At 46.9% G+C, this 144,179-nt stretch overlaps 1 protein-coding gene across 1 annotated transcript in view; it reads left to right on the forward strand.

Moving 5' to 3' along the window:
• Positions 1-139,311: 139,311 nt before the first annotated feature.
• The window catches only part of MGMT (O-6-methylguanine-DNA methyltransferase), a 264,559-nt gene continuing 259,691 nt past the window's right edge, over positions 139,312-144,179 (forward strand). Inside the window, exon 1 of the mRNA XM_040254753.1 lies at positions 139,312-139,405. The gene's annotated coding sequence lies outside the window, so the exon portion shown is untranslated. The remainder of the gene's footprint in view (positions 139,406-144,179) is intronic.

Raw genomic sequence — 144,179 nt, forward strand, 5'->3', positions numbered from 1 at the left:
AGAAGAACCAGAGAAACCAGTCATTAAGGTGACAGAACGTCCCATACGTCCGCGTCAGTTAAAAGGAAAAAAATAACCCAGATCTTTCTCGTGCCACTTTTCAGGATCCCTGACATCTGTCATAAAACTCAGGCCATATGTCTTTTCCTTCCGTTAAGGAGACTCATCACATAACCAGTGCTAAGGTTCTGTCAAGAAGAATTATTGACTTATAAGCATATCTTCCCCCACCCTGCTAATGATTTCCACAAACACATCCACTGATCATCTTTTTTCTGTGCTTGCCAGAAATTACTGGGAGACCCAGGGGGGCATTTGGGGTCCTGTGCTTAGGGATTTACCAGGTAATGTTAATGAGACGCACAACCGTATTTATTTCAGGATTTATTTACTTGGCGTGGAGTGTTCTGGTTGCATGAGCCTTGTTGAACTGGCGCTGGAAAGAGAAGGTGGGAAGGAGGGAGGCAGAAGGGGAGAGGGAGGGGCAGGGGAGCAGCGCGAAGCCCCCATAAAGCAGCTGCACAAGCGCCATTCACTGCCTCTTCTACAGGGGCTGCATTCGTCTGCCCTCGTATTGTCAGGTTGACAAGAGGAGAAAAAAAATTAACCAAAAGCCAAATCAAATAAATGTGCAACTCATAAATTCTGCAGCTAAAAATTTACCCCTGAGGGATCGCAGCAACGCACCATGGAAGGCTCCCCCCTCCTGCCCTCATAAAGGGGAATGATAAGTGAAGCTTCCCTCCTCAGCACCAGGAGGCCAGGTCTAGAGGAACAGCGCCAGGCCGGCTTCCTCCTCCCCTAGTTAACGAATTTATTCCCGTCGTTGGTGGGTGGGCATGGAGCTGCTCTCCTCCGACGTGTCAGCATCCCCAGGCCCATGTTGCTAAGCAACGCATGCGTGGACTGGGCTGACTGGCCGTGGACCAGCCTCCGGGCGGCTGCTCCCGGGTGGCGGGCAGTGTGGGAGCTGGAGGAGCATGAACTACTGAGGCCTGCCAGCCACTTGGTTTTTGACTCCGAGTTTAGATATGTCATTCCAAGCAAAACTTGTTCTAATGAGCATCATTCTTTCTTCCAAGTATGCAACCAAAAAACGAAGAGAAACCTAGTTTGGGAGAAAGCCGGTCTCCTCCCTTCCACGGATCAAATCTCCCTGAGGCTGAAAACAAGGTTTTCAAGGTGAAAAATGTTTGTCCAAACACTTAACCCACTCCAGTACTCTTGCCTGGAAAGTCCCATGGATGGAGGAGCCTGGTAGGCTGCAGTCCATGGGGTCGCTGAGGGTCGGACACGACTGAGCGACTTCACTTTCACTTTTCACTTTCATGCATTGGAGGAGGAAATGGCAACCCACTCCAGTGTTCTTGCCTGGAGAATCCCAGGGACGGGGGAGCCTGGTGGGCTGCCGTCTATGGGGTCGCACAGAGTCGGACACGACTGAAGCGACTTAAGCAGATGGCCCTGTCTTGCCTTCAGTGCTTTAATCCTACCTGGCCTGTATCTGGCGCGCATTCGTATTTGAGAACATTAGCCAGTATAGCCGGGGCCCCAGATGTAGATGACCTGCGATAAAGACTCAGCAAAATAATAGGGGTTTTTTTTTTGCCACTCTGACTGTCCAGGAGAATTACATTCTTCTTTTGGCAAAACTCACAGACCTTCATCTGCAGAGCACCATCTTGTGGCAGGCAGTACTGATCCTTATGCCCTGACTCCCAAAACAAGGGCCGGGCAAGGAGACCAGGAAACGTACACAGCGCATCCTCCACAACTCGGGTTAGTTTTTACCCAGAGAGCAACAGAGATAAAAAGCGATCATTGCAATTAAAAAAATCCAAGAGGTGGGCAATTCGTTCAATATGTTTCTAGATGATTTATCCAAATTCAAACTTGACTCCTAGACTAGTGAAAATGCAACCTATGTATATTCACCAAACCTTCTGTCACAAAGGGAAAGAGAAAAGCCCAACGTTTTTATAACCATCAAGAATAGCCAGTCAGGAGTGCTCATAGAGGTTTTTTTTCTTTTTTTTTTTTTTTTTTTTGGTCAAATTGCCAAGAAACAGTAACATGCTTTTGCTCTCAGTTTTCACTTGCAGCAACATTTCATACAAGACATTTGTTAACTAAGCGCAACACATAAGATTCTCAGTGCAGGACATTTAAATGAGTTTTCCACGAACTGAATAAAAAATGGAGTCTCTGCCACTTCTTTGAGATAAAAGTACGGTGCCAGCATCATACCTCACAACTAACTGGAGCTATGAATTCAATACATCTGTTTTTCTGTTAAACTCACATAGGTAAAATTGCTTTCTATCAGGAAATGTATTTGACTTACAGAATACTTACTTTTTAACTATGCATTTGAGTGTAGCCAACGAAATTCTCAACATACCCTAACCTCAACTGCAGTGTTTTGTAACAGCACTTTAAAATGGCAAAAGTAAAGAGTTGCTGCTGTTATAATTTAGGTTAGATTGTAGATTGTAATAAAACTAATCCTTCAGTGATGCAGGAAGGAGCCCTGGAAGGCGACAACAGCTTTTAAGAAACAGAGTATGTTTTTATGTTGTTAAAGTAAGAACAAATGAGTCACTGTCAAAAAATGTTTCTTGTGAATAATTATTTGCTATCAACACTCTGTTAAATTAGGATTTTCTCCTTCTGAATGGGTGATAAAACAATTGATTAGCTGTCACTTCTAGGTGCTGAGTGACACCTATCTGAGTTAGAAGGACTGCTTTTTGCTGTTTTGTTTCCATAACTGTAGGCATTTTGACTAACATTCTATTCTGAGTCTTTTTGGCTGAAATCCTGAGGCTGCATTCTAGAAAATACACACGCAGGAATTGTTCTGTCCAAAAAGAGACACCCTTGGATCTGCAGTGCCCCTATTTCATATCACAGAAGAGCAGGTCAATAAATCAACTAAAGGGAAAAGTAAAATCGGTAATAACCCGTTGCCACTTCTTCCTCCTCCCACCTCGCAGCACATAAAACTTGGTGTCAAAAGGTCTCACATCACAAGAATTAATCAAAAGACTCTTAAAATACTCTACGCACCCACTTCTGATGACTAATTTGGCTTCCCCATGGCGAAGCACTAATTTTTTATCTCAATCAATTGGTACAATATTCTTTTCCATCAATCACAGTGGGTGCAGAACAGTAAAATTCCACTCTTTTGTGAGAATAAAGCAAAATTCAGCCAAAAAGGGGAAAAAAAAAAAAACACAACAATTTCGTAGCAAGGAAAGCCTGCCGTAACAATGGGAAACAAAGAGAGAGCAGGAAGGGGGGTGGAGGAGGAAAGCGGCAGACGCTTCAGAGGACCCAGGGGAAACCTTACAAATAGCTCCACCAGAGCAGAAGGAATCTCAGAAGCATCAGAAGGCCAAACGCAGCTGAGAGAAAGAGCCAATCAGAAAGTCAACAAGGTGGCTGGACCACATGGATCTGATGGGATGCCTGGGAACCACTACTGCTCGACGGGGAGGACCGCTGCGGTCAGGAGGAGAGAGAATGAGCTTTTCTTTCCCAGGAAAGGACAGGGAAATGCCGAGAATGGCTGAGAAAACACAGCCTTTGTGGGGAGGAAAAGAAAGGAATTGCAAAAGTGAACTCAGGCTCCTGGAAGAAGCCAGGAAAAGGCTGGAGCTGCCAGATGGCTGAGATGTGAGCGGTAATGAGAGAGAGCGGAGAGCAGAGAGCGGAGGCCACCACACCCACCCCTGCACCCCAGGGCAGAGCCCGCACGTGGGAAGCCCAGCCTTCCCCAGCCTAGCGTGGGCCGGTGCTGTGCTTAGTCACTCAGTTATGTCCGACTCTTGCGACCCCACCTACTGCAGCCCACCAGGCTCCTCTGTCCATGGGATTGTCCAGGCAAGAATACTGGAGTGTGTTGCCATGCCCTCCTCCAGGGGATCTTCCCAACCCAGGGATCGAACTCAGGTCTGCCACGTTGCAAGCGGATTCTTCACCATCTGAGCCACCAGGGAAGCCCATACTGGCCCCACTTTGCCTCCTCTTCACGCCTGCCGCTGTCCTGCCCTGGCTCCTGGTCCAGTCAACCTTCTGGAGGCCTTGACTGAAGGCACAGCAACATGGAATATCCCCAGCCCTGGGGCCCTGCATCTTCTGAAAGTGACGATGGCGTGCTTCACTGGCTACGAGGAAGAATAAGATACTGGTGCCTGGGACACATCGCTCCCCGCTGGCTTCCCCAGACATCAGGGACACGGCCTTCTGCTCCTTTTAAAGGGCCAGGTACTCCAGTGCCTGCTCCCAAAATGGAACCAGAAACCCAGCTCCTGCCAGCAACGGGCAAGGCAAATAAAAGCAATTCACTGATAATGTGTGAAGTCTGTGTAAGACAGGTAAAGCTTAAAATAGGGGGCGAATAGGTTGGATCAAAACTTTTTGTTGGAAAAGCCCGATCAAACTATCGTGTCCCCGCACTGCAACACCAGTCATAACACAAAGGGCAAGCAGACGGCTTTCTTGCTTCCCGAGCAGGGCGCATGGAAATGCTCTCAAGAGTCCCCTCAATTCACATCAGCTCATTTTATCCTGAGAGCTCCCTGATGGGAGACCTCTGATGTCCATTTTAAAGCTGTGAAAACTGAGGCTCAGCCACTATTGACAGTAGCCAGGACATGGGAGTAAGTACCTTAAATGTCCATCAGCAGAGGAATGGATAAAGGGGTGGTACATATATACAGGGAATATTACTCAGCCATAAAGAGGAATGAAACTGTGCGATCTGCAACAACATGGACAGACACAGAGACTGTCATACTGAGTGAAGCAAGTCAGACAGAGACAAATACCATATGATACCATTTATGTGTAGCATCTAAAAAGACAGTACAAATAATGAACTTATTTACAAAACAGAAATAGAGTCACAGGTGTAGAAAACAAACTCTGGTTACTGGGGCAGGGAAGCGGGGGGGGGGGATAAATTGGGGGGTTGGGTTGACATATACACACTACTGTATATAAAGTAAGTAACTGATAAGGACCTACTTAATAGCACAGAGAACTCTACTGTGTCCTCTGTCAAGACCTAAATGGAAGAAGAATCTGAAAAAGAGTGGATATATGTATGACTGATTCACTTTGGTGTACATCTGAATCTAATGCAACAGTGTAGATCAACTATACTCTAATTTTGTTTTGAAAGCTGAGGCTCAGCAAGGTCAAGGGTCACATGCTAAGGTGTATGAACGCCATAGCTGATATGTGACCTCAAATCCAGGTGCCACCGGAAACTGTGTTCAGCCAATGGCTGGGATCTGAGATCCTGATGGAAGTTGAAAGGAAGGAAGCCCTTCTGTATCAAGGTGAGAAAGCTAGGGTTGCCAGAGCTAGCCCTTGAAAGATGCTCAGGAAAATCTGGATCTCAGATCAACAGCAAATAATGTTTAATATAGGTATGTGGGACATATTTACCTAAAAAAAATATTCATTGTTTATCTAAAAGGCACGTTTAACTGGGTGCTTGGTATTTTAGCTGGCATCTCTAGTGAAGGCAAATGTTAATTCCTCCAACCCCACTTCTGACCCAAGAGAGAAAGTTCTGGAGACAGAAGAAAAACGCCCAGTGACGTGCCCTTGCCAGAGGCCAGCACTGCAGGGCCTGTCATCTTTTTTTTGAAGCACTTTCTCCCATTATCTCATTGAGTCCTTCCTACGGAACTAGAGCACGGGCATCATTATCCCCACAGCATGGACAAAGGAAGCTGTGATGAGTTTGAAGCAACTTGGAAAACTGAGCGGCAGAGCCAGGGCTCAAGCCCCCTGGCATGAGTCCAGGGCTCTGCTTACAATGAGAAACTAGAAATGCTACAGGCGAACCTATTCCTGGAGCAGAAACAGAGACTCGGACGTAGAGAACAAGTATGTGGACACCAAGGGGAAGAGGAGGGCGGGAAGAAACGGGAGACCGGAGTCGGCACAGACACGAAATTAATCCTACACGTAAGATAGGCAATCAATGAGATCCTACTGGACAGCTCAGGGAACTCTGCTCTGTGCTGACCTAAAAGGGAAGGAAATCCAAAAACCGGGGAGGTATGTACACGCGCCGCGGATTCCCTCTGCTGTGCAGGAAAAACTAACACAGTATTGAAAAGCAGCTATACTCCAGTAAAATTTAAAAACAAAACGAGAAGGTAAACCTTGACCAATCTTCAACCATTGAACTCCTTAGCTCCTTTTAGACCCAGCGCTGCAATTTCACTTTCATGTTTTGAATCTAGCAGCGTGAAAATGCCCCCTAGCAAGGTGATACCAGCATCCCAAGCACAGCCTGGGACGCACGCAGTCACCGGAGCTGAGGCCACACTGAGCTCACACACGGAGTGCAGGACCCAACACTCTTCCGAAAGCCCCAAACGCTTTGGCTAGAAGTGATCTGGGGGAAAAAATCTTCAAATGAGATGGGTTCATTATTCTCATTTTCATGTTCCAGATCTATTAATTTAGCCTCTGAAGTAATCTTTGTCCAGGGTGCATAACTGTATCAAATACCCCTGCTATCAAAGCTTTATTTCCTTGAAAAGGCAAAGATAATACGGGCTGGGTATTCTTTTGCTACACATAATTCATTTAAGGCAGAAATGTTCTCAAATGGCTTCTTTTTTTTACTGCTCTCCAAGTTTACGGGCACCCTGATCCAAGAAGATGTAAATTACCACTGGGAGAAGGGGGCAAGGCTGTTCCCTCCCAGGACACAAACACCGAGATTTCAGTTCCCTGATACTTTTATTTTGCTGCTAATAAAATTGGGTGGTTAAACCTCCATGGTAGAGTATGAATATAACACCAGAGTTAAGCTTTAACACCAGGAAAAACTCTATTAAAATGTTGCCCCAGAGACTGTAAATTTGAATTCTGGCGCTGCTAAGTCAGGTTGGACCTGAGAACTAAGATGAGGAAGTTCCTAAGTCCTGCAGAACAGGCCACACAGAAGGGTTTTTTTTTTTTTTTTCCCTTAGACTAATTTCCTTGTAGAGGAGAAAAATATAAAAGTAAGAAAGGCCTCAAAATTCTGAGCCAACTTGGGAGAAGAAATAAGCTGCTGAGACGCAGAGTCCCAGTCTCCAGCTGCACCTGCGCTTGGCCTGGAGTAGGTGAGCTCCACGAACAGGACAGGCGGAAAAGAGATAAAGAAGAGGAAAACAGATGGAATTTTGTGATTTGAACCAATATGTGTTTCGCTGGGAGAGCTGTTTTCAGGAGAACGTAATCCAGTTGAGGGAGAAACAGACGACAGTCAGCACAGCCCTGGCCTGAGGTACGGCATTCCTGGGTTTCTAGAGCCAGCCCTACCCCAGGCACACCAGCATCTAACCTTCTGAGTCCCAGTCCGTTCGCCCACCAAATGCAAGTGGTAGTCCAAGGTGATTAAGAGGGTCACAATTTCAAAAAACAGACATATTTATTAAAATGCTTGGGGAATCTTAACATGCCTAAGAAAAAGTTGTTTATGAATAGAGCAAATGGTCTGAATTCAGTGTTTGCAGAATTCATTTAATAATGCTCAGAATTTCCTTTAAAAATAGACTAGGGAGAAAAAGTCAGTTACTCACTTTTATCCATAACCATAGTTAAAAACTTTATTTGGAAAAAAACAGTATTTGTAATACCAACAAAATGTTAATTATTATAATACACAAAAAAATTAAGACTAGGTTAGCATTTTATATAGCAAGCCTGATAGCACCAAAACTAGTTAAAATTTGAGAACGGGTAAAAATGCTGCGGACATACTGGAACAGACACAAAAACTTATTAATTTTTGTTCTTAGTCTAACCTAAGACTAAGAACAAATTAGAAGGCAGGTGATAACTGACAGCTAGATTATCAAATTTCTGGTCTTTGAATGAAGGCACCAGCACCATTCATGTTACAGCATGCTTGCAGAATGACTGTTCAATATACATTTTACTAATGCAATCAATGAATTTAGCAAAGACGTGTTCAAGAAGAGAGTATTTGAGGATTAGGGGCAGGTTTTAGAAATGAAATGGAGGATAAGCTAACAAATCTATCAGAAATAAGATCAACAACTTAAAATTTAAACCGATCTTGAGCATATATTTGAACTTGGATATGCAGAAATGGTACACACGTCCCTGAGGTTCAGTGCTACACTCCGAGGATCAACAGCCCTATAGACAGTTAAATTACTCAGGAAGCCGGGGAATTTATCAAACATGAATTTCAAAGTGGATTCTGGCCTCCAGGAAAAATGGAAGTGCCCATTAATGTACATACAAAATAAATGTTGTCTGCAAGCTCTTTACACTATTTATATTTTGGCCACAAATTGGCTAAAGATTTTTAATTTACACAAACTGTGACAGAGCCCTCTCTCTTTGATAGAAGTAATCTGGGTCCAAGCTGTGCTAAACTATTTGCTAAATACTAAAATTGTAACCATTGCCCTGACAGGTACAACACAAAGAAATTACGTGCCCTGCTTCACATCTCTTGGTACATTATTTATAACCAACTCCAATTTAAGAATGTTAACATTAAATAGATTTCACACATGGAGGAAATTCGTACAAACCCGTCATATATTATGAATGAAAATTATAACAGCTCTGCAAAATTTGTTAAAGCACGTGGGCTAGAATCGGAGGAACACCGAAATATGCAATAGTCCTAAGAAATTTAGACGGTATTTAGCTCATAACCTCAATATTTATTTTATCGATCAAAAGAAATGTTAACTTCATCTACTGTTGACAGATAATTTATCAAAAAATGTTTTAAATAAGAGAATATTTCATAGCGAAGGTGGCTCGGGAAATTAGTCACTGGCCTTTGGGCCTGAGCTGTCCCCAAGGAGACGTGGAACATCATTTGTGGGAAGACTGAGCCCCAACCCAGGGGAGGAAGGGAGGGAGACAGGCGGGGCTGGGGTGCAGAAGCTTCACTCTGCACAGCAGCTCCGCGTACCCCACCAGTTCCTTGTCCAAGAAAAGTTGGGGCCTGAAAGAATGAGACTCCCCTCTCTGTAGGGGTCCTCTCTCGATGTCCCAAGCCCTTGAAAATGTCCTCAAGAGTCCTCAGCCTGCACACACTCTGGTCCCTCTCAGAACAAATCAGGGTTTCTCTAGTGGCTCAGTGCCGAAGCAGGAAGCCTGGGTTCGGTTCCTGGGTCGGGAAGATCCCCTGGTGAAGGAAACGGCAGCCCACTCCAGTATTCCTGCCTGGAGGATCCCATGGACAGAGGAGCCTGGCGGCCCACAGTCCCTGGGGTTGCAAAGCATTGGACAGGACTGAGCTAAGCAGCAACAGCAAACAACAGCAAATCAGGCCACCTTTTCTCTTTCGTTCAGCAATTTCCATCGTTTTCTATGAACGGAGTCCTTCTAATTGAAAATTATTGCTTGCCCTCTAATCCCATAGCTGCCACCCCGTAGCTGACTGGCTGACAAGGGCACAGGCCCGTGGGTTCCTTCCAGCCCCAGACCATTCCCAGCTGATGGTGCCCACTAGGAGGAAGTCCTCTGACCTAATCTCCACATTCCCATTGCCTGCGTCTCCTGGTGATTTGACAGTCTCTCTGGAGGACCTTAGAATGTCACCCTCCTACACGCAGATGTGAGAGAAAAGGGGGCCAAGCCTTAGGGCCTCACTTTCCCATGAGCGTGGAACAAGACAATTTTCTTGGTGCTCTGGAAGTTTCCTCCCTACCTGCTGGGGATTGCATGCCTTTTTAACATTCACACCCAGCTCCCTCTGGCACATGAACGTACAAAGTGGCACCCCTTTTTAAAAGATGGGGAGACAGACACCAGATTCACGTGTATCACCACGAGACACTAGAAGCTGTGACGGGGGTCTGCAGTCAGGGGACCGGCCTGCCACACGCCGTGGAGCGCGGCCGCAATCAGTTCACTGTGAGCTCCGTGGGTGTGCGTCTGGGCTGGGGCCCTTCCTGGCTCTCGTTCCCACCAGAGTTTCAGGTGGCCCTTCCCCCGGGCGGTCTAGACCAGACAGGACAGTGGACATTGGATGGGCCCGGGCGGGGCCTGAGCGCACGGTCCATCCGCAGAGCCCAGGGCACCCATGCGATTAGTCCCTGGATTAGCCTCCCCCACCCCCATGGCCTCATGTTACCTCGATCACCTGTCTGAAGGCTCCATCTCCAAACACAGTCGCGCTCCGAGGTGCTAGCCAAACTTGAGCTAGGGAGCGGGGGTGGAGGGACTCCATTCAGCCAGTATCACACACCCACCTGGCTTCCTGCTCCCTTTCTGGAAGCTTGTTTATGCTACAGACTGTCCATCACCAAACTGGCTTCTCTCCATCAGAACCAGCCTCTGCCCAGCAAGGACCAGGGCTAATGCCACAGCTGCAAGAGGAACTGGAGGGAATTCCACCCAAAATGATCACGACAACCTGGCGTGGCGTGTTGCACCACACAAAGACCGCTCACAGGCCCTGGGGTCTTTGATCCTCCACTCTGCCCCACGAGCGAGGCTGGGGAGGTATTAATCAATGAACACAGACTAATTTAGGAGATGGCGAGAGGCAGAGTGAGTTGCCCAAGGTCACACGGCTAATTATGGCCCGAGTCTTGAGACGCCAAGAACATACTCCTTCCACTCCTCTCCGTGATCCCCTGTGCAATCAGGGAACGCCTGGAATACGATTTCACAGCAGTTCCTTCAAGTTAAAATGCGTTTATCATCCTGCCTAAGTTATGACCCCAGCCTTCCCACCAGAAGATCGTATCACAATAAAAAACACGCATTGTGCAGGTGGCTAACATGATTTATTAAATTTTCTCAATTTCATGTATTAGGAAGTTGCTCCACATGGGAAAATGTTCTAAATATTGAAAACATATGTACATAGGACAAAGCTCGGGGAAAAAAAACGGTTTATTATAATACATCACACATAATAAATGTTTTTTTAACAAAGTCTGCATGAACTTTCCACATTAATCAAAAGTGAATGCTGCATGGTTCTGTATAATTAACCAGGAAGTCATATTACAAGTGATAAATATCACAGACAATAAAGTGAAGTGAACGAATATTGACCTTAAATGCTCATTAATAATGCAAGGCTTTTGATGGTCCACAATGCAATTATGACTCAGTTAATTGAAGGGTCAAGTTTCCTAAAGATTAATAATTAGACTTACAGTGGCCTGTGCATCAGAGGCTTAATAAAGGCTACAGCAGACCCCCTCAAGCTCCTGAAATACTGAATCTGAACCTCAGTCCTTGGACTTCCTGGTGTCCTTGCAAAGCGATGGACTCAGAAAGGGAAATGCATTCCACGTGGAGAGAGAGCCCCTGAGATGGTTTGGCTATAACTAGAAAAGAGTGCTTAGGACTCATGACAAACACTTGAACCTTGACTTTGAGAGTGAGAGGCCACCTCAGCCACATCCAGAGGGGAGCAGCTGGACAGCCCTCGAGCCAACATCTGTCCACCTCTGGACGCAGCTTCTGGCTGGCTCACCCTCCAGTGTGGACCCTGCCCCCAGAAGTGGTGAGTCTTAGGCTACTCGGAAAGATCACAAAGACACCTAAAGAGATGCACAAAATCACTCTGTATTTACGAGATGTGCTCCACTGCTTCAGCTGACAACACGCAACTGCCAGCCCTTGAGGCCCCTGAGCCTAGACACCCCCTCCCTGTTCATTGCGTCCCTGGCCCCCATCCATTCCTCAAAGCTCAGCTGAGCCCACACCTGCAGCACAATCCAAGTGGCCTCTTCGGTACACGACAGCACGTGATGCTGGGTCGTGTCCTTGATGGCAGTCCAGCAGTCACCGGGGGTATGGCAGGCATGGTCTCAGCTTCCTTTTCCCTCCTCGCACACTGAGGGTGGCTGATCGCAGGAGCCTCACTCATCTATCCACCACTCACCCAGGCCTGGGGCCCCACCCACAGCGGGTGTAAAGAAATGCCTACTGAACAGGAGGTGTGGATGGGGCATGAGCTGTCGGTCCCAGCCTCCTCCAGAGCTGCAGGACCAGGGAGAATGGGCGGCAGAGGAATGGGAGCCACGGGGTCATGCAGGTCAAGAGGAGCCAAGTGTAGGGGGCCTTGAGAGCCACACCTCCCCTCCCTTGGAGATGGGCCCCCTGGGAGATGGGCCCCCCAGGAGATGGGCCTCCAGGGACATGGGCCCCTACAGAGATGGGCCCATGGGAGATGGGTACCACAGGGAGATGGGCCCCCAGGAGATGGGGCCCCAAGGAGATGGGCCCCCAGGGAGATGGGCCTCCAGGGAGATGGGCCCCCCATGGAGATGGGCCCCCAGGAGATGGGCCCCCAGGGAAATGGGGCCCCCATGGAGATGAGACTCCAGGAGATGGGTCTCCAGGGACGTGGGTCCCCAAGGGAGATGGGCCCCTACAGAGATGGGCCCCCTGGGAAATGGGTGCCCATGGAGATGGGCCACCAGGGAGATCAGCCCCCAGGGAGAGCAGAGGCTGCCCAATTTGATGAATCACAGACAGTTGCAGACATTGCTTGCTTGCCTGCTAAGTCACTTCAGTTGTGTCCGACTCTTTGCAACCCCATGGACCACAGCCCATCAGGCTCCTCTGTCCATGGGATTCTCCAGGCAAGAATACAGGAGAGTGTTGCCATACCCTCCTCCAGGGGATCGTCCCACCCAGGGATCGAACCCACATGTCTTACGTCTCCTGCGCTGGCAGGCAGGTTCTTCATCACTAGGGCCACCTGGGTGATGAGCCACAGACAGCTCGGATGTTAGGACTGCACAGAACTGGAAGCAACCGGAATGCCCAACAGTAGGAGACTGGCTTCCTAATTACGGCAGGTGCACTCAGTGAAATATTACAAAATCATATGCTCGTATCAAACAGCACAACTGCATGAGAAACCAGGTGGACAGAGGACAGACATGTGCAAGCCTGCTGATGGTTATGACCAGGTGAGTTAGTTTATCACTTCTGCTTTTCTATATGTTCCAAATTATCAAAAATGAATATATAACATATTCGAGGCAGGGGCCGTATGGGGGTAGAGGGGGTATCCTGGGATGAGCCCTTGGCTCGGTCTTGGCAACAGAAATCACTATAAAAATTCAGGCAGCTCCGTGGGGTTGCAAAGACTCGGACATGACAATATTCAGTATTCAGAGCACGTGCTCTGAGCCAAAGTGTATTTGGCCACAAAGGATCCGGAGGAGAGGCCATGCCAGAACCGCCCCCGGGCCCCCTGCAGGACTTGAACAGCCGCTCCGAGAGCCCAGGAAATACAGGCGTCTTGCAGAGGGCGCAGCAGAGTGCTCGAGGCCGTCTGTGGCCTCCTTCCCCCGATGCCTCTCGCTCTCCAGCCCCACTGTCCTTACCTGGACCCCAGACCCCAGCCGGCTGATCTTCTGTCTCCACTCACCTGCCCCCCCATCACCCTTCCCCCAGGGCACCCACACACCTCTCTCCAGATGGAGCTCAAAGCCCCTCCCCGAGTACCAGCCCCACATACCGCTGCCGCACCGGGGACCTCCGGTCTCCGTCGAGGTGTAGCTGGAAGCAGTGACCCAGAGGTGAAAACCCCTCATCCCGTGACCAGTCCCTCGGGCTGGCCAGTCACCTTTATTTACAGTTTCTATAAAAAAGACCTGCTGTGAATTTTCACCCAGCCCTCGTGCGCCCACTAATGAGATCTCGTCTCCTCTGGACACATCTCCACCTTTGGGGGGCTGGCGAACACAGCCCACCCTGAAAAGCCGGTGGTGCATTGCAGAGGCCTTCACGGGGCAGAAGAGACCAGGGGGAGCCTCGGGGTGCAGACATGGACCCCTCTTTGGTGGCACGGGAGGGATCCGTGCCCATCAGCAGGATCAGATTTCCAGCCCAAACCCAACCAGAATAAATGGCATCCCGGCAGCACTATAGTTTATGTGTTGTTTTTATTTCCTTTACTTGTCTTTCAGTGTAAACAGTCCATGTTGTTCTAAGAGGTCAGTTTTATGGGCCGGAGCACCACCAAACTATTTAGGTTTAAAATGACACTACTGTTTAAGACCCAGTAATTTCCAGAACCCGTGATTTACTGCTGTGGCGCTCCATAAGGCTCATTTCAGACCTCCGAGAAGAACTAGTCAAAGTGTTAAATAAACATGAAGTCTGGCCTTGTTTTCTTTCCAAAAGTGCAAACACTGCTCCTCTAATGATTAAATACTGCTTACCATACAGCCGAGTGACGATTTCACAGTTGCTTCTTCCCCTTGGCTTCATCTCACGTATTAATTATTCTGTGTTCAGACAAAGACTTTAATTAGGAGTCATAAAGGGTTTCTGAAGAGTGAATAAGTAGTTCCATCCGCATGAAACTGATAATAAACAGACATTTCTAAAACAAGGAGCTGCCCATGTGAAAGCCTTAACTAAGCCTGAATCTATTAACCACAAACTAAACTCGGCCTCCTAAAATATTGTGTGGGGATGTTACATGACAGTAAAAATGATTCAGAGCGCCTTTAGGTCCTTAAAGAGGAAATAAATTCATTGAACTTTGGTGGATATTAAAGATTGAAACTTGCCTATGAATGTGAAAAATTCAATCAATGTTATCTTAAGCTCCAAACACTGATTACTAAACATTGTTTGATTCTTTGAAATGACAGTACAAAAGCAAAACAAAAAAATCAAATATAATGGATTTCTAAGGACAAGAGACAAATATATGTGCCCTTGGTTACAATGAATCTGGAAAACAATGAAACAGAGAAGGTTGATTCTGCCCATTAGGCTAAAACTCTGCTCTCTGCTCCCTGTAACAGAAACCACATTATCTACAATGTCCCTCCACGAAGGTTCTGAGAGGCAATGCCTCCTGCCGGAAAGGAAAAGCTGTCTGTATCCAGAAGGTCCGGGTTTAAACATCCAAGGAGCTTCCCTTCTCATCTTGCAAGATGCTCTTATGAGATGCCTGGCACCTTCGCTGCCGTCCGTATGCCTGCAGTGAGGGTCTGTGGGTGTTCTCTCAGCTGTACTTTGCTTGCTTGCCTTGAGCCTGGAGCCATCTAGCTTGCCATCACCGTGAAGGGGCTACTTTCTGGCGCCATGAATCCTTAGGTCTGAGCTCATCCTTAAACAGGGTCCTGCCCATGTGCTGGGAGAGGTGGGGTGTCTCCTACTTGACCCTTGGGATTCAGCACCCGTCCCAGGGGACGGCCCAGCCTCCCTCTAACTCTGTGTCCTCTGTGCGTGCATTTCAATCACAGAAGCCAGAGAACAAACTAGCGGTGACCAGTGGGCAAGGGGAGGTGGGGAGGGGAAGGATGCAGAAGGAGAGAAAGAGGCACAAGCTACCGTGAACAGAATGAAGAAGCTGCACGTGTGTGCTGTACAATGCAGGGGACAGAGCCGGTGCTTTATAATAACTTTAGACGGAGTTGCTATTTAGTTACTGTCATGTCTGACTCTAGCCCACAAGGCTCCTCTGTCCATGGAATTCTCCAGGGAAGAATACTGGAGTGGATTGCCATTTCCTTCTCCAGGGGCTCTTCTTGACCCAGGGATCAAACCCACATCTCCTGCATTGCAGGTGGATTCTTTACCTCTGAACCACTAGGGAAGCCCTTAAATGGGTTATAATCTACAAAAAATATTGGATCACTGTGTTGTACACTTGAAACCAAATACTGTAATATATTATATTGAAGTACAGTTGATGTATATAAAATATATTTATGTATATAATTTATATACAAATATATATAATCATACCTTTATATCAACTATAGTTGATTTTTATAATATATATAAATAAATATATATATGAATATATAAACCAATTATACTTTAATTTAAAAAAATAAAATAGGCAGAGAACTTGAATAGATGTTTGAATAAAGCCAATGTACAAGTGGCCAACAGGTACGAGTACTTAACATTACTAGTCGTCAGGGAAATGCAAATCAAAACCACAGTGAGACATCACCTCACATCTGTTACAAGGGCGATCATCAAAAAACAAGAGATAGACACTGATGAAGACATAAGGGAAAGGGAGCCCTCGTCCATTGCTGGCGAGAATGTAAACTGACGTAGCCACTGTGGGGAACAGGAATGGAGGCTTCTCAAAAGTTAGAAATACTCTACCACGTGATCTGGCAATCCTGGTCCCTAAGGAGATGAAACCATGATCTCAAAGGGTTGTCTGCACGCCTGCGTTCACTACAGGGGCACACGCAACAGCCAAGACATGGGGATGGCCTGAGTGTCCATTCATCACCACACGGATAGACACAGAGAGTGCGATACGTGTAACACGATGGAATAATATTAAGCCATTAAAAGGGAGCCTTGCCTTTTGTGACAACATAAACCAGACGGTATTATGCTGAGTGAAATGAGCCAGACAGAGAAAGACCAATACTCCACGCTGTGTGACATAAGTACTATGAAAGCTGCTCAGTCGTGTCCACCTCTTTGAAACTCCATGGACTACACAGTCCCTGGAATTCTCCAGGCCAGAATACTGGAGTGGGTAGCCTTTCTCTTCTCCAGGGGATCTTCCCAACCCAGGAATCAAATTGGAGTCTCCTGCATTTCAGGCAGATTCTTAACCAACTGAGCTGTCAGGAAAGCCCATATAAGTACTCTGGGGAATCTTAAAAAAAAAAAAAAAAAAAGGCTGATTTCATATAAAATGAATAGAATGATGATTTCCCAGGGCTGGGGGAATGAGGAAACAGAGAGACGTAACTGAAAGTGTGTACATTTTGACTTATGAGAGTAAGTTCTGAGCATCTAACATCCAGAATGGTGACTATAGTTACCAGTAATGATACGTTATCTGGAATTGGTGATCATTCCACCATGCATGTATATATCAGATCATGTGATATTATATACTTTATTGGCAAATAAAATTGTATGTATTTAAAACTGAGGGGAAAAAAGCACAGATAAATTGGCATTTTTTTTAAAAAAAAAAGCTACATCTCCAGGCCCTGGCCATGGGGACAACTGTAGTTTTACACACTAAGTCACAAAGATGTGAGCAGAAGAATGTTGATACTTTTGTATGGTTTTGCTATTAGAGAGGAACTCTGCCGGTAGGTTCCTCCCATGGATGAGAATTTCCCAGAAGCCCCTGCTAAGGACCACTTCACTTATCCTTTCGGCACTGTCAGCCATTGTGGGTGATTAAACCAGTTGTTGTTGTTTATTCTCTAAGTCGTGTCTGACTCCTTGTGACCCCATGGACTGTAGCCCACCAGGCTTCTCTATCTATGGGATTTCCCAGTCAAGAATACTGGAGTGGGATTAAACCACTGACTGTCACACAGATATACACAACTATATGCAAAGACAGGCTTATTGGGAAAAAAAGCTCCAGACGTGGTGTGAAAAGTTGGGGTTCCAATCCCAGGGCACCTGTTCCCCTAGTGGTGCCTAAGACAAATTATAGAACCTCAGAATCATCGTCTCTATGAACCAAGTAAAATTACCATCCTGGGACCGCAATTAGGACTAAATATGCTATGTGCTAAGTAGCTTCAGTCATGTATGACCTTTTGTGACCCCATGGACTGTAACCCGCCAGGTTCCTCTGGCCACTGAATTCTCCAAAAAGAAAACTGGAGTTGGTTGCCATGCCCTCCTCCAGGGGATCTTCCTGACCCAGGGATCAAATCTGCGTCTCCTGTAGCTTCTGCATTTTGGGAAAATTCTATACCACTGAGATACCAGGGAAGCCCTCAAGTACTAAATGAGATGATATCAAAAAGTACCTCCCAGAGCCTGACCCCACCAACGCCTGCTTCCTCAAATTCTCAGGGCAGATCATCTGCTCACAATTTAATTAGTAAAGGAATATTGCTCTGTTTGTAGGAATGCCTCCTATAGAAACCACCTCACAAGTGTCCCAGAGAATAAGTAAAGATGTCCTTGGCCTTACAAACGTGGAAAACTGGAAAACCCTAAACAGCCATCTGGAGAGGTGTGGAAAAGAGAAAAACACACTGCCTCCGTGCTGGGCAGACCACATGGCATCAGAAAGAGAGCTCCTGGGGTAACATCCCAGGGGAGGGCGGAAGGAGGTTCACAAAGCCAAGTATGGAGTAAGATGTTATTTATTCAGAAAGACAGACAGACAACAACACAGAAAATAGGTACTTACTTCTCATTTTTACACTATTGTTGCAGGAATTTTCCATTAAAATGTAAAGCCAAGAGAAAACTTCCCACAGTCAAACAAAGATCTTTGCACCTGCCCTCATCTGACAGAGGGAGAACAGAGCCAGCGCGTCACCACTGTGCTGACGCCCCAAGGTGGGGGCGACAGAGAGAGTGAATGAGAAACCGCAAAACCAAGGCCAGGCCAGGACGCGCTCTGCGCACGTGGCGCTGGGAGACACGGTTAATTGTACGCCACTGCCTTCTTTGTGTCCGTGAGATGTTTCGGGTTGTGGCTAAGCCCCAATGACAGCTAGCACACAGGAATTCAAAGGAGCCAAGCGTGACATGACACAGGCCTAATTAGGAACTCGGAATAGAGACCAAAAAAAAAAAAAGATAATATACAATGGTGAATATAGTCAGAAACTGCCAGCCACCAAATGTTTGCACTTTGGAAATGCCCATGGATCCCAAACACTGGAATAAAACTCCATGTGGTTCCATTTTTATGGGTGAATCTTAAACCAGGTGGTTCTGGAGAGAGGTTCCCACAGCCCGTGCCCTCCTGCGGTTCCCTGGATGCTTAGAATGTTTTCCTAAAATGAAATTACAAACATGAATCTCTTATATGCAAGCAAACTTTCATACCAAGTATGCCAATTACAGGCTTGTCATTTTCTCTCTGCAAACCCCAATTCTTAGCCATAAAAAATGTGCTTATGATACAACATTTTGAGCTCAAAAGAATCAATTGTTTCAAGGGGGAAGGGCCAGTGGCGGGGGTACTTGCAAATATCTTCTTAACTTCCTTAAGGGAAAACAGTCATTCAAAAATGAACCATTACTGGTTTTGGTCAGAATTCAATGATCCTCTGCCCTCATTTCCAAATTTTTGTAAACGTTAAGGCATCAGTGAATCTTTTCTAAAAGAAAGATTGTCATTTGGAAAGAGAAGGAGTAAGTGCCTATGGAGGGAAGCAAGGGTTTCATAAAATCAGCTCCATAAGGAGACGCACGCACTGGCTCCCACAGAACTGGGAGTGTGTCGATGATAAATAAGTCTACCCCCTCGAGCTTAGCACCTTCCGGGACCTGTTTTTCCACAAGCAGGCACAGTGGCGTTGGGCAAACAGTTGGTTTTGAGGGCAAACAGTTGGCTTTGAAGCCAAACTTGGAACCGTCTGTCATCAGGAGTGTGAAGCCATGTGCTTAGTCTTATTTCAATAGAGGGGGTTTTCTGCGTGGTTTAATATAGCTATACCCTTTTCTAGCAGCCACATGCTCTAACTCTGACACATGTGAGGATAGGAGATCTTCAGGGAAATGTAGGATCAAGAGCCATAAGACACTGGGTTACAGTTCATGAGGATTTGCAATTTAAGCATATGACGACTGAAAATGGGAAGGAGAGGCTTGAGGGAATGTGTCTTTCAGCGCCTACATCTGCAAGTAGGTTAATTAAGTCACCAACGCTCTGCAGAGGAGAGTGTAAAACACCGTGATGGAGTGAACTCTTGCCAGGGTTACACGATTTACAACTGCACCATCCGCCAAGGAGGAGCAGTCCTGCCAGGCTTCCGAAGAGACGGCTCCAGGCGCTCGGCTCGCCCTGTGGAGGAGGAGGCGGGCAGAGGACAGGGCAGCAGTGGCGCCCTGTGTCCGCCGCCTGGCCCGTCCTGGCTTCGCTCAGCCCCCTAGGCAGCGGTGGCGGCCCACCTGGGAGCAGTGAGCACGCCTCCACAAGGGAGGCAATGGGGAGGGGCACCCATAGCATCCCAGGGGGGTCTCAGACACAGAGGGAAGCTGGCTCCCGCCCAGCCTTGAGCATTTTTTGCCCTGAAGGAGAAACCGCCCCCAATTCCAGCTGGTGCCCACCCAGCGTGATGGGTGGCACCCAGCCCCAGAACCCAGAGTCTGAATACAATACACACAGCCCTCGGGTGTAGGCTGCACTCAGAGTTTCTGCTTCCAATTAAAGCGCCTAACTTGGTCTTCAGCTGCTGCACTTGGAATAAGGCGAAAGGATGCATGCATACCCCCCGACCAGTGTGTCCTCTGAAATCTCCCCACTTTAATCTACCCCAATTCCTGCCCTCAGGGGTCCCAGCTAATCCTCAGAAGCCAAGGACAAGAGCCACAGAGCTCTCCCCTAAAAGCCTTACCGCCTAGAAAGGGGTGGAGGGGGTTGAAACATAAAATGGTTGAGACTCAACAAATACTCAGCAATCTCTTTCTTTTAGAAAAACACCTTCTATCTGCTCTTCTTGGAGAGGGGCGCCCCATTTGGTCTCCCTGGCAGTACCCCTATCCTTTCTCTTGGATGCTGTGGTTGTCTGGAAAAGGTGTCCCCACCTCAAAACCCCCACGTCCTGCCCCTGGAACCTGTGAATGCGATCTTCCATGGTGAAATGGACTTTGCAAGTGTGACTAAATTAAGGCCCTTGAAACAGGGAGATTATCCTGGATGATCCAGGTGGGCCCTAAATGACACCACAAGGGTCCTCTAAGAGGGGGGCAGAGGGAGATTTAAGAGGGACAGAGGAAGAGGAGGAGGCCATATTGACACGCAGGCAGAGGATGGACTGATGCGGCCACAAGCCCAGGAAGGCCGGCCGCCCCCTGCAGCTGAAAGGGACCAGGAAAGACCTCCCCCAGGGTCTCCGGAGGGAGTGCAGCCTGCCGACACCCTGACTTCATCCCAGGGATGCTGACCTAGACTTCCGGCCCCCAGATGGTTAGAGAGTCAATCCCTGCTGCATTAAGCCGCCCAGTTCGCGGTACTCTGTTGTGCCAGCCACAGGAGGCTCTTACGGAGGCCACGACATAAGCAGTTTTACAAGAAGGTGGGGTCCAGTGCCCCATAGGCTGTTGCCAAGAATGGAGAGAAGGCTCCAGGTCTGCCCACTTTGAGTTGGCAAGATGCCTTGCTGCGGGGCCAAAACTAAATGCACACCCCTCTGAGAAACCCCAGCGCCTCCCAATTCATGGGCCAGAGAAGCGGAGGCTACCCTGTGAGAAAGCACAGAAGGCCAGCGCCTTCTGCTGTGGTTTTCAGCACAACCCAGACGGCAGTCCTGTGCCCACAGTCCGCTCCAGCGTCCCGCACCCCACCGCAGCCTCACGCTAGTTCGGCTTGTTCTCGGGAGAACTCCAAGTGATGTCAGGGTGTCTGCATCAGACTCCTCAGACTTTAGAGAATGAAGCATCCGGCTCATTATGAAGAGGGAAACCACACAATGTGAACAGGAGCCCCGCAAAGGCATAAGCCAGGGCACAGGGTCACCTTCACACAGACAGCACTTCTCAAACTTCCACGGTTCATGCAGATCACCCGGAAATCTTGTTAAAAGTCAGGATCTCATTCAGCAGGCGTGGGGAGTGGCCTGCAGAGGCCGCTCCCCACCCCCACCCCTACCCTGCCAACCCCTAGACCTCATCTCGAGCAGCAGGACGGCAGGACGCCTGCCCCTGTGCCCATAGAAGAAATTCAAAATGCGTGCATTCAGTGAATGAAATGTCAGAGAAGAAGACCCGCAGAGTGAAACCCCCAGAGCCCGCGTAGCAGGGGAGCTCCAGGGGCGGATTCCTGCAAGCGTGTTTACACTCACATGTATTCTCCCAAAAGCTAGACAAAGAAGTAAATACCAAAGGGTACAAATGATCATCAGCATTGCAGCAATGGAAGTGTCAGAATTAGACTCTGTTTTTCCTACAGAAAGATAATTTGAATATGAAACTCTACTTGAAAGACAGATTTGCCTTGAGAGATCAAATTGCCAACATCCTATGGATAATGGAAAAAAGCAAGAGAGTTCCAGAAAAACGTCTATTTCTGCTTTATTGACTATGCCAAAGCCTTTGACTCTGTGGATCATGATAAACTGTGGGAAATTCTGAAAGAGATGGGAATACCAGACCACCTGACCTGCCTCTTGAGAAATCTGTATGCAGGTCAGGAAGCAACAGTTACAACTGGACATGGAACAACAGACTGGTTCCAAATAGGAAAAGGAGTACGTCAAGGCTGTATATTGTCACCCTGCTTATTTAACTTCTATGCAGAGTACATCATGAGAATGCTGGGCTGGAAGAAGCACAAGCTGGAATCAAGATTGCCGGGAGAAATATCAATAACCTCAGATATGCAGATGACACCACCCTTATGGCAGAAAGTGAAGAAGAACTAAAAAGCCTCCTGATGAAAGTGAAAGAGGAGAGTGGAAAAGTTGGCTTAAAGCTCAACATTCAGAAAATGAAGATCATGGCATCTGGTTCCATCACTTCATGGGAAACAGGTGGGGAAACAGTAGAAACAGTGTCAGACTTTATTTTTCTGGGCTCCAAAATCACTGCAGATGGTGACTGCAGCCATGAAATTAAAAGACGATTTCTCCTTAGAAGGAAAGTTATGACCAACCTAGACAGCATATTGAGAAGCAGAGACATTACTTTACCAACAAAGGTCCTTCTAGTCATGGCTATGGTTTTTCCAGTGGTCATGGATGGATGTGAGAGTTGGACCATAAAGAAAGCTGAGCACCGAAGAATTGATGCTTTTGAACTGTGGTGTTGGAGAAGATTCTTGAGAGTCCCTTGGACTGCAAGGAGATCCAACCAGTCCATCCTAAAGGAAATCAGTCCTGAATATTTATTGGAAGAACTGATGCTGAAGCCGAAACTCCAATACTTTGGCCACCTGATGCAAAGAGCTGACTCATCTGAAAAGACCCTGATGATGGGAAAGATTGAGGGCAGGAGGAGATGGGGACGACAGAGGATGAGATGGTTGGATGGCATCACCGACTCGATGGACACTGGTCTGGGTGGACTCTGGAAGTTGGTGATGGACAGGGAGGCCTGGCGTGCTGTGGTTCATGGGGTCGTAAATAGTCAGACATGACTGAGCGACTGAACTGAACTGGACGGAACTTGAAAGACAAAGTCAACGGGACAAACGCTGAGCGAATAACGCCTCTTGTGGGCTATGAGATGCCTGTTGCAAGGAACTAAATAAAAGGGTATGTTAATGCTCCAGACAAAAGCCGAACAGCACAGTCTCCTCGAATTCAAGACAAACACTGGACGAAAGTGAACGGAGCTGAAGTACAAGATGGTCGGGGTGGGGGCAGCGTCAGGCTAAGGGGCTCCATACATGGAAGCAGGAAGCGGCATCCAGGAGTTAGACTCCAGCAGCGCAGAAGGGACTATAGAGCTTCATCAGAGGCAGATTAACTCAGCGGAAATCACTGCTGCTGAGGCAGAGGATGGAGCGGGACCTCACCTCTCCTTTCACTCACAAAAGGAAGCTGAAAAGGAGATCAGAATCAAATCTTGCCCCTCTCTGGCTTCATGACTGATCAGCAACACACCCACCACCAGAGCAGAGCGAAAGTTCCAGTGCGGCTAGAGATACGTGTGCAGGCAGCCGCCAAAGCACTAGGGCGGGAGGAGAGGAGAGAGAGGCTGCAAGCCACAGAACACAGATGCTCCCGCTCAGAGAGGAGCCCGCACCCCGACATCCCAAGATACATGCAACAGAGCTCACGCCACAAAAGACACACAATAAAGACCTCAGCATGAATTCATTCCAGAGACAACGAACTTCACAGCAGAGCCTAGCAGAAGCCTGAGCTATTTTTAAAGTGTTAAAGGGATAAATAAAACATCTACAAACAATTTTAACTTATGAACAAGAGGAATAAATAAGAATAGATGCATATGACACAGAACCAATTGTAACATCTTATAAATGAAATATAAAGCCACTAAAAAGTTTTAATTTACCAGATGGGATAAGCTATCAAGAATACAGTCCGGAGTCAAAAGAGTAGAATGGAAGACAGAGCTGAGGATCCCACCAAGGGCAGAGAGCAGTAACAATTTGTTTTAATGTATGAAAACCTGTTACAAAGTAAGGAGAAAAAACCAAGAGGCTACAATATACAGCAAATTGAAATTCTTAGAACTGAGAATAGGAAAGAAGTGATATTTGAAAACTTAAAATAAATAATGGATAAGAATTTTACAGAATTGGGGAAAGACATAAATCCTCAGATTGCAACAATATCAGAATAAATAAAAATAATCTGTGCCTAGATGGTGTAATGAAATACAGAACATTAAAAATAAGGAGACAACCTCAAAATCTTCAAGAAAAAAAGGGATTGCCTATAAAAGAATGATAAGTACAACAGCAATAGATTTCTCAGCAGCAACAAGAGATTGCAGAAGGCAATGAAGTAACATCTTTAAAGTAAATGAGGGGAAAGATATAACCTTAAGGGATTTTAAACCAATCAAACTATCAGTCAAGACTGAAAACAATGAACCACAAAAACAAACTAGTCATGAAAAAAATGGGCAAAGTACTTGACATTTCTCCAAAGAAGAAATACAAACGGACAATTAGCACACGAAAGACACTCAGCGTCATTAATCACGAGGGAAATGCAAGTCAAAACCACAGTGAGACATCCTTTACACTCACCAGGATGGTTATTAATTAAAAACAAATAAACAGAAATAACAAGTGTCGAGGATGCGGAGAAACAAACACTTGGGCCCTGACATCACAAATCGAAATAGCGCAGCCACTGTGGAAGACCACACAACAGCGTCTCAAACAACGAAACAGGACAGCACCACCCAGCAGCCCCTCCAGGGTGGACACACGGGACACAGTGGAAAGTAGGACTGAGGCATTTGCACACGCGTGTCTATGGCAGCCTTACCAGCAACAGCCAAAAGGCAGAAGCAATGCAAATGTCACCTGATGTACGAATGGATGAACAAACTGTGGTATATTCATGCAATAGAATGTTCAACTCAGTTCAGTTCAGTCGCTCAGTCGTGCCTGACTCTTTGCGACCCCATGAACCGCAGCACGCCAGGCCTCCCTGTCCATCACCAACTCCCGGCGTCCACCCAAACCCATGTCCATCGAGTCGGTGATGCCACCCAACCATCTCATCCTCTGTCGTCCCCATCTCCTCCTGCCCTCAATCTTTCCCAGCATCAGGGTCTTTTCAAATGAGTCAGCTCTTTGCATCAGGTGGCCAAAGTATTGGAGTTTCAGCTTCAGCATCAGTCCTTCCAATGAACACCCAGGGCTGATCTCCTTTAGGATGGACTAGTTGGATCTCCTTGCAGTCCAAGGGACTCTCAAGAATCTTCTCCAACACCACAGTTCAAAAGCATCAACTCTTTGGCGCTCAGCTTTCTTTATGGTCCAACTCTCACATCCATCCATGACCACTGGAAAAACCGTAGCCTTGACTAGACAGACATTTGTTGGCAAAGTAATGTCTCTGCTTTTCAATATGCTGTCTAGGTTGGTCATAACTTTCCTCCCAAGGAGTAAGTGTCTTTTAATTTCATGGCTGCAATCACCATCTGCAGTGATTTTGGAGCCCAGAAAAATAAACTCAGCCACTGTTTCCCCATCTATTTGCCATGAAGTGATGGGACTGGATGCCATGATCTTAGTTTTCTGAATGTTGAGCCTTAAGCCAACTCTCCTCTTTCACTCTCCTCTTTCACTTTTATCAAGAGGCTCTTTAGTTCTTCTTCACTTTCTGCCATAAGGGTGGTGTCATCTGCATATCTGAGGTTATTGACATTTCCCCCAGCAATCTTGATTCCAGCCTGTGCTTCATCCAGCCAGCGTTTCTCATGATGCACTCTGCTGCTGCTGCTGCTGCGTCACTTCAGTCGTGTCCGACTCTGTGCAACCCCATAGATGGCAGCCCACCAGCCTCCCCCATCCCTGGGATTCTCCAGGCAAGAACACTGGAGTGGGTTGCCATTTCCTTCTCCAATGCATGAAAGTGAAAAGTGAAAGTGAAGTTGCTCAGTCGTGTCCGACTCTTAGAGACCCCATGGACTGCAGCCCACCAGACTCCTCTGTCCATGGGATTTTCCAGGCAAGAGTACTGGAGTGGGGTGCCATTGCCTTCTCCGGATGCACTCTGCATACAAGTTAAATAAGCAGGGTGACAATATACAACCTTGATGAACCATTATTCAGCCTTAAAGAGTACTGAAATTCTGATACGTGCTACAATCTGGATAAACCTTGAAGACATTATGCTGAGTAAAATAAGCCAGACACAAAGGACACATAGTGTGTGGTTTCACTTATATGAGGTCCCTAGAATAGCCAAATTCATGGAGACAGAAAGTAGAATAGTGGTTGCCAGGGAAAAGGGAGGAGGGAATGGAAAGTTATTGCTAATGGGTAAAGAGTTGCAGTTTGGGAAGATGAAAATTCTTGGAGATGAATGATGGTAATGGCTGGACAAAAAAGTGAATGTAAGTATGCCAAGGAACTGTACACTTAAAAATATTTAAAATGGTAAATTTTATGTTATGAATACTTTATCACAATAAAAAATTTGCAACCATAAAAAGCAAAAGCAAAGTAAAGATTTTTTATGTACACAAAAATTCATGAATTTACATCCTATGGATCTCAGTTTTTTAAAAAAAAAAAACTATGATAGCATGCATTCAGGGGTATAAAAAGTAAATGCAAAAGAAATCTGTGGGAAATAAGAAGCAAAAATGAGCAATGCAACTGAGAACATATAACAGTAAATTTAACGATTAATTTTTAACATAACTTCTGGATTTAAACCATAGTGGTCAAACTCAAACAAGGTACATGCATGCTAAAGGTTTCTTTTGCTCAGTCCCTCAGTCATGTCTGACTCTTCACGACCCCATGGACTGCAGCACGCCAGGCTTCCCTGACCTTTACTATCTCCCAGAGCTTGCTCAAACTCATGCCCATTGAGTCAGTGATGCCACCCAACCATCTCATCCTCTGTGGTCCCCTTCTCCTGCCTTCAGTCTTTCCCAGCATCAGGGTCTCTTCTAATGAGTCAGTTCTTCACATCAGGTGGCCAAAGTATTGGAGCTGCCACTTCAGCATCAGTCCTTCCAATAAATAGTTAGGACTGATTTCCTTTAGGATGGACTGGTTGGATCTCCTTGTAGTCCAAGAGACTCTCAAGAGTCTTCTCCAACACCACAGTTCAAAAGCATCAATTCTTCAGTGCTCAGCTTTCTTTATGGTCCAGCTCTCACATCCATCCATGACCACTGGAAAAACCATAGCCTTGACTAGACAGACCTTTGTTGACAAAGTAATGTCTCTGCCTTTTAATTTGCTGTCTAGGTCAGTCATAGCTTTTCTTCCAAGGAGGAAGTGTCTTTTAATTTCATGGCTGCAATCACCATCTGCAGTGATTTTGGAGCCCCCAAAATAAATTCTGACACTGTTTCCATTGTTTCCCCATCTATTTGCCATAAAGTGATGGGACTGGATGCCATGATCTTAGTTTTTTAAATGTTGAGTTTTAAGCCAGTTTTTTCACTTTCCTCTTTCACTTTCATCTAGAGGCTTTTTAGTTTCTCCTCACTTTCTGCCATAAGGGTGGTGTCATCTGCATATCTGAGGTTATTGATATTTCTCCCGGCAATCTTGATTCCAGCCTGTGCTTCATCCAGCCCAGTGTTTCTCATGATGTACTCTGCATAGAAGCTAAATAAGCAGAGTGACAATATGTGGTCTTGATGTGCTCCTTTCCCAATTTGGAACCAGTCCATTGTCCACGTCCGGCTCTAACTGTTGCTTCTTGAGCTGCACACAGGTTTCTCAGGAGGCAGTCTTTATTGTGGTCAAAAGAAATAAAATAGAAATACTGTGCAACTCTAGTCTTCATTACAAAAATTTTAGTTAAATATCTTAGAATTTTAAGGATAATCACAAAAAGAATGGAGATACCATCTGTAGCTTAGCAGAGGGGAAAAACTTTCTCATATAACTTTTAATCAACTTTCAAAGTAATGAAAGAAGGAAGGAAAGAACAAAAGACAGAAGGTGGGGGGGGGTGAAAAAGAAAGAAACTGTTCCTAACAGAAATAAAATAAGATGGTGTAAAGTAAAAATTAAAAATAAATAAATAAATAAATAAAATTTAAAAATATATATATATATAAGACCAAACATTTTAAATCACAACAAATATTAATGGATTAAATTTACCTATTAAAAGATGTTATCTGATTGGATTTTTAAGAAATCTAGGTATACACCACTTCTGAGAAACACCCATAAGACAAATTCACATAGATAAATTGAAAATAAATTTTAAAAAAATACACATATATTATCCAAAGGTAAGGGAGTTATATTAATAGAAAATAAAATGCAATTTAATCCAAAAAGCATTAAATGCTATAAAAAATAACACTATATCATAGGGGAAAAATTCATCAAGAAGATATCAACAACTATATACTGTACCCTTCAACAACATAAATCCAAAACAAGTCCCAACTGGCAACATCATAAGGATAAATTAATAAGCCCACTATTACAATATTTGCAAACTATGAACTACAAATAATAAGGAAGTCCCTTAACCTGACAAAATACACTTTCTCAACATCTACTACATAAATCACACAAACATCACATAAGACTTTAGAAGGTCTCCTTAAAACTGAGGTCAAGACAAGGCTGCTTGCTATACTAGTTACTTTAAAATTTTTCTGAACGTTCTATCTAATGCAATAAAAAAAATAAAGTTTTAGAAACAGCAAAAGAGACAATCGAATAGTCTGTTTACAGATAAATATTAGAAATAGTGATCTTTTTGCATGGTTGCTGTGCTGTGCTTAGTCGCTCAGTCATATTTGACTCTTTGTGACCCCATGGACAATAGCCCACCACATGTGACTAGATATCAAATTATGGTAGGCAGAATAATGGTCCCCAAAGATGTCCATCCCTCATTCCCAAAACCTGTGGATATGCTACCTTACATGGCAAAAAGTACTTTGCAGATATGATTAAGATTAAAGATCTGGAGATGGAGAAATGATCCTGGATTGTCCAAAGTAGGCCCAATCTAATCCCATGGTCCTTAAAAGTGGAGATGTGGTAATGGAAGGAAGGTCAGAGAGATGTCACACTGCTTGCCTTTGAAGAGATGTAAGACCATATACCTAGGAACGTGAGTGACCTCCAGAGAGTGGGAAAAGGCAAGGAAACACACTCCCTCAAGCTTCCAGAAAGGAACCCAATCCTACTGACATCTTTAATTTATCCCAGTGAGATCTGTCAACAAAGCTGCACAAAAGTAAATTTATACTGTTTTAAGATTCTACACTTGTGCTATTTTTAAAACAGCAGCAGTAGATAATCATACAAGACTGAAAAAATAAAAGTCACCAGCAAGTCCATCACCAGACAACCAGCAAGTCCATCACCAGACAGCCAGCAAGCCCATCAGCAGACAACCGACTATACAACATAATTGTTAAAGTTCCCCTCCACAGTGACAATATGAAAGGTCTTTAGAAATAAACCTAAAAAAAAAAATATGAGACGAGAACTACATATTATCAAAATATGTAAAACAAGACCAGAATAAATGAGAAGACATATTACGGACATGAATTTGAACATTTTATGTCATAAATATGTCAAATCTGCCAAAAGTAATTTATAAGGTCAATGTAACTACAATACCAACAGGATTTTTTAATATAACTTTACAAGTTTATCTTAAAATTCAAATAAAAAAGCAAAGGGTCAAGAACAGTCAAGAGAATGTTGAACAAAATTAACAGTGGGAGGAGATGTCAAGGATAGTATAAAATGACACTAGAGAAGACAAAAAAATTCTTACTACAGAGAAAATGAAAGACTAATGCAACAGAATGAAAGTTAAAAATAATACTCATAGAGAATATTTCCATTCATATGAAATTTAAAGAAAGGCAAAGCTAAATATTATATTGTGAAAGGGTACATATACATGTGGAAGATAGTAAAGAAAACCAAAGGATCAACTCTCGTCAGGACTGGGAGGAAGGAGGGAAGGGGGTAAGATCAGGAATGTTTTGACATATTGTCAATGTTCTGTGTCATAACCACAGCTGATGGTTTATTATTTCACTTTATTATGCTTTATTGTCTTATTATAAACCTTAATTTTGTGTGTGTGTGTGTTTGTAGATCCTTCTTCTGTTGGTAAATTTTACAATAAAAATATTTTATTGACGATAGTGAAATGATGGATTGTTCCATCAATGAGGCTGTGACAACTGGTTATCCATAAGAAAAATTTATAAACGAGATCCCTACTTTACTCTCCACATTCAACTGTATCACAGATGGATTTAAGTCCAAATTGTGAAAACCGAATGTCACCATTTTCATACTAACATTCAGTAGGATGGCTTTAGTCTCTTACAACAAAGAAAGGTTTCTTAAACAAACATAAAAAGCCTAAGGTCTTTCCTGGTGGCTCAGTGGTGAAGAGTCCGCCTGCCAATGCAGGAGACGTGGGTTCGATCCCTGATCTGGGAAGATCCCACATGGCATGGAGCAAAAAGCCTGTGCACATCTCCCAAGCCTGTGCTCCAGATCCTAGGAAGCCCGCAGGCCCCAGAGCCCGCGTTCTGCAGCAAGAGAAGTCACTGCAACGAGAAGTCCTCACATTGCCGCCAGAGAGGAGCCCAGGCCCACCACAACCAAAGAAAACCCAGCACAGCCAAGAAAAGCGTAAGATGTAAATTAAAAGAGTAATCATTTTGACAATATTGACAGTAAGATGTCTGCACATCAAAAAACACAGTAAAACAAATAAATGAAAAATAAATGGTGGAAAAACAAGCCATAAGCTGGAAGAAAATATCTACAATGTGCCTAATAATGCATAAGTTATTATATGCAAATATGCATATTTTTGAAGTCTTTCTAAGCAATAAGATAAAAACAGACATTCCAACATAAAAATGGCCAAGTAACAGGAATAGGCAGTTTGCAGAAGAGGAAACTAAACAGCCAATTACTACAGATAAGACACTCTGCCTCCTGCATAATCAGTCATTAAATCACCAATCTATGCCCACCAGCCTGGCAAACATTTTCAAATTTGGCCATTACAACTATGTCAAGTATAAAAAGAAAAACGAGGGATTTTCATACCTGCTTGTGTGTGTGTGTGTGTGTGTGTGTGTGTGTGTGTGTGTGTGTGCATGTGTTAGTTACTTCGTCACGTCCAACTCTTTATGACCCCATGGACTGCAGCCCGCCAGGTTCCTCTGTAGTGGTAATGTACAATGGTACACAGTTTTGGAAAGTGACTTGGGAATATCTGACAATATTAGAAACACCGGTGCCTTATGCCTTAGCAATGCAGTTTCTTGGTACAAATTCTTGCTCACACGTATAAGAGTCTGAATGAGACAAGCGTGAGAATGTCTACAGCCATGTTATTGGTTCTCAGGAAAAACAGGAACTAAGCTAAATGTCTACTAAAAAGCTAATGTTAAAAGTGTGCTAATTCTTACAATGAGAGAACACAGGGCAGACAAAATAAATGAACTAGAATTAAACGTGCAACCTCAAAAACATAATGCTGAGTGGAAACCAACAAGGATATATATACAGTATGATACCATTTATTTTTTAAAATCTGCAAACCATTAGCATAGATAACATTTACTGATACATAAATGGGCTTCCCAGGTGACGCTAGTGGTATCTGCCTGCCATTTCAGGAGACATGAGACACAGGTGCGATCCCTGGGTCAGGAAGATTCTCTGGAGGAGGGCATGGCAACCCACTCCAGTATTCTTGCCTGGAGAATCCCAAGGACAAAGGAGCCTGGCCGGCTACAATCCATGGGGTATCAAAGAGTCAGACAGGAGCAACTTAGCATGCCCATATGACACATAAAATGTGGTAAAACTATGAACATATGTATAGAAATGATAGACAATAAATTCATACTGGGGGCTACCTCTGGAATGCAGGGAGGGGTTGGGGTCACAGAGAGGAACATGGGGGCCCTTCATTTCATCTACACTGTTAAGATTTTATAAAGATGGTGGGTATATAGGCATGTCTATTATTGCCTATTTTCTTAGAATGTTCAAAATATTTCCTAATTAAAAAAAAATCATTTTCATAAAGATAACTGCAGTCCTTCTGTGGGGGATATCTGCCTAGAGCTGGGAGCATCTGCTCGCCCCCAAGTCTATGAATTTGCACAGGTGTCTAGGAACCACTAAGACACACCCTACCACTGAGACTATGACCCACAGTTATGATAAGACATCGACTAACTTCACGCCACAACCAGGACTAGAAAGCAGGTAGGATGATACAAATTTTTCTCTAAAAACAGAAGGAAATGTTACTGTTAATAAAGCAATCCAAATGTAATGAATATTTATAGGTGGTGAAACCCAACCTGCCAAAACGATCTGATTAATACTACAGGGGGACAGCGAAGCCTGGTAACCTTTTATGATAAATTACAGGCTGTGCGTCAGTGGTCGGGCAGCTGGCAGAGGGTGACTCTCGGTCTCTGATTCCCTCCTTTCGAAGGACTTCATATGAAGAATGATGGACAGAGGTGCAAGGGGCGTGGGGGAGCCACCTGGACTCGTCAGGGTTCAGGGAGGGTGTAGGAAGTTCCAGAACTGGGGTCTGCTCTGCTCTGGATTGCTGTCAGCGGGAGAATTAGATGGACTTTGGAGAGGTCTACCTGGGATAAAAATACAGTTCACTGTGAAGAAATCTGCAGTGAGATGGCTTTGGCCTCAACCGTACAGAATTCCACGTGGGCAGCTCCTCTGCCTCCTGCCCGTCTTCCAGAGAAGAGAGCCCACATCACACCCAGCACTGATACCTTGAAAATAGATGGTCTTCGGGTGATATGCATGTTTTAACCCCCGTGAACATTAATGGGAGTTTTGTGTGCGTATTGATTGCCAAAGAAGCCTAAAGTTTAAAGCATTAATTCTGAATTCCAAGATGTTTGTCAATTCCTCCTAGACCTTTAGTCCTCATCAGCACTTGGTATTTTGAACTCCTTTTACTCTGCATATTTTAAAAGAGGAAATTTAAGGGCTTATCTGATCTGATCTATGTCTCCAAGCCCAGGCCCTTAACGGGTACGTCGATACGCATCCATATTTAGGCCGAGATGAATGGGCACGGCACGCATGTGCATCGACAGCGGGGCCAGGCATCCGTCACGGAGACCGTGGGAGCAGACGCGTCAGGTCCCCGGCCCCCATCCGATACGGCTGGGGATGCTCCCAATATATCAATAATGATCTGCGTCCAAACACCGCTCAGGGAGATCACAGGAGCCAGGGGCCAGCGAGATTTTCCCAAGCCCATATTCTCTTCCCCTTGCCTCTGCTTTGCAGACCCCCAGATGCGACCTGCCCCGGTCCCGTCCTGAAACATGGAAGCTCATGTCTCTAGAGGTCACTGGCCACAGCAGCTTCCAGGCCGAGAGTGAAGCGAGGTTCGGGGATTAGCACAGGACGGAGCTGACCTCAAGAGCTCTGGTTTTGGGATGCAGTGGGCAGCTTTCTCGGACCGTTCCCTGGCCAGGCTATCTTACATTTCCTGGGAGACTGGGGGCTGTCTGCCCTTCCAGACCCGCCCCCCCCCCCTCGCCACCCCCTGCAGCTCCCCCTGCAGCTCTCATCAGCCTGACTCTTCTCCTGGCCTTGTGCCTTCCGAGTCCTTCCCCGCAGGAACCCCTCCGTCTACCATCTACCTCCAGCTTGGGGTCCACATGGAGCGGCCCATCCTGCTTCTGCACCGAAGCTCCTCCACCTTCTACCCAGACAGCCTCTGGAGAGCTGGGGACACTCTGGGAGGTTCCATTTCTCACTTCCCAAATGCCAAGAGAGGGCAGAGTACCCTCTTGGGGTGCTGGGGAGGGCTGACCCCGCATCTCACACACGGACAATGCGCAAAGCCAGCTGGATCTTCCTCTTCTGAAACCTTCACAGAATCTGCATGTAGGAGCCAGGGAGGTGGGAAAATAGAAGCAGAAAAGAATAGAGACTAATAAAATTTTATGAGTTACACAGACCTGGCAAAGGGGGTGTGGCTTGCAGGTCTGCACCTACCCCTGCGTGATGAACCCCACAGAGCAAAGCCAGATTCAGCCAACAAAAACATAAGGTGCCCAGTCAGACTTGAGCTTTAGATACACAGGGACTAATCTGCTTGTGAAAGCTGCTCAGTCATGTCCTACTCTTTGGAATCCCATGGACTGCGGTCTGCCAGGGTCCTCTGTCCATGGACTTACCCAGGACAGAAAACTGGAGTGGGTAGCCTTTCCCTTCTCCAGGGGATCTTCCCAACCCGGGGATCAAACCCAGGTCTCCTGCATTGCAGGCAAATTCTTTACTGTCTGAGCCACCAGGGAAGCCCAGTTAGACTTGAATTTTAGATACACAAGGAATAATCTGCTTATTTAAAAAAGCTTTAGTAAACGTCTGGCAAAAAATTGCTAAAAATAAAAGATTCATAGGGAAGATGAGTGACAAGCCAGGCTCCTCCCTGATGGGAAATACAGGGCCTCACAGGACCACCCTCCCCCGTGACAAGCTGACTACAAGGGTGGGGTCACTTGGAGCCCGGGCTGCCTGCTCAGGGGAGGACCGACACCACACGCTCATGTAGAACAGCACATTCTGCATATTCGAGCAGGGTGGGTTTGTTTGTTTGTTTTAATCATCAGGAAGAACCAGGCTGAAAACCCTCAGTTTTATTCTGTACTGGTATTTGAGAAGCAAAGGAGTGCAGTCTCCTCCTAAGGACAGCATCTGAGCTTACTACTTGGAACCCAATTAATATTGGAAAAGACGCAGAAGACAGTCTCGTCATCAGTTGTGGGGACAGACCTCGTCACCTAAGGAGACTAGAAGAAAACTTCAGTTACATCCAAAAGTGCTTCTACCTTTGGGGACATCCTATAAATGAAAATACAAAGGCTTGAACGGGCCCCTCCTTCTTTTACTTATTTACTTACTACCACTGAGCTAGACAGAGGGACGCATGGCAAGAGTTCACAGACCCCCTCCCAGGACACACCCCAGGGGCAGCATGGCAAAGCTATGTCCACAGGTCAAGGCCAGCCTACTGCCCGTTTCCTATGCAGGTTTTGCTTTTTTTAATGGCTGAAAAATTCCAAATGAGAATAATATTTTGTGGTGTGAAAACTATGTGAAATTCCAATTTCTGTGTTGCTAATAAAGCTTTATTGAGATACAGCCACACACACTGGTGTTTACTTATTGTCTCTGATTGCTTCTGAGCTGCCGGAGCAGAATTGAGTAATTGTAACTGAGACTGTGGTGCCTGACCCTTTCCAGGAAAAGTTGGCCAATATGAACACAGAACTATCACACGATATAGCAAGTGCCCGGAGAGGGAGGCGGGCTGCCGCTGGAGGACTGAGCTTTGGATTCTTACAGATGCTCCCAGGGTACAAGTGAAGATGCTGAGATACAGCCTTTGTTGAAGCTGACGGAGCTTTGCAGGGGGACAGGTTGATGAGACACACCTCTGACCGCTTACCAGGGCAGAATATCGGCTTACACGTAATGCTTTGTGATCACTGATTTTTGCAGCGAGAGAAAGCCTCATCCATAATGGCTCTGCATTTTAATGATGGGCCAAACTCTGGGCAAGGGACAAGGCTTCAAACTATTAAAATGAAGTTTTCTAACCTGAGTCGTCCACCAGGATGCTCGCGCCCCCCTGCCTTTCAAAGCCCTGTACAGGGCAGCAAAGGAGGTGCAGACAAAAAGAAGAGGCTTGCGGACTCAGGGGTGGGCGAGGGAGGATGGGGGACTAGCGTTGAAACAGGCATCCCCATACGTGGAGAGTCACTGGGCATCTGCCGTATGAAGCAGGGCAACCAGAGCCGGTGCTCTGGGACGACCTGGCGGGAGGGGGTGGGGAGGCGGGGGCGGGGTTGTGGGGGGGACACGTGTAGGCCCATGGCTGATGCTCACTGATGTTCGGCAAAACCACCACAGTGTCGTAAAGCGATTATCCTCCAGTTATTTTTTTTTTTTTTTTCACAAATCCCTGCACAAAGTGCCCAGCTGGCTCAGCCAGTAGAACATGAGACTCTTAAGCCCTACACAGACATTCTTCCTTCTTCCCCCTGCGTCTTCAACATCCCTACTAGACTCTTCCTTCCATGAGTCTTCAAAAACCCCCAACCAAAAGCTCCCCTGGACCCCACACCCCTTCCAGGTGCCTCCTGATCATGCCCTTCGCCTTAAAACCAAACTCCCCCCCAAGCCACCCTCCTGCACTGTCTACGTCTCCCAACCTCCCTTGGCCTCTGCCTGGTTCTCCCACCACCTCTCTGAGTGAAGTCTGACGATCTCCCACTTTTATGTCAAAGGCGATCTGCAAAGCCTCCTCCTCCGAGACCCCTTGGCTACATCCAGCTACCAAGCTCCCCTTCCCTTCCTCCCCTTCCTTCCTTCCTCCTGTGACTCCACGCTTCTTGATTTTCTGCCTACCTCCCTGGCTTGTCACCCAACCCGGTCTCTCCTCTTTCTCTCTTAAATATCCGAGTCTCTCGAAACCCACTCCGCTCTCACCCTGTTCTCTCTCCCCACGAGACCTCGCCCCTGCCTTTGGCTTTGTTCCAGCTCTGTTATTAGCATTGGCTGATGAAAACCCGGCTCGTGAGAGCAAGACTTTCTCCTTATTCATAAAGCATCAGCCAGATCTGGCTTCCTCCAGCCCCGCTGGGGAATTAGATTGTTGCCCTCCTCTGAAAACCTTCAAGAAATCCCTTCATGGATGTAAACATTCTTATCTTCCACTGGTGGTCTATCCATCTTTGTCTTAGCCCACTGGGGTTAGAGCATCTTCATTTTGGCAGCTAATGAAGGGTCCATAGTAGGTGCTCAACAAATGTTTATGGACTCAAGAGAGGGTCTTGATGATAAAGTGCTTGTTGCATAATTAAAAAACATAAGGACTTATATACCCAAACTTAAACAGAACTTCTTTGGAACTCTGCATTCAGATGCTTGTATCTTTCCTTTTCTCCTTTGCTTTTCGCCTGTCTTCTTTTCACAGCTATTTGTAAGGTCTCCCCAGACAGCCATTTTGCTTTTTTGCATTTCTTTTCCATGGGGATGGTCTTGATCCCTGTCTCCTGTACAATGTCAGGAACCTCTGTCCATAGTTCATCAGGCACTCTATCTATCAGATCTAGGCCCTTAAATATATTTCTCACTTCCACTGTATAATCATAAGGGATTTGATTTAGGTCATACCTGAATGGTCTAGCGGTTTTCCCTACTTTCTTCAATTTAAGTCTGAATTTGGCAATAAGGAGTTCATGATCTGAGCCACAGTCAGCTCCTGGTCTTGTTTTTGTTGACTGTATAGAGCTTCTCCATCTTCGGCTGCATAGAATATAATCAATCTGATTTTGGTGTTGACCATCTGGCGATGTCCATGTGTAGAGTCTTCTCTTGTGTTGTTGGAAGAGGGTGTTTGCTATGACCAGTGCATTTTCTTGGCAAAACTCTATTAGTCTTTGCCCTGCTTCATTCCACATTCCAAGGCCAAATTTGCCTGTTACTCCAGATGTTTCTTGACTTCCTACTTTTGCATTCCAGTCCCCTATAATGAAAAGGACATCTTTTTTGGGGTGTTAGTTCTAAAAGGTCTTGTAGGTCTTCATAGAACCATTCAACTTCAGCTTCTTCAGTGTTACTGGTTGGGGCATAGACTTGGATAACTGTGATATTGAATGGTTTGCCTTGGAGACAAACAGTGATCATTCTGTCGTTTTTGAGATTGCATCCAAGTACTGCATTTCAGACTCTTTTGTTGACCATGATGGCTACTCCATTTCTTCTGAGGGATTCCTGCCTGCAGTAGTAGATATAATGGTCATCTGAGTTAAATTCACCCATTCCAGTCTATTTTAGTTCGCTGATACCTAGAATGTCCACGTTCACCCTTGCCATCTCGTTTGACCACTTCCAATTTGCCTTGATTCCCGGACCTGACATTCCAGGTTCCTATGCAATATTGCTCTTTACAGCATCGGATCTTGCTTCTATCACCAGTCACATCCACAACTGGGTATTGTTTTTGCTTTGGCTCCATCCCTTCATTCTTTCTGGAGTTATTTCTCCACTGGTCTCCAGTAGCATGTTGGGCACCTAATGACCCGGGGAGTTCCTGTTTTGGTATCCTATCATTTTGCCTTTTCATACTGTTCATGGGGTTCTCAAGGCAAGAATACTGAAGTGGCTTGCCATTCCCTTCTCCAGTGGACCACATTCTGTCAGGCCTCTCCACCATGACCCACCCGTCTTGGGTTGCCCCGCAGGCATGGCTTGGTTTCATTGAGTTAGACAAGGCTGTGGTCCTAGTGTGATTAGACTGACTAGTTTTCTGTGAGTATGCTTTCAGTGTGTCTGCCCTCTGATGCCCTCTTGCAACACCTACCATCTTACTTGGGTTTCTCTTACCTTGGGCGTGGGGTATCTATTCACGGCTGCTCCAGCAAAGCACAGCCGCTGCTCCTTACCTTGGAAGAGGGGTATCTCCTTACCACCGCCGTTCCTGACCTCCGATGTGGGATAGCTCCTCTAGGCCCTCCTGCGCCTGCACAGCCACCGCTCCTCGGGATGCTCCTCCAGATGCTCCTCCTGGCCGCCGGCCCTGGCTTCGGGCGTGGGTGGCTCCTCCCAGCTGCCGCCCCTGGTCTCCGGGTGGCTCCTCAGGGTCACCGCCCTTGGCCTCGGGCGCGAGGTGGCTTCTCGTGGCCACCCCTGACCTCGGATGCTGGGTGTCTCCTCCCGGCCGCCCCTGACCTCGGACACAGGGTAGCTTCTCTTGGCCGTTCCTGCGCTGTCGCAGCCTGGCACTTTAGGCTGCTGCCCCTGACCTCGGACATGGGGTAGCTCCTCTCGGCCGCGCTTAGTGCGCCGGCTCTCGCAGCCGCCTGTGGAAAATTCTGAAAGAGATGGGAATACCAGACCACCTGACCTGCCTCTTGAGAAACCTGTATGCAGGTCAGGAAGCAACAGTTAAAACTGGACATGGAACAACAGACTGGTTCCAAATAGGAAAAGGAGTACGTCAAGGCTGTATATTGTCATCCTACTTATTTAACTTCTATGCAGAGTACATCATGAGAAACGCTGGACTGGAAGAAACACAAGCTGGAATCAAGATTGCCGGGAGAAATATCAATAACCTCAGATATGCAGATGACACCACCCTTATGGCAGAAAGTGAAGAGGAGCTAAAAAGCCTCTTGATGAAAGCGAGAGAGTGAAAAAGTTGGCTTAAAGCTCAACATTCAGAAAACAAGGATCATGGCATCCAGTCCCATCACTTCATGGGAAATAGATGGGGAAACAGTGGAAACAGTGTCAGACTTGATTTTTCTGGGCTCCAAAATCACTGCAGATGGTGACTGCAGCCATGAAATTAAAAGACACTTAATCCTTGGAAGAAAAGTTATGACCAACCTAGATAGTATATTCAAAAGCAGAGACATTCCTTTGCCGACTAAGGTCCGTCTAGTCAAGGCTATGGTTTTTCCTGTGGTCATGTACGGATGTGAGAGTTGGACTGTGAATAAGGCTGAGCGTTGAAGAATTGATGCTTTTGAACTGTGGTGCTGGAGAAGACTCTTGAGAGTCCCTTGGACTGCAAGGAGATCCAACCGGTCCATTCTGAAGGAGATCAACTCTGGGATTTCTTTGGAAGGAATGATGCTAAAGCTGAAACTCCAGTACTTTGGCCACCTCATGCGAAGAGTTGACTCATTGGAAAAGACTCTGATGCTGGGAGGGATTGGGGGCAGGAGGAGAAGGGGATGACAGAGGATGAGATGGCTGGATGGCATCACGGACTCGATGGACGTGAGTCTGAGTGAACTTCAGGAGATGGTGATGAACAGGGAGGCCTGGTGTGCTGCGATTCATGGGGTCGCAAAGAGTCGGACACGACTGAGCGACTGAACTGAACTGAAACAGAACTTCCAAAGGAAGATTTCTGTGATCTCATTAAAGACCTGTGTCTCATTAAAATCTTAAGACATATTTGTGCTGTAAACAGCGATTCTGACAACATTTAAGGCTGCCGGAGTCAAGCATGGAGGATGCTTATGTTTGCTGCGGTCCTGGCTGTGCAGTCTACTGGCCGTACGACTCTGGGAAAGTGTCCGAGTGTGTCTGAGCTTCAGGCTCCTGGGCTACTGGATGGGGACAAAAATAACTCCCCCTTGAGGTTTTTATGAACGATAAATCACATAATTCATGTCAAGGGCTCAGGGCAGAGTGGGGCACATAATAAGCATGGAAAACGAGAGTGCGAACACATTCTCCAGGACAACTAAAATAAAGACAACAGCAGGAAAGCTGAAAGGGGGAAACTCAACAGAGACTCTGCCACACACCCAGACAAGGACAAAGCGGCTTCAGAAAACGCAGGAAACGCCGAGAGGCTTTCCTCATTCCCACCAAGTAGCCGCGGCTCACCCCACCTCCACGCTGACCTCACAGTAAAACCAGGAGACGGACGAACACTGTTACAACCCTGTCATCCTATATCAGGCTGCTGTTATATGTAGTGTTCCAGGGGACACACGGCTTAACCTGTGCTAAATTTAAATCTGTTTAATGGCTTGTATTGCAACAAGCTCCACCATAAACACGAGTTCTCAGGAGAGGAGGCGGCCTGGTGTGCCACCACGGCGACACTCACACTGATAACCTGCAGCGGAAACGGGATGAGCCGGGTCGGTGGAGTCGCTTGTCAGGCGTCTGTGTCTTCATTCCAGGCAGCTGGACGCCAATCAGGACGATGTCAAGGCCTCGTCCTGCTGACAGTGGGCAGATTCCCAGCGATCCAGGCTACAGGCCGGCCTCCCACCCTCAACCCTTCCCCTCCAAGCAGAGAAAACCACCATCTCCAAGCCACCTGGGCTACGGTCTGCCTAAACCTAGGGTGGTCCTCAAGGGGGGCCACCTCACCTGCCCCTCCTAACAGGTCAGTAGGACGACAGAATCAGGACACGAAAGTGAGGACCTCGGACTCCGCCCAGGCCTTGGGATCCCTGCAGCACCCATAAGTTTAGGCATAAATCTCCCAGAATCCATGACAGACAAGCCCCCACCACAGCTATGCAATTACTATGGGTGGCAGACCTTCCAAGGAGGTTCCTTTGAATTACAGGAATCTTATTAGAAGCTTCTGACCTCTTGAATTTGCAAGGCAGAAATCACTTGAAAATTCAATACTCTTATTAATGCTAGCTCTGCGAAAAGAAAAATAAAAAGCAACTACATGCAGACAAACAGACAGACGTGTATATAAATGTCTGTGTTCGAGGATGCGACACCCATCTTACCAGGAGAGTGCATGTCCTCCCAGGACCGGCTGAGAGCACAGAGGGAACCGCCCTGTTGGTCCTGGCTGCAGGCTCTGCAGAGAAAGTTCTAGCATTCTTCCATCCCAGAGGAGGACAGGATGAAAGCAAGAAGCAGGCAAACAGAACTCAAATGTACTTCTCTGTGTATACATCCAACCTTTACACACAGAGGCTGTACAGTGCACACACTGAGTCTGTGTACCAGTCTGGGATGCCGTTCTCCTCGCCAGCTTCTCCGTGAGCCCCCAGTCTTTCCTAGTGTGGGTATCGGGGAGCACAGAAAGGGGTGGGACTAAAAACAAGGGGTGTGGCCAAAGAAGGGGTGGAGCTCATGATAGGAGCTTCACCAAAGGGTGAGGTCAGGAAAAAATGACCAGGTTAATGTAGGGACGAGGGTCCCCCTGGTGACTCTGCCATGTGGTAAAGCATCTGCCCGCAACGCAGGAAACCATCTACAGTGTAGGAAACACAGGTTCGATCCCTGGGTGGGGAAGACCCCCTGGAGGAGGGCCTGGCAACCCGCTCTAGTATTCTTGCCTGGAGAATCCCAAGGACAGAGGAGCCTGGCGGGCTACAGTCCATGGGCTCACAGAAGAGTGGGACAAGGACTTAGCAACTAAATCACCACCGCTGCACGCAGGGAGGAGGGGCAAGGCCGAGGGAGTATTCTATCAACCCGGGGGGCGGGGTTTCATTTTTTAATTAAAAAAAAATTAATGAGAAAATTTTAAAGCCCTGAGAAGATCACTAAGCCACCTGGTGCCACCACGTCATTTGGCTCCAATTTCCTTTTCCTGGATAAGCCCCACGTGCGGACACATTCCGAATTCCAGGTGTGGGGGGCCCCTGCCTCCTGCCTGGCACGGTCCACTGGGAGGGCTCGGAATCCAGGAACTCGGGTCTTGCCTGCCTCCTCTGCGTCGCGTCCCTTTATGTTATGTAAGCCGTGCAGGTTCAAGGGTGTCTCTCTAGCACGGCTTACTGGGGACTGTATTTTCTCTGGGGTGCACAGTGAGCTCTACATCAAAGCCTGATTGAGCAGAAAATACGTGCTAATGTTCACAGCAGTACTCTATTATAGCATAAGTGTGCTTGTAAATATTCACTACATGTTATTACGCCATTTGAACCAAGAATATTGGGAGGTGAAAGGTCGGCCCAATGCTCTCTCCGGAGGCAGCAGTTTTGAATATAACCAAATGGGATAATGGTCAGAAATACCCAGAGGGGGCAATGTACCGCGTCGTAAAGAATTGTGCTGTGAGTTTTAAGTTTTCAGGACAACAAAGATGCCAACGAGATGGCTCATACGCAGTCATTATTAATGGAATGACAAGGCTAATGTTACGCAGAACGTCTTCGAGACAATAAATCTTGTCCCTGTGCCATTAGTACTCCTTACAACTGCAAATAGCAGTTAGGTTATAACCTAACATGGCAGAATTTTATCCTCTCAATCTCTAATGTATTTTATAATGCTGTTAAAGTCAGGAATCGCAACTGTTTAAGCTCACTTAATCTAGGAGAAGTTTAAACACGAATTTTAAATGCAAAAAACCGCTTTGATATTAGTTTTTCTTAATTAAATAGGAGATCTTTATAAGAAGTAGATCTTTTTAAACATGCGTCAGCCTGCAGCAGATAAGCATTGTTGAATTTTAAACGCCACACTTTTTTCAAGCTCAGCTTTGCCTGTTGTGGTAAGGTTTTATTTATGGGTTGCTGGGTTTTTTGTTTGGTTGGTTTTTTTTTTTTTTTTTTAGAAAAGGATAAAGGATTATCTTCATGGTAGAACCAGGTTTTACATGTATTTGTTAAACTTGCTTTGCATTCAAGCTCCTCTTGGCTACTTGACCAAGCTTTTAAACATATATCATATATATATATCTAGAAAAATGCTACTGCTGAACCTATTTGCAGGGAAGGAATGGGGACACAGATGTAGAAAATGGTCTTGTGAGCACAGTGGGGAAGGGAGAGAGTGGGACAAACGGAGAGAGTAGCCTCAACATATACACCCTACCAAGCGGAGCGGCTGAGACATTCCGGAGTAGCCCAGGGAAGCCAGTCTGGGGCTCTGTGATGACCTGAGGGAGGGGAGGGGAGAGGGGAGGAGAGGGGGGGAAGGGAGGGAGACTCTAAATAACTGTGGCTGGTTCAGGTTCTTGTATGCCAGAAACCAACACAACATTGTAAAAATAAAAAATAAATAAAAGTTTTCTTAAAGACAGAAGCATTAAACTAGAATGTGGGCACATGGTTTCCTTTTGAACTGGGGCAAGCATACCTTCCTTTAAACAGAGCAGAACACGGACTTTGAAGAACAGACGAACATCGCGTCCCCTTCCGCTACCGTCAGAGTGACCGCTGCGACTCTGAGGACAGGGAGTCAGTGCGGCCCAGGGGGCAGCATGGAGGGGCAGGTGCTGGTGCAGCGGGTGGGCAGCAGATGGGCAGCCCCGGAGAGCAGTGCACTCTGGCCGGGGGAGCGGCGAGAGACGTGCAGCGCGGACCTGGCTCCAGAGGTGCCCGCGATGCCTGCTCCACAGGACCCGGCCGGGCTTTCAGACCCCACGGCCTCCGACCCACAGGTCTAGTCACAGGTCACTCCAGGAGGCAGGCTTCACCTGTATCCTCTGGCGACTTGTGGAATTTCTGGCATGATCTCCAGGAGGGCCCTGAACCAGCAAAAAGCTCCCCAGGACCTCCTCCCCCAGGAAAGCTGCTCCTCTTCCTTGGAGCGAGGTCCTCCTGCAGACTGGTTGTGTGTGTCTGCAGACCCCAGCCCCTCCAGGCAGCCAAGATGGGCCCCGGCAAGCTTCCACAGCAGCTCCTTTTGGGGAAATTGTGGGTCACTGCTCAGCTTCATCCTGTTAATCTGAAGCTTCCTCCCAGCCGCGTGTGTGTGTGTGTGTGTGTTCACTTGTTCAGTTGTGTCCGACTCTCTGTAACCCATGGACTGTAGCCCGCCAGGCTCCTCTGTCCACGGGATTCTCCAGGCAAGGATACTGAAGTGGGCTACCATGCCCTCCTCCAGGGGAGCTTCCTCACGTAGGGATCGAACCTGCATTTCTTAGCCTCTTGATTAGCAGGCCAGTTCTTTACCAGCCTGTGCCACCTGGGAAGCCCTTTCATAGTTTATGCACAAGCTGTCACGTACTTCGTTATTTCATTCTGCTCTCAGAGTCATGTGAGACAGCCCCATAATACAGATGAGGAAACCAAGGCAGGGAGTGACTGGGAGAAGGTCCTTTGAGGCAGCAGGTGGGGTCCAGGCTCAGATTCTGGTCCTCTGAGTGTCCATATGCCTCTGGATCCAACCGTTTCCCCTCATGTGCCAAGAGATGTCAACAATCTTTATGCTGTAAAGTCCCTTTTAGATCCATGCAGCTGTGCCGTATTAACCAGTGCTAACCAAATGCCACTTTCAGTCAGTTCAGTTCAGTTCAGTCGCTCAGCCGTATCCGACTCTGCGACCCCGAGGACTGCAGCATGCCAGGCCTCCCTGCCCATCACCAACTCCCAGAGCTTACTCATGCCCATTGAGTCTGTGATGCCATCCAACCATCTCATCCTCTGTCATCCCCTTCTCCTCCTGCCTTCAATCTTTCCCAGCATCAGGGTCTTTTCCAGTGAGTCAGTTCTTCACATCAGGTGGCCAAAGTATTGGAGTTTCAGCTTCAGCATCAGTCCTTCCAATGAATATTCAGGACTGATTTCCTTTAGGATGGACTGATTTGATCTCCTTGCTGTCCAAGGGACTCTCAAGAGTCTTCTCCAGCAATACTGTGCAAAAGCATCAGCTCTTCAGTGCTCAGCTTTCTTTATAGTCCAGTTCACATAATGGCACATTATCATGAGATTTGCTTCCTAAATAGTAAACAGAAAAATATTTTAGATTCTTCCTGACAGATTTTCTAAGTATCTCTTGACTTGCCCGTCAAAAAACTGCTTTAAACTGATGATCACTCCACTGCAGAAGACGTTGGAGTCCTTACAGAGGTAAGAAAATTAAATTGCAGAAGGACAGTGGTGGCCTTTCACCGTAGGGGTTTAGTACAGGTTTAGTCCACGCTCCGTTTCTGCTAAGTCATGTTCTTTCCCTGCCCAGTACAGCCTTCTAGTGCTCTCAGGAGCTCCACAGGAGACAGGCTGACATGCTGACCGGGAAGGTCTCCATCCGGATGAAGTGAGACGGCCGGGCTGCAGCGTGTGCACAGTGCGCTCCTTGTCACACACGCATGGAAATGCACACATGCACGTCCATGCACACGCACGAACGTGAGAGGAAGCACGTGTGTGCAGGCACACACCTGCGCCCACACTACATTTCTGGGTGTGTGTGTTTCTGCACGTGATGGCAGAGCAGGGTGCCCAGGCCTGGCTTCCGGCAAAGACTGATCAGGGGCAGGAGGCCCACAGAGCTCAAGGCGGAATCGATTCGATTGGTGGAAGTTTTTAAGTTCATAAGACTTTTCTAAAAATACTGCTCATACAGATGCTCATGTGTCTTTTCGGATCCCTATTGCTGAGAACGATGAGAAGGGGACCCGGCTGGACCTGTGGGGGTGGAAGCATCGCTTGGCCCTCACATCTTTCCCCAAAGGGGCTGCTTTCAGGTCATTTCAGAGCCCCCGCAGAGCTGATCGACCACAGGGCCCTCTGCTCTCAGAGGTTCCAGCTCTGCCCTGGGAGGTAGATGTCTCAGTGGGGCTGTGGGTCCCTCTGCCCAGGCCTTGGCTCCCCAGGCGGTGGCACCTGGGCCCTGAGAAACTGCCAGGCAGGCTGTGCCCAGGCGTGGGGGCACTGTGGTCCACCCCTGCAGGTGGGTGGGTGGGTGAAAATCACTCAGTCGTATCCAACTCTTTGAGATCCCATGGACTACACAGTCCCTGGAATTCTCCTGGCCAGAACACTGGAGTGGGTAGCCTTTCCCTTCTCCAGGACCCCTGTGGGCTGTGCTTTGATTGGACATGTATGTTGGAGAGTCACCTATTTCATATGTGTGCAGGGCAGCTCCCCTCGGGGTGTGATGCAGACACGTGTGGTGTCATACGGTTACCTTGTAAGGGATGGAAGTTTCCTGTTGAATTCACAGAAGGATTCATCAGCTGGACAGAAGAGACTTCTAAAAGCCAGGCTCCCGTGGATCTTTAAAACACCCAACATCTTCATTACACAGGTTTCTATTCCCTTGGCTCCTGTCCTTCTAAACTTTGCATTCGATTGAAGGAAAGAAATTAGAAAGGCCACATTGTCCCCTAGATCATTTAAGAATTACTGTGAGCTTGAAAGCCGACTTGGAAATCAATGCCATTAGAAAAAGACGTGCAGAAATATAATTAAGGGTTCATACCTCTATATAATAAGAAGCTCATATAAATGGGTAAGAAACACATAAATGTCCCAACAGATTAATAGGAAAAGGGCAGAAACAAGCAATTCCAAGAGAAGAGAATACAAATTTTAATTTGAAGAAGGAGATTTAACTACATGGTAAAAGAAAAAATGAATATTAAACATGACACGATTCTTCTCCCATCCAACTAACAGAATTTTTCATCGTAGTAGCCAGTGCAGAGATGGAACATGAGTGAAAGGGGAAATGTCACATATTGTTGGACACAGTGCTTCTGTAAAACAATCTGGCAAGAAGTAATGTGAACCTTAAAATACTTGTATCCTTGGACCTCATAACTTTGTTCTGGGAATGTAACCAAAGAAAACCATCTGAAAAGCTTTATAAAGATGTTCACAGAAGTGTTATTTATAATAATGAAAACATGCAAGTGTTTATAATAATGAAACAATGAAAAATTTAAATCACATTTAAAATAAGAAATGTCACAAAAATAGATGACCAAATGAGAACCAAATTACTGTCCTTACATTTGATGGGATATTATTTAACCATTAAAAACTGTATTTACAAAGCCAATATTGATGTATTTAGACCTCCCATCTAAGGAAAAATAAAACAAATTGAAGTTTTATCTTCTGATTGATTACTACTAAAACACAAACCTACAGGGAAAGATAAGTCTCTAAGAAAATGTACTGATAGAGTAATCACATTTAGGGACAATGGATGATTTCAGTGTCTTTTTTTTTCAGGTCTCACAATATTCTTCACAACCAAGTATTACATTTAAAGTCAACATAAAAACATCTTTGAATTGTTGTTTCTCCATTAAAAAAAAAAAAAAGCTGGAGGGAGAGCACCATAGGGCCTTGCAGACTAGTCCCTCACGTTTTGTGGTTGTTATTCAGCCACGTGGTCGTGTCTGTCTGCATCCCCGTGGACTGCAACACGCCAGGCTCCCCTGTCCATCACCATCTCCTGCAGTTTGCTCAGATTCATGTCCACTGAGTCAGTGATGCCATCCAACCGTCTCATCCTCTGTCTCCTCCTTCTCCTTTTGCATTCATTCTCTCCCAGCATCAGTGAGTCCAGTGAGTCAACTCTTCATCAGATGGCCTAAGTATGAGAACTTCAGCTGCAGCACCAGTCCTTCCAATGAATATTCAGAGTTGATTTCCTTTTGGATTGACTGGTTTGATCTCCTTGCAGTCCACGGGGCTCTCAAGAGTCTTCTCCAGAACTTCACTGGTCGGGGAATGGAGGCCAGGGGGTCTGCAGGCTCCTTGCAGCACTCGTGGGAAGCAAACACCTCTGTAGAGTTTGTCATCAATATTTGTTCATTGCATCAACTCCCATTAGTTAATTAATTCTAGAGACCTATTATTTTCTAACTAGGAGTGTGTCCTGGGGAAAATCACCACTTCTCTCTTCTACCCAACAAACATGCTTTGAGGGTCTGGCTGGAAAAATAGACAAGGAACGATTCTGGTGCCATATAATCAATGTGATGCCCCCACATGGAGTAGTCCCCGGGAATAATGTTCAAAACACAAAGTAACTCACTGCTTAAAAAGTAAGCACTGGCCACCTAACAAGTGTTAATAGATTCATTGGTGAAATAACTTCTTCTTCTGTCCATCTGTGAAATCTTATTGGCAGATCCACCTGTAAAATTAGCACACCTTCAAAATGGCCCCAAATAAAGTTCTTTTGACCTAGGCAGGGATCGATCAGCATCGTAGTCAGGGCCTTGGGGGTCACTTGAGCTGAGAACGCCTCCGTGGTTGGGCCACACCAGCCACGCCTGTGGGAGCTGACGCCTTTATTCTGGAGTGCTTTTGTCTTTTTCCATGCCATCCTCTGGGAGATTGCATGGAGCCAAAGGTAAGATTCCGAGACAGGAAGTCTGAAGTCCAGGGCCTCCACCGACTGTGCAGCTGATCCTGGACAAGCATCTTGGTCGTCCTCTGCCTCAGTTTACCCATCTGTAACAAGACTGCAGATCCCTGGACACACACTCTTTAATTCTTCACTCCTGTGGCTTTTTTAAAAAGCTTAACACGATGAGAATAATTCCACTGGATCCTATCAACTCAACCTAAATCACTTGCTGGTATAAAGATAAATTGGAAATACTAATGCTTAGTGAATACATTACTCTGTACTTCTTTTACTTAGTGAAACATTTAATTAGTATTTACTAGAAAATTACTATCAATTACTAAAAATGACTACAAATTACTAGCAAAATGGATAAATTTTCTCTCTACCACTAAAATAAATTCAATTACTAACTTTAAGTAATTGTGGGTAATTTATTTCTTGGAGGGCAGAGAGCTACAGACAAAGTGGAGGGAGATGATTAAGATGTTCAGAGTGGCTGATTTATGAGGGAAACTTAAATAGCTAAATCTGGGTGGCTGAGCCAGGCAAGCAGAAATGCACATGGCGAGACATCCGCAAATAGCTTAGCCAACATGCAGATTCTCCCTGTGGCTTAGCGAGGATGCGGGAGGGCAGCCACAGTGCAGAGGATATCAGTCTAATTGGAGGCTTGCTTCCAAAAATCTTAGGGGCTTTCTCAATGGTGAAATCTAAAACCCTGCCACGGCCTCCCAAAGGAAGCTGTTCGCACCCAGACCTTAGGACGAAGCGGGAGAGAAGGTTTTGCGAAATGATTCCAGAGGCTTTTGAATGGAAAAGGAAGGGTTAGATGCCATGTTTTAAATGCTTCATCCCCCTCTTCAGCAGGAGGAAGTTTCTGTCCCCATGACGTGTCACTGCTGCACACGTGTTTGGGGGCTGACGTGGGCTCTGGGGACATCAGGGTGGTCCTCTCTCAGGCAAGCATCTCCTGGCCTAGCCAGGTACGCCCCACACTACCTCCAAGCTGAGGAACGGCCTGGCACGGAGTCCCAGGACACCTGGTCTCACTTGGGAAAGCAACGTTAAGAGCCACACCAACGACCACGGAATGATTCCCACCTCGGGTGCAGAAAGTAAAGGACAAAGGGTGGCTCAGACTTCCCCATTCCAGATGGCGTACAGCGAGACTTCCCGACTGCAGATGGGGTACAGCGTCATGCCGCATTTGGAGTCAAACACCTTGGGGTGGGCTCGAATCCTGTTGATATAGCCCCAGAATTGTGTGGCCTAAAGCTTACCCAGCATCAGGCTCAGTCACCTCATTTTAAAAGAAACACTAAAATGGCTCCTTCAGATAAACAGACGATGCTATATCCAGACAAAGGAGTATTATCCAGTGATTAAAAGAACTGAGCCGTCGAGCTACGCAAAGGCATGGGGGAAGCTTGAACAGATATTGCTTAGTGAAAGAAGCCAGCTGAAAAGTCTGCGTACTGCGTGACGCCAACTCTGACATTCTGGCAAAGGCAGAGCAGTAGAGGCAGTAAAAGCCCAGGAGTTGGCAGGGGAGAGGGGCTGAGCAGAGCACAGAGGGGCCTGAGGCCAGTGAGACCAGCCTGTGTGACTCTGTGATGAGTGACAGGAAGTCACACATTTGGCAAAACTCATGGTTCGATAGCATCACCGACTCAACGGATGTGACTTTGAACAAATTCCAGGGGATAGCGGAGGACAGAAGAGCCTGGCATGCTGCAGCCCATGGGGTCGCAAAGAGTCAGACACCACTGAGCAGCTGAACGCAGCCACAAATAGAAGGCACAGCACAAGGGGAGACCCTCAGCTAAGCTGTGTGTGGGTGCTAGGTCGCTTCAGCCGTGTCTGACTCTTTGCGACCCCACGGTCTGTAGCCCGCCAGGCTCCTCTGTCCATGGGATTCTCCAGGCAAGAATTCTGGAGTGGGTTGCCATGCCTTCCTCCAGCGGACTTTCCCGACCCAGAGATTGAACCCAAGTTTCCTGCACTGCTGGTGAGTTCTTTCTCACGATCGCCACCCGGGAAGCCCAAGCTAAAGTATGGATGATAGTTAATAATAATAATGTATCAATATTGGGTCCTCAACTGTAAGGAAAGAACGTCCCAAGGTCAAGCTGGTTAATAAGAGGGCACCCAGCGGCCCCTGGACACAGGTCCAGCTCCTCCCCACCGTCTGGGCGTATCCTTCCTCTCGGCGCTCCGCCCATTTTTCTCCGGCAGCGCTCACGCTGGGACACGTGTGTCTGTGCGCTGCCCTCCTAATGCGTCCCGCTCCTGCTCACGCGGCTCTGCGTTCAATCATCATGTCACCGCCTCCCGGAGGAGAACAGGCAGCCCGGACCCCACGCGCACTCCAGGGTCTTCGAAGCTTTAAAACCACACCTGGGAAGAATCTCGTCCCTTCCGCAGTGTTGGTGGCGCGTAAGGCACACTAATTTGTTCCTGTGAGCCACATTTCCCGTCCCGAGTGGGGCGTCCAGGACAGGAGAGCGGGGCCCTAGCGGGGTCCAGCGTGCGATGCGGTCTGCCTGGACCACGGGCGCCTGTGTGCAGGCCATAACGGGACGCGATGTGCAGGGGGCCGCGGAAGGCCGGATGGGGGACATCACTGAACAACATGGAACAGGGCTTCTGTTCACCTTAGACTCATGCCCACGACAGAGACAGGGAGAGCGAGAAAAGAGCCATCTCCCGGCTATGAGAGACCCATACAGACTGCGGCCACCCACACCTCCGTGCCTGGGCTGAGTCAGGTCCGCAAGGTGAGAGGAACTCTGGGAAGTCCCGGGAAGACAGGGCAAGATTTTGCTCTGTGTCACGTGATATCAATGTAACATCGGTGCCTCTGAAAAGATGCTACCACCGTCTGGAAGAAGCAACCCAGACTAGTTCTGTGTAGCTTGCAAAGTCATCTAAATTGGCTTAGAGCACAGCCTCACAACAGGCTGACTCGTCCCCTCTGCCGGCGGTTTCGTTTTGACTTAAAGCTGCAATTACACTCCGCAAACGGGAGGCAGAGGCGCCATGCAGTCAGTCTTCGCTTCTTAAGCTGACGGCATTGGCCATACAGAATGTAACGCAAGTTAATAAAGGAGCTGACTCATTTGAAAAGACCCTGATGCTGGGAAAGATTGAGGGCAGGAGAAGGGGACGACAGAGGATGAGATGGCTGGATGGCATCACGGACTCAATGGACACGGGTTTGGGTGAACTCTGGGAGTTGGTAATGGACAGGGAGGCCTGGCGTGCTGCAGTCCATGGGGTCGCAGAGTCGGACACGACTGAGCGACTGACCTGAACTGGATAAAGGAGAGGAGGAAGAGGGGAGTGCACCGTAGGCTGGACCTCGCTGTCACAGGGACGAAGGGACCCCTGGGGACAGGACTCCACGTGGCTCTTTTGGGCCTCGTATGCAGGTACAGCCCCTCAGCCTGTGGACCCTGGCCCAGTCCCGGGCACCAGGCAGGGCAGGTGGCATGGCCAGGACTGGGACAGGCCTGCCTCTACCCCAGAGCTGGGGGTCCTGGTTTTGCATGCAGGCTGACTCAGCCACGGGACCCAGCAGGTGGCAGACCCAGCAGGAAGGGTCCCCACTGCTTGAGCAAGCAGAGCAAGGAATGGGCAGTGCCCAGCTGCTGCTGCCCCTAGGGGAGGTGCCCCCTTGATGGACAGCCCCCTGGAGCCCCCTGAGGCTGCTCCCTCACTGCCATGCGGACCACTGACCCTCTCTTGGGGCTGGTCCGTCTTTCTTCTCCAGTTCTGCACACAGTAAAGGACTTGACTCTGCTCACTCCTCCGTGTGCTGGGAAGCCAGAGAAAGTTCAGGATACCAGTTAAATATGAACCCTAAATAAAATGGAAATGTTTTGAAACAGTATGTCCTGGTTTAGTTCAGTTCAGTCACTCAGTCGTGTCTGACTCTTTGATACCCCATGGACTGCAGCACGCCAGGCCTCCCTATCCATCACCAACTCCCGGAGTTTCTCAAACTCATGCCCATTGAGTTGGTGATGCCATCCAAGCATCTCATCCTCTATCGTCCCCTTCTCCTCCTGCCTTCAATCTTTCCCAGCCTCAGGGTCTTTTCCAGAGTTGGCTCTTCGCATCAAGTGGCCCAAGTACTGGAGTTTCAGCTTCAGCATCAGTCCTTCCAATGAATACTCAGGACTGATTTCCTTTAGGATGGACTAGTTGGATCTCCTTGCAGTTCAAGGGACTCTCAAGAGTCTTCTCCAACACCACAGTTCAAAAGCATTAATTCTTCGGTGCTCAGCTGGTAGTTTATTTACAATTTACTTTAAGTATCTGAGATATCGTTATACTAAAAAAAAAAAAAATCCATTTACTTGAAACTCCAGTGAACTGAGTCCTGTATTTTATTTGCTAAAGCTGACAAGACTCTCCCAGTCCCCCTTCTTGGAGCAGAATTCCGTTTCTGGATCCACACAGTCCTCTCACAGGAGTGGTCTTGAAACAGACCTTCTTGGATCCTCTCATTCATGAGATTGAACCTCTTGGACGTTGACCTTGATCACCACTGAATTTGCTACAACTATTCTTCAAGCCTGCTAAGCCCCAAGTGCAGAGGGGCCATCAACACATTCTAGATCGAAGCGCCCAGCCCCTGCCCCTCACCGCCTACCCCACCCCCGACATGGATCTACTGTGTGCCGTGAACTCTGCAGCATGCTGAGGATGGACAAGCACGAGGCGTACAACATCTTGGCCCTCAGGGAACTCCAGACACAGTTTCAGCACAAGCCCATGAGTCCTCCCTGCAAACTCTTGGCAGCTGTGTTATAGAATCACATTGTTTTATTTTAGGAAGAGAGTATTGTGCGTATATCTTATGCTATTAATACATTACACATATTACCTATAATAAACACCCGCAATGTATGACATAAATACCTTCTGTTACCCCAGGGGACTCTAGGGCAGTATCAAACACAGAAGCAAGCCCGGGGGAGGCAGTGTGTGTCTAGGACAACCAAAGAGAGAAGGCAATACAGCCCACACCCCCTCCACTTCACCAGAAAACTGTGAGTGAAGAAATAAAGATGTCTCAGCAAAAGCTCTTTCGTCATGCTAACCACTCTTTGTAGTCTCTGAGGTTCCCCAGAACCTCATGGTGGTTGGGATGGGTGAGGACATTCCCTCCTGATCTCCAGCCCCAGGTGAGAGGGGCAAAGTGCATTATGGCCAAAATCAGACACTGCTTATGAGGATGGGATAAGAGCTATATTCAGAATTGTAAAAATATTGCCACTGGGCTACTGTCTATGGGGTCGCACAGAGTCAGACACAACTGAAGTGACTTAGCAGCAGCAGCAGTCTCATATAGCTATTTTAGTTTTTTTAAGTTTTTTTTTTACTGGACCATTTTTTAAAGCCTGTATTGAATTTGTTCTAATACTGATTCTGTTTTATGTTTTGCTTTTTTGGTCACAGGCACGTGGGATCTTAGTTTCCCTACCAGGGACTGAAACTACACCCCCCGTTTTGGAAAGCAAAGTGCTAACCCCTGGGCCACCAGGCTCCTCTGTCCATGGGATTTCCCAGGCAAGAATACTGGAGTGGGTTACCATTTCCTCCTCCAGGGGATCTTCCTGACTCAAGGATCAAACCTGTGTCTCCTGCACTGACAGACAGGTTCTTTACCACTGAGCCACCAGGGAAGCCGCTTCACGCATTCAGTTACTCACCAATAAAACTTTATTTACAAATACTATATGGCATCACTTACATGTGGCATCTAAAAAATAAAATAAATGAATATCTATACAAAACATAAACAGACTCACAGACATAGAAAACAAATTTATGGTTACCAAAGGGAAAAGGGTTGGCAAAGGAATAAATTAGGAGCTGGGGATTACATGTACACACATAACATATGTTAATATGTTACATACAGAGTAGATAACCAACAAAGACCTGCTTTATGGCATAAGAAACTACATTCAATACCGTGTAATAACCCATATTATTGGGAAAGACCCTGATGCTGGGGAAGATTGAAGGCAGGAGGAGAAGGGGACAAGAGAGGATGAGATGGACATGAATTTGAGCTCTCAGAGATGGTGAAGGAAAGGGAAGCCTGGCGTGCTGCAGTCCATGGGGTCGCAAAGAGTTGGACACGACTTAGCAACTGAACAACAACAAATAACGTACAATGGGGGAAAAGTCTGGGGAAAATACACAGATACATGTATGTAACTGACTCACTGTGCCGTACACCGAAAGTGAAAGTTTCGTCTCCTCTGTCCATGAAATGCTCCGGTCAAGAATCCTGGAGTGGGTCGCCATTCCCTTCTCCAGGGGAGCTTCCTGACCCAGGAATCGAACCTGGGTCTCCCGCATTGCAGGCAGGTTCTTTACCGTCTGAGTCACAAAGGAAGCCCGCACACCTGGAGCTAACACAAATATTGTAAATCAACTATACATCAATAAGAAATAACAAAGTAAAAACTTTATTCACAAACGTGCAGCTGGCTGGATCCGCCCTGCAGGCTGCAGTTTGAGGACCCGGGTCTGCACAGTTCCTTCAGCACATTCTCCGGGGCCACAGAGGCCCCGGCATAGCCTGCGCCCTCCCCTCCCTGCCACCCCTCCACTCCCGCACTGCCTGCTGACTCAGACTTGTCCAGTTCCCAAGTTAAATATCACTGCCCACGTTGGGTGGCCTTTCTCACAGATACCTTTTCCTAAAACCTGGGACCGTGCTCTGCTTTCAAGTTGCTTTGATTTCAGGAAAGTAAATATTTATTGTAGACATACATTTATTGGGGAAAATTGCATATATGTCTTAACATGAGTCCTGAGTTTATACATTTACAGATAGATAGACATCCTAAAACCAGATGTAATTTACCACTATTAATGTTTTGATGTCTTCTTTCCAGACTTTTTTTATCTACCTTTATCTATTTCTATCTTCTATCCATATCCATATATCTATATTTGTGTACATAATTTAGAAAATAATCAGGTTTGAAGTCAGATTTTTAAATATAAATTATGAGGCTTTTCTCATCATTATAAACTATTCAAAAAAATGGCAGCTTGAAGAACAACATAATAGTCTGTCTTTCTAACGCTCCAGAATTCACCTCATCAAGCCCCTTTGGGGACCTTTAAGTTTTCTATATTGGAATTAACACTAAGAAGAGCATCTTTGCACACAGAGCTTTGCACTGCGTGTCTCAGAGTTTTCACAGGATAGGAGACACTGAGACCCTGGGTCACTGTACCCATGGGGTGGGCGAGGACTCCTAACCCTGCTGCTGGCTCCCTCTCCAGGGGGCACCCACAGCACGTCCTCAGCAGTTACTTCTGGACGCGCCCACCTTGCCAGCATCAGATACTATCATCTACTTAATCTTTGCTTAACTGCCAGGTCAAAATGGCATCACACTGACCCTGTTTGCTGCACCTCCCTGCCAGGGAGGTGCAGCGTGTGCCCCCGTGTTCCTGGGCTGTTTGTGGTTCTTCCTTCATGCAAGCCCACTCTCCACGGGCCAGTTCCACACTGGCTGGATATTAGGTGTGTCTCAGGGACACCACTGGTACTTGACCGGGGCTCTAGGAAGGCTTCGGGTGGATAGAGCTCCACTGGGTGGCCCAGGCTGTGGTTTTTGAATCGGCCCCATGGCAGAGACTGGGCTGAAATGCATCTCCTTTGGGGTCAAACAGCAAGGCAGACATGACACGCGGGCCAGTGCCCTGAGGCAGCTCCTCAGATGAAGGCCGAAGTGCAGGAAAGCTTGGGAGCAGGTCTGGAACTTGGGGCTCTGCAGACAGTCACAGGGGTGGCCAAACTCTGAGAAGAAATGAAGGCCAGAGAGGTGAAGCTGAGCCTTTCTCAGGGGCCTCCTTAGATGCACGACCTGATAGCTCACAAAGGCAGGAGACGGCTGCTCTGCGCCCGTACGGGAGGAGCCCTGTCCCCGCGGGGGATGCGTGGGATGCACGATTTTTTTTCGTGTAACTGCCCCTGACAGTGAGAAGAACATAAACAGGTACAACTTTGGGGAGGCAATTTGGCAATGCCCGTAAAGAGCCTAGAAATGACCAAAACCTACCCAGGAATGCTTATAAGTTTTTAAAGCTCTGTAGGCAATTCTGATCCTCCCCTACAACAGAGAATCAGTACACTACATGGACTATTACACAACCATCAGAAGGATATTTATAGCACTTTTAGAAGGATAAGAATGAACTTAATTTGCATGCTTAATAAAAAAGCGAAGCACATAAAAACTTTAAATACATATAAAGGAAACTGAAAATGACATCAAAATAGTAACCTCAACTGAGTCACTCATTCTTTTATTTCACACATGTTTTTGAACATTAAACTGTGGTCTAGGCCAGCAGTTTTTAAACTTTTTGATCTCAAGTTCCCTTTATATTCTTAAAATTATTCAAAAACACAAAAAGGTTTTGTTTATATGGGCTATGTCTGTTGCTATTTACCATATCAAAGCTAAAATTTATCATTTTAGAAATATTTATTCATTAATTCCTTTCTTAAAGAAATAATAAATCCACAACATGTTAATACGAAGAGCATATAGAGCAGTATTGTTTTACATTTTTGCAAATCTCTGTAAGTCCAGCGTAATGGGAGACAGCTGGATTCTCCTATTTGCTTCTGTGTTCAATTTGTTGTGCTATCACACTTCACGAAGACTCTGGAAAATTCTGCCATATAGTCATGAGAATGAAAGTGAAGAAGGCAAAAGACATCTTAGCTATTTTGAAACTAGCTTTGACTCAGAACTGAAAAAATATAATGTTGACTTCAATGGACCCCTGAAAGAAGTCCTAAAGTGTGTATATATACACATTTTAATATATATTTTAGATAAATGAATCATATTCTACATAGAATATGATTATATTTGCTTTTTTCATTTGACCATGACTTGTGGACGTTTATTTCAAAATATATATGTGTGTATATATATATATATATGTATGCTGCTGCTGCTGCTAAGTCACTTCAGTTGTGTCTGACTCTGTGCGACCCCATAGACGGCAGCCCACCAGGCTCCCCCGTCCCTGGGATTCTCCAGGCAAGAACACTGGAGTGGGGGCCATTATACATACATTTATATATAACAATGTATGTATATGCATAATATATATATGCACACACACGTTATTTTTAATGACTGCATTTTTTTCCATTCTGCAACTGTATCCTAATTTAATGAACCAGTTCTGTACTCCTGGGCATCAATTCTTACCAAGCATCCTTTCACTTTACACACTACTCTGATTAATTTTTAAGATAGATTGCTGGATCAACCAATATCACAATTTCCATCTTTTTTCATATTTTCATACACTTTCCTAAAGTTAAACGTATCTTATCCAAATACGACCAGCTTTGCCTCAAATGTGAAAAATCCTGCAGACGAAGAGGAAAAGTAACAGCTCTGGTGCACCTTCAGCCCCACCTAGCAAGGAGACCCATAGGCGAGGCGTACTGATCGATGATTGATTGATTTCCTGAATATAAAAGCAACATGAGGGAGGTTTTTTAAATGAGGATTGGTTAAATAAATAGTAATGCACTATGCCAAGTCAACTTTGTACTGAAAAAGAAAAAGGGAGCAGAAAAATGACTCTCCTCTTAAATTATACTGAATACAACACAGGATGGGTTGGAAAATAGTACAGAAATTTAAACGTAGCCTCTTCCTTATCCTGATATCCTTGCGTGTGTTTGAGTAACCATTCCACAAACATTTAGTGAGTGCCAACGCCTGCAAGGCAGGACTGGAGAGGGAGATGAAAGGTCTACCTAGAGGCACGTTAAGGGGATAAAGGCGCAGAGTGGCCAGACATCAGAGGTAAAGCTCAGAGCCACGAGGGAGGTCAGGACTCCCTGGGTAAACTTTGAGGTCAAGGTGCAAAGGCTAGAGCCGACATCAGGGGAGGCAGGAGACCCCAGCTCAGAGGGCAGAACAAGGTCAGCCAGAAACCAGCACCCACAGGGCGCGAAGAGCAGAACAGGGGCTGTGGGAGAACTCCCTGTCGCCAAGATTGTTGTTTTCACGTGCCTTGTTGGCCAAGGTTTAAAGGGTTAATAAAACCAGAGTTGAAAGAGGTTTGCGGGACGAGGAAATGGCAATGGCTGGTGGCTGGACTCTACTGGAAACCACACTGGAGGGTGTTTTGGCAACATCCCATAAAAGACGAAGCGTGGTTACTTTGACCACCCACCCCGACTCCAGCCACAGAGGCCAGCTCACAAACAGCCATGTGGATGTGGGCTTGGTAGATGTCCGTCTCAGCATTTTTTGTGGTGGTGAAACCTCGACAACCATCCCGGTGTCTGCACATCCAGTGGAGAGCCCTGCAGCCCTGAACAAGAAGGAGGCCGTGTGTGTGCTCACAGGGTGAAAACAACAACGGGCAAGCTGGGAAGGGCCCTGTTTGTGCAGGAAGAAGCACATGCATGCGTGTGTAAGGACGTGTGTGCGTGGGTTAGGCTCGGATGACTCTGAAAGGCAGTATCAAGCTGCCCATGGCAGTTTCCTCCAGGGAGGGAGCATTGGCTCTTATTTCATATGGCTTGACATTTTACAAGGAAGACTTTTGACTTGTATTTACTTTAAAACAATCATTTGAATGGAAAGGACCGAGGCGCTTCGTGTTAAGCGAATCAAGCATTCCTGGGGACCATCGGGGTCCAGGAGGGCTAGTCACCCCGGGTGGCAGCAGACAAGCAGTGGTGGCTCACATCTCTCTCCAGGTGGGGCCCCTGAGGGCTGGAGAAGTGACTTGAGCAAGCTCCTCCCGGGAACTTGATGTCGTGGAAGCTGGGAGATGTGTCTCTAGGCAGCAGGGATCAGGCCCTCAGGGAACAGAGGGTGCTGAGACCCGCCAAGGTGAAGCGGGAGCAGTGCTGGGCTACCTGGACCCTGCGCACCAGAAAAATCTGAACCCTTCACAGTCACAGGTTCTTCAGAACAACTCATATCGTTTGGTTTTGTTTTCATTCCCCATCAAAAAACTGACCTGCAGTAGAAAATTTTTTTCTAAGTCTAAGATCTAATAATGCATACAGCCTTTTACAAAGTTCTTTATGTGCGCACAGCCTCATATTCTGAGCATAAATGTACTCAGAGGAAAATAGGTATAATTAGACAGTCACAGAAAGAGACACGAAATCTATCGCATGAAGAAAGCAAATTCTTCAGAAGGGGTTTACCTAGTCTGATTCCTATGTATAAATTCTACTTGCACATTGGTTTACGCATACCGTCTTTCTATAAGTATTAAAGCCATGAGTGTCAATTATCCTTCTAGAAGTATGGAAAGAGCAAAGATTTCATGCGCATTTTGTTTACATTTTCTAAACTCAGATATATTGCTTTTTCTGTTGTTGTTTAGTTGCTAGGTTATGTCCGACTCTCTGTGACCCCGTGAATGGTATAGCCCATTAGGTTCCTCTGTCCATGGGATTTCCCAGGCAAGAAAACTGGAGTGAGTTGCCAGTTCCTTTTCCAGGAGATCTTCTTGGCCTAGGGCTCAAACCAAGGTCTCCTGTGTTGGCAGGTGGATTGTTTACCACCATGCCACTGGGGAAGCCCCATATATTGCTTTTAAATTTTATTTGTTCATGTCAACAGAGGTTATCTAGGTTCTGGAGTGATGGGATATTTCATTTCTCCCTTACATTTATCTTGAATTTTAAACATGAATAAATTCCACAGAATAAAATCAAAGTTAAAACTTAATGCTCTTAAAAGAATTTGGAAAATGCAAAATGGCATATAGGAAAAAGCAGGAATCACTGAGGATCCACATATCCTTGGATAAGAGCTGTTCACCAGTGGGATCAACTTCTTCCACACGTTTTATGTGTGGAGAGATGTACATGTGTTTTTGAACTGTAGTAACCACAGCCTTTACAAAGTTCTAGAATCTTCTTTCTGTGCGCACACCACCAAGTCACAAGCCAGAGTCTTGATTGCTGATGCAGTGTGCTCAGGCATCATCACAATCCTTCTACTGTAAACGTGGGCCTGTCTGCTCCTCGGCAAATGCTCTCTGCAGGTCCTCAGTCACTTCTGCCTCCATGAGGGGAAGGTCACAGGCACACCTGTGCCCGAGGGGACTCCCTCTCACCCCCGGGGACAGCTCGGGTCCATGTCAGCACCTGCTTCCTAACACCTGCATCCAACCGTGGTTTCATTGCCATTGGCACCTAATAGCATTTCATTTCATTAAGCCCTGAAAGGCATGAAGCATAATGGTGTTTTGCTAGTAACTGAAAACTGCGCTTTACCTACCTGCCACATTTCAGACTGCTTTCACGGACCCCAGTGGTCCAGAGCAGAACTTGATCGAGAACCAGCAGCAGAAGCTCATCAGATTCTGCTGGCATCTCTCAGACTTCTGCCAGGTTTCAGAGTACCTGATCTGCTCCCCGACTGCCCACTCCAGCACACACACAGGCCCACACACGCACTGGGCCCTCGGTCCGACATTCCTGCGAGTCAACACTGCCCCTTGAGCCTGCTTCTCGCCTCACAAGCCAGGGCTCATCGTGAGAGCTCAATGAGACCGCAGACAGTTTGGAAAACAGCGTCAATACCTACGTGATGTTGGTTTCATACTTGGTCAGCTTTATTCTTCCACCCGTGGTGGCTCCCAGCACTTTAAATCCCTTTGTATGATCGGCAAAGATCAGAGTTATGACTCCTTGAGGTCGCCCCTACTCTGGGTAAAGGTCAAATCTCCTTCGAGGGCTGAGTGTAAACAGTAAACAGGGTCTTTCCTGCTGCTCTGGTGATTCTGGGTGCCTCTGCTGCCCTGTCTGACTTCAGGGCGTCACCACCCCTGAGCCCTCCACGGAAGATGAGAGCCGGCCTGCAGCCAAACCACACACGACTGACAAACCACCCACCCGGGCCACCGCGGACATCACCCGCCGGAGAAGTCAGCGTACCCACACCTCAAAGACGGTGCACTCCTTAGGGGAAGCGAATTGCAAAGTTGATGACCGCTTGTCTTCTCATCAAATTCATTTCAGAGACGTTCACTACCACGCATCAGGATGGTCCTTTTGAAGCTGACTTGTATTTTAAGAAGTCATTAGGATGACTGATTCAGAAATAGCATTCGTCAAGTCTCAAGTTTTCAAACGACTTGCTTTCCTTATAAAAATCACACCCTTGCTACTGAAATTAAGTCCCCACGATGTATGTGAAATTTATTTCTGAATTGTGTCTACTTTTATGGGCAAAAATAATCAAGAAAAGCCACCGGCTACAAAAACTGCAAACAAAATGAACCTTTAAAAAGCTAATGATTTAAGGGTGGTTGTACAGACATATAAAGTATGTCGGGGGTTTACGCTATTTGTCATTAACACATATTCTGAAAGCTTCGCTAATACAATGTGACACAAAATTAGTCAAACACAATTCATGCAATATTGTTTAATTTTACTCCTCATTTAACTTGGTTTTAAGCAAAATCATTATGTCACATGATAATGTTCACTTGAACAAGAAATATTTCATACTGGTCGCTGCCTTTAGAAATGAGTTATTAGGGGCTCCATGCTGAACACATTCTTAACTATGAAAACTATAAAGCTAATAGTTTAATCATATTTTGACACCATCTACATACTTTATGCATTATTTACAAGAAAGATATAAAAATGAAACCACTGAATATCTCACACAATACTTCACAGTCATAGTTAACTGGTTAAAAATATAACACATTCATCTTCCAGGGGCTTTCTATTTGCATATAGATATTTGCATACCATGTTGCAATGTGCTGTTAATGTAAAATTTAACCTTTGTTCTTTCTCTCTGATGTGCAAGGTACACTCATTAAGTTAAAAATAATGGCAAAAATAAGTCTTCTGGTGATATATATTTCATAAATTATTCCCCAGAGTAGCAAGGAAAGGTAAAATGTGGGTGGGAAAATGTTTAATTGAATTAATTCCTCATTTTCTATATTTTTATTTTATAACTCAGAGACAGAGCAATTTGACTAGTATATGTCTACCCTATGAATTGCAAAGGACCTCATCTCAATTACTCAAGGTGTCAACCCTCTTAATCCTGTATTAAAACAATTCCGCATTTCAGGACCGAGACGAATGCACAGCTTCCATTACACACCTGTTAGATGGATGGCCACTGATCACCAGAGGGAGTGCACAAGCGTTGCACGCAAAACGCGTGGGAATACAGCTCAGCATCTGGGCAGAGCAGAGGAGGCTGCAGCTTGCAATAGGTCATAGTGTGCATGCCAATTTCCAATAAAGTCCTTGTATGAGCTTCTACAGAAGAGAGAAAAGGATTTAGAAATCTGGTAAAGACCATTACTAAATACCTAAACTCCAAGTCTCTTTTATCCTGTTGGCACAATCTGCATCTCAGATGTATTGTTGAACCAAAAACAAAATAGATGAAGAAACCCAGCCACACCAGAATACACACAGAGATATGAGAACAGAGCGGCAGTTCCCAGAAGGGAAGGTCAGGGGAGGATGGAAGAAGTAAAGCTGAACGGTGGTGGGTGGAAACCAAACTCTGGTGGTGAGCGCGCTGGAGGGTATACAGAAGTAGAAATACAACGTGCACACGTGGAGTTCTGTTTAGAGTTTTTGTTAGAGGATAATTGCTTTACGATGCCGTGTTGGCACCTCGTACAGCAGCGTGAATCAGTTCCGTGCACACGTACACATATCACCTGCCTCGGGAGCCTGCCTCCCACTCCCTCCACCCCACCCCTCCAGGTCATCACGCACGGAACTTATAATGTTATAAACAATGTCACCACCATAAAAAATATTTTTTAATTAATTCATTGATGCACTGCTAAAGTAAACTCCCTATATGAAGTCACATGGAGCCAAGACAGGGTCCAGATATGGCTCTTGGAAGATGAAGAAAAGCGAGACAGCCAGTCTGTCCACAGCCTGCCAGTGTCCAAGTCCTTTCGTGAGCAGTTACAATTCAGATGACCTCTGCCCTAGAGGATTTCAGCTCAGGGAAGCAAGCCTGTGCCCCCGACTCAAGCGTATGCCAGTGATGGGAGGGCCACACAGAAGTCCAAGTCTGAGGATGGTCGGGGAGACAGGACGGGGCGGCCCCACGGTGGTCAGGGAGGGCTAGAGGGCCGGTGGGCTTCAGGGCTCAGGCCTGGGGAGGGGTACAGGAGCACAGCAAAACAGCGACACCCCCCCCAGAGCTCTGCAAGGGGCAGAGTGGCTCCCCCGGGGCCCTGGGGCCCAGACAGGACTGCTCCCCGCTGGTCTTTTCTCCAGTGGGATCCTCGAGCCGACAACTCAGAGACAGGACACACACGAGAAATCCTGGCTCCAGCCAGGGCGGGGTGGACCTGAGATCACAAAGCCGTCAGCAGCTGATGGAGTCTGGACGGTGGGCCCCTGAGCACGAAGGGCCGGTGCTGCCAGAAGCCTCATTTCCTCATGGACGGGGGGGACGGCTCGGGGTTCCCCTAGATTCCCTGCAGGAGCCGGGGGCAGGGCTGTCACCCCACTTCCTCTCTCCAGGGCAGCCACCAGGCCTAGCACTTACCAGACAACCAGCCCAGACCTTGCATGCCTGCCTCCGTGGACGGCCTCTTTGGGGATCAGACGGCTCCGTCTCTGAGCTGTGTCTCCCAGGTACAGTAAGAACCACCTCTGCCAATTCTGCGAAGGCTGCAGCCGACCCTGCAACGAGGTCACTTTGCCGTGGTTATCTCACTCAGGGCCCCTGAGCAGCCTCCCACACCGTCCTGGATGGTGGGTGGACCTCTCCCTGCCTCCCATTCCCCAGTGGACTCTTCATTTTTCCTTTTAATGATCATTATATATATAAGTAAACATAAAACATACTTAGGGGCTTTCCTGGCAGTACAGTGGTAAAGAACCTGCCTGCCAGTGCAGGAGACGCAAGACACATGGGTTCAATCCCTGGGTCGGGAAGACCCCCCGGAGGAGGAAATGGCCACCCACTCCAGTACTCTTGCCCGGGAAAGCCCACGGACAGAGCAGCCTGGCGGGCTACAGTCCATGGGGTTGCCGAGAGTCGGACACTACTGAGCCACTGGGCATACACACACACACACACACACACATACACATACACACACACACACACACACACACACACGCATGACATACATAAGCTGTGGGAACATAGGTACTTAGGATATTTAGTCTAATCTTCTAGAGAGTGTTACTCTCTCATTTTGGAACCACTGGAAGGATAAATGCTCTGTGATGAAACCTCGTTTTCTGTAAGAAAGGAAAGAATGACCCCAAAACGCTGAGTGCTTTTCAAACAAGCAGCGGTGCTAGCTCTTTAAGGAAGCGCCAGGGGCCCCTGAGATGGAGGCAGGTCTGCCTGGCAGCAAGGCAGCACATTCTTGCCGTGTTTTCCAGGCTCCTATCTGTATGTGATTGTTCTTGTAAAGGTTCTTACTGAGGTAAATAAAATTGTAGAACCTTGGAAACATACTATTATTACAGCACAGAGCTAAGGTGTACAGAACGGGAAATAACTCTCCAAGGGATAAATTACATGTGATGAGGGCTAAAAGAATACAGTTCCTATTTCAGGAAGTCTTCCCGGCGAAGGCAGGGATTTGGCAGTTTTAGCGTTGCCTTTCAAGACAATGCACACACACCGAAAACATTATTCTTCACAGAGCGCCCCAGAGGCCACGCCGCCACGTGGGCAGCGGCGCTATCCCGTTGCCTCCAATTCAGCACTGATCTTCTTTATTAATTTTAATTTGTCATCAATAGCCTGACAGGCACTCTTTCGGCAAGAAAGACTGCATTAACTGTTTCACTCACTGTGGCAGCTATTAAAACCGAGACGGTGATTAGCAGGAATGAGGTCAAACTGAATAATGTGAGTATAAGTCGCTACCAGCGAAATGTATAACACAGGAGGATTTATTATGTTCACTTGCTGAAATGTAATTTGAAAACAGGATATCACCACCTGCTATGCCAGCTCGTAGGGTGACTCAGATCATTCAAACATTTCCTGCTAATATGTTTATTTGCTTCTGGCATATATTACATTTACTGTATTTCTAATAACTACAGTTAAAATTAATGTAATTGTTGCTATCTACTTCATGTAAACAGAGGAGGTAAATAAATCACCCCGTGCTTAGCTCAAACAATGCCAATTAGAGTGATTTAATCATCAATATTGGCACCTGAAAAAATTAGTATTTATAACCTCCTTGCAAAGAGCTAAATTTAGTTCTCTTACTGAAGAGTCTGTTTGCTAAATAAGAATTTCCCTGGGATGCTGAAGACTCGGCTCGGCTAGAAATAATGTGACATACCATTAAGCGTGTTGAGAAAATGTTAAATGTTTTCAGATACTGGATGTTCACATGTAAACTTAAGGGGCACTCCTTTTGGAAAATCAGAAACCCAGGCACGCTGGTGAGAATCATTGCTGATCTGGGAATCACAATCCTCAGCCCTTGGCTGCACTTTTCAAGGAATTTAGATGGACGTAGAGTTTTCTGGAATCATTTAAAACTGGGCTTACTGGGAGACTATTTAAATCACGGGCAGAAAGTAGAGAATGTGTATTTTAACTGTGCAGCATATTTTAAACCCGTGCGTAATTTTTAAAATGAGTGCCCAGAAGATAAAGCAGCTACAATTTCCTTTTTCTGAGTACCACCGGTCAGTTAGTCAGGCATGGTGTTCAGTCCACACATTGAGTATCATTTAAGCCTCTTTGAGATCTTTCGGATCCCGGTCTGTTGGTGGTAAGGGGTAGCAGGTAGCACAGGGCAAACCCGCACAGTCAGACTGAAGGCCATCTGGTGATGGAGGCAAAGAGCTTCCGTGGCCTCAAGGACCAGAGGCTTCCACCGGGATCCCTGAAAAGTCTGCTTACGGGGTGGGCCTGCTGTAATATGCTTTCCTTACAACTTTCACAGGGGGCTTTTGCGAAAGAAAGAAGTGGGGAGGGAGGGAGAGAGGAAAAAGGGACAAAAAAAGAAAGAAGGAAGGAAGGGCGCTCTGCTTGGCCATCCTGGAGTGGGGTGGCAAAAATCAGGGTCTCACCCAAAATTCTGTAAAAAAATAATAAAAGTCTCTTATTTTCAGAAATTTCAAGAATGTCTAAAGTACTATTTAAAAGCATTTTCTGTGTACCCTATAAAACAAAATAAACCCAAATGCAGGAGAACCTGCAATTAATCGTAGGAGTTTGCTTTATCGTGGGCAGAATTGTGTAAGCAGCACTTTGTCTTATTTTGAATCTTGAAAAAAAAAAAAAAACCTAGGCCAATAAATATCGCCTTCTCCTCACAATCGCCATCCTAAGCAGGGGGCTCAGTATGAATACAAGGAGCGTAAGTGAAGAAAAAGACACACCAAAGAAGGCTGTGTTTGCCTCTCTCGCTCCTATGAGCTGCCTCCGGCCTAAATCAAGCCGTGCTACAGGAGGCAATTTTCATTTCAGAGCTGTCACGTTAGACAATCAGAGAACTTTTAGAAGAAAACCCATGGCTGCTAAATATTGCTGTCCTACTGGCAGAGCCCCAGGCCCCACTCAGCGCCTGGAAAATGGGCATCCTTGGTGCCATGCAGCCCAGAGGCACGAGGTCGCGCCACCCCACCGCCCAGCCGGGCTGGTGCGGTCGGGCTGTGAGAGCCCCCTTCATCTAAGGCAGCGACTCCGGGCCTTCCGTATCAGCCCAATTTGAGTCGATGATGGAAGCGATGTTTGTAATTCGACATCAAGCCGCCCGGGGTCTGGCGTTTATTTGTGCTGTTGTTTTGGCAGGTAATCCGGGTCCCCCTCTCATCCGACATGTCAGATCTACAATCACACAAAGAGGACTGGTGAATTCACTTTTGCAGTTAGGCGAGCTGAATGCTATTACCCTGTGTGTTTGTCACCGACCCGCAGATCCCAGCCTCTCATCTGCCATCCAGATGGATGCTACAAAGTGAAGAGTCGGGACATGCATTTCCCGGTAACTACCTGCTGCCAGCTATTATTTTAAGGATCTTGTGATTTTCTTTTATTTTGAGTAGAAAAAACAAGGCAGCTGTGGTAATAAAAAGGCATATCAACTAGTCACTTCCTGGCAGATTTGTCACTGGTGTGGATACAGTGGGGCCTTTTTTGTTGTTGTTGCTAGAAAATGTATACTCTCGAATATAATATTGTAAATCTAGAGTATGTGCTTCCAATAAAACCCTTTTTAGTGCCTTGCATATGGGTAAACAAAATAAAAATGTATGCATCTTGTAAAGAACTGCCGATACACACGTAGACACGTGCACGATGCCACCTACAAATCACGGGTTGACAGCGGATATTTTAGGTCGTATGATTTGGGGGTGAAAGTTATTATTTTTTGTTCCTAAATTCCATTAAAACAGTTCTGCAGTCATACATTATCAGAGCTCTCCAATAATGTTCCTAAATAGTTCCTAATGATGGACTGTATTTTAGGGCCTCCGAGGACCCAGGTTTAGCTATATAATTTCAAGTTGTGAATTAAATGGCAAAACCAAGTGTTTCCGGTAATTCTCTCATTCCTGCACATTGCATAACCTCATCCATCTTTTTCCTTGTTCGGTACAGAAAGAGATCCCCCCAAAATCACCCGTCCCAATAAAACATCAGTCGTTCACTGCATGTCTTCAGATTAATTAGGACAGAGATTTTAAGAGCATCACGCCTACGGCCGATGCCTCCAAAACAAGCCACTGGGTGTTTTCCAAGCCCTGTAATTACAGACAATAGGTCTCTGCCTCACCCTCCGGGTTTTGAAAGCTGCACAGGACTCCCGAATCAGCTGCAAAGCTGCAGCCATGCACGCCAGTCTCCGCCCCCAGGTGTATCCACAGGACCAGGGGACCCACACTGAACAAAGAACCGGGCCGGAGGCTCCCACCCGGGCAGGATTGGACAATCGGAACAATGAACTCGGCCCAAACAAAGAGTGATTAATGACTCGGGGAGCGACAACGCCACGTCGGCCAGGGCGGCTCAGAGCGAGTCTTTGAAGGAGAAATGGAAAGAGTTTCAGGCTTTAAATATTTACCATTTCATTTGTCAATGGAGCATGTAAATGCAGGAGCAAATTTTCACCGGCTCTTCTCCCAGGACTCTTGCGCACGCGGTACTCACGTGGGAACGCCTGTTTATGGCCATCACCTCCATGAGGGACAGAAACGGGGCTCAGGGGCCCAGAGATTCCTCAGGGCAGGTATCTGTTCTCACCCTGAATTTTGTTTGGCACCAAGGTCTCTCGGAGGTTCCATGGTAGCACGTAACCCATCCAACGTCAAGGACCAAAGTTGCAGTCAGATTTTACTGTTTCCACACAATAGGTTACTCAAAAAGTGGTCTGTCTCCTTGTGAAAATGAACATTTATTTAAAGGGAAAGCAAATAGGTGTTCCTACAGATTGAATATTCTGCATTTCAAAGTGTTTTAAAACATCACTGTGGTTACGATAGTTGTGAGGTGTTACTTTGTAATTGTCCTTTTCGTTTTGCTGCGTGTGAAATGACACTGATTTGGGGACCCCTGGGGGTGACAGGATAACTCCCGCAGGGTTTCCTTCACACGGCTGTCCAGTGCGCCTGCTCTTTCCATCTGAACCGCGTGGCTTGCACCCCACACCGCCCTGCACGGCCTGCCTACACACTCCTGAGCGCCTGGCAAGGCACTACCTCCAGTGAACTGCACTCGGTCACCCTGGTCTGTTTTCTGGGCGAGGCCCTAAGCACCAGGGTGGCTTCCCTTTCTTCATCTAGTTTCAGCTCTTAGCTCAAATGTCACTTCCTCCAAGAAGACCTCCATGACAGACTCCAGATCACGTTCCCTCCTGCACCCCTCTCTGCTCTTCCCAGGGTTTGTACCATCCGATTTCAAGATTCACCTTTGCCAGGGGAGTTCCCAGAAAACAGAACCATCACTTTCCCCTCATCAGTACCAGTATGCAGCCGGCATAGAGCAAGCTCCACAATAGTCTGTTCCATGATGATGGCTGAGTGAGTGAATATGACTTGCTTGGTTTTTATAAACAGGCAAATAGGCAGTTCAGCCTAAAAGGTTTTACTAGCATTTCATTTTCAACCTGAATTATTTCAATCCTTTTAGATTGTGCTAGATTCTTTCAATCTAGCAGTCCAAATTTTCACGGTGCTTAGAGCTATGTGAACTCAGCATCTAGGTTCAGAAAGTTCAGTATAAGAATTACTAAAAAAAAACCAAGAAAGCAGCATCACGCACCTGCACGCACACACGCGCGCGCGCACACACACACACACACACTCACACACACACACACACACTTCTTGGCACATTAAGACTAGAAACCAGCCCGTGTAGGTCTTTGTGACCATTCAGTGAAGGTATTTTCACTTTGCGCTTGCAAATTACAGACTCAGTTTTGGCTGAGCCTTCAGAAATTTCTGTTTGATTGAACTTCAGGGATTTTGTAGAAGGGAGAGCACCTGCTTCAGCGCTGAGCATTCCACAGACAGGCCCATGTGTGTGGGAGCGTGTGTGTGTGTGTGTGTGTGTGTGTCCCTGTGTGTGTGTGCGTGTAGAGAGAGACTGAGAGGCGGGGGATTGTCCTGGTTGTTGTGCTTTTATTCGTGTGCATCAACGGATCTGTCGAATTCTCCCAGCATTGCCTTTCTGGGAGAAAGGCCAATTTTCTTCATTTTTAAAATATCATAACATTTGTGTTAGCAAAAACTACTATAAATGCTATCAGCTACAGAATTCCAGTTTAATTTCTATTTTGAGTTTATCAAAATTTGAGAAAAATATCTTTGGGGACTACAATTATCTGTGCTTAGCCTCAGCCCACAGATAAACAGAAACCAACTGCTCCCTGAGCGAGGAACAATCCCGGAGAGTCCCTCCTAAGTGTAGACACAGCCACCAAGGCGAGAGCTGGAGCCGGCCCCACAGCGTAGTCTAAGCACTGGCACACTCATCCCGGGGACCACGCCATGTGGGCCAGCATATTGAGTCTGCAGAAACCATATTAGAAGGACACATAATATTTAAGAAAAAGCAAACACTGATTCCTCACCCTGATTCTTACCTGAGTATGGATCACTTCTTGTTTGGTGCCTTTTAACAGCATAATTAAACAAATAGAAGCACTAATGTCCCTAAGACCCAGACATAAGAAGCCATGGTGTTTTAATATTTTAATGTTTGAGACTGCCTAACGCATCAGCAATGGTTAAACCTACTGAAATTCCCAGTGACAATGCCAGTTTTCTCCTCTGGCTTTATTTAAAATCATCATCTTTCTCAACAGCTATTCTTTACTGTTTTTATAATCTGACTTCTTGGATATAAACTAATATCTATAGTTCCAAAAGCTGTATTTAAGTGTTTTAACAGGCCATTCAAAAATATAGTTGGTTAATTAATTAAGGATATTTTTCAATTTTATTTTTTAAACAACTTTTAAGTTTTTTCTATTTGCAGTTGTTGTAATATATTGGCAATATTTCCCATATGGTACAATACACCCCTGAGCGTTGGACTCAGCCAGCTGTGCCTTCACTTCCCCCACTTCTGTCTTGCCCCTCCCCATATACCCTGGTATCCACTCGACTTTTTTGTTATATTCACGAGTTTGTTGTATTTTGTTTAGATTCCATGTATAAGTGACATCACACAGTATTTGTCTTTCTCTGACTTCTTTCATGGAGCACAATAACCTCCAAGACCATTCATGTTGTTGCAGATGGCAAAATTTCATTCTTCTTTATGGCTGAGTGGTATAGCATCATATACATATTATATAAAGATATATATATCACATATCATATATACATCACATATCATATATATACATCACATATCGTATATATATACGTCACATCTTCTTTACGCATTCATCTGTTGATAGACGCCTAGGTGGCTTCCATACCTTGGCTATCACAAGGTTATGCTTTAGACTCTCCATCTGCAATATCAATAGTTATTAGCACTGGGAAAATCACCAGTGGACTTTACGGCACGCGTGCCATCGTCGGGCTGACCAGCAGCCTCTGCCTTTCCAATCAAAAGCAGCGTCCAGGGTGAGAGGAACCTGTGCCCAGCGGCTTCCTGGCTCCTTGGCCCTTAACCTGCTCTTGACTGGCGCCCTCTCAGCACGGGAAGAGAACTGGCGCACTCACACTGGATCGGGGCATTGCCTTAAGTGTTTTCTGAAGAAAGTGAAAAAGAAACCACAATAGCCAAGCCTTCACCAGACAATGTTATGGGAGCCCTGTGTATTCCTCCTCAGTGCCAAATGGGCAGCAACTGGGGTGCCTGCATCACCTCACCCGGGCAGAGCGAGCACTGCATGGCCCCAGCCAAACTCAGGCCTTCTAATCTCCTTCCGATGTCATCACAGGGATCCTCAGAGGTGAAGAACCCACCGGCCAATGCAGGATACATGAGAGGTGCAGTGGGTTAGATCCCTGGGTCGGGAAGAGCCCCTGGAGAAGGACACGGCAAGGCATTCTATTATTCTCGCCTGGATAATCCCATGGATAGAGGAGCCTGGAGGGTTACAATCCATAGCGTCATAAAGGGTCAGACACGACTGAAGCAACTTAGCAGGAGTGCATGGCATCGCCACCTTTGGACATGACAGGCTCCCTTCATTCTTTCCCTTCCTCCTTCCCCTAAATGCAGTGTGGTCGAGCCTCTTCTCCCACCTGGTCTGATCTCTCAAATTCGATCAGAACCACCTCTCAGTCCCCGTTGCACTTGTCTTCTCTGGGGCTCTGCCCTATGACTGAGCCCCTTGTGCTCCTGGCCTTCTTCATTTCTTGGGCCAATCCAGGAGCCAGTGGTCTTCCAGTCCTTCTCGGACCCTCTGGTGATAAACGTATGCCTCTAACAGTCACGTGCATAGATAGCGTTGACGAGGCCATCAGTGTAGAGATGTAGGTTTCACTGTGTGAGATCTCACAGAGCTAAGAGAGACTTCAGAGGACACCCACCTCCACCCACTGCTTTTCAGGTCAGACCTGTTCAGACACTTGCTCAGGGCCACACGGTCACTTGGTGCCGCCAGGGCCAGGGCAGGGTGCCAGGCTCTTCACTCTGCTTCCCTCCCAGAGTAGCTGCTAAGGACGACATGCTGATGCAGAGCCCACCCGGCTGTGTATTCACAGAAGACATCACCTTATGAGCCACCGTTATTCCTGAAATTTGATGAGTTGTACACTGAAAATGGGCTTCCCTCGTAGCTCAGTCAGTAAAGAATCTGCCTGCAATACAGGAGACCCAGGTTCAATTCCTAGGTCGGGAAGATCCCCTGGAGAAAGACATGGCAACCCACTCCAGTATTCTTGCCTGGAGAATCCCACGAACAGAGGAGCCTGGCAGGGTACAGTCCATAGGGTCGCAAGAGTCAGCACGACTGTAGGGACTAAGCATGTGTGCACATAATAAAAAGACCTAACAGCGGGAACTTGGACAGGCGGCACAGTTTGCCAGGGTGCAGTTCTCATCGTGGCCTCCTAGATAAACATTTCAAGGACCAAACTGTCACGTAGCCTGCCATTCTCGGCAACAAGGACACTGATAATAGAAACAGCTCTCAGTGGCCGGGTGCTCAGCAGGTACTCTACATGGTAGAAATTATTGGCAAACTGTCTTGGTTTCTCATGAAATCCCCACAATCAATACAAGCGGGTATCCTCTTTCCTCATTTCACAGATAAAGAAATGGAGAGCCAAAGAATTTGAGTAACTCGTCCCAGGAGAGGAGTAGGAAGTGGACGAGCCACTTTCAGACCCAGTCCTGTCACTGCAGCAGGCGGCGCCCCATCCCCTCCCCGTGTGACGTTCTCAGGCTGTCCCGAGAAGCACGCTTTCCATGACGAAGTCAGTCTGCCATCCAACCAGCAGCTCTTGGCGGAGGGCCTCCTCCTACCAACCTACGACCTCTCAGGAGCCTGGCCCTCCCGTCCAAGACGCAATTCCTGGCTTTAGACTTGGCCTTGGAGAATTCCTAACTTGACATGTTAATGCCTCTCTTCCAATCTGCAATTGACCAGTCATTTCCTAGTCTTTACTATTCCTCACACACCACCTTAAGGAGTAAGAAAACCTTCTTGCTCAATGGATGTAGAATACAGAGAGGGGAAAAAAGTCTTTGAAAGCAAAGCGTTGATCATTTGCCACGAAGAAAGTCTGTTAGTGGATTAAAGCATATTCCCCGGGCCTTTAAAGACATCTACTAGTAATTTACAGAAATTATGAGAGCTGAGAGGCTGGTTGTTTTCAGAATTCAGAGCTCAGCCTGTGGCCTTCTACCAGACAACACTCCAAGCCAGCCTCTCTGGGAATTCACATCAAACCCCAGCTCATAATTTCTGTAATGACATATACTTGGACACTGATTAGCTACCTATCAGCTCTGTAATAAAGGCAGCATAACCCCTAGTTTATCATTCATTTATCTGAAGTCATTTTGAATAATATCACAAGATTGTAATGCAATCATTATGCCGTACAGCAGTCCCGGGCCTGCATGCAGGGCCGGCGGGGTCACAGCCCTGGCAGAGTTCACACCGCTTAATTTACTCACTTCTTACACATTTGTAAAATTGGAGTCAACAGCGCAGTAGCGGAGTTGGACCCGCGCGCAACACTTACGCAAATTGATAATAAGATGTTCGACAGGAAGGAGAGGGAGACCTAATCACCGTCATCACAATCTTTGCTGAGAGCCGGCTGGCACTTGAGTTTGAAACAAGTCATTCAGTGCTCAATGACTAGCACAGATTCCCTTTGACTCTGCTCGACCCGGAGGGTTTATCGACAACCACTTTGCTGCCGTGAAGCGCTCTATTAGGGAAGTGTGTCTTCAGGCCACGGGAGGGTGCCGGCAGGCGAGCGGTTCCTCCGGCGGAGGGCTTGGTGGGAAGGCTCCGCGGGGCGGCCCCGCCAGGGTGAGAGGCAATGGAGAGCTGAGAAGACAGCCAGTTTCAGGGAGGCCTGGCTGGCGGGGGGCGGGGTGGGGGCCCCTCACAAACCCCCGGAAGGCGGACAGGAGGCAGTGGGGGGCGGGCTGAAGGGGGCAGGAAGCAGGGTCCTGTTTAAGCGGACTGTTGCGTTCACCTGTGCCCAGCTCCCCGTCAGCTCTCGGGGGTTTTCAGCGGCACTGACTAAACATTAGGCTGCCTTCTGAGCCCCGTGTGCCTCTCCGCAGTGTCGTGGCCACAGCTTGTCCTCCGCAGGAATAGGGGTGTGGGGCTCGGCAGGGGAGCAGCCGGGACATCCCTGCCCCTCTGTACTCAACTCTGTCCCCAGAGGCTAAGGACCAACACGCTCCTTTCTGCAGCGAGTCCCAGCCCAGGCCTGAAAACTGCAGTGAAGAGAAAGGACCAGTTTGGAAATAAACCCAACAAGGCCAGCTGACCGTAACAAAAAAAAAACCTGTGAGTCTCCCATGAAGAGCTCACGTGAATAACGCATGATGCAAAATGGCACAGATAAAAGCAAGGCAGCGTTCCAGCAAAGCGAGAGGTCGAAGCCTCAGGCCACACTCCGTCCAGGGCCCCCACCTCCCCTCCAGACGTGCTGGGCCAGCCCAGCTGGTGGCTCCGACAAAACAGAGGAGTCCAGCCATGACCCGGCCAGCGGGCTTCTCAAGCTGCCCCCAGCCAGAGACATTTCCGGTCGTGTCCAGCGAGGAGGGGTGGCTGGGAAGGCCCAGAAGACCCCTACAGCTGCAGCTGCGGCAGCGAGGGACTCAGCGGCGGGTGCCGAGTCATGGCAGTGGCCCCTCCGGCTCTGGAGCGAGAGGCAGTGTCACCAAGGCCCGGGCAGACCGGGTCACTTCCTGCAGCTGGCCTTGCTCCTGGAAGGTCTGCTTCAGACGTGTGCCTGGAGATGAGCATGGCGTGTGCTGCACGGGTGTCCCGGATGGACGCGATGCACACAGCGTTCTGACCAGAGGGCTCGGCTCCATTAAGACCTCACAAATGCTTCCTTGCTAATAACTGTTACTGGAAATACAGCCACTTTGAGCTCCAACGAGCAAAGCACTTTCTCATCAAATTTCCTCCACATCGGGCATCTCAGCTGAGTTTTTTATTATTATTATTATTACTCTGATTCTCAAGACTCTCAAAATTAAACTCAGAGTGTGTATGTGCATGCATATATATACATATATGTGTCATATTTATATATATGTAACATATACATATATATTTATGTATATATACACACACATAGGGGCTTCCCAGGTAAAGCATCCTCCTGTCTGTATAGGAGATGTAAGAGATGCAGGTTCAGTCCCTGGGTTGAGAAGATCCCCTGGAGAAGGGAATGGTAACCCACCCCCTCTAGCATTCTTGCCTGGAGAATCCCATGGACAGAGGCGCCGGGTAGGCTATAGTCCACAAGAGTCAGGCATGACTGAACACACACACGGGTACACATATGGATGTACGTGTGTGTGGTGTTTATACACATAGACACATTTTCCCTAGATGGTGTCAGAGTCACAGCTGGTGGGTGAAGTCCGGGAGGAGAACCCGCGGAGCTGGCTTGTCGCTTTCCTCAAGCCTGAGGTCATCACCTTACTCCATCGTGCCCCACCATTCAGTCTAAGCCTGGTAATTTCCTAGACCGGCAGGCTTGTCAGCTGAGAAATGTTCAGGCAGAGCCGGGAGGGAGGGAGGAAGGGGGGAGCTCGCCCAGATTCCCACCCAGGCCGGAATTTGATGTGAGCCATCTCGGCAGCTGTAGGCCAGGTTGGCCCCGAGGCCAACGCATTCCTGTGGACTCACCACCAGAGAGAAATCCGTAAGAGAAACTTTCCCAGCGGTGACAAAGAGCCGGGGGCGGGGGGGGGGGGGGGGGTGGTGGGGTAGGGGGGGGGGCGCCGCGCCGTGCGCGGGGGGCCGGGCTGCACTGTTCACGGGAGACAGGCCTCGCCGTTCATGGGGGCCAGGCCCTGGGAGCTACAGACGCCCGTGACTTTCCAAATGATGAAAGTCCTCACAAGGCAGACAGCTGTGCGAACACGCGCTCCGTCTGTGCTGGAAACAGTCACTCAAGTTTGAAGACACCAAAGTCATGGTAAACAGGATCAGATCTTTGCTTCTCTATCATTCCAGAGAAACAGGAACACAAGCAAACACAGCTCACCCGTGAGCCCTAACCTTCCACCTCTCTGCAGAGAAAGCCTTCCTCTTCTTTCCAAGGCTCACTCTTCAGCGAGGGTCCCCACCGCACGAAACAAACACACTGAGTGTTTTCTGCTCCCGTATCTAGGCTTCCCACTTGATTTCATGTCCTTACATTCACCAAACCACAAAGCACAATCATTTGCCTTGTTTTCTATTGTTCAAGATAAGGAAATGAATCGAGGATTGAAGAAATATAAAATGTATTTATCCCCCAAACCTCAATAAAATGACAGGGAAGCCTGTCCCTTCATTTTATTGGAAGGATTAAAGGATTGAGACTAGGTAAGAAAGATGTAAAAATATCAATCATAGTGGAGGACCTATCAGATCAGATGTCAAAATACACTCTAAAGCTACAGGCATCAGAATGTAGTGATGTTTTCCCAGGAGAATCAACCACATCAGTGGACTAGAGCTCAAAACCATGTATGTATCACATGCTTATTTGTATAAAGTTATAAAGTAGCATTTCAAAATACACTCTTTAATAAATGTCAGTTACTGGGAAGTTGGCTATGTATTTGAATTAAAACATTTAGAACATTCTATATATAATTCATTGTTTAACTCCTAATGTTAAAAAGATTTGCACATTTACAAATATAAAAATAATCAGATAAACATTTGTATATTGTGAGAATAAGAACAGCTTTTGCAAATGCAGTAACCAAGAAGACAAAGATTGGCAGATTTAATAGACAAAGAGATTAGGAGTCAGCCAGTGCAAAGAAGCCTATGAATCAATCAGAAAAAGACAAACAATTCAATAGACAAATGTGCAAAATACTTAAACAGCCTCTTCACAAATGAGAAAAATCTAAAAGCCAATTAAACATCAGAAAAACTGCCTTTTCACATAAATACTGCAGGAAATAAAAATTAAAACTAAAATGAGAAGCCACACTGTCCAGATTAGCAAAAACCTACAAGTCTGACAGTATCAAATACTGGCAGGATATCACATACCCCCGGTTCAAGTACAACTGATACAGTCACACAGGAAGGCAAGGGTATCAGGATCTATGAAACCCAAGAATGTAATATCCTACAACCAAGAAATTCCATATCCAAGTATATGCCTGGAGAAACTGTTAAAGATGGGAGCAAAATTTATCACATGGTTACTTGGAATAGTCACAACTGGGAAAAACCCAAACATTCATCAATCTGTAAGTTTTAAAAAACAAACTATGGGGACTTCTTGGTGGTCCAGTGACTAATCTCAAGTGCCCACAACTAAAACCAGAGCAGCCAAGTAAATAAAATAAAATAAAATAAAATATGTGTAGTTATATGGTAGAAAGCAAAGAGGAACTAAAGAGCTTCTTGATGAAGGTGAAAGAGGAGAGTGAAAAAGCTGGCTTAAAACACAATATTCAAAAAATAAAGATCAGGGCATCTAGTCCCATCACTTCATGGCAAAGAGACAGGGGAAAAAAAATTGAAACAGTGACAAACTTTATTTTCTTTGGCTCCAAAATCACTACAGTTGCTGACTAAAACCGTGAAATTAAAAGATCCTTGCTCCTTGGACAAAAAGCTATGACAAACCTAGATGGCATATTAAAGAATAGAGACATTACTTTGCCAACAAAGGTCTGTATACTCAAAGCTACAGTTTTTCCAGTAGTTATCTATGGATATGAGGGTTGGACCATAAAGAAGGCTGAGTGCCAAAGAGTTGATGTTTTTGAACTGTGGTGCTGGAGAAGACTCTTGAGAGTCCCTTGGACTGCAAGGAGATCAAACCAGTCCATCCTAAAGGAGATCAATCTTGAATATTCATTGAAAGGACTGATGCTGAAGCTGAAGCTCCAATACTTTGGCCACCTGATTCGAAGAGCCGACTCATTAGAAAAGACCCTGAGGCTGGGAAAGATTGAGGGCAGGAGGAGATGGGGGTGACAGGGGGTGAGATAGTTGGTTGGAGGGCATCATCAACTCGATGGATATGAGTTTGAGCAAGCTCTAGGAGATGGTGAAGGACAGGGAAGCCTGGCGTGCTGCATGCAACCCATGGGGTCGCAAAGAGTTGGACACAACTTGGCAACTGAACAACAACATAGTTACGTACCAATGTGGATACGTCTCAAAATGATACTGAGAGAACTTCCCTGGTGGGCCAGTGGTTAAGAATCCGCCTGCAGCGGACACAGGTACAATCCCTGAGCCAGGAAGTTCCCACATACCATGGGGAAACCAAGCCCGTGCCCCACAGCTACTGAAGCCCACACACTCTAGAGCCGGTGCTCTGCGACAAGAGGGGCCGCAGCAATGAGCAGCCTACACACCGCAACCAGGGCAAGCCAAAGCTTAAATAGAAATAGAAAAGAGAATTCATTCTTTAAATGATGGTGAGTTTAGATAAGTTACCAAATAAAAGTGCAGTGCCATTCATGAAATTTTAAAGGCACACAAAACAATACCAGATACCTTTTATAATTATCTCTTTTTCCAAGTAAAATATTTATTATGACCTCATAAGATTCACTGTAGTAATTGCATACATATGAGGAGGTAAATAACCTGGGTAAGAGTGATAAAAAGATCAATACTGTGTTCATATTTTCATTTTATGAATAAACTTTTTAAAATTTGAAATATGTTAAAATTTTATTTCTTGATATTTTCTTAAATTATTCTTTGTAGTTCCAATTAAAATAAATAAATTTATATTAAAAAATTATTCCTTGTACTTCTCTATACTTTCTAGATTTACCATAATTAAAAAATATCATCAGCTCTAATATTTTGTTACCATTGTTAAACCAAATAAATTCACTCGTTGCTGTTTTACCATTTTTTAAGAGTACTAAATTTGGCTACATAAAAAAGTAAAAATTTTATACAGAAAGAAAAACCCATGAACAAATAAAATTCACCAACAACAAATGAAGAAATTACCTTTGCAACATACATTAGGAAGAGTATTCTTAATATATAAAAGATTACATTCAGACCAATAAGAAAAAACATACCACTAGAAAACTAGGCATAAAGAAGAGTAACGCAAAGGCTAACATTTGTTTGCAATAAAGAAACCCCACCCCCACAGGCAGCCCAGCTGTTCATCTGGGTGCCAGGCCACAGCCCACCCGGCTCCATTGTCTCAGATCAAAAGTCTGGGTGATCCTGTCAACCAGGTCAAATTCAAGGAGAAACAGGGAAGAGAAGACCACCTAGTCCCCCTCACTAAAAAATGAAGAGAGGAAGCAGGAGGACAGGGAAGAAGGATCTTCTGTTTCAGGACTTGCAAGGAAATATGCGTCTCAATCAGGACCCACAATATGACTCAGTTCCAGCAGGTTTAGGACTCTTGGCTCACGTGCCTTACACGAGCAGAGTTGGCCAGGTCCATGAATAACTTTCATCCTGCAGTCTGGCTCCATCTTTTTGTCCTTCTCCTAGCCCTGTCCCTCTAATTAATCCTCTCTGCCTGTCTGGCTTGCCTCATGGCAACAAAATGGCTGCAAAGGACCCAGCCCTCTCATCTTCACTGGACATAGCCCACAGCCCAGAATTTCCCACAAATGTTTGGAGAGTCTCATCAGAGTGACCCGTCTACCTCTAAAGCATTAGCTGTGGCCCCAGGATGGATGTATTGACTGCTTGGATGAGGTGTCCTATTCCACTCCCGAAGCCAGTTTTGGAGTTAGTCTCCCTCTGCCATGGGTACCCCAGTGGAAATGGGGGCCTTCTGGAAAGGAGAAGGAGGGAGTATATCCAGAAGAGACACACACTGGCAGCTCATCAAAAGATGAAAGCTACATGGGGCTTCGATTTGCCTGTAACTCAGATTTCAAATCACTTTGCAAATTGAAATGTGTAGCAAAGAGACCATTTGTTGACTCTCTTCCCAAGACTGTGAGAGCAAAGAATAGGTTGCTATGCTATGTTGCTTCAGTCGTGTCTGACTCTTTGTGACCCCACGGACTACAGCCCGCCAGGCTCCTCTGTCCATGGGATTCTCCAGGCAAGAAAACTGGAGTCAATTGCCATGACCTTCTCCAGGGTATCTTCCCAGCCCAGAGATCAAACCCACGTCTCATTCTGTCTCCTGCATTGACAGGCAGGTTCTTTACCACTAGCACCAGCTGGGAATCCCCTAAAGGGGAAGCCCTCACCTACGGGGGAGTCAGAATCCAGGTCCCAACAAGGCTGGTGTCTGTGCTCAAGTCCCAGTGAGTTCCAGCACCTTCTTCCGTTGCCTTTAGAATGAAAGGGCAAGTTTAAAAGTCTTTGAAAGTGTTATTTGCCCTTCTAAATACAAGTTAAAAGATGATGTGAATTTCTTAATAAAGAAATACATTACTTCAGTAATAACTGAAGTCAACAACGTATATTCAAGGTAATTTAGCTCCCAATATTAATTCATAAGAAGGAAAAATTGGGACAATATACCATCAAATTTAAATCCCATTCTAATGAATTGAAACTTTCCAATTTGTAAAACGAGTGCAATGGGTGAAAACTGAATGATTTAGGTATTTGTCAATATCTGAAAACTCATTTTAATTAAAACATACCTTAAAAAAAAAAACTTTCCCCAAAGTTTCAAAGAAAACTAGTTGCTTGAAAACGTCTCTCAGAGATTTACTCCTTCGGCAGTTCTGTATATTCTGGTTCATGCTCCATGTTCCGTGTTCTTGATAACCTGAGCAAGATCAAAATTATAATTGTTTATTTTTTTAATTAAAAGGGCTAAAAATAAATCCACTGGCAAGACAAAGGTAAAGGTGGTAGATAGACCTTGTATCATACTAAGCAAGAAAAAGGCGTAGAGAATGAAATAATGAAAATCGGGGGACGGACAAATATGAAAAGTCACCAGCCCCACAGCTGGGGACAGGCAGGTGACTACTGCACAGCGGGGTGCCTGGGCAAAGCGCCCTAAGGGGGACTCCCTTCTGGCACACTTGCCAGGCACCCATCGTGCTATTTCCTTTCCCAGGTACAGGGAAATTAATTCGCCGTGTGACTGTAGCTTATGCCTTTAAGGAAAAATCATTTTCAATCGCCACATTTTTTTTTTTAGCCTCTCAAACAGAAGCTCTAGAAAGACCTGAAAGGTCTCTAACAGTGCAGGACCCGTCTGCTCTGGGGCTTGCTAGTGCGCAGCTCCAGGGTTCCCTTGAGTCCCGCCTCCACCCTTCCTGTCAGGCTGTCAGCTGTCTCTTCTGCCGTCATGGTGTCATCTTCCAAAAGTCCTCCCGGATTCCTTCCAGCGTGGAGCTTCCAGCGGGCCACGAGCTGGGAAACCGAGATCATTATGAACTGAATGTGAAGGCAGGGTCAGTGACGATGTGCTTGGCCCCACTGCTGGCCCCTGGCGCATTTCTTTCCAGGATCCACAAGTCGCTGCCCTTCCTTCTAAGAAGCCCAGCAAGCAGTGCGGCCTCGGACTCAACCCTCACATTCACTGGCTGGGCAGCCTTGAACACAGCTCACTTCATCTCTCGGGGCCTTGGCTGCCTCATCCACAAAATGGGGCAAATAGTAGTACCAACCCCAACAGCGGGTATCACAACACGGGGTGGGTGCCTAAGGGAGCCCCTCCGATCCTGGAGCACAAACACGTGAGTTGCTGTTACTGGGTCAGTAGGGCCAGCAGTGGGTGGACAGAGGCAAGGGAGGCAAGGAACACATTTAAGCTTCTTAAAAAACTCCTTCCTGGATTAGCAGAACTTCTCAAAGGAAAAAAAATTTTTTTTTAATATTTTATGCAATTGAAATTTGTAACTGCTTTAAAGTGCGTAAATTTAAACAAAGTGTTGTAAATACAAGTCCAAAGCATGTCTCCTTGGCCTCAGTTCACTGCCAGGCGGGGGGCAGTTTGGGGTGTCCTGCCCGTTCCTTCTACAACCACCCATTGAATATCTGCCTGTGCCAGGGACTGTCCCAGGCACCAAGGATCAGAGCCAGCTTCCCGGTGGAGTGTCAGGGCTAGGAGGGCAGACAGATGGCCAAGCAATTATAAATGTAACAAGCACAGCAAAAGGGAGGTGTCACGCACTGGGACAGAGTATGCTTGGGACCTCACGTCCTCCACTCCCTTTATCAGAAATCGGAAGGTGAGTTGACATTGGGCGGGGGGAGGTGGTGGGAGGTGGTCTAGAGTGGGAGGGGAGAGGTGATGGGGACGGAGGAAGAGGCCCACGCTGCAGGGGGCTCCTGAGAGGTCTGGCCTCACAAATGGAGGATGCAGAGACGGATCATTGAAGGTCCATCAGGGGTCATGCAGTTAGGGTCATGCAGGGCTCCATGGCCAGAGGGGGCTTTAGCCCTTTACTCTAAACATCTGGGAAACTATGAAAAACTAGAGCACATATACTTGATGTTTTGCCCCGTTTTATTCATTTACCTGAGACCCTGGGAAAACCAGAGATGTTTGCCTTACCAAGTTCAAGGCAAGGAAGTTTTCAAGGAAACAATAGAAGCTGCTGTGGAATATATTTCCTTGGACATCTACAAATCTGATGAGTATCATTTTCCTAAGTTCATTTTTCTACCTTAAAGGATAACAATTCCAGAGCCCAGCCAGACTGTGTTCATGGTTCAGGGAGCTCTTTAAGCCCATCTATGTGGGGGGAGAAGTTGAAATCTTTCCAAAACTGTGAGTGTATAAATTACAGCTGCACAAGACAGGCCTCTCCGTATAATACGCTCTTGTATGAGACCCCATCTACTCCCTCCGACTCTGAATGCCTCCTCGCAGGGGTGGGGAGGAATGTTCTCTTTCAAATTCTTCTTATTCGCCCCTATTTTTCTTTCAGATATCCTGATGTTTTTTAATTGCATCCACTCACTTCAAAACAGTTGAAGAAGCAAAGACTTGCCTATGTGGCCTCCCTACGTTCCCTTTCTCTGGGAATAAGTGCTGCTGTGTCTACTTATAGATCAGGTCCCAGCCAGGGCAGCCACACTGCCCAAGGTCTCTCAAAAACCTCTCCATCTTCGAAAAGCACTCATTTCACCTTTTATTTTTCCCCCCTGGATGAGTGTTTTTCTTTTGCAAAGTAAGAAAGGATAAGGCCAAGAAATCTTTGTGATACTCATCGTGAAAGAAAGGGATGGGAAATTGATCCCAGGGTTTATGCAGCCCTCCTCAGCACCTGCCCCCGCCTCCCATCAGAGGCCCCGTGAAGCAGTGGAGTGGGCCGTGCTGAACTCGCAGCTTATGCGAATTCTCCTCAACTTAAAGTGAAGCAAAAGAGAGTGATTTAAAGATGCCCTGCTTTCCAAGATCTACAGACTGTCTGCAGAACATTAAGGGAGATGGGCGATCAGCCCAAAGTGTTTCTCCAAACCAGCTCTTAACTATTTCTGGCCAGAACAATGTATGAAGCCCCCACTGTCATCTCAGAGGGGGAGAACGGATGCTCTCCTGTTGCTCAGGGACTCTGTTTGGCCCCAAAGCCCCCAGGTACTGTTAAGTTCCATTGTGATCCGATACCCATCTGCCAGACGGGAGCCTTGGGGTGCTTTCAATGCCAAATTTATACAGGCTGATATTTGCATGCAGATATGTAGCTAGAAATGAATACTATAATTAGCATCCATAGACCTTGCAGGTCTGTCTTCTTCTGGCCCCTTGCACAATTTGGGGAAAGAGGCAAGTCATGGGTTTTTTCCTCATTTGATCAAAAACCACTGTAGGCTTGCCTTGAGGATGGTTTCAGCTAAACTTGATCCTAAATGTGAAGACATAGACATCTAGAGATTTGATGTTTATTTAGGGAAATTTCATTCTGTCAGAAAGTCAGGAAGGTCGGACACGTAAATAAGTAGTAACAGAAGGAGGAATATTCTGCTCCAAAAAGCTCTGGAGATGATAAATGAATATAATCAAAGGAGACCCATGGTTTCCTATCACCTGTGTCGTGTCTTAAATCTGGGTCGCAGTCCAGTAATTAGGTGAAACAATTAAAACCTGGATGTTTTTGTAAAGGAAACCAGCAAGAATTAATTCAAACTTAATTGAAGTGAGGCAGCCACTCTCTTGAATTGGATTGGATACGTGGAGACGAACAAGGGCTTTGCTCCACTGGAGAAATGGGAGAGGGCTCGGGCAACCCCAGGGACTCCTCACCCCATCACGGCGTTCACAGGGAGGCGGGCCGTCCTGGCATGAATGAATGCGTATGAATATGAATCAGGCAAATCTTAAACAGACCAACTCCCCGTGTGTACCTGGACCGGAGATCTTAGAGGCATTGCTTGTGCACACCTGAACCAGATCTGAGGGCCAAAGTGCATTCTGACTCCTCCACAACCAAGGCCCTGTGACGCTGGAGGAAGCACAGCACACAGCTAGCTGTCCGATGGAGCCTGTTTCACACGGGGAGCCTGGCTGTGTCCCCGCCTCGCCCTCAGCCGGGACCGCTGTCCAGGAGCCCTAAGCCGACCTCTCCGCAGAACAACCCTTGTGCAGTCTTCCCTTTCCAAGCTCCTCCTCGGACACGACCTCGTGACCTTTTTAAACCTGGAGATCTGACAGCTCTTCCTTCTCAGCTGGTTGGTAAGCAGGTCACTTAGATGGAGCTCTAGGCTCTGTATGACGCAGAGAGACTAAGGGAAATCTTAAGAAAACCAAGTTGAAAATAGAACACAGTATCCTTTGCACAAGGCTGTACTCAAGAATCTGCTTACAAGCCTCTTCTCCAGACTTAGTTTTTCCCTTGTTGGTCTAGCTTAGCCACAGCTCTGCTAAACACGAGGTCCACACACCTGGGAGAGAGGTCTTCCAGTGGGAAGAAGGTTCTCCCACTGAAAGTGAGGATGCCAGGTACACCACGTGTAAAGACACTCTCCAAACCGACTTGGAAAACCCCAAACTTCCAAAGCCACATTACAGAGCCCATTAAGGACTGAATATCTGTGCTTCCCCCCACCCAAATTCAAATGCCCTAACCCCCAGCCTGATGGCATTAGGAGGCAGGACCCTTGGGAGTGACTGGGTTATGAGGGTGGACACCCCGCCCCAATGGGTTTAGTGCTCTCGTAACAGAGACAGAGGCGAGAATCCTGTCTGCTGACCACCAAGGCAGGACACAGCAAGAATATGGCCATCTGCCAGCCAGGCAGAGGTGGGCACCAGACACAGGTCTGCTGCACAGGAGCTGGGACCCCCCGGCCTGCAGAACGGGAGACGTGAATGCTTCAGGGTAAGCCTCCAGTCTCCAGTAGTTTGATGCAGCCGAGCCTGCAGGCCAGGACAGAGCCTGTGCCCAGCATCAGGGCGTGTGGGCTGGCTGGGCCCCAGACACGCCAAGGCCCCAGCACCTCATGGTCTCCGGTTAACGTGTTTCAGCACAGCTGCCTCCTGCAAGCCACTGGAAAACCCAGTGAAGAGCCCCCCTTGCGACACAGGGCAGCAGGCAGAGCTGTGCTGGACAGAAATAAATGACTTTCCAAGGTTAACCCATCAGTGGTGACGTCGCATGGTCCTGGGGCCCCGAATTCCACTCCGATGCTCCTTCGTCACCAGGCCATTCTTGTCAAGTGTGGGGCTGGTTTTCATCTCTGTGCTCGTGACAGTGAAGGCCGTGGCATCTATTAATCTTCACTAGAGGCCTCACGAACTAGTTAAGCATGAAGGGTGACAGCCCCAGTCCCCGGGGACCTTGACGACTGAAGGTCCTGGGGTGCCGTAGTTCTGGCATCTCAGGAGTAAGAGGTAACTTTCTCTTTTCTGCCAGTGCCTGGTCATGGGAGGGGCGGTGGGCGGTAAGGACTGTCAGACTCTGGGGGTGCAGCCTTTGTTGACAATGCTGGGCAGGTGGTGGCAGAGGGACGATCTAGAAAGGAGAGGGGCTTGCCGCCCCAAGACCGAGGACAGTGCTTCTCTGGGCAGGGCTGGCTCTGCCCGACCCAACGCTGCACACCCTCTTGGTTCCATCTATTGAATGGAAGCCATGCGTATTTGCAACCTGGAGTCACACGAAATAACACCCCCCCCCCCCGCCCTGTCTTTCGGTACATCTTAGTCACTGTGCCACTCCAGTGACACATCGATCAGGCTCCAATCAGCCGGCGCCCCCCACCCCGTGCCCACCTTCCAAGGGGGCACTCGGGCGCTGGCACCTTCCAGAACCTTCCCGCAGTGTCCGTGGGATCATCACCAAGTGCGTAGTTGAAGAATGCCAAGTGGGGCTTCTTGCCTTTGGAAGTGAAATGTGCAAGTCCAGCCTAGGGACCTATTCCCGCCTCCCCGCCCCCTCCCCTCCTTAAGTGATAAGAAACAACTGGAACAAGACCCTGGGGTGTCATGCTGTCAAAAAAATTCTTAATGAAATTAAAACCCTCACCCTCTAACTAATGCTATTTCTGGCTGTGGAGCTGGCTGCTGCCGACGTGCGAGCACCTCCACACGGCTGTCGGCCGGCGGCTCCACGTCAGAGGAGCTGCGGCATGTCAGCGACTGGCCCCAGGGGATGTGGGTGGAATATTTTATACCTGGAGTGGCCTTATTTTCAGGCAATGGCACAGGGTGAGACGCGCCGCCACTGTGTGCTCGAGAAGAAATGCCACTTGGAAACAGGCAGAGAGAGGCTGGACAGAGGCCAGTGGGAGAATGCCCTTGAAATATAAAAGCACGCCTAATAATCTACATTTCTAATTCTGAAAGTTTGGAGGAGCTTCCTTGCAAGCTGGAATCTCTCTCTTTTCCTTAAACAGCCCTTTGTCAGTCTCATAGGAAGACCTGATATTCTAGGGCAGTCAACACCATGATTCTGAAAACCGTATTTTCAGATGGGGGTGAAAGGTTACAAAACCACTAGTGTTTATTGGGAGTTTGCAGTTGACTCTTAATGCCCCATCCCTATTTTTATTTTTAAAAAGCACATTTAAGATAGAAACGGATGAAATTTTTTTTCTAAATTCTTATCCATTTCTAAACTTATTTTTTGTGTCGGAGTCTGCTTGTTCATTTTCTATTAAGAATTTCCTCTGCACCAAAGGGAAATTTAAAAAAAAAATAGTAAGCTTCATCTCAACACAGAAACCTTCTTCATGTGCAAGATTCACCACATTCCTCACCCCAAGCTGGTAACACAGATGTCAAGTCTGGCTCATTGAAAATGAAAACTCTCAGATTGGAACTTACTGCCACGTTTATCTGTTCCCTCTCCCCTCTCCTGTCCCCAAATAGTATTAAAAGTCTTCTGCAGAGAGACACGGGCTGCTTTTAGAACCATCCCTTTTCTTTCCTGCTTAAATGTTTTTGTTAAATGTCACAGTGCTGAGAGTGCTCTGTGCTGGAGTTCAAGAACACTCTGAAGGGTCTTATTAATTCTTCATAACGCAGTGACAGGCAATGCTTAACAAACAAAGCCCGGACAAGCAAGCCCTGGTGCGTCACCGGGGGCTACACGTGGCCCATCCCTGCTATGGCCTGGGGAAGCTCTCCTCTAAACAGGAAAGTCATTTTTAACCCTGTTTTCTTGATGCAGCGAGTACACTCTGAGTCGCGTTCCTGGCACTTTACACTTTGTTTTAATTGAACACATACTATTAAACCCAAACTAAGATTCAAAGTCTCACAATTACCTGCAATTTTTGTCTTTAAAAGGGGAAAAAAAAAGGCCAGGGAGTCACCACTGCCCGTATTTACTGGGAACCATCTGTTACGCCTCTAATTAAAACCCACTTGTAATGAGCTTGTTAGCGCACACACTGTGTCAGGTATAGGATATTATTCATGAAGCAGTTGTTTTGGTGGCTGAACACTGCCTTAAAATCCTATTAGTTTAACAAAGTAATGTATTAGTGTTTTGACCCAGTATACAAGAGACTTCAGAATGACCCAGCATTGTGCTCTAATATTTTTTTTCCTCCCAGTACATAGTCAGACGGCCTCTTTTAATTGCAGTACCGAGTCTTTGCCTCAATTTCCAACTGCAGGTGATTTCAAATGATTAAAGATGCACGACAGGGAATAAACAAAAATGCTTACATGCAATTATTTTTAATTAGTATTTGGCTATAAAGTGTATGCCTTCATAAAAAAGTCTGTTATTCACATAAACATCTGTTACCATACACACAAGGAAACACTGCAAGCTTGTCATCACGCCACCAAAACAGAAACGCGGAGAGGCCGGGCAGGAAAGCCTGCACTCCGCGTTTTCAAACAAAAGATGTAAGTCTAACAGCCAAAACAGACTCGGAGCCACACCCTTCAATTAACATCACTCACAATCAAAGGAAGAACCCTTACCCATGGCATTACACTTGAAAATGTTAAAATAGATGGAATTATTCTTTGAAAACAATAGAATCTCTGCACACAAGACAATTTCAAATTCTTTTACTAATTTTGCCCACATGCACATAATCAGACAGCTTCCTGTTGGCTTGCTCTCAACTGCCTGCTAATTTCCCAGTTTCTCTGCACTCTTATTTTTGTTCATTAGTACATCCGAACTTTGTGAGATGCGGCTGCTTGAATCCCAAGTGCCGAATATTCGCCTTGTTTCATGAAAGCCTCCAGCAAGGGGGAAAATATATATACTTTAAGTGAGCATGCCCCCACCATGCACGCGGAGAGAGATACAGGGAAATAAATTAGTCCGGCTGTAATTGATAGGTGGAGACCAGGCTGCTCTGTGGAATACTGAGAGGGGAATGAAGGGGAGGGGCGAGAGTACCTGGCCCGTGAATTACTGAGTCAGTGGGAATTACAGGGCTCAGATTGGAGGCGCTTGGCAACCCACACCTCCAGGACCACCCGAGTTAACACATTCTTCTCACAGCCAAAAGCTGCAGCTTTTATTAAAGGCACAATTCACGTGCCAAGAGAACTTATCTTCATTTGCATAAAAATGCGAACAATAATTTAATTGGATCTCACAAATCTGCGTCTATACTGTTGCTGCACTCCATACTGTCGAGTGGGCCCAAATTAGGCAGGAATCATGACCCCTCGCTGTGGCCCCTTGGGGACCCAACCGCGGTTGTTACGGTACCGCCCCCACTACACACAGGGCTCCGTCTGACACCTGCAAGGTGATGTCACTTGGGCATGGCCCCCTGGAGGGATGAGCTGGGGGTTCTTCTGAGTAAGTACATGGGCAGAAGGCCCTCAGCATCTTGCCCTCAGTAACTCTGACTGTCCGAGCAAGGATGGAGCTGGGGGTCCGGCATGAGGACACTGCTCGGCTCCTTGCTGCCCACTCCTTCCAGCTGGCTCGCCTCCTCCATCTCCCAGGGGGGAGCCAAGCCCAGAAATGGAATCGCTGCGAGGCTGTATTAATCTGCAGCCACGATGCCTTTAAACCCCGGCCACCAAGCACCCAAAGACCCCGCTCACTCAAGGGCAAGCTGCACCATCATTAGCAGCTCCGTGTAATTTAAAAATACAACCAAGAACAACTGAAGGGGAGAAATATATTGTGGGACTCAATCTATTGATCAAGAGCCCCCCAAAGACAGGCCGTAAATAAAACGGCACAATGACCAGAAAAGGCAGGTTTTACATTAAGAAGCCGCAAATTCATTGCCGAGGTGAGCCGGGGAGCCAGGCCAGAGTGCTCGCAGCCTCCTCGCAGGCAGGCGGGTGAAAGATGGCCCCATTCCTCACGGGGAGACGTGCTGGGCGAGGGCCCGGTGCCCTTTGCTGCGCGCCTGTTTCTCACGCGGGGAGCCTCATTTTTCAATCACACCCGCGCTCAGACTTCATCTGGCCGCCCCCCCAACGTCACTCCCTCAGCATCAGCTCTCCAGGTAAGAGACACTTAACCACGTCCTGCCCTCACCGTGGGCCTCCTCTGCGGCTGAGCGTTTGAGGAAGGCTGTCTTCCAATTGGGAGGGGCACCCAAGTATTTGTGGGGATACTGGAGTATTCACGGGGCACCCAAGTGTTCACAGGGATACTCAAGTATTTCTATGGGTACCAAAGTATTCTTAAAGGTATCCAAGTATTCACAGGGGCACCCAAGTCTTTGCAGGGGTACCCAATGACTTATAGGGGTACCCGATTATTTGCAGGAATACTCAAGTATTCATAAGGGTACTCGAGTGTTTATAGAGGCACCCAAGTACTTGTAGGGGTTGCCCAAGTGTTCATGGAGATACCTGAGTATTGCTAGGGGTACCCAAGAATCCCTAGGGACACTCAGCGGCCACCATCCTTATGGAGGGCACATAGCCCAGCCGGTGATGAGACAGTGGGCCAGCTTGCCAAGCCCTCAGCAGCTGGGTGACCTGGGAACTCTTTGCCTCCTGCTTATCTCAGAAGTGAGATTGTGACATGCTGACTAGTGAGGAGACCCACGTTTAGAAAAGCAAGGGTTTCTAGTCCTATGCTGTATGTGTTAGAAATGAAAACGAAAAATAAGGTATGTACTCAAGGTTCATCTGAGATAACCCTATGACATCATGGGCTGAGCTTCAGAGCATCCATTCTGGTCTAGAAGTTCCAGTGATGTTCCCAGTGGGATGGAAAGTGAGACAACCTCCTTGGGCACGAATCTTGCCGTGCTGCCCAAACTGTGTAATTCATAATTAACATTTTGATATTCTAAAAAATAAAGGTGAATGCAAGTTAATGAACAACAGTGCTGCATCAAACCGTAGTGGGGACTGGCCGAATCGAGAGGACACATCGGTGACGATGATGCTGTCTCCACGCTGAATGCTCATACTCGATTCTCTGTGGATTTTTTGCATTTGTTTTGATTTTTTAAAATATTGCGTTGAAGTATGACAACTTTTGATTACTGGGTTCTCAGGAGCCCATTAAATTTTGAGTCCAAAGTGAGTGCCTCGGCCATCTCCCCTGGCCTGAGCTCTCCTTCCCACTCTGGAGGAAGCTGAGACCTGATGTGAAAGCTCCTCCTAATTCCTCAGATCAGGGCTCAGCTCAGGTCTCTGTAGCTGCGTTATGCTGGTTCTTTGGCGGACTCCTCATGAGGACTTCCCTGTGGCTCAGATGTTAAAGAATCTGCCTGCAATTTGAGTAGGCCTGGGTTCGATCCCTGGGTCAGGAAGATCCCCTGGAGAAGGGAATGGCAACCCAGTCCAATATTCTTGCCTGGAGGATCCCATGGACAGAGGAGCCTGGTGGGCTACAGTTCATGGGGTCACAAAGAGTTGGACACAACTGAGTAACTAACACTTCCACTTTCTGTGCTTTTGAAGATTGTACAGTTCCCTAAGGACAAAGCCCTGCCCACAAATTCTGTGGCTTTACAGAGTTTATGGAAAGCAGAATGTCTCCTCTTTGCCAAGGACTTGGAGGTCTCTGGGTAAACTGAAATCCCTTCTGCATTGGTTATTTTCTAATGTTTGTACTTAACCACATTAACTTCCTGGTTCAATTCCTGGGTCAGGAAGATCCCCTGGAGAAGGGATAGGCTACCCACTCCAGTATTCTGGCCTGGAGAATTCCATGGATTGTATAGGCCATGGGGCTGCAAAGAGTCAGACACGACTAAGCAAATTTCACTCACATTAACTTCCTATGTGTACATATCACAGAGAACGCACCCAGTGTAAAATGAGTCAGCATGAAGCTGTCTGTTGGCACGCACTGCATCTAGACTGGAAAGCCCTCTGACTTTACGGCCATTTCTTTTCTTGTCAGCAGAGACTGGCCGCATGGTGCAGACGCAAGGCCACTGGCCGGTCCATGGACGGGTTTCCAGCCCCGCCTGGTCTCCCACAGGTGGCCCTCGAGCCACGTGCGTGACCATCGGTGTCCACCTTCGCTCTGTGCGCCTCTGCAGGTGCTCTCAGCCCCACGCCACCACCTCCCCTGCTGTGCACAGGCTCCGACCACCTTGCACACCCTGGGGACAGCATTTCTCTTCGGACGGTAGCGCACAGCTCTATCCTGCTGCCCCTGGCTGCCCAAGAAGACCTCCTTGGTGGCCACACAAGCACAGCCTAGGAGAACAGGGGCAGTTACGCCTTTGGGGCACCCACCTGGACCAGTGGGGAGCAGAAGTAATATCACTGGGGTTTGGTGGGGGCTTTATGAAAAGGGTCTTGGAGCAGCCCCTTGGAGGACAAGGTGAGCAGCATTTCTTCATCTGTCTATGAGGCTCCCTGAAGTTGTTTTTTTCTCAGCTGGAATTCTCTGCTCTGTCTTTGGCGCACAAAGTTTCTGGTGCGTTCCCTCATGTTAATAACATCCTACTGGCTGTTTTATATTCATCACTGCCCTTTCAGAGGTTTAGTTGTCCATCCTCTGGTTAAATTATAAGTTTGTCTCTCTGTACGTTATTTTGAATTCCTTCACAGAACCTATAATAATACCTGATAACACTTACTACCTAATACTGATTGGTTGAATACATGAATAAAAAGCTCTGGAAAGCAAACTTAAGAAAGAACTAGAGTCATAAACCTAGGATTTAGTAACAAACATGGATGATAGAAACTCTTGAGTAACTAAAACAAGACTGTGAATTGGAACCTAACATTTACTAAATATTTCCTAGAGCATATGGTAAGAAAATATATCAAACCATCAAGATGTTTTCAATAGTTCCATTTAAAGAACAGAATAAATTTACATCCAAGTTGTTTGGATAATATTTGGAAAATGCAATAAAATGATAAAGGGGATTTTAAAGTTTGGGCATGTTAAGGTACACCTTTCTTTCACTTACTTTACATTTCAAAACAGTGTGAGCACTTTCTAGACAACAGGCTGTATGCCCTTTCCTTGTTCCTTTCTATGCTCTTGAGGTCGATGGAGTGGGGGACTTTATTTTGCTTGCTCCGCATCCATGCCTCTGCCCTGAGCAGCTTTCCTTTCATTTTTCCACCAGCCCCATCTATAAGGACCATCTCCCTCTGCCACAGGAAAGGGCACAGGACCAAGTCAGCCCTGGTTGGTGATCCCCGTTAGTGGTTCAGGCAAAGACATAGACCACAAAGAGGTCAGTAAAAGGCTTCCCAAGACCTGAGATGTCGATGCTGAAACCATCTCTGTTTTCCTCCATCCCTTCCTCCAGCACGAAAACTATAAGCGACATCCAAGGGTGCCTGGAGCTGGTTCTTGGGCAAACCCCGTGGAAGGAGCTTTATGCAGGATGGGGTCAAGCCCGGACAGCAGTATGTGTGGGGAGCTGGGGGAGAGACACACACAGAGAGAACAAAGACCCAGAATATGCTTTGGCTCCTGGATCCAGCTGTGCCAGAGCTGGCGTCCTCAAAGTCATGAATCAACTAATTTCCTTGGCTTCCAGTTTCTGTCACTTCCCATGAATGACTCCAAGTGACACAGTTCTTTCCAGGAAGAAGGATCTGTCCGAGGCTTGTGTCACATGTCCTCATCCGTGTAATATGAGGCTTGACCTCATAACTGCTGACACGCGCACACCAGTGCTTCGAAGTCTCTGGACACTAAAGTGGTATTTTTGTATGTGTGACTCTCTTCTGATTTCTCAGCAAAGAGCACCTTCCTTCAGCTTCACCTTTATACAACTAAAGTCTGGTTAGGATCTGTTGGTGGCAAGAACAAGTTCACACGTAATTGATAGTGAGTATGGACTTGTTTTCATTTCAAGCTTCGGTGAAATAAAAAGTACATCCTGCAAATAACGCTAAGGGAAGCTTCAGCAATAAAAACAAACACTTGGTAAAAACCTCCTTAGTAATAATGGAAAGAATTAGCTATTAATTTTTTTAAGTTCTCAAATTTGGTAACGGTACTTCAAATGATTTTAAAGAACCAAGACCCACGTCAGCCTTGACTTGGCTAATCCTCCTAAGCATCGATCAGTTTCAACGAAAGGGAGCAGAAACCCAGGTCTTCCGCACTGCAGGCAGCTTCTTCATCACCTGAGCCACCGGGGAGCCCACTCTGAGCCTAAGCACTGTCAACACGAGGTTTTAGGACGGTGAAGATGCGTCTTTATTCCTGGCCAACTTATTAAAAGATGAAAAGGAACACATGCATTTCTTCTCTGCGGCTTTCAAATCAAGCCACTTATTCATCAACCACATCCCACTGTGTCCTTTGGGTCCTCCCACCACCTAGAAGCTGCAGATATGCTGGGCAATTGGTAGACTTTCTCCTCGCCCTCGTGGAACCTGCAGTCTGGTGGGGAACACAGAAAAAAATAAACAAGCAAATAATTACTATTTATCAATTGAGATAAGTGCCAGCAGGGGGAGAAGCCAGAATGTTTTAAGGGAGTAATGAGGACTCCTACTTTATATTGGTGGGGGTGGGGGGGTTAGATTGTCTCCCCTATTATTGCTTTCCCAGGAGCGATGTTCTTTCTCTTAATATTTGTCCTTCCGAAGTTGAGCTTATATAAAACCCAACTATAAACATAGCCGGGTTTGAATACAAATAGACATACGGTGGAATATTGTGAGCCCGCATGGTCCATCGTGTGTCATTAGGGCTTGCAAACAAGGCATTCTCCCGAGTGGAGGAGGGCTCTGAAACCAGAAAGGTGGATATCCAGGCTTTTTTCAAATCCCTGCTCTGTCGTCTACTGCATGCAGCCTTCGGCGGGCGGCCTAGCCTGTCCACACGGGGGCTTCTGACAACGGTGCCCACGTGACGGGGCCACCGCAGGACGGGCTGGGCCGGAGGGGATGTCCCTGGAGATACAGGGTGGGACTGGCCAGCTGTTGGAAGCCTGTGGAGAGGAAGGCTGCTTCTGCACAGACTGAGTATTTAGGCCCCTCCACCAGCCCCCTGGCTCCTGGAAACTTCACCTTCCCGAAGCTGATGGAGAAGTTGTCTCAGTGCCCAGACACGGTTGGCGATCTCTTTGCCTGGCGGCACCCCAGCTCCTAGCACGTGCTGTCAAGGTCACGCCCTAACCCCGGCGGCTAGGTGGCCACATCCATGGACGGAACTTGACATTTCCCTTAAAAAGAAAAGAGCAAAGCTGCTTTAGTTAAAGCTTCATCTTTGTGCGGCCTCTGGGAGGGCCCACAGTGGCCACTCCAGTTCAGACGCGCTGAACGGTCAGGGCCCTGGCAGGGGTCAGGTGGCCTTCGGGCTGGTCACCGTGTGTGTGGAACAGGCTATACCGTGCTCTGCAGGAGGGGAGACCACCCCTGAGGGGCCTGTGTGCACTGGTGGTGCTATCACTGAAGATTCTAGAAACATTCCTTTCTGTATGTTAAATGGATGTGGCGAGAAGAAAATACAGCTCCTGTTTAGAAGCAAATGCCGCCTGCCCAGCTCCTGAGTTCTCGGGTTCGGCAGAACTCATTTTGGGGATAGATGGTCATTTGGGGGGTAGAAAAAGAACTTATTGGGCCTTTCGGTTGAGAGAGAGATGCCGTCAGGAAAGAGTGAAACGGAAATCACTCATCCGTCCTGCCCCCTACAGGAGACAGTGACTAGAAAGGGACCACATCCAAGAACTTGGGAGGCAAGTGGCCTGGGGGAGCGGGGAGAGGGGTCTCCCGTGAGGGCTGCTAATGTGGGGGAAACACAAAGCACAGCTGCCGTGGGAGCCTGCATCGGGGGCCCAGACAGGGAGACACCCCGGGGAGGGGATGTCAGATGGGTTTCAGGGCAACGGGAGCTGTCAGCCAGACTTGCCTGCACTTTGTCACCTCCTACTGGTGACTTACAACCTCTTTCCATTTCCTCCAAACTGTCAGTAAAGGGGCCCCTCACAAGGGTCCAGAGCTAGGAGAACACCGGGAAAGTGGAGGACGAGGGGGCCAGCCAGAGAGGGCGAAAAACAGGGGGAGCAGGGCTGAGCCCAAGGATGCCGGAGAAGTCGGAGCCGAGCAGCAGGGCACTGGAGCACCTTCACCCCCAAACCCTCTGGGGCGAGGAGCTAAACCTCCCAGAGCATGTGTGACAGGACAGCCAGCATTTTTACTGCAAATCCCGAACGACAGAAGAAGCCAGGGAGTTTGGAGACGCCCAGGGGACAGCCCAGCAGGTCGCCTGAGCCATCAGGCAGCCTGCTGCGGCCTGACGTGTCCAGGACCAGAGGAAGTCAGCCGTGGCCTACGTCAGCCGTGTTGTGTGTAAATGTTCTGTGGGAAGACCACTATGTGTGGGGATGGGGACGCTGTTGACAACACTTTGGAACACGACGGGCGTGAAGAGTGTCTGGTTTCCCTACTCTTCTCTGCTTCGCCGCTGTCTCCATGCTTCAGTGCTACAAGTTCCCTCCGATAGAGACCTGGTCCTCCGCCAACTGCGGGACCCAAATGTCACGGGGACAACCAGTGATGTGGAGGAAGAATGATTTCCGGTCAGCCCCGTGAATCAGCCGTGCTATTTATAGAGAGACACTGCTTCTCCCGGGGAGAACGAGTCCGGGTGGGGCTTGACCCACTTTCCAAAAGATTCGTTCACTTTCTCCCAGTTTACTGTAACAGAGGATCCAGTTTCTGATGCAACCAGATGTTTAGGTCTTACAGGGAGGGACCCTCGTTCACATCTCTGTGGTGGTACCTTTGTAGGATACGGAAATTCATCCTCAGCATAAAAAAAACAGAAAGATGTTAGAACAAAGTGAACTGAGACGCCCATCTGAGAAAATGGGATCATCCAGGGAAAGCTTCCCGTTGCTTCAGTGAAGAGCGCTTTCTGGTGTTGTTTGATGGACAGGTCATGGAGGGTCACCTATGTCTAGGGGGCAGCAAGACTGATCTGCCCAGAAACTTCCTGTGCTCAAACCTGAGGACCTGGGAAGACCCTGTCTGTCTGTCTCTACTTGATCCTTGGAGAAAAGGAACCTTTGAACTGTTGTAGGAAAATGACCACACATTCGGCAAGTTCTCCAAGACTCCAAAATAGAGAATTATCTAGACCCATGAGAGCATTTGGCCAATACCACATTACCAGTCCTAAAAAGAAAATGTGAAATAAAACAGCCTAGTCAGTTGCAAGCAAATGAATCTATTCTTCTGAGATTCAATATTGATGATCGAGGGCCATCTGGACACAAGATCAGAAAATAGAGCCAAAGGAGGACAGGGGAAAAGACCACGTTCTCACAGGAGATGCTGATAAATAAACAGAAGTCTCTCTCCATGGTTAGCTGTTCTGAATACGACTATCTCTTAGTCATTAGAATCTCATCTCCATTAACTACAGTAAAAAGGCAAAATCAGAATTGAATTTCCTAACCTCTTCTCTCTGCCTCACAAAAATAGTTATCTTATTTCTAAAATAATTTTGTTTGTTGTCATTTTTCACCCATGAAGATAATCATTTTTCAATAAAAATAAAGAGTAAAACCTGTACTTCCAGTGAACTATGGCGGACTGAACATACTTGTTAATCTCCATCTCTTCCTGAAATACCACTAAAATGACAGTAATAGAATTATAAAAAGTCATGAACTCATAAGGACAAAGAAAACAGGATAGGGGATGACAGCCAACAAGAAAAGATATCAAGTTTTGGGTGATAGAAAGCAGACAGATGAGTGTAAACACTGAGAATAGTACAAACAGCTGAAACCCACTGACTTAATAAGAACTAAGTCAATTTATGCTGCAGAACTCCAGAAAGGCCCAGATTTGAAGGCAACTGGTACTTCAAGGCATCAGTACATATAATGACTTGAAAAACAGAAGTGCTTGGAAGGCTTCCTAAAGAGCCCTGAGACCCTTCCCCCAGCCCAGACGGCCTGGAGACTGCCCCTCTTCCACCCTGGCAGCAGAGAGGCAGAGGCTGCCTTCTGGATGGGCTGACCCCAAGACGGTCTGGACTTGGGGACACCAGGCCTCGTGAAGGTGAAGGCATGGCACCGTACTGCAAGCAGGAAAGGGAGAGTCTGTGTGCTGAGTGCTATGATGCTCCATTTGCTTCTCCTCCAGGGCCCTAAACTCTAAAGCCTCCAGGCAGGAGCGGCAGGGATTTTCATCTAAAGAAACTGGCCCATTCAAAGGAAGAGACTTTCTGATGCTGAACTCTTTGCCCCACCCCTATAGCATGGCCAGTCTACTTGAATACCAGATGGCAAAACCACCAGTTCAGAAGCCCTGCTCACGGACAGCATTCCCAGAAACCTCTACAGTGCCTCACAACAGCCAAGAGTCCTCACATATTAGAATAAAGCCACTAACTTGAGTCAGAATAAGTAAGCGGTGAGAATGCATAGAAAACAGAGAGTAAAGTGAGCAGAGTGAAATGCAAATGCATATGCAATTAACATTCTCAGAGGTGAGAGGGCCGGCATTTCTGGAACAAGAATACAGGATTAGTTTTTTTTTAAAGGAGGATTCAGAAAACAATTTTTTTTTAAGTCCTTGGAATTAAAAATACAGTTTTTAAAAAATTTTAATGCAATAGAAGGTTTAGAGGATGAAATTGAGGAAATGTCCAAGAAACACATGTTAAAAAGAGAGAAAATAGTAAAGAAAAGATAAAAAGTTCAGGAAGATTAATCAAGGAGGTCTAATATTTAAACAATAGGAGTGCCACAAGGAAAAAGCTAACCAAATGAAGGGAGATGATTGAAAGCATTGGTTTTTTTTAGAAAAATGTCCTTAGACCTAAAGGCCATTGGTCACTAGATTGAGTCCACCACATGCACAGTCCCATGAGTGCAAATAATCCCACACTAAGGTGTATCACCATGAAACTTTCAAGAGACCAGGAATAAAGGGAAGATTCTAAAATGTTCTTGCAAAGATGAGGAAGAAATAGGCCACATACAAAAGGAAGAAGGAGGACAAGAAGAAGGAGAAGATAGAGGAGGAGGAGAACAGGAAGGAGGACAAGAAGGATTTTTATTATTATTAGGGTTCTGAACAGCAACGTTAGAAGCTAGGTAACAAGGGAAAACTGCCTTCAAAAGCTTGAGATAAGATTACTCACAACCTGGAATTCTATACACAGCCAAGTGATTACTTCTGGGTGAGGGCAGACTCAACAGTTGCACTTATGCAAGGAGGAACTTACTCACATAGAGCTTTTCCCTGAATGTTACTGGGCAGCTGAAGTAAGAGAAGAGAGGACTCTAGCACAGCTGCCTTCAGTTTAAAAAAGTGCAACTTCTTTATGCGTGTTACTGCATTAATGAAAGTTTTATACCCCGTCCCCGTGCAAAGATCTGGCATATGAAACAAAGAAATGTATCAAATAAGTTTACACAAGTGTTTTTTCTTTTCTAATGAGATAACCACTAACTTCAGAAAAAAGCAAAAAGGTTTACAACAAAATTAACATATCAAAGTAAACGGCTCTGGACATTTACAAAGTCAAAACAATATAAAAATTGAATACTACTTTAATCTACCCCCCCTTCCCACCCAAACAACCTTCATGTACTTTTCATCAAGAGAGGGCCTACTCTTCTATTAAGTTAAAGAGGAAAGATAAATTCTAGAAAATCAACTATTTGACAAGCAACTTTTTCTCAAGGGAAGCACAGATTTCCTTTTAACGAGACCCTGGATTTTGAAGGTTGGACTGAGACACTATAAGTATGTCTCCTTGGATATCAGAGCTCCTGGAGGTGAGGTTCGGATTTCCGTTATGTCTCGATTTGCTTTCAGTTGTGGGTTTCTTGCCTTGTCACTTCAAACGGACGTTTAGACCAGCTTTGCCGGCTCCTCTCAATAAGCAAGTTGTGTGTGCTGCCATTGTCCTCTCTCTCACGAGGATATGGGTTTGGCTGCTTTTAGGAGGAAGAAAGCAACCGCCCCAGCTGGGTGGTGCAGGGTTAAGGCGGGGGCTTCAGGGCTGGGACCCAGGCTCCGTCTCTCTGGTAGCTCTGCCATCTTTTGAGGTAACACTGGGGAGCAGCGAAGTGTGCGCACTCTGGAGCCAGGCTGCTGAGATAAATCCCAGTTTGTCATTTACCGGTTGCGTCATTTCTCTGTCCCCCAGTTTGCTGATGTCTCATAGGTGGCACTGGTGGCAAAGGCCCCGCCGGCCTGTGCAGCAGATACAAGAGACCCAGGTTCGATCCCTGGGTCGGGAAGATCCCCTGGAGGAGAGCGTGGCACCCCACTCCAGTGTTCTTGTCTGGAGGATCCCAGGGACGGGGAGCCTGGTGGGCTGCCATCTATGGGGTCGCCCGGAGTCGGACACGACTGAGCGACTTCACTTTCACTTTTCACTTCCATGCATTGGAGAAGGAAATGGCAACCCACTCCAGTGTTCTTGCCTGGAGGATCCCAGGGACGGGGGAGCCTGGTGGGCTGCCGTCTATGGGGTCGCGCAGAGTCGGCCACGACTGGAGTGACTTAGCAGCAGCAGCAGGAGCAGCTACTCTATCAGGTCACTGTAAGGTAATACTTGTGAAATACCTTGAACGCTGCCTGACATAATGACTGCTTTTAAGTGGCAATGAGCACCCCTGGTCCAGAGGTTTTCCTTCTCCCACTGATCAAGACAGCTACTTAAGCTAAACACTTTGTAGCCCACATGGAGGGCTCTCCTTACATTCACAGCCAGAAATGTGCCCTCTTCCCATTGCCTGAAACGGAATCCTGTGGCCTCAACCAGTTCCAAGGTCACAGGAAGGTCCAAGGTCTTCGTTCTAGGCGCTCAAGAGTGCCCTGAAAAAGTCATCACCAGCAAAGGTAACACTGTTGAAGGACAGCCAGCCGTCTTTGCCACTACACCCAAGTCAGACATGTGATGCCAAGTTCTATGTTTATACTGTAAATCCAAAGATAAAAATATCAAAGCATCGATCTGTCAATGCCTTCATAACATGCTTTACATTGTGCTTGTTTTGCCCTGATTTTTCCTCAATTCAGAGATTAGTTCTCTTCAACCATATTCAAAACAGGAGAGGTGACAGCTCCTACCGTGGAAGCGTGTAGGAGACGTCACTTACATGCTTCTTCCTTAGCTTTATCACAGTAAGTACATTTTTTAAAGGTAGACATTAGACTCTAGGAGACAAGCAACTCTAGTTTTATCAGTGCAACTGTGGGATATTAGAACTACCAAAGCAAAAATCCCATACAGAAACCTTGTACACTTACTCACCATGACCAACTTTTCTGTCTTGTGGAATTGAAAGTTATAAGAACAGTTTTCTTTAAAGCAATATAGAAACTTTTTTTTTTTTTCTTGCAAACAGCTAAATAAAGGCTGGCAAAAACAATAGGTTCATTTTTTACTGCAGACCTTCAAATTATAGGAAACTTGTCTCTTGGCCAATTTGGGCTGGCTTGGAGCCAAAATAGATGTCTCCAATCTCATCTTCACCCTTATACTTATTGTGGGCAAGATAAAAACCCTTAATTTTAAAAACTCAAGCCAAGCATTGGGCAAGAGACAGTGTGGCTCCCTAAACCACACTGGTCATGGGAAAAAAATCATATTACTTTACACTCGTTCATTTTTTCAGTCTCTAGAAATCAAATACTGAGACCATGAAACTTTTTTTAAAAGTCTCAAATATTTTGATAGTCTATTATAAATCAAGTTTTAATAACGAGAGGTACATATGAGAACAATCAATAAATGTGGAAAGACTCACTGGTTACATATTTCTGAGCAATGGCTTTCTCTAGGTGGGTTGGCTTAGGAAAATCAGCAGGCATCTTTCCATTTCAAAGCACAAAAGGCATCTCTTCTGTTTTTAGCCATGTCACCCTCCCCCTTTTTTAATTAACAAGATTTGAGATCATTTGGCAAATTATAACCATAAAAGTGAATATTGTGATTGGCTGATGTTTTATCACTTGAAAAATAAATCTCACTGCTTCTCTCCCTGTGTACTTCATAAACATTGCTTCCTCTTCCTATTTATCTTGTTTTCAAAATCCATTATGCCATTGTCATTTCATTGAAATAAAAAAACCATCTTAATTACACAGGGATGGATTATAAATCTAGTTACCCCTCTCTCTATATATGTTCCTTTTTTTAATGACTACAGCTATAGGTCTAGTTCTGCACACAGAAGATCTAAATGGATTTTACTGGGTTAAAATTAAGACTTGCCAAATTGTACACCCTGATAGACAAAACAAAGCAATATGTACGGGTCTAGTTTACAGTAAAAATGTGATCTTGGGCTGATGAAAGAATGCAGAACTTTTAAGTCAAAGGATTTGGAAGAGGCAATGGAAGCTTCACTTCCTCCCCAACCAGGTTAAATTTAGCAGGTACGGATCATACTTCCAGCAGGAATTAGAAAACGCTGCAGTTGATGATGTCACAGGGAAAGCTGCTCTTGGAGCCTAACTTGCCATAAAAAGCCTTTCATAAGAGCCGAGTCCGCTGCACATCCTGGGAATTAATCGCAAGGAGACACCACCTCTTAAGACACACGCTCAAGATGGAAAAAAAAATAAAAAAAGCTGTATGCCTAAGCACTGAGAGCTGATTCACTTAGTATGAACTTTTGTCATTTATTAAAGTGGTTTTAAATTTACTTGCGTGATGTTTGTGCATTTCTGGAGAAATAAATACCCAGAATTTTTTTTTTTAGCTGAGGGTGCACAATATGCTGCTTATTCCAAATGCGAGCTGATGGCACTTCGCTCAGGAATGAAGATCCCTATTGTTTAAAGGCTGATTGCAAAAGAAGACAAGACCCTGGTGCTAGGGTGTACCTTAACACACAGCGGGAGGACAGCCTTGCAGGAGGCTGGGCTCCGAACGGATGGGTAGGGAGGCTCCAGGTGTGGGCCCTCGACCCAGGGGGAGGCAGGTGAGGACTCGAGTAACTGTGATCTGATGAGATTGAGGGCTTTGGAGCTGAGGGACGGGGCTGGGGCTGATTCAGACCCCCGGGAAGCCTGAAGGCTGGGCCCCCTGTGTGTGGGCAACTTCCCAGCTGCACACAGAGGGCCTGGCTCAGTGCCCAGGCCCTCCACCTGCTACCTGGTGGAGCAGGGCAACGGCAGGGGCGCTGCTGCTGGGGAATGGCTCCAGAAGGGGCCCTTGTCCCGAAGGTGGGGTCGAGCCAACCCGCAGAGAGCCAGCGTGGCCGCCCCTTGGGCCAGGGCCCCCAGCGCGTGTCACTGGGACACGCAGGAGCTGGCAGACAGAGGAGGAGCCGGCCCTGGGGTCCCTGGTGCTGATCCACACCCCCGCCCCTCCCACCAGGGGCCCCAGGACGTTCAGGTGAGACCACTGCCCAGCAAAAGCCCAACGAGGGGAGCCTGCCGCCTGCTCCAGAGATGTTCACAGACCCCAGTTGGTGCCAGGCTCAGGGCAGACAGCAGGGGCCCTGAGATGGGGCAGCCAGTCGGGTGGGGGAGCATGGAACAGAGATCTCTGGGGAGGTTCTAAACACCCCCCCTTCATCCCGCCCTCCTCTCCCTCCCTGGATGACCGTGAATGTCACCGTGTTCTCTGTGGCCAACCGTAACCATACAAAGCCAGGCCAGAGGGGCTCCACGCCCCAGCTCACAGCCTGACGCTCACCAGCTCTCTGTGGCCGGGGGGTAACTCACCACTGCCGGTACCTGGTTCACGTACCCAGAGCACTTTTCTCCAAGACGATGCCTTTTTCCTGTCAACCATCCGGCCAAAGAACTTTTCTGTTAAGCCAGCTTGATTTTCTAGAGCGTGCAGAATATTTGGGGTTCTGAAGAGTAGGTTGGAAGCCGTTATTAACGATTAGGTAGAAAGGGTATTTTGAGCCCTGAAGGGAAGCCCAGTTTCTCCTCCTTTGTAATCCCACAGGGTGACTGCATAACTGTGTATTCTCTGTGGGTTGCACTCAATGAGACATGGGCCCCCAGTGGTTTATTTAAAAGTGTATTGTTGAAGATAATGGTTTCAGATTAAGTTTTTAGGCTCCGTGATCACCGCCGTTGTTCTGTGGACTAATTGCGTCTACCTTAGATTCGCTAATGTGGGCCGATCAAGTTCATCACGTGAGACGATATTTCTAGTGGTTGTTTTCCTAGGTTCCCCCCCTACACAATGGTACCAGTGGGTATTGTGTAACAGTATAGAAAAGGAATGATTAATTCAAAGTTCAGGTGCAAGACAGGGTCAGAAAAGAAATGTTCCTGGATAGAGTGAGCATTTCGAGATGAATTTGTGGCTCGAAACATCATTTTATGATGCATTTTCTATTTTGTTATCAGGGGAAGTCTGAAGGCTGACACACCAGTGATCCGGTGTTTTGGTGCCACGTTCCATGATGGGCTTTTCATAAAAATTAGCTGCCATTGTTGTGAGCACACAAGGAAATTTATAGCTTTCATACTGGACTGCCATTCCCAGAGCAGTTTCCAATCACTTGGGCTTTTTATTAAGTTTTTATTCTTTTATTGTTCAGTGGAGTGTAAGCAGTGAGATTACAAATAAATGTAAGTTCCACTGGATATGAAGGTGAGCCTGTGGAATTAGGAGGGGAGCGAGTGAAGGAAGGCAAACATTAATTTGAATCACCAGTGATATGAAACACCAGCAGTGGACATTTCCTGCGACCTGCTTATATACAGAAGTTGGAGAACTGACATTCCGTTCGCATTAAAGTTTCCCCAGAAAATCCTCCCAGAAGAGGCTGTTGTGCTGAGACTCAGGACTGCCCTTCAGTTTGTAATGTGAAGGAAGTGCATCGCTTTTGACTCCCTTCCAAGTGCCTTTTTGGTTTGTTGTTGCTGTTTTTCTTTTTTAAATTTTGTTTTCTTTTTAACTGGAAGATGAGTACTTACAAAGTTGTGTTGGTCTCTGTCATCCATCAACATGAATCAGCCACAGGTATACATATGTCCCTCCTCCTTGAGTCTCCCGCCCATCTCCCCGCCACCCCACCCCTCTAGGTGCTCACAGAGCACGGACTTGGGCTCCCTGAGTCATGCAGCAAACCCCCGCCGGCCATGTACCTAACATACAGTAACGCGTGGGTTTCAGCGCTACTCGCTCAAGTCACCCCACCTTTGCTCTCCCACTGTGTCCACAAGTCTGTTATCTGGGTCTGCATCTCCACTGCTGCGCTGCAGATAGGTTCATCAGGACCGTCTTTCTAGATCCCATACGTATGTGTTTTTCTTCTTGCTTCCTCACCTGGCAGGTGTGCCATGCTGCACCAAGAACATTCCCTGCCAAACCCTGGTTAGGACCACCTTGGAAAACTTGAGTAACGCGCTTGTGCCCCAATTCTAGAACCAATGTAACCAAGGGGCGAAGAACCGACTTTCTTCTGCTGCTTGAATTTAGTACCAAAAGCACTGGGCCACTTAATTTATCATTCCGTTTTTATTTATGTTTCCCCTCTGCATCACTAAAGTTTTTTTTTTTTCAGGAGTTGACTGAAAGTTGTTATTTGGGGCTTGTTAAGATGAGAAGAGTGGGGATTTGAAAGGAGGGGAACCTGTGCGTCCCTAAGGTCCTTCTCGTATCTTGGCCAGGCAGGAGTCACCCGTTTTAAGAAGATGACCTTTTAATTTTAGTGGACACCTCTGTGCAGACACTGGGGGTAGCCAGCTGAGGAGGGAGGAAAAAGACCAGACAAGCTCCAGCTGCAGGAGGCCAGACTCAGGATTCCAGCAGGGCCGCCTGCAAAAGCAGGTTCCTGCTTCTACGCCACCACGCTCACCCCGTGGCCCTGAAACAGTCTGCAGTGAAGAAGGACTAAAATAATCCAGAGAAAGCAGGACCCAGTTACCACGTGTCAGAAGTCCATGGACTTTGAGATTATCTTTCCAAATATAGCTTTCTTTAAACCTGCATGTTTGACTTGGAGTAAAAATTAACATTCAATTTATTAAAGAATAAATCGATTCTTGAGATATGGGCTCAGGCAGTGAAGAATCTGCCTGCAATGCAGGAGACCCAGGTTCAATCCCTGGGTTGGGAAGATCCCCTGGAGAAGGGATGGAGAAGGGATTGGCTACCCAATCCAGTATTCTTGCCTGGAAAATTCCATGGACAGAGGGGCCTGGTGGGCTACAGTCCATGGGGTCACAAAGAGTCAGACATGACTGATTAACACATCCACTCTCACTTCACATTCTCGAGATATATACTCCCAAACACCAATGAGGACTTGATTGGGAAGAGCTAAGTGGACCCCCAGCTAGGGCGCACAGCCACCCTATCAGCGTGGCCCCGTGAGCAAGAGGATCTGCGCTATAGATGAGACAGGGCAGCCCTTTCTCCAGCTCTGGAGCCTGAAGCGGGGATGAGACCTGGGCCAGAGCTGGGCAGCCTGTCCTCCCAGGCCCCTGCCCTGCTCTTTCCTGAAGCCCCCCTAGCATTGTGCCAGACCAGAAGGAGGTGGATGGATCATGGGAGGTGGGAACTTGTCCTCTTCACCCCTGGACCCTCAGCAGGCAGAGTGGGCCCCTGCTGATTGAGTGAGGGCTGGCGCCACGCCACCTTTCCACACTGGCCGTGTGTTTGCATTTGGACCAATCCAGGGGGCACTGGTTTGGTCTGAGGATTGCAGTGAAATGCTGAGTCATTTTGAAATAGCTTCTTTCAGAAAACAGACCATAGGGTTTGTTTGATGGTTCCAAGTCTTAAAGAATTTTTGAGCAAGATGGGTTGTTGGTGTTCAGTTGCTAAGTCATGCCCTACTCTCCGCAGCCACATGGCCTGCAACAAGCAGGCCTCCCTGTCCTTCACCACCTCCCAGAGTTGGCTCAGATTCATGTCCATTGAGTGGGTGATGGCATCCAACCATCTCATCCTCTGTCACCCTCTTTTCCTCCTGCCTTCAATCTTTCCCAGCATCAGGGTCTTTTCCAATGAGCTGGCTCTTCACATCAGGTGACCAAAGTACTGGAGCTTCAGTTTCATGATTAACTGGTGGTGAATAGTCATTAGATTAATATTTTCATAAGTGTATAGTGTTTCATCCATTTCCAAGAAGACATAGTCAGCTCAAGTCTGAAGGGAGATGAACTCTTTGTCTCATTGAGTTTTATAACCATCTCCTTCAAACAGCTCTTTCTCCACCAGGGCCCATAAGGAAGCTGATGACCAGATCTACCTGTCCCTTGAGGTTTCCTCAGCCGCACCCCAGACCACACTTGGGTGTGAAGCGGGCGCTCACATCAGTGTGACCTCACCTCCCTCTGTGCCCCGATCTCCCCTCCTTGCCGCCCACCATGCATATCTGACCCAGGCCGTCCAGCCCACCAGCCCCACCTTGCCTCTCACGGCACACGCTCCATGGCCTGCGATTTCCGGCGCCTCCTCCCTACTGTGCTTCAAGTCAGACTGTGCACTTGGTCTGGGTTAGAACCTTCAGTGGTCCCATTGCCAGTCAAAAAAAGAGCAACCTCCTTACCCACACACCCAAGACACTTCCTCGTCTCATCTGACTGTCCTTCTAGCCTTTCTCCTCCAACCGCTCTCCCTGGGTCTGATGGTGAACCAGCCAGACTGGAGCTTGGCGTCCCATCAGCCCCACCCAGACGCACAAGCCTACGGACAAGCAACGGCATCTTAGAGAACCCCCCGCCTGTCTCCTCGGCCGAGCAGTCCTCCAGCCCTCAAAGGCCCTTTCAAAGCCCCCTTCCCTTCCTCTTTCCTGATCTTCCCAACCAGTGGGAATGTTCTCCCTCCTTCGAGTCCCCTTGCGCTCCCGCAACACTTCACCATCCTATCTGCCCTCATCCGTTCCTTCACCCAGCTCACACTTGCCCCCCCAGCAACCCCTGGGAGTTTATCAGTTGGGTCCTGAGCCCTTGGAGGAGAGAAGCTGTCTGATCTGTCATTAAACTTCCCGGGCCTGGCTCAGTGCCTGGCTTACAGTAGGCTTTCCAGAACTGCTTTCTGGATTAAAACTGAACGGAATACAGAAACAGTTGTTATTTAATAAGACGGTGCTTCGGAATATGTTGTTCATCAAAAGAACGAATCGCTGCTCCCATTCCATAAACAGAGGTAGAATGAAAGGGGGAGCCCCGGCCGTTTGCAATGTGTTATCCCCTTTGCAGAAACCCAGGCTGTGAGGGCAGCCCCAGCCTCCAGCCCCCCAGGGCGAACTTCTCTGCCCCGCGCAAGCAGTCTTTAGCCTCTGGGCCTGGGAAGCTGGGCTGAGGCCAGCCCTGCAGGCAGCGAGGGAAGCCCACCCATTTTGCATCTGTGCAAACCAAAGTGCGAGCAGCAATATTCATCTTAATTTTCTCTTTAAACCCTTGAGTTGCATTACAGCTTCCATTGTGCTGGTGACAAATGACTTGCAATAAATCAAAGTTAGGGTGACTGATACACTAAACACCTTTGCTTAATGATGTGATTGTTTCTTATCTGCAAAGTAATGTCACTTACGGCTTTGCTATTTATAGTCAATGTAGTGTTAGACCATTTTATGCCCCTGATGCCTCTGTGGCCAGCCCATTAGCTGCGATTATGGACCGAAGGGGATACAGCCGCCGAAAGCTGGGAGGAGAAGCCTCCGGAGCGTCACAGCACCTCCGCCCATGAAAACTCGCTCCTGGTCCACATTCACCTCCATCTCTCCCCAGCCCGGGCGAGTAGTAAGACGCCAACTGATATCGGCCGTCTGTGTTCCACCTGTGTCAGGACTGAGCATCTTCAGGACAGTGTGATGGATATTAAATGTTAAAAATAAAACAAAAGGCGAGAGGCCGCCTCCTCTCTGGCACACCCCCAGCCCAGCAGGGCTCAGGCAGGTGCCGAGAACAGGGAGGGCCGGCCGTGCGGGCAGGTGCCCTGTCGGGCTGGCCTGGCTGCCGTCATTCATTATTCGCTAGGCATTGCCCAAACTATTCTCTTTGAACAGGGCATCGGCGGGGAAAGCAGAGTTCACATGGGCCTCCCTCCTCTGCCCTCTCCCTGCAGTGAGAGGCTTCTCCACCAACTTCAAAGGTCCCAGGGTGGGACCAGGGCTCCTGGGCTCCTTCCGCACCAAGCTGCTGGCCTGGCGCCTCTGCACAGGCTCTGAAGCCTCCCTACCACCCTAGATTCCAGGTTCAGACAGCTAGGGACCCAGAGTCCTGGCTACTCTAGGCAGAAGGGCTGGAGGAGCTAGCAGCCTGTTGGCAGCGCTGGAGAAATCCTCTCTAGGATGTTGGATACTGGGGCACCAGATGTGGGGGTTGGACACCGTGCCAGGCCCTTGGGTGTCACGGGCTCACCGGACAAGTAACGACAGTAGCAGGTCAAATGGTGTCTCCAAGTCCTGAACCCCAGTACCCGCGAATGTGACTTTACTCAGAAACCAGGATCTCTGCAGATGCGATCAAGTTCAGATGAGATCACACTGGATTAGGGTGGACCCTGGTGCAATGGCAGGGCTTCCCCAGCGGCTCAGCGGTAAAGAATCTGCCTGCAATGCAGAAGACACGGGAGGCACAGGTTCAATCCCTGGGTCGGGAAGATCCCCTGGAGAGGGTCATGGATGGCAACCCACTCCAGTATTCTTGCCTGGAGAATCCCAAGGAGAGAAGAGCCTGGCGGGCTACAGTCCATGGGGTCGCACAGAGTTGGATGCAACTGAAGCGACTGAGCATGCACACACTTGTGCAACAGCTGGTCTCCTATACAGAGAGGGACATTTGAGAGACAGAGACACACAGACGCACTGCGTGGTGCCCAAAGGCCATGATGAGGGATGCAGAGAGTGGAGGGGTGTGTCTACATGTCTAGGACACCAGGCGTTGCCAGAGCCACCAGGATCTGGGAGAGAAACCTGAAATAGTCTCTCCCTCTGAACCTCCAGAAGGACCCAACGCTGCCGACACCTCCATATACGACTCCTGCAGTTGGTAGCACACTGTTAGTACATCATTATGGCCGCTAACACAGGGACCAAGTCTCCGCACCGCTCAGCAGATGGCGATCAGGCAAGCCCCCTACTGGGAGCAGAATGATGAGCCCCATACCCTGGCCACGTCTGCCCTCAGGGGCTTCCACTCAGAGGTGGAAGGACTTCTGAGAATCTGGTGCCAGACACAGGGAGTTAAAATACAGCCCTCATAGCTAAAAACAAGCAAATATTGTCTGCACTGAGTGTGTAGTTGTGTGTGCTTTATGCATCTGTCCTGGACTCCGAGGTGCACCATGCCATTAATTTTCTTTTGATGTTTTGCAAAGAACACTTTCTGTGTTTCTCTTGCTAACCACCAACCACGGTACATTCATCCCATCCAGGCTCGCACGTTTCCTGAGCACGTGGAGTCTGGCTTACTCATCACTCACTGTCCTTCCCCAGTCCTGGTCCCTGGGAACATGGTCCACCCCCTCAGAGTCCTGGACCTTTCTCCATTTAATACAAGTTTGCACACACTGTTTCAGTCAGGATGCATCTGGACACAAGACATAGGAGCTGGCTAAAGGTGGCTCCATAATGGAGCCCCGACTTTTCCTCACGGAAGGAGGCAGGTAAAGGGCAGGTCTAGGGGTGAGGAAGTCAGGAGCACAGCTGCCCCCCCCACAAGGACCTTGGGTCCCCATCCTGCCTTCCAGCATCCTCAGAGGGCTGGTACCTGGTTGGGCTCCCTGTACCCCTCGGTGGGGAGGAGCTGCTATAAAGAGACGGAGGGGAGAGAAGAGTGACATGACTGTCACAGATATAGTTCATTTGAGCTTAGAGATCGTTATCTCACAATAAATCCCAAATTATAAGACGGAAGGAAAATTCAAGGAAATAACATAGAAGCTTATTGTCTAATATCATCCATATTATCTACAATAATAACAAGACAGAATTTTATAAATAACAGATGCAGTAGTTACTCATCGTTTTCAAAATCCCCTTTGAAAAACCAGCATGGCTTCTGGGACGGGTCGAGGGTGTCTTTTATTAGCGAAGCCTGCAGCCCGATGACTCAGAGGTACCTGCGTGAACAGGTGCAGCAGTCAGAGGACACGGGGTGATGAGTGAAATCGGCGGTGACGACTGCCATTCAAACTGTGTGGGCACCACTCAGGAAAGGAAATCTCGTACTTTCTCATTCTCACTTACAAAAATCGCAAATGCTACGAACTGTTAAACCTTTAAACCAAATGTGATGTTTCAGAGGTCTGACACTAACAAGAACATTTTAATTAAAAAGTAAGCTGGTGGGAAGGCTTGTAAAATTCTGTGAAGTGAAAAAGATGTTTTAAACATGCAGGGACCCTTTGGGGGCAGGAAAAAAAAGGGATTTTTGCAATAGTAATAGCTCTATTCCATTTTAATGTTTTTGAATGTAGTGGTGTTTCTTAATCCCGTTCCAGAGAAAGCAAGATTTATCCCTGATTACGTAGTGGTAACAAATGGTGAGGGAGGTGCTGTAAACACTGCTGTAGCCTGCATTTTATTTTTTGGTGAGATCTTTCCACTTCTGGTTGAAAATAGGAATAAATTAAAGATGATTGCGTGGGACTGCCTTATGCCTACTCAAGAGGGCTTGTGGTGGAGGGCAGCCCCACAGCAGGCCCATGTTTCAAAGGGGGACGCCAGGGCGTGTTCACTCTTCCAAGCAGCCTCAGCGCTAAGCTCACCATTAGGGTGTTTTTTTTTCATTCAGATCCAAATTAGCAAGTGTTATTAAAGACTTTCAGTTATTTGGCTAAGATATGGCTCCCTTTAGGATGAATGCTCTTTCTTCAACCTTTCAATGTCAGTTATCATTTTTAAAGCAGCTTGACCTGGAAGCAGGCAGCTGAAATTGTAGGGACTGTTAATGACAGTTTTACTGGGCACGATGCTTATGGTTCACATTTTGAGGTCTGTATGTGATTGATCTTTCTCCCCTACATGAGAAACACAGCAATAAGCTGGTTGCAGTACCACATTATAGAGATAGAGAAATAATAATGATGTCACCTTGAGATTCAAAGATCGTGGAATAGTAATAGTCTCCTAGCTCATTTCTCCCAACTGTGATGACCTCTCCAATACTAAATCTTAACAGTCTCAGCATTATTTTTGAATTATTCATGCTCGCCTTTTCCCTCTCTACAAAATCAAGGAAAACGAACGCACCATGCTCTGTCAGCTCCACAGGTATTTTGGTAAAAATATAAAATGTTGTTTGGAATCACACAGAAAAGGGGGGAACCAGAGTATAAGCAGCAGGCTTACCTTAAACAGAAACACACACACACAAGCAAAACACACACAAAAACTCATCTGTGAAGAAAAAGAGAGCGTGTATTCCCAGCAATTAGGAATAGATTATTGGCTGATCACGTTTTTATCTGGAGAGTGAGATGTTTCTGGCTTTTACTTAAAAGTGCACACTAGAGTAGATTCTAGAGAAGCATGAATCGGGAGCTTCGGGTTAACAGATGCAAACCATTATTTATAGAATGGATTAACAACAAGGTCCTACTGGATAGCACAAGGAACTGTGTTCCACCTCCTTGATACGCCATAGTGGAAAAGCGTATAAATCATTGAACCCTTTTGCTGTACAGCAGAAATTAACACTACATTGTAAATCAACTATACTTCAATTAAAAAAAAAAAGTAGATTCTATCAGCAGTCTGCCCCCAAATTATGCTAATAAGTAACTAAGAAGTCTGTGTGCTCTCTATGCTGGCCAGTTATAGCCAATGTTAAATGTAAAGCTTTTGCTTTTAAAATATCAAATCAGCATATATTTCTTATTTTAATTCAAATTAGGTAGAGAGAGCAGCTTGACAGCTCTCCTAGGTTAGCCAGCCTAGAGGATATGGAAACGCTACAGTTTTATTCCAGTGATGTGTCTCATAAAAAGCGCACGTGGGAATAAAATAAAATGCATGTAAATGTAAACTCAGGCAGGTACCCTGATCCATCTGTAGCTCTTGACCTTTAAGTTCATGATGAAAAACAAATGTCAAGCTTTCAGAAGACAGGAGGCTCCCTGGCTTTGCCGGGCGGTGCTCGCGGTCGCACAGACTGTATTAATTTGGTATAGCATCAATAACCTTGAAATCAGGATTTTTCACGAAAAATCCAGGTTTATGTTTATTCAGAAACCAAAGGAAAAAGGCAACTTCATTTAAAGGAGCCCTCGTGGCGACTGGACGAGTGCCGCCCGCCACTCCAGACTTTTGGAGCTGCTCTCTGGCTTCCATGGCAACAGATACTTAAGACGATGAGGACCCAGAGATGTTCCTTAAAGAGTCTTTTCATTTTGCATATAATTCTAATTATGGATGTGATTTGCTCGTTTGGCTAAGTAGACCACACCTGGAGAGAAGGCATGGTCAGTGACTCCTCTTACTGTGCAAGGCAGACACCCCCCAGGGGGGATGAGACAAAGCCCTTTTTGTGGGGCAACAGGAGCTTCCTTCTCATTAGCAAAATGCACTTTTTTTTTCCCCCTGAGAAAGAAAGAAATAGAAATCATCCGTTCTTCTCGCTGGACTCTAGATGAAAACCTTTCCACAGGATGAGATGGGGGCCGTTCCGCCGCAGATCGGCTGTACACAGCTCCTGCTCGCACCCGTCCTGTGGTCAGAAGGATAGTAGGCCTGGTGGAATCACAGGGATGCCTTGATATCTTTGCAGTCCTCAAGCCAAGGATCAACCTTCAGGGTAGATTTCATGTTAAGTGTGTTCCATGATACTCCAGTTCTCTAAAACACATCCCTGGCAAAATAACCGGTATTTTGTCTTTTCCACTGATAGCAATTTCTCGGTCAAAAAATTAAAAAAAAAGAAAGAAAAGATTACAAGTTTCCCTCCTCCCTCCCTGGAAGAACAGCCAGCCCACCCTGGGGTAGGGCTTCCCTGCCCAGGAAAAAGTGAAATGCTGCTCTCCATGTTTCAGAGGCTGTCTGAATCCAAGCCCCGCTCAGTCTTGGGCTGGAAGAGCTCAAGAGTGGAGGTTAGAGGCTTGCTCCAAGGAGACATGAGAGTGGATGCTTACCTGGAGCCGAAGAAGCGGGAGAGCCAGACCTCTGGTCGCTTTGCTTCTTGGGCCTGGGGAGGGGGTGATTTTGGAGATGGGAGGCTGAGACGGGCCCTGCCCCCTCGCAGGGGCCTGGAGATAGAACTGCCAGAAGGAACCCAGGTGTCCCAGTATATTCGCATTTCAGATAAATGATACAGATAATATTCGGGCTGTATTTATATGAAAAACTTTGTTTATCTCAAATGCAAATTTAGCCGGGAATCCACAAATTTTATTTGCTAAATCTGGAAATGCTAGGAAGCCACAGCAGGTTTAAGATGGAGGAGCTGTCGTGGCCCTGGGCCTAAGCACCTTAGCTCTGCCCTGTCTGGGAGGGTCCTGGAGTGAGCCTTCTTCTAAACTCTAGTCTCTCTCTACCCCAAGTAAATCTGGCAAGCAAGTTCTAAGAGTCTTCTTCCTCTGGGTATTCCATGTCTCAAGACCAGGGGCACTCTGCTATTGAGCAGGCTAAATCTCCATTCTGGGGTCTGGTGTGGAAGTACTTCCAGAAGGCAGGACAGAGGAGCAGCCGCCTGATGGTCAGACTAGGTGCCCACCTGAGTGCCTTCCTGGAAACCTACAAAACCTAAGTCAAGATTTTCGTGTTCTCTGAGTCTTCCAGTTAGTATTTGCCCCGGGTGGGGCTGGACCAGCCCAGGGCTTTGCCAAGAACACTCCACAGAGCCCACAAGCCCTGGGACCACTCTTTCCAGTAACCAGTTCAGTGATGACTGTGTCTGTTTATATGCACGCATGAGTGTGCGCGGGCATGCTAAGTCGCTTCAGTCGTGTCCAGCTCTCTGCACCCGATGGTCTGTAGCCCACCAGGCTCCTCTGTCCATGGGATTGTCCAGGCCAGAATACTGGAGTGGGGTGCCAGGCCCTCCTCCAGGGGATCTTCCCGACCCAGGGATTGAACCTGTGTCTCTTGTGCCTCCTGCATTGACAGGTGGGTTCTTTATCACTAGCGCCACCTGGGAAGCCTGTCTATTTATAAGCTGGACTTCTAATCCTGTCTGAAGACAGGATTCTTCTGCTCCTAGGATTGTTGGAGTCCATTGGACTAGTAGTTGTTCAGTCACTAAGTTGTGTACAACTCTTTGCAGCCTTGTGGACTGCAGCTTGCCAGGCTCCTCTGTCCTGGACTATCTCCTGGGGTTTGCTCAAACATATGTTCATTGAGTCTCTGATGCTATTCAATCATCTCATCCTCTGTCGCCCCCTTCTCCTCCTGCCTTCAATCTTTCCCAGAATCAGTGTCTTTTCCCATGATTTTGCTTTTTGAATCAAGTGGCCAAAGTATTGGCACTTCAGCATCAGTCCTTCCAGTGAATTTTCAGGGTTGATTTCCTTTAGGATTGACTAGTTTGTCTCCTCACTGGTTGATCTCTAAGGGACTCTCAAGAGTCTTCTCCAACACCACAATTCAAAAGCATCAGTTCTTCAGTGTTAAGCCTTCTTTATGGTCCAACTCTCACATCTGTGCGTGACTACTGGAAAACCCATAGCTTTGACTAAACAGACTTTTGTCAGCAAAGTGATGTCTCTGCTTTTTAACACAGTCTCCAGGTTTGTCATGGCATTCTTTCTAAGGAGCAAGAGTCTTTTAATTCCATGGCTGCAGTCACCATCGACAGTGATTTTAGGGGCCAAGAAAATAAAATGCACTGCTTCCACTTTCCCCCTTTTATTTGCCATGAAGTGATGGGACCAGATGCCACAATCTTTGTTTTTCAAACGTTGAGTTTTAAGCCAACTTTTTCACTCTCCTCTTTCAACTTCATTAAGAGGCTCTTTAGTTCCTCTTCACTTTCTGCCATTAGAGTGGAATCACCTGTATCTGAGGTTGTTATTTCTCCGGGCAATCTTGATTCCAGCTTGTAATTCATCCAGCCCAGCGTTTTTCAAGATGTGCTCTGCACATAAGTCAGATAAACAGAGTGACAGAGGACACAGAACAGCAGCCTGGTTCCAAGCTGGGAAAGGAGGACGTCAAGGCTGTATATGGTCACCCTGCTTATCTAACTTCTATGCAGAGCACATCATGCGGAATGCTGGGCTGGATAAAGCACAAGGTGGAATCAAGATTGCTGGGAGAAATAGCAATGACTTCATATAGGCAGATGACAACACCCTTATGGCAGAAAGCAAAGAAGAACTAAAGAGCCTCTTGATGAAAGTGAAAGAGGAGAGTGAAAAAGTTGGCTTAAAACTCAACATTCAAAAAACGAAGATCATGGCATCTGGTCACATCACTTCATGGCAAATAGATGGGGAAACAATGAAACCATTGACAGACTTTATTTTGGGGGGCTCCAAAATCACTGCAGATGGTGACTGCAGCCATGAAGTTAAAAGATGCTTGCTCCTTGGAAGAAAAGCTATGACCAACCTAGACAGCATATTAAAAAGCAGAGACATTACTTCACCAAGAAAGGCCCATCTAGCCAAAGCTATGGTTTTTCCAGTGGTCATGTATGGATGTGAGTGTTGGACCATAAAGAAAGCTCAGAGCCAAAGAATTGATGCGTTTGAACTGTGGTGTTGGAGAAGACTCTTGAGAGTCCCTTGGACTGCAAGGAGGTCCAACCAGTCCATTCTAAAGGAAATAAGTCCTGAATGTTCATTGGAAGGACTGATGCTGAAGCTAAAACTCCAAAACTTTGGCCACCTGATGCGAAGAACTGACCCATTGGAAAAGACCCTGATGCTGGGAAAGATTGAAGGCAGGAGGAGAAGGGGACAACAGAGGATGAGATGGTTGGATGGCATCACTGACTCGATGGGCATGAGTTTGAGCAAGCTCCAGGAGTTGGTGATGGACAGGGAAGCCTGGTGTGCTGCAGTACATGGAGTTGCAAAGAGCTGGACACGACTTTGAGTGACTGAACTGAACTGATGTAGCCTTCTAGTACTCCTTTCACAATTTTGAACTGGTCCGTTGTTCCCTGTCTGGTTCTGACTGTTGCCTCTTGACTCTCAGACACGTTTCTCAGGAGACAGATAAGGTGGTCTGGCATTACCATTTCTTTAAGAATTTTCCACAGTTTGTTGTGATCCACACAGTCAAAGGCTTTATCATAGTCAATGAAGCAGAAGCAGATGTTTTTTCTGGAATTCCCTTGCCTTTTCTATGATCCAGCAAATGTTGGCAATTTGATCTCTGGTTCCTCTGCCTTTTCTAAACCCAGCTTATACATCTGGAAGTTCTCAGTTCACACACTGGTGAAGCCTAACCTTGAGCATAACCTTGCTAGCACATGAAATGAGTGCAGTCATACAGTAGTTTGAACATTCTTTGGCATTGCCCCTCTTTGGGATTGGAATGAAAACTCTCTTTCCAGTCCCATGGCCACTACTAAATTTTCTAAATTTGCTGACATACTAAGTTCAGCACTTAAGACCATCTCTTAGGACTTTAACTAGCACAGCTGGAATTCCATCACCTCCACTGTTCACAGTGATGCTTCCTAAGGCCTACTTGATTTCATACTCCAGAATGTTTGGCTGTAGGTGAGTGACCACACCATTTTGGTTATTTGGTTCAGTAAGACCTCTTTGGTACAGGTCTTCCGTGTACTCTTTCCACTTCTTTTTAACCTTTTCTGCTTCTGTTAATTCCCTGCCATGTCTGTCCTTTATCGTGCCAGTCCCTGCATGAAATGTGCCCTTGGTATCTCCAATTTTCTTGGCGAGATGTCTAGTCGTTCCCATTGTATTTTTTCCCTCTGTTTCTTTGCACTGTCCATTTAAGAAGGTCTTATTCTCTGGAACTCTGCATTCAGTTGGGTGTATCTTTCCTTTTCTCCCTTGCCTTTCTCTTCTCTTCTGGGTTCTGAGCCCAGGAGCAACTGGCTGCCTTCAAGAGTCCGCTCCAGCTGCCATGCTGGGAAACGGCTGCAGGGAAGAGTGGGGTCCAGGACACCCCCCGACTCCAGCAGCAGACACCGCTGGGGTCTTGGGCTGACTCTGGATATACCTGAACCTCCAAGCCAACAGGTGAACCTGCCACCCCAGAAGGGAGAACTGGGGACAGATACCTGCTGTGACCTCCCATAGGCACATGGGGCCCGGAGCCAGAGTACAATCTAAACATTAAGAAGTCTAACTGAGTTCCCAAACTATTTGATATTTTCTATCCTCTTGCTTTTGTGATGATGAAATAGAAAATTACCTGTAAAGCTATGGCTTTTAAGTGGCTGGATGTTGGCAACATGTCACTGAATTTAATGCTTACTGCAATCTGGGGGTACTTTCATGCACCAGCAATATTAGAATAAGTGAAAAAAATAAAAACATCTATAATTCATAAATTAGCACAGACTTTCTCCATCAGACTCACTTTTCTTTCCTCATTTCAATATAATCATTAGTTAAGTTGTACGACCAAGATTTTCACATAATTTGTCTTCTAATATCATTAATAAAAAGAACCAAGAACTGAATTGTACTGAAGGAAATGTGAATGTATTTTTGTCAAAAATGTAAATTGAATATAAAAAGGAATAAATTTAAATTATTTGTCATGATTTCAAAAATTATTTTGCTTCTAAAAGTCAAAACTAGCTATTAAAATGAAGGGGCAAAACACATTTTAATTATTGCTTTGGTGGTTTAGTCGCTAAGTCGTGTCCGACCCTTTGAGAGCTCGTGGTGTAGCCCACCAGGTTCTGCTGGGCGCGGGATTCTCCAGGCAAGAATACTGGAGTGGGCTGCCGTTTCCTTCTCCAATTATTGAATTAATAGATAACTGAAATTTTAATTTATAGTTTTGAAGTTTAATTAAAACATACAAAGTAGTTTGATAAAAATAAAACTATTTGTGGTCCTCCTTGGCATTGTTCATCCGGGTGCCAACGTAAAGAAGTGGTATTTCACACTGTAGGTTATATCTAGACTTACATATATGCAAATTTGAGACTGCAGATTGTCTAATGTTACAATCTGTGCTGCTTAGCAACCAGGTAGCCCTGTGATGAGTGTTGTGTGCTTCTGTAAGTCTAGAAACACAAATCAAATATGAATACAAGTGAGAAAATGGACCCTGAGCAGTCCTGGGGAGTGAAACTTCATTAGGCTAGAATCCATTGCACTCCTGCTTAAAGGAGAATCTAACAAGTTAGCACATCTGTCTTTGCTCTTCTGAAGCTCTCTGATGCTCGAATCCTGCCTCCGCTCCCCAGCAGGGTCTGTCTCCAGCATTGTCTGGAGCCTGGCCACATACCTCTCTGGCACTCTAGCAATGACTTGCAGAGATAATGTGGGGATTATGGGGTCTAAATGGTGTCAGACTGGAGTGTATGTTTGCGGACGTGGTGGTCCTGCTCAACCAGATCGAAGCCCTGGATCACACGTGTTCTTAAGAAAGTGATGTGTGTGTGCGCACTTCTGCACACGCACGCTCAGTATGGGGGCCCTCTAAGTAAGGAGCCCTCTGAAGTGTTCCTCTGGCTCAGGTCTGCAGGCAGCACCACTTGAAGGATGGGCTTGTCATCACCTGAGATGCGGAAGCTGCAAATGAAGTAGGCGGGGAGGAGGTAGAAGGGAGTCAAGCAGGAACTGAGGCTTGAAAATATTGAGTTTGAGACATCTTTTAGTCACCCAGAGGAGGGTCTGCAAGCAGCTACGTGAATGAGTCTGGATTTGGGGAGGGACGGAGACTGAGAGAGAGCTGGGCTGAAGCAGAGAGTTACTGGCATGCGGTGCTCTGTGATGCCCTGTGACTGGACGGACCAGCAAGGGCAGAGGACAGACACAGAAGAGAGCGCCGGGACCAAATCCTGGGGCATCCACAGTATGGACAACAAGATAGGGGTCATCACTGAAAGTAAACCAGAGATAACAAGTATCGGCAATAGTCAGGAAGCGACAGTCAGAACCAGACACAGAACAACAGACTGGTTCCAAATTGGGAAAGGAGTACAGAAAGGCTGTATATTGTCACCCTGCTTATTTAACTTATATGCAGAGTACATCATGAGAAATGTTGGACTGGATGAAGCACAAGCTGGAATCAAGACTGCCAGGAGAAATATCAATCATCTCAGATATGCAGATGACACCACCCTTATGGCAGAAAGCAAAGAGGAACTAAAGAGCCTCTTGATAAAGATGAAAAATGAGAGTGAAAAAGCTGGCTTAAAACTCAACATTCAAAAAACAAAGATCATGGCATCTGGTCACATCACTTCTTGGCAAATAGATGGGGAAAGAATGGAAACAGTGACAGATTTTATTTTGGGGGGCTCCAAAATCACTGCAGGTAGTGATTGCAGCCATGAAATTAAAAGACACTTGCTCCTTAGAAGAAAAGCTATGACCAACCTAGACAGCATATTAAAAAGCAGAGACATTACTTTGCAGACAAAGGTCCATCTAGTCAAAGCTATGGTTTTTCCAGTAGTCATGTATGGATGTGAGAGTTGGACCATAAAGAAGGCTGAGTGCCAAAGAACTGATGCTTTTGAACTGTGGTGTTGGAGAAGATTCTTGAGAGTCCCTTGGACTGCTAGGAGATCTAACCAGTTAATCCTAAAGGAAATCAGTACTGAATGTTTACTGGAAGGACTGATGCTAAAGCTGAAACTCCAATACTTTGGCCACCTGATAAGAAGAACTGACTCACTGGAAAAGACCCTGAAGCTGGGAAAGATTGAAGGCAGAAGGAGAAGGGGACGACAGAGGATGAGATAGTTGGATGGCATCACCGATTCAATGGACATGAGTTTGAGCAAACTCCAGGAATTGGTGATGGACAGGGAGGCTTGACATTGTCACAAAGAGTTTGACACAACAGAGTGATGGAACTGACTGGCTACAAATATCAGAAAGAAATTGGAGACATTGGAACACTTGTTCATTGTCCATAGGAATGTAAAATAGTGCAGCAGCTATGAAAAATAGTAAGGTGACTGTTCAAAATATTTAAAATAGAATTACTATACATTGAAGCAATCCCACTCCCGGGTATGTACCCCGAAAAACTGAGAGCAGTGACTCAAAAAGAGGTCGCTACACCCAGGTTCATAAAAGCATTATTCACAGTGACCAGAAAGTGGGGACAGCCCACTGTCTGTCAGCAGACAAACGCAGACACAAAATGTGGCAGATCCATACAATGCAATATTACTCAGCCTTAAACACGAAGGAAATTCTGACATAAGTTTTCACAAGTTACGACGTGGATGACTCTCAAAGACGTTACACGAAGTGAAATGTCAGTTACTATCGGACAAGTACTGTATGATTCTACTCAAATGAGATACAGGTGTCTCCCACTTTTCAAAAGTCCACATTATGCCACTTTGCTTTTATGCAAGACCTGCGTTAGTATGCATTCTTGCTAATCAAAAGAAATCACGGTCACGAAAAAAGTGAAAACAGCACTCCCCAATGTTTCACAGCAGCCATTGTAGAGGCCGCACACAGTGAGCAGTGAGAGAGCCCCCACCAACCTCCTTCCCTGGGAGCGCTCTCGGCATCTCGGCATCCAGCCACCAGAGCTGCAGACTGTGTGTCTGAGCATCTGTGCTTTCTCTCCGTTTGTTTTGTGCATCCCTTAGCAAGATGCGTCCTGGGGTCATCGCGTCTTCGCTTTACACCATTTTGGCTTCTGACAGGTTTCGTAGGAATGCTCTGCTTTCAGACATCAGGGGATGTGCTTAGGGTTAGCCCAACTCACAGAGACAGAAAGTAGAATGGTGACCGCACAGGGCTGAGGACGGCAGGGTGGGGAGATTTTGTTAAACTGGGACAAGGTTTTAGTTCTGCAAACTGGAAAGAGTTCTGGAGGTGGAAGGTAGAGATGTTGTGCATGGTAAGGTACACGAATAAATACCACTGAACAGGACACGTAAACATGGGTAATATGGGAAATTTTATGTTATGCATATTTTACCAAAAATTTTAAAAAAAGATTTTTTAAAAAGAATTGGAGCTGAGATGAGGGACCAAGACACAGGGGAGGAACCGGTGATGCCCCTTTGGCTTGGGCATGGCTGGTTCCCACAGGTCTTCAGTGCAAAAACAATGCCCAGTTGTGGATGTGACTGGTGATGGAAGTAAAGTCCGATGCTGTAAAGAATATTGCATAGGAACCTGGAATGTTAGTTTCATGAATCAAGGTATATTGGAAGTGGTCAAACAGGAGATAGCAAGAGTGAATATCGACATTTTAGAGATCAGTGAACTAAAATGGACTGGAATGGGCAAATTTAACTCAGATGACAATTATATCTACTACTGTGGGCAAGAATTCCTTAGAAGGAATGTGGTAGCCTCATAGTCAACAAAAGAGTACGACACGCAGTACTTGGGTGCAGTCTCAAAAATGACAGAATGGTCTCTGTTAATTTCCAAGGCAAACCATTCAATATCACAGTCATCTAAGTCTGTCCCCCAAACAGTAATTCTGAAGAAGCTAAAGCTGAACAGTTCTATGAAGATCTACAAGACCTTCTAGAAATAACACCCCCAAAAGATGTTCTTTTCATTATAGGGGACTGCAGTACAAAAGTAGGAAGTTAAAACACCTGGAGTAACAGGCAAATTTGGCGTTGGAGTACAAAATGAAGTTAGTCAAAGGCTAACAGAGTTTTCCCAAAAGAACACACTGGTCATAGCAAACACCCTCTTCCAACAACACAAGAGGAGACTATACATGGACATCACCAGATGCCCAACACCGAAATCATATTGATTATATTCTTTGTAGCCAAAGATGGAGAAGCTCTACACAGTTGGCAAAGACCAGGAGCTGACTGTGGCTCAGATCATGAACTCCTTATTGCCAAATTCAGACTTAAACTGAAGAAAGTAGGGAAAACCATTAGACCATTCATGTATGACCTAAATCAAATCCCTTACAATTATACAATGGAAGTGACAAATAGATTCAAGGGATTAGATCTGATAGACAGAGTGCCTGAAGAACGATGGACGGAGGTTCGTGACATTGTACAGGAGGCTGTGATCAAAACCATCCCTAAGAAAAAGAAATGCAAAAAGGCAAAATGGTTGTCTGAGGAGGTCTTACAAATAGCTGAGAAAAGAAGAGAAGCGAAAGGAAAAGGAGAAAAGGAAAGATATACCCATTTGAATGCAGAGTTCCAAAGAATAGCAAGGAGAGACAAGAAAGCCTTCCTCAGTGATCAATGCAAAGAAATAGAGGAAAACAATAGAAAGGGAAAGACTAGAGATCTCTTCAAGAAAATTAGAGATACCAAGGGAACATTTCATGCAAAGATGGGCACAATAAAGGACAGAAAAGGTATGGACCTAACAGAAGCAGAAGATATTAAGAAGAGGTGGCAAGAATACACAGAAGAACTACACACAAAAAAGATCTTCATGACCCAGATAATCACAATGGTGTGGTCACTCACCTAGAGCCAGACGTCCTGGAATGTGAAGTCAAGTGGGCCTTAGGAAGCATGACTACAAACAAAGCTAGTGGAGGTGATGGAATTCCAGCTGAGCTATTTCAAATCCTGAAAGATGATGCTGTAAAAGTGCTGCACTCAATATGCCAGCAAATTTGGAAAACTCAGCAGTGGCCACAGGACTGGAAAAGATCAGTTTTCACACCAATCCTAAAGAAAGGCAATGCCAAAGAATGTTCAAACTATAGCACAATTGCACTTATCTCACATACTAGCAAAGTAATGCTCAAAATTCTCCAAGCCAGGCTTCAACAGTACATAAACTGTGAACTTCCAGATCTTCAAGCTGGATTTAGAAAAGGCAGAAGAACCAGAGATCAAATTGCCACCATCTGCTGGATCATTGAAAAAGCAAGCGAGCTCCAGAAAAACATCTACTTATGTTTTATTGACTATGCCAAAGCTTTTGACTGTGTGGATCACAACAAACTGTGGGAAATTCTTTAAAGAGATGGAGTACCAGACCATCTTACCTGTCTTCTGAAAAACCTGTATGCAGGTCAGGAAGCAACAGTTAGAACTGGACATGGAACAACAGACTGGTTCCAAACAAGGAAAGGATTATGTCAAGGTTTTATATTGTCACCCTGCTTATTTAACTTGTATGCAGAGTACATCACACGAAATGTGGCCTGGGTCAAGCACAAGCAGGAATCAAGATTGCCAGGAGAAATATCAATAACCCCAGATACCAGATGACACCACCCTTATGGCAGAAAGCAAAGATATACAGAGCCTCTTGATGAAAGTGAAAGAGGAGAGTGAAAAAGTTGGCTTAAAGCTCAACATTAAAAAAACTAAGATTATGGCATCCAGTCACATCACTTCATGGCAAATAGATGGGAAACAGTGGAAACAGTGGCAGAATTAATTTTGGGGGGCTCCAAAATCACTGCAGATGGTGACCACAGCCATGAAATTAAAATACGCTGGCTCCTTGGAAGAAAAGCTATGATCAAACATGACAGCATATTAAAAAGCAGAGACATTACTTTACTGACAAAAGTCTGTCTAGTCAAAGCTACGGTTTTTCCAGTAGTCAGGTATGGATGTGAGAGTCGCACTATAAAGAAAGCTGAGCGCCGAAGAATTGATGCTGTTTTGAAACATTGAGCTGTGGTGTTGGAGAAGACTCTTGAGAGTCCCTTGGACTGCAAGGAGATCCAACCAGTCTACCCTAAAGGAAATCGGTACTGAATGTTTATTGGAAGGATTGATGCTGGAGCTGAAACTCTAATACTTTGGCCACCTGATGTGAAGAACTGACTTATTGGAAAAGACCCTGATGCTGGGAAAGATTGAAAGCAGGAGGAGAAGGGGACAACAGAGGATGAGATGGTTGGATGGCATTACTGACTCTATGGACATGAGTTTGAGCAAGCTCCAGGAAATGGTGATGGACAGGGGAGCCTGGCGTGCTGCAGTCCATGGGGTCGCGAAGAGTCCGACACAACTGAGTAACTGGACTGAACTGATGGCTGATTCACTACTGTACAGTAGAAACTAACACAGCATTATAAAGCAGTTATACTCCAATAAAAATTAATTAGAAAAAAACAAAAGCGCTAAGAAGCCCTAAGCGCTGGGAAGCCCTAAGAAGAAGGAGATGAAGTCAAAACACAGGACCCAGAGGTGGAGAACTTGTTTCTGTGACACTGTCTTCCTAAGACATTCTCCTTTTTGAGAAATGAGAAGTCCTCCTTCTGCCTGCCTGTCTTCAAGGTTGGGCACTGTTCTTTGCCTTCAGACTGAGATTCAGGCTGGAACTACACACCATTCTCTCTTGGGGGTCTCCAGCTTGCTGACTGCATGTCTTGGAGCTTCTCAACCTCTGAAGTCTCATGGCCCAAATATATATATATATATATACACACACACACACACACACACACACACACACACACACATACATACATACCCATGCAGCATAATTGTAACAAGTGGGGGTTTTGTGTGGTTGTTAGCATTAATTTCCCAGTTGTCATAATGTTAAAATCTTGATTGAGAAAAGGAGGCATGTCCTCAAAGGCTGTGTTCTGACATGTTTTAAACTGAAGAGTTGCTTGTGCCACCATCACAGTCCAAGCTTTACGCGCTCATTGCCCAGGGATTTTTATCTTCGTGGTCAAGGTGGTGTCAGGCTGGCAGGGCAAAATCATTGCTATTTGACTTTCAACTGTGAAATTTTGCAGTAATATTATGAGTTGCTCCCCTTAACAATTGTCTGTCTTACAGACTCCCGGGAAGGTGAGAATGATTTAGAGTTTGTGGGGAGGACTATAGTTTGATGATAAAAAAGAGGCTGCTGCTGAGGCCAGAGGGGCACTGACAGGCTGTGTTCTCTTCTATTCTGATTTTCCTCATTTTCATCCCGATATTTTTTTGTAAAAATAGATTTGCTTTGCGCTTTTGTACATCTACAAAAACTATCTGAAAACTTGCTGGTTGGAGAATGGAAATGATTTTATGGTTGGGAGAGATTGTCCACGGATTCTTTCTGAAAGCAGTGGCTTCTGATTCTGGATTCAGAATGAGCTACAGTCTTCCTATGAATAAATCTGCCCAGTTTGAGAGGAATTTGATGTTTTTTAGTCACTACGTTGTGTCTGACTTTTTGCGACGCTCTGGACTGTAGCCCACCAGGCTCCTCTGTCCATGGGACTCTCTAGGCAAGAATCCTGGAGTGGGTTGCCATTTCCTTCTCCAGGGGATTTTCTGGACCCAGGGATCGAACCCTGGTCTCCTCCATGGGCAGGCGGATTCCTTACCACTGAGCCACCTGGGAAGTCCTCAGAAGAAGGAGATGAAGTCAAAACACAGGACCCAGAGGTGGAGAACATGTTTCTGTGACACTGTCTTCCTAAGACATTCTCTCCCAAATGGCAGCTTTTCATCTGCGTTGGCCTGACAGGCGTCTCGGTGACATTTGCCAGCTCCAATGAATGGGCCTCCCACTGCTTGATGGAGCTGCCATTTTCAGATTGAGTCCTGATTTCATAATAAAACTTTTTTAATGTAAAAATAAATTAGGGCCGATCTTCACTGTTTTACTACAGTTATTATATCCATATTTCCCCCATAGATTTGATAAGGAAAAAAAAATTTTTAACACTAGCTACTCTTGGAGAAAAGGAAATGGCAATCTTCTCCAATATTCTTGTCTGGAGAATCCCAGAGACAGAGGAGCCTGGTGGCTGCCATCTGTGGGGTCTGTGGGGTGGCACAGGGTCAGACACGACTAAAGTGACTTAGCATGCATGCATTGCTGGAGGTCTTTCCCTGAAAGTTCCCCTTGCCTATGGGAACAAGCTGGCTATTGTCCATGCCCCCTAGGATTTAAAGAACCAGTCCTGTCCTAAGTGAGTTATAAAGGGGACCAGCCAGAAACCAGAGGCTTACCTCCCGTCTCTTCCTCCCTCTCAAGGCCCTCCACGGCTGCCCCCACCCCCACCAACACTGCATCACGCCCAGTGCTTGCTTGACCGCCTGATCCCTGCACGTACCCCTTTCCCACATTCCCACTTCCATTCTGGATAGATTTTCCCCTCTCCAGGCCTCCCTGATCCCAGCTCAGTTTCCTCGTTGCTCCATTCTGAGTCCTGACTCCATCAGGAAGCCCTCTGCATGCATGAGTGCTAAGCTGCTTCAGTCGTGTCCGACTCTTTGCAACTCTATGGACTGTAGCCCACCAGGCTCCTCTGTCCATGGGATTCTCCAGTCAAGAATACCAGAGTGGGTCGCCATGCCCTCGTCCAGGGAATCTTCCCAACCCAGGGATCAAACCCTCGTCTCTGACATATCCTGCATTGGTAGGCTGGTTCTTTACCACTAGTGCCACCTGGGAAGCCCCAGGAAGGCTTCTGAGACCATCTCAACACATGGATTCAAATTTCCTGCTTTTCTGTGGAATGATCGGGTCCTGGGTTCATTTGCTCACTTGTTTGTTTGTCCATCAGATGTTTATGAAGCCCCTCAAGCATCAGACACTATTCCAGGTGTCAAGATGAACAAGTCACAGCCTTGCCCTTTCAGAAGACACAGCCCCATTCCCACTCAAGTCGGAATGGGGAGGGACAGACACCATCACGGCAGTGGGTTGTCTTGCTTTGGGATTTGGCTGGAGCTCTGAGTCCTCTGAGGATGCTTTGGAGGTAAACTTGCAGAGGAAGTCAAAGGCAAGGTTGGACAGGGCCTGGATCGTTGGCTGAGATTTCATGAGATTGACCCTGAGCACATGGCCTGGGCTATGAAAGGGAAATTGGTAGCAGAGACCAGGTAGAGTCTCCTATAGTCATCCAGGGAGGAGATGGTTTAGATTTAGATGAAGGCCCTGGGGGTAGGGCTGGAGAAAAGGACAGACCTGGTACTTCTTAAAATATTTATTTAGAAAGAAACCACAACAGTATCAGGACAGGAGAGAAAGGGATTTCTATTAGAAATTATGTTTTCAGTGTTGCCTAAAAATGAAAATGACCATATCCATCTATTTGTTCTTTTATATAAACAATTAATTCTTACTATTTATTGCTACTTCTTATGTGCCTGAGCACCAAACAATTGATGCTTTCAAACTGTGGTGCTGGAGGAGACTCTTGAGAGTCCTTGGGCTGCAAGGAGATCAAACCAATCAATCCTAAAGGAAATCAGTTCTGAATATTCATTGGAAGGACTGATGCTGAAGCTCCAATACTTCAGCCACTGATGTAAAGAGCCAACTCATTGGAAAAAGACCCTGAAGTTGGGAAAAATTGAGGGCAGGAGGAGAAGGGGACAGCAGAGGATGAGATGGTTGCATGGCATCACCAATTCAATGGACTTGAGTCTGAGCAAACTCCGGGAGACAGTGAAGGACAGGGAAGCCTGGTGTGCTGCAGTCCATGGGGTCACAGAGAGTCAGAATACTGACTCACCTGAGCAATAGAACGATAACAGATGACAGTAATGTGAAAGGTCACTCTGGATTCAGTGAGCTTTGCCATTTATGAATTGAGCCTGAGTCTTTCAAGAAGTAAACACATTCCAGCCATTTTATTTCTTCTCTCTTTCAGAGATGTGCAATCATTTTTAGTGGATAAACCTCTACTACATTGTATTTTTCAAATCCTCATTGGTTCATTTTCTCTCAGTGCTGCTATCTCAAACTTTTCTCCCAAAGCATCTTTCCTGATTATTTGTCCCTTCATACATATTCTACAACCCAAGCCCCCTGCTTGCTGAACACCAGGAAGGGCTGAGGACAGGGATATGGTAATATTCAGGAAGGAGGGAGTCAGGCTCTTCTAACCTTGTTAGCCACAAAAAGATTTTCAGTTTCCCATCGACTTAGAAATGCAGCAATTGGAATTGGGTTCAAGCCTGCATCTTGCATCAGTGGAGATGGGTATTGTGATTGCTGTGTTGAAATGTGGGCTCAAATGCATTGGGGGTTTTATACTATTTTTCAAACTTCCAAATAGATAATGTCAGAACATTTCTGAAATGGGATACTAACATCAAGATATACGGCACCAATCAGCTAGTATCAGGCCAGCAGAGTGGAGGAGGAGCATCTGGGAGACTCCTGGAGAATTTCCATTTCCATTCCCTGTGTCAACAGCTTGGCAACTTACCTCCTAGATTGCGTTATGGCTTCGGGAGAAATTCTCCATCGGCCCCGTGCTGTACTCAGCTCAGTGTTCAGAAGCCAAGGAATTAGATATGCTGTCATTGACGAAGCTGTTTATGAAAGTATCTTTTCTGAATTGTTCAAAAATCCAAAATGAGTCAAACTTTGACAGTTTAAGACAACGGCGAGAGGGTCCTGGGGATCTCCCGAGTGCAGCCTTGGCTGTTTGAAGCTCTCTTGTTGAAAATGCAATTTCTTCTGGAGGATTTCTTCCAGCCTGTGATGCTCGGTTGAAAACTTTTGCCGTTTTGAAAGGATTTCTTCACTATGAGGCAGCCGACAAAGGTCATATTACAAATATGTTTCTGGGATGATAACATTTTGATTAGATATGCAAGAATCTTCTAGCCTTCCCTGGGATGTCATGTTCTAACATTTTTCATTATTTTAAGAGAATCATGTAAGTTGATACTACTCTTCAATAAGAACTTGAATTTTGTGGCTTATTTTCTTTGCTGTAATGTGCCAGCACCGTGGGCATCGTTGCAGGGAATAAATGACTCTTCCCCAATAAACCAAATGCCTAAAGAAGCCCCTGGAGGAGGCAGGGATGTCCATAAAAGTTGAAATAGATTTCATAATATGATATTCAATTTAGTATAATAAGTAGAAATCAAAAATAATCCAATACCCCAAATGAAAATACCTCTGCTACTAATCAGAGGGAGGTTGATTTTATACCAGAACCATGGCATTCTCCAGGCAAGAATACTGGAGTGGGTAGCCATTCCCTTCTCCAGGGGGTCATCCCAACCCAGGGATTGAACTTGGGTCTCCTGCATTGCAGGCAGATTCTTTACCATCTGAGCCACCAGGGAAGCCCAGATATGGTTTAATATGTGCCAAAGTAAATTTATTAAATTATCTATTTTCCTCATTAGTTACCTGAGGAAGAAACTTAGAAATCTCTCTATTTCTGTCTCTCTCTCAGCTTGAAAAATTAGCTCCTTAAAGATGACTACCAGAAAGCATTTATCAAAAGGCGATTTTGGTTCTGGAGTTTATCACGGAAAGGTCCGTGTGTGCACTTTTGTCGTTCTGCCTCGAAGATGCTCAGTGACAGAAAATATTTCAAAAACGGCACCAGTAAGTGGACGTCATGAATTGTTCTCTGATACTGGTGTTGCTGCAAAAAACAAAGCACTGATGCTCAGCATTAGAAGGCCAAGTGAGAGACTGTTTAGGGTTTTGATAGATGACATCATGGTGCACGGAAGAAACAGTGGGCACTAGGAAGGAGATGGAAATGCCCAGAGGGTGGTAGAAACAGGCTCTGTGCTCCTGTTCCTCTGGGTTTGATGAAAAATCCTCACAAAGACAAGAGAGCAGGGAAAATGAAGAAAGATGAGCTGGCTCTCAACCCACAAAAGTGTTAAACACCCGTCATTTCAAAAAATGTGATGCTTCTCAGTGATGTCCCAGAAATCAAGGTGATCTAATAGATGCTGCAAAATACATATTTACCAACATAAAACTTACAAGTCTCATTTTGGAAACAACTTTTGGGAATTTAGTTTAGATTCTTTTTTATTTTATCCCTAAATTTTTAATAACATAGAAATGAAAATAATTGGCACATAATCTGAGGCAATTTAATGGTTATGCTTTCATAAAGTGTTCCTGCATCCACATTTTATTTCATTCTTAAGCAAAATGTTCCTCAAGCAGTAAGTACAATTATTTGAATGCCTAATTCAAAAGACATGTTAATAATAAGATTTAAAAAAAAATCTTTAATTAGCACCCAAATGCCAGTTTTTCTAGATATGTTCTCCCCCTCCCCAACCAGGGTCTGTGGCTACACCCAGCCTTTTCAGGTGGTCCCAGGATTCATGTCCAGTGTTTGGAACTGATGAACTATAGCGTCCTTCAAGCCAAACTCTGCCAACAGAGATTTCCACTTGTGTTTGATAAGGAACCAAAAATAGCCTTTAAATAATTGAATTCCTCAGCTTGCTTTGCTGGCATAAGAAGAAAGTAGCTGCCTCGCTCCCCAGGGTGGCTCCAGAGAGGAGACCCCGGTGCTCACCCCAGCTTCCTGCGCTTCCTGGCCTGCTGTGCTCTCCAGGTCCCTCACCTGCACACCGTCTGTAAAACAGAGACCCTAATACGTGACTCACTGAAGGTCTGCAGCTGAACGCGGAGTGTGAGTGGGACTGCCCACCACAATGCTCCCCAAACCGCACCAGGGGCCTCAGTTCCTGACTTCCTCTGTCCGAGTGGGAGGACACAGTGACAGCTGTCCAAAGGGCTTTCATATCAGGCGTCGACTTTTCTGGTAAATACTTCACGGGCCTGTTTCCATCCCTCTCTTGACTCCACGCCTGGTACCGGCAGTCTCTCTGCATCTCCCCAGAAGTGCCCCTCCTCTGGAGTGCCAGGGCTCTGTGAAGTGTCAGCTGCAGCCTCCCCACCTCCTGCTCCCTGGGCCCTGGCACATGGTGCAAGCTTCTCTTTGCAGACATCAGGTTGCAATGTGATTATTCCTGCAACTAGACCTAACTGGTCTTACTGACTTTTGGATCTCTGGCCCAGACACATATATTGCTGTTGTTGTCACTAAGTTGTGTCGCATCAAGCAGCCAAAGTATCGGAGCTTCAGCATCGGTTCTTCCGATGAATATTCAGGGTTGATCTCCAATCATCTAGAGAGTCCATTAATCTAGGAGCCCAGTATCCTTGAGAATTATCCATGGACTCCCTAGAGTGCCATGTCATGCTAAGTCTCTTCAGTCTTGTCCAGCTCTTTGCAACGCTATGGACTGTAGCCCACCAGGCTCCTCTGTCCATGGGATTCTTCAAGTAAGGATACTGGAGTGGGTTGCCATTTCTTCCTCCAGGGGATCTTCCCAACCCAGGGATCGAACCTCTGTCTCTTAAGTCTCCTGCATGGATAGGCAGGTTCTTCACCACTAGGCCCTCCTGAGAAGGCCCGGACTCCCTAGTATGGAGCAACAAAAACTGCAAGACTAATGATTCCAGAATCACCTTTAATGTCATGCTCACACTTCTTCCAATGTAGTTTTTATCATACAGGCACGGTAGATGGCAGAGTGAATATTCAGTTACTATTTCCAGCTTGTTAATAATCAAGTTTCATGTTTCCAGTCATCGACATTCTCAGGTGCTACAAATGAAAGTCAAGTTTGCAAGACGCAACGCGTTCAGGAAAGTCGTGTCTGCTCTTCCTCTCTCCAACCAAGAAAGACAAGTTTTTAATCAGGAGTCAACTCTGCAGTCTTTGGAGTTGGTTTAAACTAAGTCAGTGACTCTGATTCTTTTATTTGAAGAACAAATAGCAGGATAAAATTCCTAAGCCTTAGAAATACACCATCATAACTTGCCGCCAAAAGATTTTAAATTCCTCAGTTCAAAAATGCTAACAGAGCCCTTTCTCTCTTTCTCTCTCTCTTTCTCACTTCCTCCCCTCGCTCTCCTCTTTACTTTTTCCTCCTTTCCACCATCCTACATTCTTAAGAACTCGGAAAATTCTTAAGAATTTTAATCCTTGGAGGATCAATAACTCTGTGCAAGCTGTACCTCTGCCATTTCATATCTGAGTGGCTTTGGACAGGTAACTTGACCTCTGAAAGTCTCACTTTCTTCACTGTACAATAAATGTAATGATGTTTGTCTCACAAACTTGTGAGTTCTTAAAAGGATAACATATGTAAGAACAGGTAGTACAGCATCTGTAGGATGCTTGAGTCTTATAACAGCCAAGACTTGTGGTTACCAAAAAACAGAAACACAACTCAAACTTGCCTATTCAAACAAAAGAATTCACTGTCACACAAAAAAGTCCAAGGGTGGCTACCTTCAGAGCTGGCTGGATCCAGGGTTCAACAGTGTGGTCTGGGCCATTTTTCTTTATCTTGATAGGATTCCTTCCTAGCAAAGATGGCCAAGTCACACGGTCCATTCTTGGTGCCCCAGCAGTGAATAACTGAACATCTACCCAGGCAAGAATCTGAGTGGTCCAACAGGCTGTCTGCTGGGAGATTTGCCACACACAGTGGAGACAGTAGAGCTTGAAAGAGAGAGCCAGGAATGCCCCCCCATAAAACCAAGTGAACACACTTCCCATTATGGTGCTGCTTCTGCAAGTCAAAGACACAGTAAACCAGGATGTAAACAGTACTGACACTCACTGCTGTGTGGCCTTGGCAAATTTCCTCATGTACAAAACTGTGATAATGATAACTCTCTATACTATCTACCCTATATGGTTATTGTGAAGATTCAAAAAGATGATGAGCATCAAAGACCCAGCCGAGGGGCTGCTACGTAATAAGCCATTGAAAATATTCAGCTATCATTATTGTATTAATTTCTATGAGTCTTATCTTTCTAGGGTTTGAATAATTGAATGAATCCAATAAAGTGCTAATGAAGATAATCCCTAAGATGAAGGCACCCCATCGTAGATGAATTTAGGCACCATCTGGCAATGCTCTGCTTGGCCTTGAGTGGTGGGGGTTCAATTCTAGGACAGCACCCTGGACTGGTACCAAGTGGTCTCCATCTGTGAGCCCCATGAAAAAGGTCCCCTTGTCCACAGACTTTGTAGAAGATGCCACTGCACAGAGTCAAGCCCATCTGGGCACTTACTTGGCGGCAGAGAACACCTCTATTCCCAAGGAGGAGAAGGGGCTGTAGGAAGCCCAGCAGCTCCCCTCCTGCCACCCCGGCCGCCCCACCAACCCACAGAGAGTGTGGGAGAGTCGTGACGACTGAAGAGACAGCATGTGGGCTGATGTGCCAGGGCCGGGCACACAGTAGGTGGCCCATCCCCATGAGCAGGCAGGGTGCAAGCATGCTGGCTGCCTACCTCTTGGCAATCCCGCCCTCATCACATCAGTTCTCCTGACCACACAGGTTCATGTGTCCCCTGGGATGGTACCCCCCCCCAGCTGCTGTGATTGGTCCAGAGTGTGTCATAGTTACCTGTGTTGGGCCAATCAGAGCCCTTCCCTGTGCTTTTCTTTTTTCCCCCAGGGGAAGCTGGGAGAGGGAGTTTGTTTCATCTCTGAGGAAGCAGAGCTGAAAGGAGGTAGTGTTGAGGTCAAGGTAGAGATAAGGGTCATGCCTGGAGCTGAAGAGGAGAGGAGAGCTGGCCTCTCTGTTGCCTGGAAGCCCTCCTTTCTCCACTTCTCTGAGCTGGACTGGCTGACCTCCTCTGAAAAGCCCTTTATTTGCATGGCTTATTAAATGGCTTCCTAGTTGCCTCAGAAAGATCTCTGAATACTGGTAGAGGCCCCTCCCTGGGGAGTGACCCTCTCCAGCTTCACAACTCTCCTCCCTTTCCCACCAGGAATGAGAACTCCGTCTCTTCCTGTCCAATGGCCTGCTGGACCAAGGAGGGCTTCATCTCTAGGGGCTGCTGGTGAGACAGATGGAGAGACCACTCCCAGGACCTCACTCTCATCACTCCTGACTCCCCAGATTCAGCTGGGTCATCTCATGCTAACAGATAAAGGGACAACTGGGCAGAAAGCCCCCTGCACCATCCTCACCATCAATTTTGCCTCTCACGTGCTTATTACTCTTTCCAATTTTGCCTAGTGTTACTTTATATCAAGGGGCTTCTCTGATGGTAAAGAATCTGCCTGCAATGCCAGACACCTGGGTTTGATCCCTGGGTTGGAAAGATCCTCTGGAGGAGGACATGGCAATCAACTCCAGTATTCTTGCCTGGAGAATCCCCATCGACAGAGGTGCCAGGAGGGCTACAGTCCATGGGGTCGCAAAGAGTTGGACACAACTGAGCAGCTAAGCACAGCACTTTAAATCAATAGCTCAGTGCACTGAAGATAGATTGAAGACGTTCCCCTTAGAGGGAAGACACCACTTTTCCTTCTTCAGATGAATATTTTGGAGGCTGAGACAAAACGCTTGGTATGGCTGGTTTTCCTGTCTGCATTCTCCTTTGCAGTTTCCCAGGAAGATGAGAACAAGGACAAGTCACCATCTCAGCATTTAATCCCCATGTCTCTGGCTTTAATTTCCAAGTCACAAAAACCCAGGCGCGTCCGGCTCATCCCAGAAGGGCAGAGGTGGGGGGAGACCTGCCTCCTCCTGGCGGCCCAGGTGCATACTCCCCAGCACTTCACACCACTTAAAAGATTCTGCCCAAACTGCCAACAATGTGTTACCAACAGAGCCCGACCCGAAAATGGATCAAAAACACTTTGTAATGAGTGAAGGAGCTGCTTTCAAGAGGGCCAGCATCTAACAAAATCCTGGGTCCTGAGTGACCCACACCCGATGGCTGACTCAGGGTGGGAAAACTCCCCCCAGTGTTCACATTGGCAGAAGTGGTTCTTTAAGCAACTTATGCAAATGTATTCTTCCTGAATACAAGTCAGGAAGAGCTGACTTGTATTCACTTATTTACATATATTTTTAATCACCTAAAGTCACCACATTTTGGAAGGAAGGGTATGTAAGATTCAGATGTTCTCTGTCCAACAGTTACTGGACAACTGGATCCAAAGTCTGCAAAAAGCAGCAGTCCTTCACCTGTGTGTGGGGCGGGGGTGGGGGGGAGACAATGAAAGTGTTGCCACTCATTGTCTTCCAGGCCTTTCCTTAATCAAGCCTTCAACCCCGGCAGGGACCCTGGCTGTTCATCAGCTCTGCTCCACGTGGGGCCACCCACTGCTCAGGGCCGGGCACGCAGGGTATCTTTAGTGCGGGGAGGGGCCTTGTGGTGCCACCCCGCTGCCCCAGCCACAAACCCCATTTCCTCATCTGTCTGCATCACTCAGCTGTGCACGCGTGGGGGTCGTCCCATTAGACCGAGCGTCTCCAGCCCTGCAGCAAGCAGGCCAGCTGACACAGGTCTCAGGAGGAGTCTTGAACAGAGGCCTCCTGCTGCCTCTGGAAGAGCCCTCCGGAACCCAAGGTGAGCCTGAAACAGTTCCAGCTGTCAACAGAAGCACCCAGGGGCCCCTGGGCAGAAGGACTTTTCGCCTCTTTGTAGGACTGCAAGAGCTGAGCTTGTGGCACCTTCCAGGTAAGGCTGCACCTGCCTTCCTCCACCTGCTCCTCTTCCCCCTGCAGAAGGACGGAGCCCAAGGCCCCTCCCCATCTTGGAAGACTTCCTATGCTGCAGCCACACCACACTGGCTGGCTCCAGCTGAGCCGAGCACTAGTGCAGAGCAGAGTGTAATCAGAGACAGCCAGAGCCCACCCCCAGGTCCTGAGGGTCTCCTTTTCCCCCCTCCAGAACACCCCGTGCTCCTGTCCTCTCAGGCTGGTCGACCACATCACCCAGGTCCAGGATGCTGACTCCGGCCAGCTTTTGGCTCCGACCTTTATACAACACTGGGGCTGAGAAAATCAATTGTGTTAATAGGCGACGCTCTCCACTGGAGATGCTGTCCTAAAGAAAACCATATGTAAAACAAAGTGGCAAGTGGTGAGCTCTGTAATGTTTCTTTTGTTCCAAGACTTTCACACGTTTGTCCAGAGTTCAGGGCTTTCAAACCACACAAGGTTTTAAGTGATCGTTATAAAATCCCTTCTTTTCCCAAAGGCAGGGTAGTAAGGATTAAGTTTGACTACTGAAGACAGCTTTGTTGTAAATGGTCTCTAATGTCACAAAGCAGCTTGGAAAGAGAGGCTTATTAAACAAATTTCTTGGGTTGCAAATCATTGGAAGCAATCACATGTCGTGTTCATTTGTTTAACCCAGTATCCATTTGGATGTTTAAAGAAATGATGCAAATGAACACTGTTTCCAGTGCCCACAAGAAAGCTGGCTTATGGTAAAGGACATCCCGGGAGGTCTGTGAAGAAATCAGAGTGAAGGTGAGCGAAGGCTTCTGGGGTTTTCCACCTCTTTTGTAAAAAGTCATTCATGGGAACCCATGTCCAGAGAAGAATGGGTATGATTTATTGATCTGAGGATGGCAAAGCCCAAAGGAACCTCACCGAGCTGTGCAACTCTGTCATCCTACAGCGAGATCAGGTGGCCTTCAAAGCATGATGGAATCCTGCGTCTCCTGAACCCCGTGAACCTCACACAGTCAGCCAGCTCCCTGATTGGGAGCCATCCCTGTGCTTGTAGATGAGGATCGGGGGAGATGGGACAAGGGCGTGAGGTGGAGGGGAGCTTTTGAAAAAACCAATTTGAGTTTTTGAAAATGATCACCAAGAAGGAAAGAACTTACCAGTAAGTACAGGGAATGCAGACTGTAGCTCTGCTCCGGGGAGAGTCGCATTCTAGATAGAGTCTTGGTCTGTGGCAGGACCAGTCCTTGGTGGTGGCCTTTCCTGTGTCTTCCCCTGGCTTCTGCCCCTGGAGTCCTCCCCGTGGAGGCGGCTGGAGCATCTCTCAGCCTCTCCAGGAGGGGTCCTGCTGAGCGTAGCCAGGTGCCCGCCTGGCCCCTGGATGCTGCCCTCCCCTCACTCTTTCTCACCTGTCTTCCCCAGCTCCACATAATCCACTTAAACAGGCACCAAAGATGGTCTTTCTTTCCTGGGGTGGGAATCAGAGATGCTGATAATGGCTTAGGAATTCATATTAAAATACTATTCAGATAAAAAGAAAAGTAGGGTACATGTATGGACTGTCCAACTACATCCCAGTACACTTGTTAGGATGTGGGTAAGCATCTTGATCCAGCTTTTGTGTTATTTTCCCTCTTCAGTTCTGTTGGGATCTCAGTTCTGATTGGGTTCTGGGAGGTACAGATTATAGGAAGACTGGTGTATTCTTGTCCCTGATGTTTATTAGCCTACATACAGAGGATTATTACAAAGATGCTCGAAGTCGTGTCTGACTCTTGCCACCCCATGGACTGTAACCCACCAGGCTCCTCTTCTTCTGTCCATGGGATTTTTCCAGGCAAGCATACTGGAGTGGGTTGCCATTTCCTCCTCCAGGGGATCTTCCCGACCCAGGGATCGAGACCAGATCTCCTGCATATCAGGTGGAGTCTTTACCGACTGCGCCACCACAGAAGCCCCAGAAATGGTGACTTCGAGGATTAGAGAGGCTGAAAAAACGTTCTAAAGTTTCACAGTGAGCTAACAGAAAAAAACCAGAACAGCAAACGTGCTTCACTTTGCCGGTCCTTCCTACCCCGCAGGAGCTGAGACAGCGCCCAGCGGGCACAGGAGGGAAGGCGCTGCGGCCCAGCTCTTGCCGGGTAGGAAGGACCAGCAAAGTGATCTCAAGGCCCCTGCAGCGAGGATAGGGCCGGCCTGCCAGCCAGCCTGAACCTCGCCAGGCGGATGCAACCGGCCAGCGAGCCTGCGCAGAGTGGGGTGTCGGCCCGGATGCCGCCGCCGCACTGCGCATGCTCCGACCTAGCAAGGCGCGCGCCGGCGGGGAGGCAGGGCCCACTCTCGGTCCCGCCCCGTCACTCTAGGCCCCGCCCCCGCCCGCCGAGGTCCCGCCCCCGCCGCCGCGCGCTTCCCGTCCGGCGGCCCTGGCGCCCAGGCCACGCCCCCGCCCTGGGCCCCGCCCCCAGCCTCGGCCTGGTCCCGTCCCTCCGCGTCCTCGCCGCGCTTCCGCCGAATCCCGGCTCGCGCGGGCCCCGAGCACACTGCCAGGTCCCGCCCCTATCCCCGCCCCCTCCCCGCCCCCGCCCCCGCCCCGCGCCCGTCCCCCGGGCTTCCTGTGCTGCCTCGGCGCTGCGTGGTCCTGCGCTCTGAGTTCCTCGCGGTTGGCGGCTTAGGCAGCGCGGTGAGTTGTCTGGGTCACCTCCCACCAAAGCGTCTGCAGCCCGTCGGGCAGTCCAGCCCCCAGTGGTCCTCCGGGCACCACCCCCGTCCCTCCTGCTATGGTGGTGGGGCCCGCTCGGACCCCCCCTTGGTGGCTTCAGGAGCGACCAGGGGTTCCCAGCCTGGGGTTCTTCCAAGTGGAGTGACAGTGGCCTGGCCTGGGAGTTGTGCAGCTCCTGCCAGACCTCTAGTTGGTCAACACCTGCAGAGCCCTCCTGCTCTGCACTGCTCCCCAGCCTTCTGTTCCCAGGAAGCTTCCAGGAACCCCTTCTCTGGCCCTCCTTGCAGGAGGCCCTTAGCAAACCGCCCGTGCAGAGGCCTCATGTCCTATTCCTTGATGTGAGAGGAGCGCCCGCCTCTGTATACTGTGTGCCCTCATTGCATCTGTAAACACTAACACGTGGAGTGACCAAGTGGAAGTTTGAGAGCCACATACACTGGGCATGGTAATTCCCAAGGACCCGATAAACACAGCAGAGCAGTTCTCAACGGTATTCCTCACTCGCTGGGCTCATGATGAATCTAAGCGTGGTGTTTCTCTCCGTGTCTCAGCTCCTGGATGACTTTGTTCCGGAAGGACGTTTTCTATACATGAGCACAGCTTTGGCTTGATTGCATGATGGTCACCGGGCAGAGGGAGACTCCTTTGTCCAGAGAAGGGTCACTGCTGCTATTTGCAGAAGAACATGGAGGTGTTGAACATAAAGAGCTAAGAGTTAGGCTGGCCTTGAACTCTGCGCCCTCACTCGGAGTATCTCAGCCAAGGTGCTCCTCTTCATCTCCCAGCCCAGGGCGTGATGGTGGGTGGGGGCTGAGTTGCTCTCATGAGTCCCCCAGTGCAGAAAACACTCAGGGAGGTAGAGAAGACATCACAAAGCTTAGCACGCCTTGGGGGCGATCGTCTTTAGGAAAAGGATGTCAGAGCTGCCGCCTCCCACCCCAGCTGGCGGTTGAGAACCTTTTAACTCAAGTTTGTCCCAGGAGGCAGTGACACCAGGTCCACACTCGCTGAGGTCCAGAGCCCATGAGCAGAGCTGGGCTGGCTCTGGGAGGCCTTTCATTTCTCCTTGGATTCTTGGTTTGAGTTAGGATTTGAGTGGGAGAGTCATGTCTTTTACAGTCTGGGGGCAGGGTGAAGCAGGCCTCAGGGGCAGAGCTATATGAAGGTACTTTTCTCGGTGAGCATTCTTGCCATTAAAACAAATCTGTATCACACAAACTAAACCTAACTAGTGTTATTAGATGCTGCTTTAAAAAGGCCTCACTGTCGGAGATCCAGGTTTAAAGAAATAAAAGCCCCAGGTGTGGACAGTGGTTAACATCTTACTCGTGTTCAGCTGTGAAGGTTCTTAAACCTTTCTTTTCCTGTCTGTCTTGGTCTTGCTTGAGTTCCAGTGGAGCCTCACCTGGGCCTTATCTTCAGCTCAGGCCTGCCCTTCCACAGTTTCCCTTATGGGTATCTCACTCAGGGCCCCTCTGAGGAGGGGAAGGCAGGCCTGAGCAAGCGTTTCTGTGGACTTCCTCCTGCAGGCCTCTCCTCCTGCTTTTTCAGGAACACCAAACAGTTTACACTTCTCAGTATTTTTAAATAAACTTCCAAATTGTCTTTATTCTTATTTTGCGGAGGACAAACATTTAGAGGCCAGTGATTCAAACCAAGACTGTTGTTATTTCAGCTCCCTTTTTGGGGGGCATCAATGCCATTTTCAGCTTATATTCTCCTTTGTAGGAAAAGCAGGAAGCGAAACAGTGATTTCTGAATTCTCTTTGCCAGGAAATCCTCTCCCTGGGTCTCCCTGATAACTCAGTTGGTAAAGAATCCGCCTGCAGTGCAGGAGACCCTGGTTTGATTCCTGGGTCGGGGAGATCCCCTGGAGAAGGGAAAGGCCGCTCACTCCAGTGTTCTGGCCTGGAGAATACCGTGGACTATGCAGTCCATGGGGTCGCAGAGAGGGGCAGGATTGAGCGACCCTCACCTTCGCTCAGTCTGCCAGCAGTGATGTGTTAACATTATTGCCAAGTCTGTTTTCGCGCACACCCCCCCTGCCTTCCTGGTCCCAGTGTGAAGCTCCTCTGTTCTGGGCGCTTTCCCTGAGGCTGCGGACATCCTGAGGGGCCTCTGGGTGCCTGAGGCTTGTGTCTGGGCCTCCTTTGGCTCCTGTCACAGTCCTCTCTGACCCCCTGTTTCCTGCGTAGTTTCTGATACAACTGTTTGCTGAATGAGCGTGGGTCTTAACACAGATTATCACTTAAACCTGAAAATGTAAAAATCAGAGACATATAAACATATAATATTGGGTTGGCCAAAAAAATGTTCAGATGACCTTTTTGGCCAACCCAGTGTTACCATTGGAGGAAAGTGAGCTTTTCACATATACTCACGGTAAATGAACCAAGCCAGTGCCCAGTCTTGGTCTGAAAGTGTTCGTGGTTTATCTGGGTGAGGGAGGGAGGTGTGAGCTGTGCGGGGTGGCTAGTTTTCAGTTCTTTGACATCAGTTTTCCCATTCCGTTAGCTTTGGAGGTCTGACTTGGGCATGTTGTTTAGTCACTAAGTCGTGTCTGAGTCTCTGCAGCCGCAGGGACTGTAGCCCGCCAGCCTCCTCGGTCCATGGGATTTCCCAGGCAAGAGCGATAGAGCGGGTTGCCGTTTCTTTCTCCAGGAATCTTCCCAGCCGCCTGCACTGAGCTGCCAGGGAAGCTCTGTATTTGGCTTTGGTAGATGAACGTTTGACACCCACTGTTGCAAGATGTGTGTTCTGCAGCATTTGGGTGACTGCTGCTTATCTGCTGGTCAGCGGAAAGAAATAGTCTAGTTTTCTTTTAAATTTTCTTAACAACAGTGTCGTTCAGTCACAAAGTCATATCCAGTTCTTTGCAACCCCATGGACTGCAACACTTAACTTACCGTATAGGAGGGTTGTAAGGTTTGGTGAAAGTCACATCAAGAATATACGGGACCCAGTGAATGCCTCACTCCTTTATACCACTGTTAAAATGAACCGCTTAAGGAAAGGAATGAAGCATTTTTGTGACATTTTGTAACCTTTGAAGGAACCAGAGTGGTTTTGGCAGACGTGGCTCGAGTATAAATGGGTCACAGACAGTGTCATGCCAAAGTGCCCAGAATCCTTGGCAGTTCAGCCAGTCTGTGGCTGCCACCCTCATGACGTCTGCACCAGATGAACATCTAAACACAGAGGCTGCCCCAGGGGCCACTGACACAGCAGTGATATCCTCGTGCATGTGTGTACTAAGTCGCTTCAGTCATATCTGACTCTTTGCAACCCCGTGGACTGGAGCCTGCCAGGCTCCTCTGACCATGGGATTCTCCAAGCAAGAGTACTGGAGCAGGTTGCCATTTCCTGCTCCAGGGGATCTTCCCAATCCAGGGGTCGAGCCTGTGTCTCTTATGTCTTCTGCATCGGCAGGCGGGTTCTTTTCTACTTGGGCCACCTAGGAAGCCTGGGACACCCTTGGCCACGTGCTAAATGCGGACACTTGTTTCTGATACTACAAGTTGTTTTCAGTTAGATTGAAGGCCTAGCAGAGGAGTGGGGGGGAGTCTCCAGGCTTCACGTTCCTGCTTGTATACCCCGCTTCCCCAACCTGGAGTAAACTCTTGTGGCCTGTGACACAGCTGTGATAAAACCAGTTAAAAATTCTGCAGAAACATTTTCTTAGTGTTTGTCATATGTGTATGTGTGTGGGGGTGTGTATGTGTGTGGCCGTGAAACGATTGTGAGAGAGCAGTAAATGCCGAGCATGCTTGCTCTCCTACTTGGAAAATTTTCTTGTTAGAATAATTCCCTACCTGGAACACTTGTGAAGTCAGCAGAGTATCAGCCAGGCTCTGCTGCCCGTTCCCAGAAGTCTAGGGGTGAAACTGAATGCGTGGTCCACCAATGGCATGACTCGTAAAAGCCAGCACTTGTTAAATCTATTTGTTTTTATTATAGACATCGATCTGCCAGTCTCAATAATGCATTTATGGACATTTTTCTGCAAGCACAGCGCTGGTGGCAGTTTTTACTGACAAATTGAGTCATATGGATAGTAGTTTAGAAAACTCTTAGCTTATTGACGGATCGGGCAATTCCAGCCCTGGACGTTCAGAGGTTTTAGCTGGGTGGGAAAGGGAACGAAATTTCAGGGCAGAATATGGGACAAGACATTTAAATATTGTACTTTAATTAAACAAATAAACTGGTAGTTATTTCTCATTTGTTTTTTAAACTTTGAGCTACAGGTTACCTCCCAAACCATAGGACTGTAAGGGGTTGAGGGTGTCCCCTTCAGATCCCACCCTCTTGTTGGTGTCAGAAGTAAGAGCCACCCCCTGAAACTTGGGCTCCGTTGCTCCTCTTGAAGTGAGACATTCGTGAGCTGTAGCAGAGCATTTCTCAGAGGTGGGCTGAGCCCTGCTGGTCTCAGAGTTACTGAGAGTGCTGGTTAAAAAGGAGATTATTGGGTCAGAACCCAGGAGGCTGTCTTTGCAAGCTTGCCAGGGGGCCTGAATGTTTGAGCGTCTCCCGGGCAGTCTTTGGGGTCTCCGCCACTTCCCTGAGCATGGTGGAGAAAAGCTCTCTGGCCCACACAGCCCGGCCAGCATCGCTGTTCTGAGTCGCCTGTGCCTGTGGGTCTGTCTATGGTTTGTAAGTCCTCAGAGACGTATGAATCTCTTCGAATTGCAAACCCAACATGTTATCCTAGCTTTATAGTGTTGGGTCTTATGGT

The sequence above is a fragment of the Oryx dammah genome, unplaced genomic scaffold (genome assembly GCF_014754425.2).
Source record: "Oryx dammah isolate SB20612 unplaced genomic scaffold, SCBI_Odam_1.1 HiC_scaffold_14, whole genome shotgun sequence".
Taxonomy (NCBI): domain Eukaryota; kingdom Metazoa; phylum Chordata; class Mammalia; order Artiodactyla; family Bovidae; genus Oryx; species Oryx dammah.